This window comes from Labeo rohita, chromosome 10, assembly GCF_022985175.1.
Source record: "Labeo rohita strain BAU-BD-2019 chromosome 10, IGBB_LRoh.1.0, whole genome shotgun sequence".
In the NCBI taxonomy this organism is placed as follows: Eukaryota; Metazoa; Chordata; class Actinopteri; order Cypriniformes; family Cyprinidae; genus Labeo; species Labeo rohita.
The window spans coordinates 29,448,301-29,592,479 of record NC_066878.1 but is presented as its reverse complement, the minus strand read 5'-3'; the positions used below and the strand labels follow the sequence as shown (position 1 = coordinate 29,592,479).

General features: G+C 32.8%; 5 protein-coding genes across 7 annotated transcripts in view; 4 read left to right on the top strand and 1 right to left on the bottom strand.

Moving 5' to 3' along the window:
* Positions 1-3,711, top strand: part of sbno1 (strawberry notch homolog 1 (Drosophila)) — a 21,631-nt gene extending 17,920 nt beyond the window's left edge. Inside the window, 4 exon segments of the mRNA XM_051121445.1 lie at positions 538-614; positions 706-899; positions 2,617-2,627; positions 2,629-3,711. Coding sequence (XP_050977402.1) covers positions 538-614; positions 706-899; positions 2,617-2,627; positions 2,629-2,760 — 414 coding nt within the window. The 3' untranslated portion in view covers positions 2,761-3,711.
* Positions 3,712-4,488: 777 nt separating this feature from the next.
* LOC127172246 (cyclin-dependent kinase 2-associated protein 1) lies at positions 4,489-7,640 on the top strand. Its single transcript, XM_051121479.1, has 4 exons — positions 4,489-4,676; positions 5,282-5,373; positions 6,768-6,894; positions 6,995-7,640. The coding sequence occupies exons 1-4, from the start codon at positions 4,622-4,624 to the stop codon at positions 7,060-7,062; spliced, it is 342 nt and encodes a 113-aa protein (XP_050977436.1). The 5' UTR covers positions 4,489-4,621; the 3' UTR covers positions 7,063-7,640.
* Positions 7,641-9,298: 1,658 nt separating this feature from the next.
* On the top strand, positions 9,299-37,435 carry LOC127172230 (M-phase phosphoprotein 9). 2 transcript variants are annotated; one of them, XM_051121450.1, is made up of 24 exons: positions 9,299-9,412; positions 11,342-11,616; positions 12,838-12,985; positions 14,588-14,677; positions 16,659-17,110; positions 18,868-19,015; positions 20,670-20,742; positions 20,952-21,037; positions 21,156-21,266; positions 21,339-21,754; positions 24,589-24,738; positions 24,997-25,084; positions 28,578-28,793; positions 28,896-28,931; positions 29,016-29,080; positions 30,149-30,250; positions 30,433-30,555; positions 30,666-30,826; positions 32,235-32,405; positions 32,502-32,622; positions 32,711-32,811; positions 34,246-34,463; positions 35,125-35,193; positions 36,550-37,435. In XM_051121450.1, exons 2-24 carry the CDS (start codon positions 11,378-11,380, stop codon positions 36,649-36,651), a joined length of 3,486 nt encoding a protein of 1,161 aa, XP_050977407.1. In that variant the 5' UTR covers positions 9,299-9,412; positions 11,342-11,377; the 3' UTR covers positions 36,652-37,435. The 2 variants fall into 2 exon arrangements, with proteins under 2 accessions (XP_050977407.1, XP_050977406.1); XM_051121449.1 differs by having other exon boundaries at positions 28,884-28,931.
* A 30,534-nt stretch (positions 37,436-67,969) lies between these two features.
* Positions 67,970-134,366, top strand: LOC127172227 (membrane-associated phosphatidylinositol transfer protein 2). The gene is given in 27 exon segments (XM_051121444.1): positions 67,970-67,991; positions 73,913-74,107; positions 93,712-93,926; positions 94,277-94,398; positions 96,442-96,675; positions 98,391-98,723; positions 100,087-100,182; positions 100,264-100,368; positions 102,455-102,516; positions 105,481-105,725; positions 107,291-107,480; positions 111,674-111,793; positions 111,997-112,256; positions 114,081-114,259; positions 114,574-114,744; positions 116,758-116,895; positions 119,301-119,465; positions 121,576-121,827; positions 123,837-123,985; positions 127,983-128,099; positions 128,187-128,303; positions 128,394-128,542; positions 128,618-128,767; positions 129,325-129,364; positions 129,366-129,509; positions 131,061-131,189; positions 131,260-134,366. Coding segments are annotated over 26 exon segments (4,302 nt in total). The 5' UTR covers positions 67,970-67,991; positions 73,913-74,029; the 3' UTR covers positions 131,602-134,366.
* Positions 134,367-140,927: 6,561 nt separating this feature from the next.
* The window catches only part of LOC127172338 (kinesin-like protein KIF2A), a 38,667-nt gene continuing 35,415 nt past the window's right edge, over positions 140,928-144,179 (bottom strand). For both annotated transcript variants that reach the window (XM_051121601.1, XM_051121602.1), the window contains exon 21: positions 140,928-143,797. In XM_051121601.1, the coding sequence (XP_050977558.1) occupies positions 143,712-143,797 (86 nt within the window). In that variant the 3' untranslated portion in view covers positions 140,928-143,711. The remainder of the gene's footprint in view (positions 143,798-144,179) is intronic.

The following is a 144,179-nucleotide window of genomic DNA, read 5'->3' as shown; positions in this document are numbered from 1 at the left end:
ATATATATATATATATATATATATATAATGTGTGAGGACCGTTAAAGGTAGATTAATAGGAAAGCAAAGCTAAAACAAATGTTTTAGACCATTTAGAAAACCTGGCCAGGACGTGACCGGGAAAAAGAGGACATATGGTCACACCCTAGTTAGTGTGTCACTTGAAACAGCTTGTTCTAGCTAGTCTCAAGGTGAAACAGCACCTTAAAAATATTAAAAATATCCCAAAATCAAAGCATGCTTTTATCTCAGTTGCTTTTTCATAATCACAACATCTTAAATTTGTTCTTCAGATATTTAACACTAGCATTGCGTATGCACATCCTGGCTAAATGTCTACGCTCCTGAAAACGCTATAACGAGGGTCATGTTATCATGCAATTTAAATCGCTTATTAGTTAACATCCAAAATCAAAAATTGTCTGTCTCCTTTGATGCTTGGCGAATGTTAATTTTAGATCCTGTTGGCATCCTGCAGACCGTTTCATGTTATTTCTTCGGTTCGTACAGTCTCTAATCCTTCTCATCTCAAAATAGGTCCTCTCTGATGATGCCAAGCAGCACTGGATTGATCAGTACAACTCCTCGGCAAATGTCTGCTCACATGCGTACTGGTGGGTGCTTCTTTTAAGTAATTTCAGAAGTGAAAATAGAAATAAACATGCCGTTTCACTTTTGATTCACGAGGAACACTCTTTCTGACAGGCGAGGGAACTGTAAGAAAGTGTCGGTGGGGCTGCAGTGTGAGATCGGGCTGCGGTGCAGGACATACTACGTTCTCTGTGGCTCTGTCCTCAGCGTGTGGACCAAAGTGGAGGGCGTGCTGGCCGCAGTCAGCGGAACCAACGTGAAGATGCAGATCGTACGTTTGAGAACAGAGGACGGGCAAAGAATTGTGGGTAGGTTGTCAGATAGATACAAATACAGACAAATAGATTATTGTACAGTAGACTGTACTTCTCAAAGTAATAATAAACTTAACTATAAGGAAATCTTTCCTCCATTTTAATTTTAACTGTAAACCACTGAAAAGACTTAATTGTTCATTTTCATTTGATTTTAAAAATGATTTTATGCCTCATTTGATTACCACTGCTACAAATTTGTATTAAATCGTAAATACAGAAACATACACAATTTCTGTAAAAAGAAAACAAAACAAACATAGATATCTATTATTGTAAAACAATTAATAAATTAAGTTGTTAAAGTTTTAAAGTTTCAATTGTTTAGATGTGCTTTTTGATTAGTAAAATTGAATTAAAATGTGATCCAGAACTAAACTAAACTAAAGACCTGGGAAAAATAAAAATGTAAATTCAGGAAAAATAAAACTACTTTTAAAAAGGATTTAAAGGATTTAAATTTAAAATCTGTTGTAGAGGTTTCATAATTTCAATTAATTAGACATTGTTTTTGCTTACTAAAATGTAATTTAATAATTAAAACAGAGTCCAGAAAAATTGAGATGGAGGGGGGAAAGAAAAGTTAAAATTTAAGACAGAATTTGGGAATTTATTTATAAATAAATAAACAAATACATTTTTAGGGGCTAATGAAATACATTTCAATTTATTTAATTCTTTGTTAAACTTGAAAAATTATTTCAAGACACGCTTTTTGATTACTAAATATAGTTGAAACAAAGTCCAGAAAAGTTCAAATGAAGAGGGGAAAAATATAAACTAAAGACACTAAATTTAATGAAGAAAAAAATAAAGAAACAAATTAAATTAATAAATGGAATTTCAGGGGGGAAAAATGCAATTTATGAGCCCCTAAATATTATGTTGTTAAACTTTCAAATATTGTGCATAATTTAATTTAGGAATTTAGGGGGAAAAAAGATAAATTGACAAACAAAAAAACGAAGTAAAATAATTTAATAAATGGAATTTCAGAAGAAAAAAAAAAGGATTTCATTAGCCCCTAAAAAATTGTTAAACTTTCAAAAATTGTCGTGTGTAATTTCAATTAATTTGACATGCTTTTTGATTGCAAAAATTACATTTTAACCATTGAAACAGAGTCAAGAAAATTGTAAATGAGAAAAAAAAACCAATCCTGAAAAATTAAGACCAAAGACACAGAATTTGAGGGAGAAAAAATAAATCGAATTTTTTGTTAAACTTTTAATTAACTTTAAATATTTTTGGTAACCATTAATACAGAGTCCAGCAGAAAAACAATCCAGAAAAAATAAAACTAAAGACAGAATTTGGGGCAGAAAAAAAATGCAAATTCTTTCAGAAAAAGTGTTTCGCTAGTCCCTAAAAATATATACATCTCTTTTCGTTAAACTTTTTAAAATGTTGCTGTAAGTGTCCAGAAAAATTATGTAATGTATTTCATGAGCCCCTAAAAATTATAATTTTTTTAAAAATCAAAAGTTGCTGTGTGTCATTTTAATTAATTAGACATACTTTTTGATTACAAAAATTTTATTTAACCATTGAGACAGAGACCAGAACAATTAAAATGGGGGAAACAAAACAAAAAAAACGGAAACATGAAAAAACTAAAGACAGAATTTGTCTTTAACGAAATTAATTTCATAGTGCCCTAAAAAAACAAAGTACAAACTTTTTTTTTTTTTTTTTCTCTCTCTCTTTTCAGGTCTGATCATTCCCCGCTAACTGCGTGTCACCTCTGGTCAACATCCTGTCATCATCGGATCAGTCTCAGCAGCTGGCCGTGCAGCAGCAGCAAATGTGGCAGCAACTCCATCCGCAGAGCATCAGCCACACCGTCAACACATAGCGTGACACACACACACACCCCTCACTTTAGGGCAGATGTGGCGTCGTAAGCCAGCCAGCCAGCCACCCTTCTTCCTCTTCCGGCACGCCGCCGCGTGGAAGACAGTGCTTTTGTCGTATTTAATATTTCAGGGTTCATGTCCAAAGAGGACTCATTGCCAAAGGAGCTAGAGAATCGGAGCTCTCCGCACTGAGAGGGGCGAAACTGGACGATACTTGGTCAGGCTGTTTCCTTTTCACAAGTCTGCTAAATCATGGCCTGTGCTTTCCATCGACAAGTCACACACTACTATGTACACAGGACAGCGCTCAGGGGTTACTCACAATCTAGTTTTTTTCCATTTCTCTTTTTTTTTCGTCTCGCACGGCCTCCGTCTGTCCCCACCTTCAGCCTTCTGACCCAGCATGTCTTGGGCATGACGCTGCTTGTTTACCACTTAATACAGAACCTGATTTAAACACAGGAACGCGCTGGCTTGGCGACGAGTGTAAGCGGTGCAAACCCAACCCTAAAGACTTGATCAGAGACGTTGCATGGTTTGACAAACCCTTTGGATTTTTAGTTTACGTAAGCTGGTCAGGTTTTCCAGCTCGAGTGCGATTTGTAAACTGGAATGTCTTCTACAGAAGGCCATGTCAATCAACAGCTTTTGCTCAGTTTTTCTATTCCTTGCTTTTAATAATTTCTCATGGGGACAAAAGCCTCATTTTCTGCTGTAAATGGAGTTTGACACGCTCGGTCTCTACTATATCTCGATGTATAGTTGCATATCTGAAATGTCATGTTTTTGCTGAATTGTAGATGTGGCAGCACTCTAAAGACAATGTCATTCATCCTTGCACGAGTTGCACTACTGATGGATCTGTTGTACAAAGAATCTATGGAAAATTTAACTGACTGCAAGATCTCTACCTCTTGCATATGACCAATAAATCTTGTGGATTACCTCGATTTCAAAATCTCTTTACTTCAGGAAACACTTCTTGAATTCATGTGTATTTAACTTTATTTTTTCAGTGTTTAATAAAGATGTGTAAATATATAAAAGTAGTTCTCAAAGTCAGGTGAGTGTTAAATACCACATTTATATGGGTATACATCACGTACAAAGCTTTAAAATAGTAATCCACCTTAAATCTAATTAAACGAGATTCGAAGAGTTAAGATGCAAAACCAGCTAAAAAGCTAAAAAGTGCATCAAATACTTTTACTTTAAACTCGCTAAATTTCAGCCTCAGCCCAATCAGAAGTGCCAGTTCTTACATAGAAACCTACACAAAGTAGCCAGAAAGAAATGCTCATTTTAAAGAAGAACGTCAGACGGATTTAGAGGCTTTTGTCATTTGTTCTGAACGGAGTTCTCTCGGAATCTGATCTTCCCGCGTGATTTAAATATTTAGTTTGAAAATTTCGAATGTTGCATCTTGTGGAATGTTTTGAAAAAATGTAACGTTGTAACTATATTTAATCGCCAAGAATCTTTTTTCCCTCCCTTTTTTGAAGTAAAAGTGTGTTTTTATTAAAACTGGGGAAAAAATATTTTTTTTCTTAAAAAGTAAAAGCTATTAAAAAGATGTGAATCTTCGTGATAACGAGCGCTGTTTTATGTTTATTAATGGTTTTGTAACTTCTCCAGTTGTCACTGTGATGACAGACAACGCTTATTATTTTTTTTTCATTAATTGTGTGTTAATTGTCTGAATTCTTTGTGATGATGATGGACAGCAGTGTGGGTGTCATGAGGAGTGACGCGGCCATATTTGCCGGTGCTGCTCCGCTGTAAACAAAAAGTGTCTGTGAGACGGACGCTCCGCTGATTTTAGGGACAATTTTATTTCTCTCATTTATTATCTCTTCAGGTATGTCTTACAAACCCAATCCCCATCAACACCTTCCGGGAACTTCTGGGAACCAAGGTATGGCGAAAAAGCGTGGAAAACTCTTCATCTTGAGTGTATTTGGTCGAATGTAAAAATTGGCGTGAGAAAGAATACCTGGGGAAAAGCCGTGTGTAGTTTTTGTCCAGTCTGATCGCTACAGGGTCAGATCCTTCACATCCGCCATTATTACTAGTGAAAAAAACGCATTCCTCGCCTTCGCTAGAGCTAAATATCGGCGTGAGGCGCATGTTCGGCTTCTTCCCGAAGGGTCCGCGTCGCGCCGTGGCCGGATGGGTTTGCGTGGAGGCCGCTAGATTGTGATAAAAATGAATCCTTTTAGCGGCTAAGATCAAGCCCGTGCCGTTTCCTCCATGATTGTCTCTCGGGCTGTTGATTGATCGGATTCAGACGTGCCGTTTTTTATTGCTCTTTGGGGGCACCTTGTGGCCGAGGGTGGTAGTGCATGAAGCGAAGGCCGGGGCTAGTTGTCAGAGGGGTTGTGTCACAGCAAATATTAGGCTTTGAGACAAAAAGAGCAGTCACATAAATGTACGTCTGACTTGAAATAATGTCGTATGTGTTTAAGTAAAACGTTAGATGATGTTTCGTACAGTAAATGACGTGTTTTGTTGTTTAAATAGGAAACATTCCCTCCCCATCGTCAATGGCAACAATACAGTCATACAAGCCCATTCTAAATGACTTCGGACCGCCTTCGTTGGGATTCCCACAGGTAGGTTTCATGTCATTATTGTAATTAACTAAAAAAGAAAAAAGTTAAACATTTTATTTTAGCTTGTTGCTAACGTTTCTCTTTTTCATTTAGTTTAACCAGAATTAAAAGTAAAAAAAAAATTCTAAATATTAACAAAACTATATTTAGTGTAAGTTGGTGTACTAAAAAACACTAAAACTGCAAAACTATAGACACAAAAAAATTAAAATGAAGAAAAAAACGCACATCAAAATTAATTGAAAAATGAGAACGAAATGAATTTTTGTAAAAAATTGAAAAAAAGAGTTCAAAATATTAATAACTATATTCGTTTAGTTTAATGTGATATACTAAAGTAACTAAAACTGACAAAAACTTTGTAAAAAAACAAAAAACAAATGCAAAATAAAAAACTACATTACTAAAACTAAATTACAAAAATTGAAGTGAAATTGGAAAACATTAAAAGTAAAAAATAATTTATTTAGTGTATCTTGATTTATTAAAAAACACTAAAACTGAAATAAAAACTATGGACATTCCACGAAACAAAATTACTAAAACTTGAAAAACTGTAACTAAATGAATAAAAAAAATGAGGAAAAAAGTTCAAAATATTAATAAAAACTATACATTCAGTTTAACGTGGTGTACTAAAATAATTAAAACTGACATAAAAACTATGTAGATGCATCTAAATAAAATGTAAAATAAAAAAACATTATTATTAAAAGTAAATTGCAAAAATTAAAGTGAAAATACAAAACATTAAAAAAAAGTAAAAGTAAAAAAAAAAAAAAAAAAAAAAAAAAAAAAATATATATATATATATATATATATATATATGTTAATAAAACTAATTATTTGGTGTTACTTGATGTAGTAAAAAACACTAAAACTGAAATAAAAACTATACAGACATTTAAAAATGAATGAATGAATAAATAAATAAATAAATCCACACAACAAAATTACTAAAACTGAATGAAAAATGAAGACTGAAAATGTAAAGTAAAAACACATTCAAAATATTAATAAAAACTATATTAATTTCATTTAACTTGAAATACTGAAATAACTAAATAAAAAAAGCTATGTAAACATATCGAATAAAACTAATAAAAATGACAAAAAGACTATCAAATTAAATGAAAACATTAAAATTGAAAACTAATTTCAAAACATTAATAAAACTATTAATTTAGTTGATGTTCTAAAATAACAAGTATAAAGATATTAAAAAACAAACTAATAAGAACTAACAAAATTACTAAAAACTTAACTAAAATAAAAACTGGGGGAAAAAAAAACTCTTATTTTTGTTTTACACTTTAAAATACATTCTATCCTTAAAAAAAAAAAAAAGTTGTTATTTTCATTATTTTATTTATTTATTTATTTTTCATGTCTAGGGTCCAAATGGGAACCAAGTACCTCAGAGCAAATATGCTGAACTCCTCGCCATCATTGAAGAGCTTGGGAAAGAAATAAGGCCAACATATGCAGGGAGTAAAAGTGCCATGGAGCGCCTTAAAAGAGGTTTGTAGACATGATCGAAAGACGAAATACATAAATCATTTTTAAATCAAATGCACTTATGTTAAACTCAAATATTGTGTCGGTTTTGTTTGTGTTGTAGGTATCATTCACGCCAGAGGTCTTGTTCGGGAGTGTCTGGCAGAGACAGAGCGAAACGCCAGATCCTAGCGCCTCCTTCCCCTTTCTCTCCATACGGCTGAAAGAACTGTGTCACGCGGGAATCATGCATGCCTTTCCTTTGAGGGGATAAAACAATCAAAAAACGGAGCATTTATGTTACGAGTTGCGCTTTTCATCTGCGGTTTGGAGGGAATAAGGCACCGTTCAGAGAATATATCTTCTGATTTATAAATGCAAGAGATCCAGAACTGTTGCCATTTGAGTTTTTTTTATATATTTCATTTTCTTTGACCACATAGTATCTTTAAGAACAAATAAGCAAAAATGCATGCAACTGGATGAAAGGTCCCACGTTAGAATCTGCATGGCTTTTACAGGTTAGACTAGGTTTGTGCTTTTAGAAATAGGTCTCAGGATAAGGTATTAAGTTTTTTTTTTTTGTTTTTTGTTTTTTTTTTTTACTTTGGACGCACTAATGGGTAGGTGAGTTTTCTTTTAATCGGGGAGAAACTGAAAAGTATTATAGTGATGCCATTACTTTCGTCTTTATTTGTATTTATTACCTTGTGTAATACAATGTATTTTCATGTAAAGACAAAAAAGGTCACTCTTTGGAATTTTGTATATCTGTCAATAAATATGACATTCATTGTGTATGAAACACTTTTGTTTTTCGTTTTGCAGTATTACTATCCTTACATTGAATTTACCACACTAACAATATAAAAAAAGATAAAACAATAAAAAAAACACAAAAAAAATCTTAGATTTTTGAAGGAGAAACCATGTTATTATTATATTATATTATATTATATTATATTATATTATATTATATTATAATGAAGCAATGGTTTTCATGTTAAATATTTAAGGCTTTATTTTGTAAAAGTAGCTTTACATGTTTTAAAATAATTAAAATAATGCTTTGTGAATTCATTTTTTAAGCCAGGTAAAATAAATAAATAAACACATTGAACAAATAATATGTGCAAATTAACTAATTGACTTTTGTAAATTGCTTATTGCCTTTTGAATTCATTTTTTACCCTAAGTAAAAGAAATAAATAAAAATAAATAAATAAGTGAATAAACAAACAAACATCGGAAAAAATAAAGATTCTTATATTTTTAATATTTTATAATATTTATACAAATTAAAAGAAAATGTAAAACAAGTAAATTCAAAATATTAATACAATTCTATTAATTAGTTGATGTACTAAAATAACAAAAACGAAAATATAAATTAAAAACTATGTACATATTAAAAACATACATTGAATAAATAAATAAATAAATACGAACACTAAAAAAAAAAGATTCTTATATTTTTTAAGAAACCATATTTGTTTATTATAAAACAATGGTTACCATGGTTTGTGTAATAAATTATTTTGAAATAATTAAAATAATGTCATAATATAGTTTAGAAGTGCAAATAAACTAATTGACTTTTGTAAATTGCTTACTGCCTTGTGAATTCGTTTTTTACCCCAAGTAAAATAAATAAAATAATAATAATAATAATACATTCTAAAAATTATATTTTATTTATAAAAAATGTAATTTTAAGAAGAGTAAGCATATATATATACATACATACATATATATATATATATATATATATATATATATATATATATATATATATATATATATATGCTTAAATAAATCACAATTAAGGACTTCTATTTATTTATTTATACTAAATTCACAGTATTGTAATGCATGGTGTTTTTAAAAATTCTAATTATTCTCAAAGTAATTTTTCTCAAAAGTAATTTTGTATTAGTGCAGGACAAAATAATAAAAAAAATATTATATTAGTGTGCATATATTTTGCTTATACTGCATATATTTTTTTTACGTAATGGAAAGTAATTTGAGTTTAAAAAAAAAAAAAAAACGTAATAAATTTGTTCCCCAAAACTTATTTATCTTTAAGGAAAATATTTTTTTTTCTTTTTTTTTTAATTTTTATTATTATTATTGACTGATATACAACCTAAGCATTTGCTTTCATTATTATTATTTATGTTTTATTTTTTCTAAACATTTCCTTACAGTTGAAATCACCCATTTACCGCACACAAACCGATTGCGGCGGGATTACTCAAAAAACAACCAATCAGAACGTCTGTTATGCTCTTAAAATGCGCAGAATCCAGCGTAGCAACCAATCACACAACCCGAAGTGACGTTGACTATTTGTGCTGTCCAATCAAATGACGCCTTTCGAACTCTTCCGACCAATGGCGTTTCGCGGCGCAGTGTGTCGTCGTTGGTTAGAACGTTAGAAGGTTGAGCGAAGCAGTGACAGATGAAGAGAAAGAGAGAGCGCGTTCGGCGCATGAGGAAATGTCAAAATGAGAGAACAAGTGATGATAAAAAGTAACAAGTAAGTGACGCGGTACTTGTGAGTTTTTGTCATGGTAAATGTGTCACAGCTTGTGTTTGGAGGCTCGCGGGATGCAGCTGCAGAGGTGATGCGCGTGCTGTGTGTGTGTGGCGGCTGCGCGATGGAACAGGAAGCGCCATAGCGAGTCTGTGTTTTGCTGCATGTCCACATCTTTGAGACTGCTTGACATCTTTTACAATAACTATGTGAGGAAACACACCACCGGCTGGATTTGTAGGTTGCCAGATTGGCTTTGTGTTGTTTCTTGATCGGATGACATAATGTGCGAGCTGTTGGCTTTATCGGCTCTTATAACTTGCTGTTGATCTCCATCAGAGTTGATAGCAATGAATGACATTTGTTGTGAAAATATGTCTGTTGTTGTCAGACTGCATGTAAACACTGAATTTACCAGATGTGGCTATGATTTCCAGACAGTCTGACAGCTGGCTCTTTGTTTATGCCTTATAATTGGACACTTTATGTTCTTTTCTAAGTTTAAGAATTGATAATTAGCCTTTATAACAAAACTGTAATGTAGCACAAACTCCTTTTTTTAAATAAATTATGTCTCCTGCTTGTATTTAAGCATTCTGAGTGAGATTGTATTATAATGAAGTAAACAGTAAACATCCTTTGTGAAAAAGAAGTGTGCTTAATTGTATTGAATGTGCACTTATAGTGTACTGCAAAAAGTATATTTTTATAAACCGTACTTGGAGACAATATAATATGAATGAATTAAAAGGTCGCTTAAGTGCACTTAAAGAGAGATGCTTTCATGACCTTTTCTAAACACATTTGAGTATGCTTTTAAAAGCACACCTTTGTAATAATGTCAAATTAATAATCTTTTTTTATAATTTATTTTAATGTGTTGACTAACATGCAAAGTAGTTGATTGTAATTTTTATTGTAGAGGGTATTACATTTAATTAACTAATTTGCAACTTCGTTATTACAAATTTGTGTTTACAAATATATTTAAATATGATACGTTTTGAAATGACATGACAAATTACAGATTTTTAGCCATAAATGCTTGTCCGTACGTTCAGCAGTACACTTTAACCATATGTCAAATACAGCATGTGATCCTGGACCACAAAACCAGTCATAAGAGTCTTTTTTGTCGTTGTTAAGATTTATACATCATCTGAAAGCTGAATAAATAGGCTTTCAATTAATGTATGTAGGATAGGACATTATTTGAAAATCTGCAAAAAAATCTAAATATTGAGAAAATCACCTTTAAAGTTGTCCAAATGAAATTCTTAGCAATGCATATCACTAATCAAAAATTAAGTATTGATATATTTACGGTAGGACATTTACAAAATATCTTCATGGAACATGATCTTTACTTAACATCCTAATGCTTTTTGGCATAAAGGAAAAACCAATCATTTTTTCCCATTCAATATATTTTTGGCTATTACTACTTAAGATTGGTTTTGTGGTCCAGGGTCACATATTGGCAATTATGAAATTACATATGAATATATATTTAAGTCCTACTTAAGTAGGTCAAAAAGGTTTCTAAAATAAACTAACTGCATTTAATATACATATAAACTATAACACAATGCCATTTAATTGCAAATAACAAATCTCACTTTAGTAATCTTACATTATTTCTTACATTTTTTAAGTACATTATTTCCATAATAAGTTATCTTTTTAAAATTATGCCTAAGTGTACTAATTGCAATTAATCGCATCCAAAATAAAAATGTTTTTTGCTGTACTTTGGATCAAATGAATGCAGGCTTGGTGAGCAGAAGAGCCTTCTTAAAAAAAAAAAAAAAAAAAAAAAAAAAAAATTATAATCTTACTGTTCAAAAACTTTTGACTGGTAGTGTATGCATAGGTAAATATTTCTGAAAGTAAATATTGTGTCTGCTATTCTCCATTTTTTTTTTTAAACAGCGCTCACACACGGTCTCTGTCCACGGCTGTTTAAGCATGTCCACAGATGACAGCATCTCTGAGGACGTGTCCAGCTCTGTGGCATTGAGCCACGACCAGATCAGTGCCAATGGCGGGAAGGAGAGCGAGGCATCCATCGTCTCCTCTGAGGACACCGTATCGGGTCTCCCCGAAGAGGAGCGCTCTGCGTCCCACCCCGAGGGCTTTCTTCAGGCCACAGAAGGGGAAAACAGACCCTCCACCACACCAGCATGCAACATTTCTAACAAAATAAGGTCTGTTTTATCATGTGATGGCTTTAGTGCTTGTTTTTTGTCTTCACAAAGAGGCTCTTGATAAACTGCTTTAAATCCACAACAACTAAAGGGATAGTTCACCAAAAATGAAATTTTCACCTTCAAGTTGTTACAGACATGTATGAATTTCTTTCTTCTTCTTAATGCAAAAGAAGATATTATGAAGAATGTTGGTAACCAAACAGTTGACGGTAGCCATTGATGACCATAGTTCTTTTTGTGGAAGTCAATGGGGACCAGCAATCATTTGGGTTACACGCTTTCTTCAAAATAAGGTCTTTTGCATTCACCAAGAAAAATCATACTGGAACAACTTGAGGATGAGTACATGATGATTTTTAATTTTGGGTGAACTGTGCCTTTAAGGTTGCATGATTTGGGGGAAAAAATATAAATGAGCTTTTGTAAATATAAATATAAATAATTATCATTTTTAATAATGGTTTATTATTATTTTGATTAACATTGTGATTACCGTTTAAAATGCAGTTTTAAAAAAATATATAAAATAAAAATTTGTGCTGCTTAAATGTAATTAAATATGAGTATAAAATAATAATTAGTATTATATGATATATTATTACTTTAGAATATAATTTGAAAGGTAAAATATTAAACAAATTAATAAATATTACTTTTGTAATAATACGGTTTCTCAGTAAAATAAAAAATGCTTTTTTGGAAAAGTAGTATATGTAATAATATATTTCTTAATTTTCAAACATTAAAGCAAGCTTTTATTTTAGTGAGATTTATACAGATTTAAAAACTATTTAAACATATTTGTAAACTATTTTTTAAGTTTATATTTCAATTAATCTCTTAGTCCTACTTGATATCATGGGTAATGCATTCAGAAATTTTTGCTTTTACATTTTTGTCTACATGCTCAGAGGTGTGATGAACATCCCACAATGCAGTTGATTCCTGACATCACATATGAGATCATCTAGAAGCATCTTCAGGCCTGAAGTGGACATAAAATGAAAATTCACCTATATTTTAGATCTTAATAGTGATGCAGTGAAATGAATTTTTCACTGAAACCAAAATGAAAGTTTTTATTAAGCTGAAAACTGAAACAAAAATAAACTTTGTGCTGTTTTTATCCACACAAAGATGCTGTTTAAAAATCCACAGCAAGCCCTTAAGGTCGACGTGACTTAAAAACACTCTTTGTTGTCGTGTCACATGCTTTAGGAATCTGTGTCTTCGTACCGAGGAGGAGTTCAGCTCAGGGAGAAGTTTGCCCTTCATCAACCCCAGCTCCATAGAGACGCTCAGAGCCCTGGTCCAGGAGATCCAGAGCAGCGGCGAGACCGACCCTGAGATCTGGAAGAACTGTGAGGTGCGCAGATGCCCGAGACCACGCTGTCCGTTCCCTCATGCCGTCACGGCCCAGGTTTCTGGGCCAGCGTCTGGGGTCTCCCATAGGAGTGGTTACAACAGCAGCCAACATCCCACAATGCAGCTGATCCCTGACATCACAAATGAGATCATTAAGTATCTTGAGGGCTTTAAAGTTGGCATGAAATTAAAATTCACCCTATCTAGGGCTGGGCAATATGGGCAAAAAATTATCACAATAATATCAGTCGATATCAATAATTACCAAATGTCAAATCTTTATTTATTTCAAGTTTAAAGTCAGATTTTTGCTCCAAAGTGAAAGTTGTAAAAACCAGACCAATTAATTTTCCTTAATAAAATAAATATCTAAATATAAAAATTAATGTTCTAATGAGTTATATTGTTTCAAATCAACAAACAGGTTTGGGTTGTCTGATAATGATAATTATAATAATAATATCACTTTTTTTGTCTCTTAGAAATACACATTTGATAGTAGCTTGAGGATACAGAGGTAAATTTTTGTTCATTGTCAGTCAGTAACATCTGTAAAACATCTGTAGCAACCTCAGTTTTGTATGGTTAAATTATTCTGACCCAGTTTATTATTTTATTTTACTTTTTTATTATTAAGCACTGGTCTCCCATAGTAGCAAGCATACATTTTGAATCATGATAAACCACACATAATGGTACCTCAATACCATACCAGTACTATAAATACACACATGCTATAGCTTAATCACAAATACATACATACTATAATTATATACCATTACTCCTGTAATAAAATTCAGTGTGAATATCCCACATTGCTGCCACAATACTATGGTGCAGTGAGTGTTACTACAGTAAATCCATGGTAAATGATGGCGATGTGTAGATTGAAAAGTCTTCTGACTGTCTCGTTGCACACAGCTGATCTCACAGCGCTGTTTAGTAAATGCATCTTCTCTAGTGAGTTTTTGCGCAGCGCGGCAGATTGAACTTTGGTCCGAGCAGATAAACCATTCGTGTGGCGCGATTCAAATAAGTCGTGCTGTTTTATTCCGCTTTGGCACATACAAATTATATTGAACGTTTATCTCCTCATATCGTTATATCGAGAAAAGTTATATTGCGATAATTATCGCCCAGCCCTAACCCTATCTATTTTTTATAAATACTGTATTAACAGTGATACACCAAAGTGAATATCAACTAATTAATTATAAAATTATGTTTTTCTCCAATTTGTTGCTGAAACATAAACATTGAAATAGCTGCTGTAATAAAATCTTGTTATCATGATAAATTTATTCAAACATGCATTTAATAATGAAGACAACTGGTTAAGTAAAATATGTGCATATTTTTTATTAAAATGCTCCACAACTCTTGTTTTTTTTCTAGCTCTGCGGATAGTCCAGTCCATTTGGATGTATAATAAAATTGTTATATGCTGAGATTGTCCATATGACAATCACATTTGTGAAATTTACAAGCTGTGAAAATGTTAACCCATTCCCTCAAGTCATTGCATGCACAGAATCTGATTTTTCTTTTTTTAATATTATTCTTGCATACTGATATAATGACATTGCTTTTCTCATTCACACAGGGCCGGTGGCTTCATCTCTTTCAGTTGGTGGAAAAGCAATATCAAGAGCAAATCCTTGCTCAGCAGGAGCAGTACCAGTGCCAAATACAGGTATGTTTCTCAAAGGAACCTGTCTGGACGGTTACCAAAATATTGTTCAAGTTGCAGAGACCTCAAGTTTTGTGCTTTTCTATCTAATGCAGTCAAAGTGCTTCATTGTGTTTCATCTGATTGTGCCCGTCTAAAGCTTAAAGCATATGCTGTGCAGTTGTGTGAATTCTCATGCATCTAATTATATATTCAGGCTACATGGTTTGGGGAATGAAATCGAAGTGTATTTATTTGTATGTATTATTAGTTAATAATATATATTATTATGATTATTATAATTACCAAATATTTTTTAAATGAATAAATATTACTTTCGTGATAATATTTCACAAGTAAAATAAAAAATAGATATTAAAAAATAACATACATATTACAATTGAGGTCAAAAGGTTACACACACACTGCAGAATCTGCAAAATGTTAATTATTTTACCAAAATAAGAGGGGTCATGTGTTTATTTGTTTTATTTTTTTATTATTATTTTTTTTTAGTACTGACCTGCATAAGATATTTCACATAAAAGACATTTACATATAGTCCACAAGAGAAAATAAGAGTTGAATTTATAAAAATGACGTTTAAAATATTATATGCGCTTGATTCTTAATACTGTGTTGTTACCTGAATGAACCACAGCTGTTTATTTTTTTTTTTGTTTAGCAATAGTTGTTCATGGGTTGCTTGTTTGTCTTGAACAGTTAAACTGCCTGATGTTCTTCAGAAAAATCCTTCAAGTCTCACAAAATCTTAGTTTTTTCAGCATTTTTGTATATTTGAAAACTCATATGCAACTATTACAGAAGGTTCAAATGCTTACTGATGCTTCAGAAGGAAAAACAATGCATTAAGAGCTGGGGGGTGAAAACTTTTGAACAGAATAATTATACATTTTTCTTATTTTGCCTAAATATCCATTTTTGCCCTTCAAAAGCTACAGAAGATACCTACATATTTTCCAGCAGACAAAATAAGTTAAATTTACCCTGATCTTCAAATTCAAAAAGTTTTCACCCTCTGGCTCTTAATGCATTGTTTTTCCTTCTGAAACATCAGTGAGTGTTGACCCTTCTATAATAGTTGCATATGAGTCCCTCAGGTATCCTCAGTGTGAAAAAATGGATCTCAAAATCATACAGTCATTGTTGAAAAGGGCTCAATTACACAAAAAATGCTGAAAAACCAAAACAATTATGGTTTTCCTTAAGAACAGCAGGTAGTTGAACTGTTCAGGACAAACGAGGGACTCATGAACAACTATCACTAAACAAAAAAAAAAAAAAAAAAAAAACAGCTGTTGAAATTGAGGCCATTCAGGTAACAGCATGTCATTTTTATAAATTCAACTATTATTTTTTCAGGTGGACTATTGTGTGTTTTTTATGTGAAATATCTTATTCAGGTCAGTGCTGAATAAAAAAAAATAACATGCATTTTGTATGATCCCTTTTATTTTGGTAAAATAATTAACATTTTGCAGATTCTGTAAGGTGTGTGTAAACTTTTGGTCTCAACTGTAAATTTACAGTACAACTGTAAAATTATAACCATTAAGCTTTTGTTTTGGCAGAAAATGACAGGGAGCCTGTAAACCTTCTTCTTATTATTTAAAAAATGATTTCATAGGTTTCTGATTTTTGATTTATATTCTAATTAATCTCAACTTTTTTTGACCTCATGTATTACTGCATTCACAAATCTATTTTTTACACTGTGAGAATCTAAATGAACTGTATAAGACATCAGGTTTATATACATATATTTAAAGAAAACTATCAAGTGAGGTTCGTTACTGCTACAGTGATGCAATACAGCATGTTAACTGGGCTCAAGAGTATGTTGACTTAATGCTTGCAAATTGCATTTGTGTATGTTTTTACAGTGTATTTCTAGTCTTAATTTGAGAGAAATTATTAATATCCAAACTAACTTATTAATAAGATGTTTTGTTTTGTCTTGATGTTCTTGCATGTTTTCTTCCAGCTCATACAGGATGAAATTAAGGCGTTAGTGCAATTACAGAACCGCCAAATCAGCACACAGACTCACTCTCTGGAGCCCAGTAAGAACCCCAAGCCTCTTGAGGACCCGGTGGAGAACACCTTCACGTTGTCGGCTCCAGGACCTCTGTCACCCCCCCAGCTCACCGTTTACCCACAGGAGAGCTCGGAGGAGGGGATGGTTACTGTGCTGAGCAGCGGATATGGGACTCTTTCCACCTGGGAGCATGGGTTAGAAACAGGGCGGCCCAGTTCCACAGAGGGGAGGGACGAAGCGCTGTGGTCCCCGAACCAGCAGGACGCGAGTCTTACGCCGTCGCCTATACCTGACACAAGCCCTCTGGGCCAGAACCCACTGAGCAGAACCAATGACAAGCTCCAGACGACTCAGACAATTGCACTGGATGCCCCGATTAATAAACAGAGAGTAATAAGGTAGAGTTATGATTGTTAGGTCATTAACTGAAATAACACAAATGAAAGTATGGGAATTGTGACCCAAAAATGAAATTTACACTACCAGTCAAATGTTTTTGAACAGCAAGATTTTTAATGTTTTTAAAGAAGCCTGCTCACCAAGCCTACATTTATTTGATCCAGAATTCAGTAAAAGCAAATACTGTGAAATATTGTTACTGTTTAAAATACTTGCTTTCTGTTTGAATATGTTTTAAACTGTAATTTATTCCTGTGATCAAAGCTACATTTTCAGCTTCATTACTCCAGTCACACGAACCGTCAGAAATCATATAATGATTTCTTTCCTGATTTGCTGTTCAAGAAACATTTCTGATTATTATTATTATCAATATTTAAAATAGCTGAGTTCTTTTTTCCAGGATTCCTTGATAAATTGAAATATCCTAAGATCAGCATTTATCTAAAATAAAAAGTTTTTTAACCTTATATTCTATACCATTCAAAAAGAAATTATAGAAATTAACACTATTTAGCAAGGATGCTTTAAATTGATAAAGTGATGATAAAGACATTTATAATGTTACAAAAGATTTCTATTTCAGATAAATGCTGTTCTTCTGAACTTTCTATTCATCAAAAAAACCTGAAAAAAATCAACTCAACTGTTTTCAACATCATAATAATAATAATAATTATAACAATATTAATAACAAATGTTTTCTGAGCAGAAAATCAGAATATTAGAATGATTTCTGAAGGATCATGTGACACTGAAGACTGGGGTAATGATGCTAAAATTTCGGCTTTGAAATCACAGGAATAAATTTCATTTTAAAATATATTAAAACAGAAAACAGTTATTTTAAATGGTACAAATATTTCAGAATTTTACTGTTTTTGCTGTACTTTGGATCAAATAAATGCAGGCTTGGTGAGCAGAAGAGACATTAAATATCTAATTGTTTAAAAACCTTTGGTAGTGTATATTTGTCTGATTTCAAGGATTTTAGCATGATTCATTAGATCAAATATCTTAAGAAATCTATTAATTCTGTCAAATGTGTTTCAATCTTTCGCTATGATGTTTAGGTCTATAATATTTGTTGTAAACAATGTTGTTACCATTAGCTAAAACTATTAAAAAAATGTAAGTAATATTAAATATGAAAAACGAAAGATGAAAACTAAACATAAATTACAGATGTTGGCTTTGCAACTAGCTGAAATTAGTTTAGTACAAAAATAATAAATAAAAATAACATATTAGAATAACAATAATTATAAATAAACTAAGTAAAAATAGCAAACTAAGGACATTACAAAATTACTTAAATGTAAACTCAAATTAAAATTAAATTGAAAATATAAAATTAAAAAAGCCAATTTAAAATATTAATACACATTGTTGCCTTAGCAACTAGCTGAAATAAGTTGAAGTACTGAAATTACGAACTAAAATGAAACTAAAACTGAAATAAAAATTATATATATAAAATTATAAATAAAATAATAATAATAATAAATAACCATTAAGTAATATTTGTAAAAACAAAAAATGTATAAATAAATGAGATATATTTATATGTGATGCTAAAATATATTCAAATAGAAAACTGTTATTTTAAATAGTAAAAATATTTAAAAATGTTACTGTTTTTGCTGTACTTTGGATCAAATAAATGCAGGCTTTGTGAGCAGAAAAGACTTCTTTAAAAAACATACTGTTCAAAAACTTAGTGTGCATATCTTGTGTGTTGTTATATGGTGTGTAGTCAACCCCTGACCTCCTGGGCCCAAAGGCAAAAACACAGACAGAGAAAGAGCCGAACGACACCAAACCGGACGTCACATGTGGAGGAGCGGGACAGGAGCACAGCAGGAGCAGGATCTCCTAAGGAGCACACAGAACATTTACCTGATGTAAGCACATACTAACACTGATTTTTTTTTTTTTAATATCATGAACAGCAGGGATCTTAATATATATAATTACCATTTTTTACCACTTCAAGCAGTGAACTTGTTTTCAAATGCTATTTCATGTTTTCTACTGTAAAACATTTTCTATAATATTTATCATATCAGTTCCAGAGGCAGAAAATGTCAGATTTATAATTGTCAGTATTGTCTGTCATGCATCTCAGATAAACTATGAATTGTGCATCCTTTGCCATTTCAGAGATAAGATGAAGCATCATTATTCCCAGGGTTCCCACGGGTCCTTGAAATCTTTGAAAGTTTGTGAATCTGAAAAAAAAAACAATTGAAAATAAGCATAAATAGATACAGGTCCTTGAAAGTGCTTGAAATTATTTTGTGCAAGATGTTTTCTGGAAAAAAAAATCCCTATTATGTCCTTCGTTCCGCTAATGTGTTATTTCGTCAACACTTTGTGTCCTATGCATACTAGCTTGGTTTATTTACGTTAGCTAGGGTGACCATGCGTCCACTTTTCCCAGACATGTCCTTTTTTTTCAGACCTAAAAAATGCGTCCGGGATTTCTAAATCGCCCAAAATGTCCGTGATTCAGTTTTTGCTTTCTACAGTCGCCATTCATTATGTGCGTTTTTGTATTAAAGCTCTGTGCCTGACTGTTTTCTTGATCCCGCTCCCGCTGAATTTTGAGCCATTACCGCCTGCTCACGCAATCATTATAATATTGAGTATAATTTCTGCACATCAGGGAGCTGCTATCGTGCGCCGAGTATTCACTTTCACTTTCAATTTCGTAATAAAGGGAGCACATCTTACAAGATGAGATATGAGTGCATTGTCTGTTGAGCAGCCAAATCCTCCAGCTTACTCTTGTCTTGACCCATGATCAGTTAAATCTAATTCCTGCAGATGCCAAATCAGCATTTTTTGCATGGAATTGGGCTGATTTTAAACTGTTGTGAAGGGTTGATTTTCTCCCGTGTTTGAAATATTGCATACATTTCATTTGACTGAAATGCTTGTATTGAAACATTTTGCAATTCTACAAGTAATAAAACTGTTTTGTGATGGCCACTGGTAGGAAGCCAGACACATCCAGCCCCCACTGTCCTCTTTTTTGCAAACTAAAATATCACCCTACGTTAGTTATGTGCATTTACCTGTTATGTTAAGTGTTTCCTGCTTGAGTTACTTTGTGTTGTATGTTGCCATGACATTCACGTGTGCACGAAGATACTACAGTGGTACCTCAACGTTTTATGGACACACTGTGAAACATTGCAAAAATAGGCTGAATCTGCTAAAACATGATGCCTGGTTTTAAGATATTTGGCTCACCAAAGTAGTAATATTCTTCAGTTTTACACAAAACAAAAATACGACAAGTAGATTCAAAAATGTTTGCATAGTTGTGTTTGACACAAAACTGTAACAATGTATCTTACAAGGTAACGTGATGTAACCTTGCTCTCACTTGAAATGTGTCTCCACATTAAGTTCTAGAAATTTGAGAGTATTGGACCTGGAAAGTCCTTGAAAGGTCCTTGAATTTGAATTTGACGTTCCTAGAGGCGTCTGTATGCATTTAAAATTGCTTTCTGAGTATAATAAGCATCAGTTTTCTGGCTATTTCCTCAGCGTCGATGCAGCCCAGCCTCCATGAACCCATTGCCTCTAAAGAGAAGTGACAGTCTGGTGTCTGAAGCCTCAGGTAACACATTTCACTAAGAATCAAGCTCTGCTGTCTGTTCAACAGTACACAGGAGGACTGCAATTGTGATTGTATGATTTTTTGGGGGGGAGGGATTGTAATGCTTGCATTTACATTTAAAAATGTTTTGAATAAGGGCTTTAGACTGAAGTAATTTCTGATTATTGTGAATTGCAATTCACATATTTTCATTCCTTTTGAATTTCCAGGCCTTTCTTACTGGAAACTGGATGAGAGTGAGTTATACCGCCCTCTACCTGACAACTTTGAAAGTGCTTCCTTCGTCCTAATGCAGGTAAAATCTTATTCACTTCATTTCTAAAGGCCTTAAATTTGTATAGCAAATATGACACAGCAGAATTTATATGGTTAATTAAAAACTGGCGATCAAGTTGTTGTTCTGTCGCACACAGACTCCAGATGAGAACCGTCTGTCTCTGCGGGAGATCTACCAGAGCAAGAGAGCTGATCCCAAAGGCCACGAATGGGACTCCTTAATCAACTCATCCACCTCGTCGCCTCAGGTCAGAGCAGAGCCAATTAACACAAGAATTAATTAAGGAGCAAAACATCTCATCTGTTGCTCCCTCACCCAGGTGTTGACTCTGGACTCCACGGTGCACGTGAGGCACTCGGATCGAACGTCAGGCTTCACGTCACCGTCCCACTTCAGCAGTCCGTCTGCGCAGGTGCGGGCCTGTCCCGGCAGCAGCGGAGCGCCCATCAGTCCCGACTCCATGGCCCTGCGCAGCCACAGCGACACCGACTGCATGTCCAACGCTAGCAGTCTGTCTGCACAGCAGGCGCCCGACAGGACGTCTCCCTCCCCGTCGGCGCTGAGAGCAAACCAGGGCAACAGTGAGGATGAGGGCAGCCACACTGCCACGGTCACCGTACAGCCCAGAGGAGCGTCTGCTCAGGAGATGTACAGGCCCAACAGAAGCAGCACAGACACAGGCAGTGGGAAACTGGAGCGGACGAACTCGCTAGAGGACCCGGTTGTTCTCTCGCTGTAAGAGTCGTGAAAATACCCCTCAAGTTAACTCGAAATGACATTTAAACACAATAAAGTCAAAAATATTTTTGAATAGTTTGGTCACAAAAAATGCAGAACAGTTGAAAAAACTGGTCATTGCTTTTTCCTTTCCCCATTTTTTAAAAATAAGTAAGAATGTATACCATATATATTAATTTAGTATTAATATTAATATATTAAGTAATATAGAAAATATGAATAAATATTATTTTAATTTAATTAATTTGAAATTTATAAATTGAGGTTACACGCATATGCAATATATTATTAGTGTTAATAAAAATAATAGTGTGTATATGTTCTTATTAATAAATTATTTTAATACATTATTTCTTTTTATCAATAGTTCTGTACTTTTATTAATATTAATACAATTATTGTTATTTGACTTTTTTTTGCATCAATGCAGATTAGTTTGAGATAATTAATACTTATACCATAATGCTAATTTAATACTGTCTAATATTAATATATTAAGTAATGTAGAAATATTATTTTAATTTAATAGTTATAAATTGAGTTTACACACACATATGCAATATATTACTAATAATAATAATACAAATAAAAGTGTATATATTCTTATTAATAAATTAATTTAATACATTATTTCTTTTTATCAGTAGTTCTGTACTTTATTAATACAGTTATTTTTATTTAACTTTTTTTTGCATCAATGCAGATTAGTTTAAGATAATAAATACTTATATTTAATACCATAATGCTAATTTAATACTGTCTAATATTAATATATTAAGTAATATAGAAATATTATTACTAAATATCATTTTAATTGAATATTTATAAATTGAGTTTACACACACATAAGCAATATATTACTAATATTAATAAAAAATAAAAGTGTATATATTAATAAATTATTTAATACATTATTTCTTTTTATCAATAGGTCTGTACTTTATTAATATTAATGCAATTATTTTTATTTGACTTTTTTTTGTTATTTTTTTCTTTTGCATCAGTGCAGATTAGAGAATTAATATTTATATTTAAAGCTGTAACGCTAATTTAATACTGCCTAATGTTAATATGTTATGTAATATAGAAAATATTCTTCTTATTATTAAATATAATTTAAATTTAATTAGTAATTTAATATTTACAAATTGAGTTTACACACACACATATGCAATATATTATTAATATTAAAAGTGTGTATATGTTCTCATTAATCAATTTTTTTAATACATTATTTCTTTCTTTTTTTTAAATAGGTCTGTACTTTATTAATATTAATACAATTATTTTTATTTTACTTTTTTTATTATTTTGAGATAATTAATACTTATATTTCATACCATAATGCTAATTTAATGCTTTGTAATATTAATATATTAAGTAACAGAGAAATATTATTAAATTTCATTTTAATTTAATTATTAATATTTTATGAATTGAGTTTACACACACATATATATAATATATTATTAATATTAATACAATTAAAGTGTGTATATATACTTAAAAAAATATTTTAATACATTATTTGTTTTTATCAATCGGTCTGTTCTTTATTAATATTAATATTAATACAATTATTTTTATTTTACATTTTTTGTTTTTTGTGTCAGTGCAGATTATTTTGAGATAATTAATACTTATTTGTTTATATTTAATACCATAATGCTAATTTAATGCTGTTTATATTAATATATTAAGTAATAGAGAAATATTATTATTAAATATTACTTTAATGCAGTTATTAATTTAATATTTTATAAATTAATTTTACACACACATACATTTATAATATATTATTATTAATACAATCAAAAGTGTGTGTATATATACTTATTAATAAATTATTTTAATACATTTTATCAATAGTTCTATACTTTAATAATATTAATGCAATTATTATTATTTGACTTGTTTTTGTTTGTTTTTTCTTTTGCATCAGTGTAGATTAGGATAATAATACTTATATTTAATACCATAATGCTAATTTCTATATTTTTTTTATATATATATATATATATATATATATATATATATAATTTATACGTAATATTAATATTAGGTAATAAAGAAATAGTATTAAATATTATTTTAATTTAATTATTAATTAAATTTTTTAATTACATTTTTAATTTAGAAATTGAGTTTACACACCCATGCAATATAATAATAATAATAATAATAATAATAATACATTTTTATGTATACAATATAATACTTTATTAAAAGTAATACTTATTATGAATTATTAATTAAAGTTAATTATTTTTATTCTTTTGACAGTTTTTCTTTTGTTCTTTTGCATTAGTGCAGATGAGTTTGCTAAAATAAATTAAGTAGTATTTATTGATCAAAAGTGGAAAAAAGACTGATAAAACATTAAAATATTATATTTGATATTTATTTTTTAAGAAATTAATGCAAGAAATTATTCTTCAGGGATGTATTAAACTGATCAAAAGTTGTTACAAAATGTTACAAGTTTAAAAATAATGATTCTTGAGCAGCAAATCAGCATTAGAATGATTTCTGAAGAATCATGTGACACTAAAGACTAGAGTAATGATGATTAAAAATTCAGCTTTGCATCACAGGAATAAATGATATTTTAAAATATATTTAACTAGGAAATTTTTAAATTGTAATAATATTTCACAGTATTTATCTTTTTACTGTATTTTTTTTATCAAGTAAATGCAGCCTTGGTGAGCAGAAGAGACTGCAGTGTAACTGATGGACCATATTTGAGTGCTTTACTGAACCTATCCAGTGTTACTTTGGTGTATCCAAAGTGTTGCCACGCTAACTTCTGATTTGTCTAATCTTGCTAGGTTGAGACAAAATCTGAGAGAGAAACATGCCCGTCACATAGCCGATCTCAGAGCGTACTACGAGGCTGAGATCAGTGCCCTGAAGGAGAAACTGGATCTGGTGAATTTGCCTCTTGACGTGGAGAAAAGCAACCAGATCTTGCTTGAGAGGTGAGAAACAATGCATAGGATGAATATATGATGTTCTATATATATATATATAAGGATGTTACAATATGGTATATTTTGTCACAATAAACCTGGTGGCATATTGATGGCTCTGCCTTCAGCCTGTTTTGTATCTGCTTCACATCAGTTCAGTGAGTCTGGTGACATCTGGTGTCTGGCGTTTAACGCGCGATAAACACTCTGTCATCGGCGGAGTCCGATGAACTCTGACTGATTGTGTCTTTGATCATCGTTTGGCAGATGTCAGCACCTGGAACGAGCGTTAACGGAGGCGAGCACACGCATCCGAGAGCTGGAGATCAAAAACCACCTCTTGGAGAGACAGCTGGTATGAGTCACCGCCTCCATCTAAAACAGGAAACACATAAGTGGCTTGTGTACGAGAGATTCGTATGTGTTGACGTGGCAATTGTGCTTGTAGTCAGCAAAAAGGTATAAATTATATACAAGCACTTGTAAGGGGGCATTTCATGGAAACAGGATTTGATGTATTTTCTAGACATTTCACATTTAATATATAAAGGTTACATAAAACCTCCTAGTAACTGCATAGCAGCTACTCAGAATACACTAGCAACACCCACTTACCCTGCTATTCAGTATTTAGCAACTTGATGTCTTGAACAATAGTGTATGAATATCAGGATATGTTAGTTTTGGAAGTTGTTTTTTTTTAAATCTCATAATTGAAACTTTTATTGTCATAATTATGACTCGTTATTACAACTTTTAATCTTTTCAAATCAACATTTTTACGTTTTATGTTATAGTTGCAATGTTTGATGTCAATTTTGACTTTTTGCTGATAATTTCAGTTTCGACTTTTTGGTCAATTTCAACTTGTTTGTCATAATTATGACTTCTGATGTCATAATTATGTCTTTGTATCTCTTTTTGTATTCTTGTCTCAGTTTTGACTATCATAATTATGGCTTTTCAATGTCATAATTATGACGTAGTATCTCATTTTGATCATTCATAATATCATAATTATGGCTTTTTATCTCTTTTGCGTATGTGTGGGGTTTGATGTCATAATAATGACGTTTTAATGTCATAATTATGACTTTGCATCTCATTATTTTTCTTATTCATAATACCATAATTATGCCTTTATATCTCATAATTTTGATGTTTTTTTATGACTTTATATCTCGTAATTTTACATTTTTTGCCATACAGCCTTTTATTTCAATTTTGACCATCATAAATTTAGTTATATCTCATGAATTTTATTTTATATTATGACTTTTTATCTCAGAATTTTGTTTAGGTTTTTGTGTTTGTGTGTTTTTTGTTTTTTTTTTGTCATAGTTATGCCTTTTTAATGTCATTCCTCTGATATTGTATTTCGTATGTATGATTTACAAAGCATTATGACTTTTTAATGTCATAATTATGACCTAGTATCTCATCATTTTGACTTATAATTATGGTTTATCTCTTTATTTTTACATGTCATTGAGATTTCTCAATGTTGACTTTTGTAATAATTCTAACTTTCTATCTCATTATGGCTTTTAATGTCATAATTATGACTTAGTATCTTATTTTGATAATTCATCATATCAATATCATAGTTATGGCTTTTTATCCCTTTTTTATTTTTTATTTTTTATAGTTATGCCTATAGTCATAGTTATGCATTTTTAATGTAATAACTATGATATTGTATTTCATAATGATTTAACAAAGCATTGTGACTTTTTAATGTCATAATTATGACTTAGTATCTCATTATTTTTGTAATTCATAATATCATAACTATGACTTAATATCATCATTTTGATGTTTTTTGTGACATTGTGACATTATCTCATAATTTCACATTTTTGTCATACAACCTTGTATTTCAATTTTGACCATCCTAATTATAACTTTTTTTTTGTCATAATTATGACTTAGTATCTCAGTATCTCAATGTTTTAGATTATAAATCTCATAATTTTTACTTTTTGTCATTAAGACTCAATTTTGACTTGTCATAATTATAACTTTATATCTCATTATGACTTTATCTCATAATGTCAGATATTAGTTATAATTATGATGTTTTTTATAATTATTTATTATATTTATTTTGTTTTTTATAATTATGACGTTTTTTTTTTTGTTTTGTTTTTTTGACTTAGTGTCTCATTTTGATAATTCATAATATCATAATTATGGCTTTGTATCTCACAATTTAGTTTTGTGTTTGTTGTGTGTTTTGTCATAGTTATGCATTTTTAATGTCATGTAATGATAATATGTATCATTTAACAAAGCATTATGACTTTTTAATGTCAGTATGACATTTTTTGTTATATTGATTTTTTTGTTTTGTTATATTGACCATCCTAATTATAACTTGTCATAATTATGACTTTGTATCTCAGTATCTCGACTTTTTAAATCATAATTCTGGCTTATCTCATAGTTTTTACTTTTTGTCCTTAAGACTTCTCAGTTTTGACTTTTGTCATAATTATAACTTTATATCTCATTATTATGACTTTTATTATGACTTTATCTCATATCAAATATTAGTCATTAGACTTTTTTTGTCATAGTTATGCCTTTTTAATGTCATAACTCTGATATTGTATTTCATAATTTAGTCTTAACAAAGCGTTATGACATTTTAATGTCACAATTATGACTTAGTATCTCAAAGTATCGACTTTTTAGATCACAATTATGGCTTATCTCATAATTTTTACTTCTTGCCGTTAAGTCATTTTTGTTGTAAGTATAACTTTATATCAAATTATTATGACTTTATCTCATAATGTCAAATATTAGTCGTGATTATGACTTTTTATGAGTTTTTTTGAGTTTTGACCATCATAATTATGACATTTTAATGTCATATTTTTTTTCATAGTTATGCCTTTTTAATGTCATAATTCTGATATAGTTTTTCATAATTATGATTTAACAAAGCAAGGCTTTTTAATGTCATAATTATGATTTAGTATCTCATTTTAACTTTTTAGATCATAATTATGGCTTATTATCTAATACTTTTTTACTTTTTGTCATTAAGACTTCTCAATTTGGACTTTTCATTTATAACTTTGTATCTCATAATTATGTCTTTATCTCATAATTTTAAATATTAATCATAATTATGACTTTTCATCTCAGTTTTGACCATCATAATTATGACTTTTTAATGTCATCATCTTACCATCGCATTATTTCAATCATTCATAATATCATAATTATGGCTTTGTGTCTTAGAATTTTGATTTATTTTTCATGACATTATAACATTCTCATAATTTTATAATTACAATTTTTTTTCCGTCACAGTTACATCTTTTTTTTGTCAAATTATGTAAAATTATGACTTCTCAGTTTGGACTTTTGTCATAATTATAACTATGTATCTCATAATTATGAATTTTATTATACATTTATTTCATAATTGTAAATATTAGTCATAGGTATGACTTTTTATTTCAGTTTTGACCACCAAAATTATGACTTTCCAATGATATTCTGATAATTCATAGTATCATAATACAGCTTCTTGTATCATAATGTAGATTTTTTTTTTTTTGTCTTATGCCTTTTTTACGTCATAACTGTGATATTGTATCTCATAATTATAATTTATCAGAGCATATTATCATTTATCAAAGTCTTAAAGGTACAATAGCAAAAACAGGAAATTTAATTGTATTTATTTCAAGGATTGGTACCTGATGTGCCACCTCAGAAAAAAATGTTTAAAATGGTTTTAGATTATAATAATGATCATAAATTACTGGAAACATGGTTGAAATGTGGTTGAAACACCATGTTAACCTAAACCTTGTGTCTTTATGGTCCAGGCTGAATGGCCAGAGCGATACGACGCGGCCAGCGCCACAGTCCAGGCCCTGCAGCAGCGGTTAGAAGAGACCAAACACAGCAGCCGCGAAAAAGACGCCAACGTGACCAAACTGAAGAACCGCCTGCGTCAGCTGGAGGAGGCCGTGCAGAACTCCTGTAAGGAGGTGGATGAGAAAGAGGCCCGCATGAAGAAAGAACACAAGATGCTACAGGATGTAAGCCGAGCTGAATGCTTTAAACTTCCCTTATGCTGTTATATTAGGCTGTAAAGGTCAATGTGATGATGCACTGTTGTTTTTTTGCAGCTCCTCCACGAGTATGATTCACTGAGAAGGGAGCATGAAGGAGCGAAGGTGAAAGCTGTTTTTATCTTATATCATGATACAATAGAGGTACATAGAAGTGCACAAACTATTCAGTTGTTTCTTTCCTAACAGGACAAGTTGGTCTCGACCGAAAATAAGCTCTTTGATGCCAACGAACAAATATCGGAACTGAAAAGGTAGAAATTTTTAAAATCTGAGTTTAGTATCATCATACTGTATCTACTATTTTATTATAGTAGAATGTATAATTGTAGCTAAATGTTATAAATGTAAAAATTAAATTTCTATTTAATTGTATTTATTTAATTGTTAAATGTTATAATTTAATGGTTGATTTCATATTTAACAAATATTATTTGATAAATATATTTTAAAGTCATTAGGTAACACTTTACAATAAGGTCTCATTTATTAACATTAGTTAATGCATTACATGAACTAACAATAAAATATATTTTGAAATGAAATAATGAATGAACAATAAAATATTTAGTATTTTTACCAGTCATATAAAAGTGTTACCAGTCATATAAAATCATTCATATTATAATAATTATAATAATTACTAATACAAATAAAAATACACTACCAGTCAAAAGACCTTTAATGTATAATTGCTAAATATTTTTACTATTTAAAATAACTACTTTCTATTTGAATACATTTTAAAATGTAACTTTTTTTTTTCTTTTTTTTTAAAGCTGAATTTTTAGCATCATTACTCCAGTCACATGATCTTTCAGAAATCATTCTAATATTCTGACTTGCTGCTCAAAAGCATTTATTATTATTATTATTGTTGTTGTTGTTGTTGTTGTTGTTGTTGTTGATAAGAAGAACAGCATTTATCTGAAATGCTATAGAAGATTTATAGAAATCTTTTGTAACATAAATGTCTTTGTCATCAAAATATCCTTGCTAAATAAGAGTATTCATTTCTTTTCTTTTTTTCCCAAAAAAATTATAAAATAATACTGAATCTAAGCATATGTAATAATGTTACAAAAGCTTTTTATTTCAGATAAATGCTGTTTTTTGGATCAAAGAGTCCTGAAAATAAATTACTCAACCGTTTTAAATAATGATAATAATAATAATGCTAAAAAAAATCTTTGATCACAGGAATAAATTACATTTTAAAATATATTTAAATGGAAAACAGTTATTTTAAATAGTAAAAATATTTCAAAATGGTATTCTTTTTGTCTCTTTCTGTTTTTTATGAATTTCTCCATGTTTTGTAGGGTCATCTCTAAGCTAGAATCTCAAGTCCGACAGCTACAGCATGAAAATCAGGCTAAAACACGTCAGTCTCTCCACAGCCATTCACAACCATCTGGAGCAGGGTACGGAATGCACATCACATAATTATCACAAGTCTAAAACACAGATTTTTAGTGTTTTACAACAATGAATTTGAACTATGTACACTTGCACAGCTATTGATTCATGAACAGATTCTAGCATACAGTTTCAAAACAAACATGAATTTAAATCCTTAAAATGCTTTTAAAAAAATCTTTCCCAGTTTATTCCACCACCCTGATCTTCTGCTTTCGCCAAACAAATGGCAGCGAGATGTTGATGTGGGCATTAGAAACGGCACTGGTCTCAGGGCTGAACAGACGTCCGGACCGTCCTCGGCGAGAGAGTACTGTTCTATTGATAGTTCTGCACTATATTCATATCTTTATCATTCTGTGCTGTGGATCGTTCACTTTGAGAAGGTAATTTCTAACTTGAACAATCCTCTGTCATCAGACGGCTGTCTCCGCCAGAGAGAGAACAGACTCAGGGTCACTCTGAAGAGTTGAGGAAGAGGGATGCTCCCCTGACGCCCATGATGAAGGCCTTGATCCAGATGGAGGACACCAAAGCCACCGAGGGACGCGCGCTGTCCAAGAATGGCTGCAGTTCCTCGAGTAGGTCATAAAACACTCATTAAAGGAATAGTTCAATTGAAATTTGCTGAAAGTTTACTCACCCTCAGGTCATCCAAGGTGTAGATGAGTTTGTTTCTTCATCAGATTTGGAGAAATGTAGCATTACATCACTTGCTCACCAATTGATCCTTTGCAGTGAATGGGTGCCGTCTGACTGAGGGTCCAAACAGCTAATCATTTTTATTAATATTTTTTTTTTTATCAGCTGTATGGACTCTCATCAGCTTTGCCATCACAGGAATAAATTACATTTTAAAATACACTACAAGTCAAAAGATTTTAAAACAGTAAGATTTTTAATGTTTTTTGAAGAAGTCTGCTTACCAAGCCTGCATTTATTTGAATCAAAATTACAGCAAAAGCAGTAATATTCTGAAATATTTTTACTATTTTAAATAACTGCTTTCTATTTGAATATATTTTAAAATGTAATTTATTCCTGTGATCAAAGCTACATTTTCAGCATCATTACTCCAGTCTTCAATGTGACATGATCCTTCAGAAATCATTCTAATATGTTGATTTGCTGTTCAAGAAAAAAACTATTATTATTATTATTATTATCAATATTTAAAACAGTTGAGCACATTTTTTTAGGATTATTTGAATAGAAAGACCCAAAGATCAGCATTTATCTGAAATTAAAAAAAAAAAAAAAGCATTTATAGCATCATAGACATTAATACCTTTATTTAGCAAGGATGCTTTAAATTGATCAAAAGTGATGATAAAGACATACATTTATAATGTTACAAAATATTTCTATTTCAGATAAATGCTGTTCTTCTGAACTTTTTATTCATCAAAGAAACCTGAAAAAATTCTACTCAGCTGTTTTCAACGTAATAATAATAATAATAATAAATGTTTTTTGAGCAGCGAATCAGAACATTAGAATGATTTCTGAAGGATCATGTGACTGGAGTAATGATGCTAAAAATTCAGCTTTAAAATCACAAAAAAAGAATTACTGTTTCAAATATATTCAAATAGAAAACCGTTATTTTAAATACTATAAATATTTCAAAATTTTACAGTTTTTGCTGTATTTTGAATTAAGTAAATGCAGGCTTGGTGAGACTTTTTTAAAAAACATTAGAAATCTTACTGTTCAAAAACTTGACTGCTAGTGTGTATTCAAATAGAAAATATGTTATTTTGACTTGTACCAATATGTCACAACATTGCTGTTTTTTTTTTTTTTCTGTATTTTTGATCGGCCTTAGTGAGCATAACAGACTTCATAACGGGAGTGTGTATATGTAGGCTATTTTATGAGTTTACAGTTCATCTATAGTAGTACTTATCTGAAGTTACACTAGCTAATTTAAGTGCTCCCAACATTTTTTCAGTCCTTGTAATATTTATTGTGCGATATATGTTTTAGGGTTGGCTAGGAGGAGGCCTACGGTGGCTTTTGTGGAAAGCTCTGTGAGGAACGCGATGGAGGAGCGTAGCGGAGCTGTGCTGAGGGCCCAGAGGAGTCTCTCTCCGGAGGGTCATAGGTCATCATCACTGCCCCCCAGAGCACAGAGAGCCGTTCCTCTCGCCACACCTAGTGAGTGACTCAAATCTTTAGCATTTGATGCATTTTCAAAATGGCTGGTAAAAATCAAACTTCACTGATTGAATGTTTTTTTTTTTATTATGTTAGCAAAGAGGGACACGTTACTCATGCCTCTCTCAGCCAAGTCCAGTCCTAAGCGCTGCCCGACTGAGAACTTCTCCACTGCGTTGGGTCACCCGCTCCCATCCCAAGAGCACCTGCAGAGCAGGTATTGGTTCTGTCCTTCTAATTGACTCGCCATCCGCACTAGTTGGGTTTCAGTAAATAATGTGACTTATAAATGCCTTGTTTTTTAGGTTTGATGTTGTTTTTGATCGAAACAACATCAGCTCCTCTATGCCGTCCCATCCGAGTCCAAGGAAGAGGTTACAGTTCAGGGCATCTGAGAGACTGGAAGGTAGTATTGCTTTTTCAGGTTTAAAGGAATAGTTTGCTCAAAAATGAAAATTTTGTCATTAATTACTCATGTCATTACCCGTAAGACCTTCGTTCGTCTTCAGAGAACAGATGAAGATGTTTTTGATGAAATCCAAGAGCTTTCTGACACTGCGTAGACTACCTGAAAGGTAGTAAATACATCATTAAAATAGTCCATGTGACATCAGCGTTTCAACTGTAATGTTATGAGGCTACTAGGATACTTTTTGTGTGCACAAAAAAATAACTGCGCCCAACAATTTCTTCTCTCCTTACTATGATATCCTTACTACCTTTCTGGGCCTTGAACGTGGTAGTTGAGTTGCTGTCTATGCAGGGTCAGAAATCTCCCAGATTTCATCAAAAATATCTTCATTTGTGTTCTGAAGATGAACGAATGTCTTACGGGTTTGGGACGACATGAGGGTGAGAAATTAATGACAGAATTTTCATTTTTGGTTGAAGTATCACTTTAACTATCACACGGTGACAATCCTTAAAGAACAAGCAGAGATATTGACTACTGTTTACAGTGCTTGCTCATATATTTTACACCTTTTATACACTTTACTCCAATTAATTCAATTAGTTTTGTTTTTAAAATAATTTTTTCTAAACTTTATGCTGTTTAACTTTGAAATTATTAAATAATTAAATGATTAAACCTTTATATATATTATGTTATATATATGCTTATATATTTACATATTATATGTTTACACATCACATAATTGAAAAGAGTCACAAAAAATTAGAAGTTAACTAAATAAATCTATTTTTTATATTTATTGGCTTAAAGGCACAATATGTAAGTTCTCACTGCTAGAAGGTGTATATTCAAAACAAACAAGAAACAAAGGTGTGGTTTGATGATGCTGTGAGTGAGTATAGAACCATGGGAGATCATCCTCCCAGCCGATGCAATCCAACGAGATATTTATTTCAAATAAATGATGTTGTCACATGGTTTTATTAAACGTGGGTTTCCACAAATATTAAGCAACACAACTGTTTTCAGCATTTACAATAATTAGAAAGTTTTTTTTTTTAACAAATCAGCATATTAGAATGATTTCTGAAGGATCATGTGACACTGAAGACTGGAGTAATGATGCTGAAAATTCAGCTTTGCATCACAGGAATGAATTACATTTTAAAATATATTCACATAGAAAGGGGTTATTTTAAATTCTAAAAATATTTCACAATATTACTATTTTTACTGCATTTATGATCATTTAAATGCAGCTTTGGTGAGCATTTAAGAATCTTACTGACTTCAAGCTTTTTAAATGGTAGTGTGTATATAAATAGGTTATTTACCTAAAACTTTAGCACTACTCGCTGCCCTTTAACCCTGTAAGCACTGGTATTTCCTCAGGAAACGTAACTCTTGTGTGAATTTCCTTCTCAGTGAACCCTCAGTCCAGCGTGGGCTCGTCTGAGCCTGCAGAGAGCAGCGAGTCTGAGGAACCTGCGGTCGGACACAGCTGGGAGGAACAGGAAGCTGCCGTCAGCTCTCTGCAGACGCAAGACGCCAGTGAAGAGACGTCCCTCTCCTGTCAACCTCGCATTCAGTCGCTGGCTGATGCGGAGCGCCTCTTTGATGAGCTCACACAGGAAAAGCAGCAGGTGATTGTGGGATATTTCCTGTTATCACATGGCTCCATAGAACACTTGATTCTGATTGGTCGGCCGTTGCATTCTGAGATTAGATATTTTATATATATATATATATATATATATATATATATATATATGTGTGTGTATATATATATATATATATATATATATATATATGTATATATATGTATATATGTGTGTATATATATATATATATATATATATATATATATATATATATATATATATATATATATGTATATATGTATATGTATATGTGTTGACAAAATCCATGATTGATTTGACCCATGATTCTGGCCATACACATGCTAAGTCATTGTGAAAATTTGAAAGCTCATGTAAGGCACGTCACAACATCACGTGAGCGTTTGGACAGAGTGTGACTCGCCCGCAGCTCGTGCTGCTTTGAGACTGACTGCAGATCGATGGAAGTGCATGTTTCTGCTGTGACCTCAGCACTACACATTACATAACCTGCCTTTATAGCGCTGCTGGTTAATCATGTCTATTTTTAGCAAAGGCTTCCCTTTTCCTATTCATGCTGAAGAGTGCTCATTCAAAACGCTGTTGTTTAATCTCAGCTGTTTCCATCCAGCAATTTGCTGAGTGCTGTGACGCTTTCACCCAATATTTATTTATTTTCCCATAGATTGAGGCAGCACTGAGCCGGATTCCAGGAGCCGGGGCTCGGGTCACGTTGCAGACCAGATTGGACGAGGTGGGAACACAATCACTTTCCATTCAAAATATTAGATCACGATATGAGTGATTGTATTTCATAGTATACATTATAATATGTGACCCTGGACCACAAAACCGGGAATATTTGTAGCAATAGCCAAAAATACATTGTATGGGTCAAAATTATCCATTTTTCTTTTATGGCAAAAATCATTAGGATGTTAAGTAAATATCATGTTCCAGGAAGAGATTTCCTAACGTAAATATATCAAAATTAAATTTTTGTTTAGAACTTCATTTAGAGAACTTTGAAGGTGATTTTCTCAATATTTTGATTTTTTTTTTTTTTTTCTTTTGTTTTTCATTTTTGCAACCTCAGATTCCAGATTTTCAAATAGTTGTATCTCCCAAATATTGTCATATCCTAACAAACCATGCATCAATGAAAAGCTTATTTATTCAGCTTTTACATTTTGTATAAATCTCAATTAAAAAAATAATTGACCATTATAACTGGTTTTGTGGTCCGAGATCATATATAGTCATTCACATGGTAAATATTTTAATATAGTAATATATGGTAGTAGAAGTTAGTGTGCATTTTTATTTATTATAAAAATGTATTTATTTATTTATTTATTACATGCACTATGGGAATATATTAAATAATGTAAATGAATATTAAATAAACATAATACAAATATTAAAATTGTAGTTTACAATATATATTGTGATAGTTGTTCATATATTCACATTTTAGTATTTATACATATGTTCATATGTATTCATGTTTACAATTTATTACCAATTATATTTCTTTATATTGAATATATTACAGCATATGTTATAATTTCAATATTAAAATTGTGTTATTGTTAAATTAAGTATATTAAATTTAAGATATACAATGTATTAATAAAAACAGAACACACACACACACACACTGTAAGAATTAATAGTTAAATGGGTAAAATATATTTTTTAATATATAAATAATTGTATATTATATATAAATACAGTGTGTATATATCATTTTAATCTATAATATACAAAATAACATATAAAAATATATAGTAAAAAAAAAGGTTGAGTATTTATTTAATTATTTAATTAATTATTATTATGTGTGTGTATGTATAAGCTGACATTTCTAGCTGACATTTCTATATGTATTACAATATAGTTTTATTCCTGGAAATTCATCCCAAAAGTGTTGCATAACCATGATAATGCCTATTGTTGTTAGTCTGGTGAATTAAACACTTTACAGATGGTAAGGTTCTACATCTCATTTGAGTATTTTCTTTTTTTTTTTTTTTTTTTTGAAAGATGATTATACTTAGATTATACGTGTTAAAACAGATGTCTAACATTATGAACTTCACGATTTTAGGTGTCACTGGAGAATCGCCTGGAAGAGGTAAATCGCAACCTCGGGTTCATCCGCATGACTCTGAAACGATTCAACATCCTGCGATCTTCTGCCAACATATAGCCAACGGCTATTGTGAACTGTCATGAATTATGATCTTTTACCCTGGACCATATGAATTATTATTACAATTACTACAATGGAATGATCATTCCACTGTACAGACTCTGAAATGTAAATATTTCTACTTTTATTACTGTAGGATCTATTTTGTATGTTTTATTACATGGTGAACATACTATAAAGTATATTTTAATAAAGCCTAGATTTGTAAAAACATTTACTTTTTTAAAGTCACAGAAATATTGAAAAATTGTATGCTTGACTCGATATTTTTTATTTGATTCGTTTGCTGCTGATTTAAATGAATGGCAAAAATCCAGTCCTGCAGGGCAGCTCATTTGCATATGTTTCCATTCCACTATGTGTCTTAGGACTCTTGATTTAAATGACACTTGAAAAGGTTTATAATTCGCTCAAATATCAGGCTTTCACCATTCGTGGCATGTTCATTCATTTACGCATTGCCTGTGCCATACGCGAGCAGAGAATGATAGCACATATCTAATAAGATGAGTAGAGTTGAATTGCCTTGTCGAAATGATCTCGCGCAAAGAACAAACCCAAACCAGCACCGACTGTTTACACATGATTATCAAAGCAAGACCTCTGACATTTTCCAGTGCAGCACAGGATGTACTGCTTACTTTGATGCATGAAATTTGAAATATGCTCTTCTCTGCTTTTCCATTGTTAGCTGTTGACTGTTCGCTTTTTTTCCTGTAGCTCATGGAATCTATTTAACTGTTGCACAAAAAATGTTCCACAATTAAAACTGCTTACTGAATCATGTGTTTGAGTCATTGTGATTCGATGATATCTGGAGTATGTTCCACTCTTGGCCGTTTGCTCAAATCATATATTAAATGAGCTCGAAATGTGTTTGTGTTCATCAGAACTGTTTTAGTGTTAAAGGCATAATTCGACCAAAAAAGGAAGATTCACTTCTGGATGTATGTAAACATAGACCTGTGTGTATTGTAAACCTGCCATAGCTTGAGTGGAAGCCATGATTTTCAGTAAATGTCAACTTTAAAGTATAGTTAAAATAATGGCTTTTCAAGTAGTTCGGATGCAAACTTCACTTTTACATGTTGTTTGAACGTTAATGTGTGTTGGCAGTGTATGTCCAAATCTACCCTATAATGATAAAAATCCATGCTGTGGTTTTTAATTAATCTGTAAAAATAATATCCCTTTTTTCTCAGATGCCTGTCGGTGTGGCGTCGCACCGACAGAGGACGCTCCTGTGATAGTTGATTGACATGAGCGTCTTACCTAAGATCAGCTGTAACAGTCCCAGCTCCATTGTTTCGAATCCGGAGCAGGGATGTAAGTTAGACAAGAATATCTCCGACTGAGTGATTGAGGTGTTGTTGCTAGACGTGATCATGAACATAGTGGTCGTCATTTACTCCCGACATCTGAGCCACTGAAGATGCAGTGGATTACGTTTGCACCTCCCGATCTACATAAATGCATCTATGTTCGTGCACATCATTCGTGATCCAGCTTCACCTACAGCAGAAGTGAGTATAAGGTTTTTTTTTGATGAATCTCTGCAATCACCTTTCCTAATAACGTGCTAGTTAGCAAGTTTCGCAGCTAAAGTAAACAGGCTCGTCACTCCACAGAGAGGAGAGGGGCGGAGCGAGCAGAGCTCATTTGCATTTAAAGGAACAGTCCCTCAGAATGAGATGATTTTTGCAGAGCTCATTTTGACAAGGTAAAAGGGTGTTGTTTTACAAAACCATTGAGAATTTTTAATCAAAGTATATTACAGACTTTTCTTTAAGACCCTAAAGAATCATATCAACTTGTGTAAAACGGTCATATGGTTTGAGAAGACGTCTATAGCTATTGTTTATTTTATTTTTTCACACCAGGAGTGTTTTCACAACGTCATCAATTGGTCATATTGGCGGCGCTGAACGAAACTAGCATATTTTGCTGATTATTGCTGCTGGAAATGGTCAATTATTGTTATGTTTTGGGCTGTACCAATCAGTCGGACTGGGAAAATCATTTACAACAAATCAAGAAGAGGAGTGCAAAAAAACCTGAGGAACAAAAAGCGAAAACCAGGATTTCCAGGGCAAGAATCTTGACAACATTCGTGTTTATTATCATTTTCGGTCAGGTAGGTGAAATATTAGGCTAATATCTTAATTAACACTGCTGGTATGCATCTTTTATTATATTAACTTTAGTTTGTCAAAATATTGTGCTTTTTCCTGCGTACTAAGTCCTTCTCTATATGATTTAGTAGTTTGGACACGTTTTTTTCCATGGTTTAGACAGCATAAATTATCAGAACAACACACTCAGTAGTGCATTAACTGTGCAATCCATGCTGTTGTTTACATCCGAGTATTGCCAATATGGCCGCACTTCCATAGCTATGTTAGCGTCCTTATCAATGTGCAATAACATTCTGTTTACAAGTTTGGTCGTCTATCACTTTATATGTTTGAGCTCTTAAAACCAATGTTCTGACGTGGACTATATTTAGAACATTAAATATAGAACTATATTTATGTTTTTTTTTCAGCGAATGACCGATAAAGACATTGACAGCCAATCAGAATCAATCCTGATATAACAAGCTCGAGAATTTAAAGCGACAGACATATGCGTGCGTTTAGAATAAACGACATCGTCCACTAGTGTGGACACTAATAGTTTTATATAATTATCGTTCTTGATTTGAACATGGCTTTAGATACGCCTTAACTAAAGGGATAGTTCTTCGAAAATAAAAAATCCTGTTATCTGTTAGAAAAATCTGTTTTCCCTCAAGGTTGGTGTTTAACAAACTCATACAGGTTTGGAACAACTTGAGGATAAATAAATGAAAAAAGGTTTTCATTTAAACTACTGTCCCATTAACATCTGTAATAACCATTCACTTTCATTGTATAGAAAAAAACTGCTTGTACATTTTAGAAAAACAAAAAACAAAAACCTGTCTTTCTGTTGCATAAAAGCAGGAAAAACTGCTTTTGGGGTGGGTAAATGAGTAATTTATGTGTGAACTTTGAATTTTTGTTTCCTCCTTTGTAGAGCTTGACAGCTAAACATCCACTTTCATTGCACAGTATTTAGGCCATTTTACAGCACTGGTTGTAAACATTGGTTGGTTGAAAACATCTTGAAAATTTTGTATTTATGCAAATTGTACAATATCCAAGGTACATGTTTCTAGTAATTGTTCAGTTAATTCTCATATTGTATTTTCAGAAAATTTTGGAATATTTGACCTTTCCCAAATTTGTCACTACCGAAACAGTAATACTTAATTAGAAGAGTTATATTGACCTATTAAGATTTTGCTTACATCTACATTTTAAATATATTGTTTTGCTATTTTATTAATTTTTTTCAGAGGTAAATCAATAACAATTACATTTTTTTAACAATGTTTCAAGTGTAACTTATTAGATTTGTTGTATTTTTAATGCAAATTTTCTTTGGAAAAGGCAAAAAGTTGATCATACTGATTTCAAAGTAAAGGATTCGTTAGTTTGACTATACATTGAAGCAAAAACTATAATTCACTTTATTTTTGACAAAGCATCCCATGTTTCGGTAGCGACTGCACATTTTTGGTAGTGACAGTAATTCTTTGGTAGCGACCACATCACGTTACAGAATTTTAACTAAAACATACTAAAATATTGTACATTTGCTTAACTGTACTAAAATTTTGTTTTATTTTGTTTTATTTCCCCCAAATAAAGAATCACCCTTTTTATGGGATAACAACTCAAAAAACAAAGATGTCACTATGCCACCAAATGTTTTGGTCATGACTGTTTCGGCAGTGACAATTGTAGGTACTTTTGAACCTAGCTCAAAGATGCCAATCAGCACATGGTTAGCACAGTTCTGAACAGTTGTACATATATAAAAATTAAATGTAATGGAATAACACTTAAAAAGTGTGCTTAATTGCAGGAAAAACCTGTTCGGTAGTGACGTTCCTTAAAGCATACACACAGATTTTTCAGACTTTTGAACACATTTACCTCAAAAAAATGTGGCCTATCCACTTACCATAGCTTTGAGATGCTTCTGATCATAAATGTAGGGGCGTAGTTAAAATCAGTCTCAGCCAATGGACTAAAACATACACTGTTTCGGCAGTGACATGGGACATTTTTTAACATAATAATTTTTAACATAAATTTTCACAATTTACGAATAAATAATTATTTTTGAACTTCACTTTTTAAAAGAATCAAAAAGATACTTTTAAAAACAAGACAGGAAAAGATACAAAAATAATTTCAGTATCATTCTCATAATTTGAAATTAAGGGGTTAGGGTTCGGGACAGCAACCTCCCAATTGCTAGTACCCAGTAAATGATGATTTCATATATATTGGCTTACTAATTTTTAAAAAATATTATTGTGGGTTTCAAAAGATAATAGAAGGATCTTAATAAACATCTAACATTTGATTGGTTGTGGTACAGCGGCTTGCACCAATTCACCCATGTTCATGTTACCCAGTCTGGAAAAGTATAGGTTTTTAAAATGATAGAAAAACAGCTTTTCATACAATACTTAAGTTAGAAACAAAAAGTTAAAAACAGCAATGACCCATATACGAGCAGCTTGAACAATATGCAAAACATCTCCCTTTGTGTTTCACACAATAACGACAGCCATATGGATTTGGCACGACATGGTGGTTTGTAAATAATGATAAAATTATCAAAAAGACATTTTTGTCTCAACTATCCCTTTAAGAAGCACACGCAACAGCATTTTCGCATTACGTCGGCAGAGGGCGCTGTAGCGATGGAAAAATAACCCCTAGAGGAAGGGGAGAGGCGAATTTACCATCCAATGATATCTGACCAGAAATGATGCTGCTCGCACTTTCGGTAAAGATAGAAAGAAGGAAAGGACGTGCACGCACTGAAAAGCTAGGTCAAGGTTTTGGGAAAGAGCGTACGCTTTAAATAGACCCGCAGAACCCACGGGACCCCGCGCAAATGCACGGATCAGCATACCTGTGCAGTGTTTCCGCATGCTGCTTTTTAAGGGATCAACTATATCAGCAGCAGCGGATATAATGATGCAGGAAGCCCCAATGCTGAAAACAACAATGCGAAGACACTGACAGCCAAGCTCGAGCTCTACTGTGGTTTAACCAGTCCTGTCACTTCCTCTTTGACGTGTGCATGTTGTGGACTGTCAGCCGTACGCGCTTTTTTAAAAGCACAGGACTTTATTTTTGACTGCATGGAGGAAACCGTCGGCCTGCTTTGCTGTTTTATGTCAATCGCCTGAACCGGTAGCCAGCGGCTCGCTTACAGACACCGCGAGGAAATAGCGTTGCAGCGACCGGCAGACACCTCGACCTGTGGCGGGGATGTGTGTGAGCTAAAGCCGCCAGATATCGATGGCCGCGTCGCTCTGATAAGAGCCGCTTCGAGCTAAAACTCCGCGCCGAAGGTAAGAAAAAAACAAAACAAAAAACAAAGCCCGCGAAATATCTTCTCGCATTTTAACGGTCTTATTTTAAATTTCAACGGTCGCTTGTGAGTTGGCTAGTCACGGCCTTCTCTAGCTGTCATTCGTGACCAAAATAAATAATTAAACGCCTTAAACCCTGATTTTTTTTAAACGGATTGCCCCATTTAAACGAACCGTTTGGGAGTTGTAATAAGATTAATGTATGTGCGTATTAAAGGTGTTATTTAATAGTGAAGGAGATTATTGTATTATTTAGATGCTGTAATATCAGTCTTATCTTAGGCTTTTACGGTTGTCTAGATTAGATGGGGTTCATAAATTGGCCAATCTTCGCGGTAGCATGAATAGTTAATGAGGGTTATCACTGGGCAGTCAAATCACTTATCATAGTTTGATTTTGTAGTCAAACCTCTGTACCTGTGATAATGTATGCTGGATAAATTATTCAGCTTCTTGAATTAGCACTTAGTGTATTTATATTTTCATAGATGTTTGTGGATTTTTATGGATGTGACTGTGTAAATTATACATTGGAATGGAAATTGGTTAGGAAAGCTGGTTGATTTTTAGGTTTTGAATTTGTGACCTACCCAAGTTAATTATTCAATTCAATTCAAATTTATTTGTATAGCGCTTTTCACGATACATATAAAGCAGCTTTACACCAAATTGACATTTTTACAATATATGTAGTAGTAATTAGCTGTTGGAGATAACCTACATGGTTGAAGATTAGTTAGCTCTACAAGTGATATTATTCACTGTAAGCAGACTGATGAATACAGAATTTAAGTAGTTCTAACTAGTACTGTCAAATAATTAATCGCAATTAGTCGCATCCAAAATAATTTTTTGTTTACATAATGTGAGTGTGTTCTGTGTATATTTATTATGTATATATAAATACACCCAAATACAGTATATATTTTTGAAAATGTGTTTATATTCATATAATTTGTATTATAAATATATTTAATATCTAAAAATAACATTTTTCCCAAACATAACTTGCATGTGAGTGTATTTATATAAACAAAAATTTTATTTATGTAAACAAAAACTTTTGTTTTGGATGTGATTAATCATGATTAATCGTTTGACAGCTAGTTCTAACATTGAACATTTGATGTCAAGATTTTAGGTTTCCACTGAACACTGTTAGCCAGTTTGGAAAAACTAAGTATGGATTTTTAGATTTAAATGATAGAAAAACAGCTTTGTATTTTATGCAATACTTAAGTTATTAACGGAAAGTTAAAGTTAAACACAGTAATATGTTATAAGAAACTACGTCTGAAACAAAAAAGTGTGAATGTTGATTTCCAGGCCTGGAAAGGTCATTTAAATTTTTATGTTTGTGAGTATGACTTCTGTATTATGTTTTTTCTTAATGTAGGAACACTGTTGATTTTTAGCCAAATCGTTAAGGCAAGTATTTTATCATTTGACGATTTATTATATTTAGAAGATTTATTATATATTGCATATACAGTTGACTCAAATGAGACAGGCGTGACTTTCTGTCATGTGTTTAGTCTGCCTGTCCACATAATAATTAACAGTTTTGGTCAGTTGTCCCTGTTTGGCTGATTTGGTCATAGGATATCTAAAGTTAATCAACCGTTAGAGATAACCTACCTGGTTAAGGATTAGAAAACCCTTAAAGTTACATTACCCAAAGATGAAGAGTGTTTGTGCTGTAAAACATAGTTTTGTTTATGTAGTTTGGCTTTTTTCGTGTAGTTATCTGTCTGTCCCTCTATCTCTCTATCTGTCTATCTGTCTGTCTATCTATCTATCATCCATCCATTCATCCATTCATCCATCTAGCTCGATCATCCACCCATCTATATTCATCCATCTGTCCATTTATTAATCAATCCATATGCATCCATCCATCTCTATCATCTATCCATCCATTCATAAACATCCATCCATCCATCCATCCATCCATCCATTTATTCATCCATCCATATCCATCATCCATCCATCCATCTCTATCATCTATCCATCTATCCATTTATTCATCAATCCATATGCATCCATCCGTCCATCTCTATTATCCATCCATTCATCCATCCATAAACATCCATCCATCTCTCCATCTAGCTCTGTCATCCATCCATATCCATCTGTCTGTCCATAAACATCCATCCATCTGTCCATTTATCCATCAATCCACATCCATCCATCTTCCATCCATAAACATCCATCCATACATCCATCCATCCATCCATCCATCCATTTATTCATCAATCCATATGCATCCATCAATCCATCTCTATTATCTATCCATCCATTCATCCATCCATAAACATCCATCCATCCATCCATCCATCCATCCATCTAGCTCTGTCATCCATCCATATCCATCCATCTGTCTATAAACATCCATCTATCCATCCGTCCGTCCATTTATCCATCAATCCACATCCATCAGTCCGTCCGTCTTTCCATTCATCCATCTATCTGTCTATCTAATACTGGTTTTCCCCAATATTCATGTTAGTGTTGACCAATGGCTGATTATTACATTTTTATGTTTGGTTCCCCCAGTCCTATGTATTTGGTTACATCCTCAAGATCTAGCATTATTTTTATCTGTCTTTGATTAATAAACACATCGCACACAGTCCTGCATCATTCAGTAATAATTTCAGCCTTGTCAAGATAATTGGGACGTTCTTCACGTCTTAATCGCAGGGTCACAATTATCTTGTCATGGAATTGTTAATTTTAGCTGCTATTCCACTTCGGAGGCTCTTTTCGCCCATGCGCTCGCAGGACACTCCCTTTCACTAGCAACCTACATTTTTAGCTACCGAGACCTCATACTTCTTTTCAAGCACATTGAGGGAGAGGGAAAAAATGCTTCCCTGTATCTAATTATCTTGCCAAAATGATTAGGTTTGTTCTTAATGAATCCTGTTATGAAGCAGCCATCGTAGAAAGAATGAGTCACAGTATTGATTGCCTTCCACTCCCCCCCCCTCTCGCTCCCGCCCTGGCCGGAGAACGCCTGCTAATGGCTGCAGAGACGTACGGTGGACGGAGGCGAGGCAGGCCGCTGCCAGGCTCGTGACAGCATGCCGATATGACCCTGACACCGTCAGCAGCGGGCCTGTGCCACAACGGAGAGAGGAAAGCGAAACGGCGGGGCGACACTACGCAGTTGCACCTTGTTATTTATAGCCACATAGTAAACATTGAAATACGTTCCCTCCAAACAAGGCAGGCAAGCATGCTAGGGGCCATGAAGCTGCTACAGAACATATGTATGTGCATTCAGGCCAGAAAGTTTGTCATCCATTGTGTTATTACTGTGAAAGAGATTTTTTTTAGAAAGGCTTTTCCTTGGGTAAAATTTAAGAATATAATATCATGAAAAATGTCAGGTGCCAAATCATAGCAAAAACAGCTTTGCATTTTGTATATTACCTCCACTCTCAGAAAAAAAGGTACAAAAGCTGTCACTGGGGTGGTACTCTTTTAAAACATACTAATATGTACCTTTAAGGTGCCAGTTTGCCTTAGTTACAGCTTTTGTACCTCTTTTGAGAGTGTGAGTTAAAAAACGAAACACTTGAAAAAATTACAATTAGCAGTGTTTGAAGTCATTGTAAAGCTGCTGATATACAAACAAATGTAGTAGAGAGCTGCAGTCATGATGTCAAAACCCAGAAGACTAATTCACCCTGGGTTCCCTCGAGATTTTCATATGGGTTTTTATGATGGGGTTTTTCTAGTAAAATAAGGTCTGTGGTAAACATAAATTGATGATACTTGGTCATTTTGTGGAGCAATGTAAACTGCTCACTTGGTTTGTGAGTTCTTATGTGGTTATTTATTACAATTAAAAACGCCTATTATAAAAATCCATTAGAAAATCTCGAGGGAAGCCATGGTGAATTAGTCTTCTAGGTTTTGACATCAAGTCTCTCTGTTGTACATTTACTGCCGTTCAAAAGTTTGTGACCAGGAAGATTTTAATGTTTTTTTTTTTTTTAAAGAATTCTCTTCTCATCAGGGCTGTATTTACTTGTGATATTGTGAAATATTATTACAGTTTAAATTAATGGTTTTATATTTTAATATATTTTAAAATGTAATTTATTTCTGTGATGCAAAACTGATTTTTCATCAGCCATTACTCCAGTCTTCAATGTCACATGATCCTTCAGATTTCATTCTAATATGCAAATTTTCTTTGATTAATTAAAGTTAAAAAGAGCAGCATTTATTTAAAATAGAAAGCTTTTTTGAAAATATACGCATTTGCTATCACTTATCAGTTTAACACATCCTTGGTGAATAAAAGTATTAATTTCTTCCAAAAAAAGAAAGAATAAAAATTTACTGATCCCAAAGTTTTAAATGGTTCTGTTTCAACAGTTTTCTTCATCAACTGTTTTCAACATTGTTAATAAATCAGCATATTAGAATGATTTCTGAAGGATCATGTGACACTGAAAACTGGAGTAATGATGCTGAAAATTCAGTTTAGCATCACAGCAATAAATTACACTTTAAAACATATTCACATAGAAAACAGTTATTTTACATTAAAATAATATTTCACAATATTATACAATAGATTTTTGATCAAATAGGCAAGGCAAGTTTATTTATATAGCACGTTTCATACACAGAGGTAATTCAAAGTGCTTTACATAAAAGGAAGTAGAATAATCATAAAAACAATAATAAAAACAATCACAAAAAGGAAGTAGAACAGTCATAAAAACAATGAGCACAACAATAAAACAAAAAATGTACAATGTAAAAAACTTCTATATAAATAAATACAACCTTGATGAGCATAAGAAATGTCTTTACTGATCCCAAGCTTTTGAACGGCAGTGTAAGTTGCTATTTTTAATGCTATTTTTTGCAACATTGTTAAACAACCATAAACATCCTCTTAAGCTGTCTGGACAACATAAATTGCTCCCATTTTAATCAGCTATAAATGCATGTCTGCGAGACGAGTTTTAGCGTAAACCGTTTTTTCTTTTGCGCTTTAGTCTATATCAGAATTGCTTCCAGATTGACTTTTGGCATTGCATGGTACATAACCATCATGCATATCATCCTAGTCCTTTATTTAAAATGAATGAATGAATGCAAATGCATAGTCTTGCATCATCCGAGTTGCGTTCGTGTTCTCACGTGTGATATGACTGACAGTCTTTGGCGTACAGTGGAATCTGTTAACCTGTGTAACAGTAGCGCCTTTCCCTCGAGCGGGCCGAGGGTGTAACGGAGACGCTCGACCCTCTCGTCTCCAGACACTGTATATCTTTCAGGTGAGACCATTAATAAATGAAGTGTGTAGGTTTGTGTGCGAGCGTTTGTATCATGTTTAGCATAGCTTGTTCCGGATCTCCTTGAGTGTTTGTCAGGGAGAATCAGCCCATCAGTCATTCCGGCACTGATGCGTCCCGTTCTATTTCTTGCTGGATTTTCTTGGCGATCGTTTCCGCTGGGCACCACTGGTATCTCCGCTTCCAAATATACCCATTGTGCTCGTTAATAAGCGTACTGTAGCAGGAAGTGTGTTGGTGTTGGCAGAAGAGCTGTGTGGGCATATGCTTGGGTGTTTTTATATAACTTACGGAAAGTTACAAATAACCATAGCATCTCCATCGACATCTCTATTCCCTGTTCTGCTCATTAGTCAGCTCAGCTGATCTGGAAGAGTTGATTCCCGCAGTCGACGAGGGGGAACGGCATCTGTGTTGTAGACCTGTTTTTGATGCCTTGGAAGAGGAAATGTAACCTGACAGAATGATCATGGGTCCTAATGGAATAGTTTACTGAAGAGATTAAAACTATTTAATCACCCTCATGTCTTTTCTATGGAAGCTTGTTTCCACCACTGAATAAAAATAAAAAATTTAACTGCGACTTTCTCACAATTCAAATTTTTTTCTCAGAATTGGACTTCATTACTAAGAATTAAAGGAGAAGTCCACTTTCAGAACAACAATTTACAAAAAGTTTACTCACCCCCTTATCATCCAAAATGTTCATGTCTTTCTGTCTTCAGTCGTGAAGAAGTTATGGTTTTTGAGGAAAGCATTTCAGGATTTTTCTCCATATAATGGACTTCATTGGTGCCCCAATTTTGAACTTCCAAAATGTAGTTTAAATGCAGCTTCAAAGGGCTCTAAACGATCCCAGCCGAGGAAGAAGTGTCTTATCTAGCGAAACGATTGGTCAATAAAAAGTTGTTTACTTTTTAAGCACAAAAAGTAGTTTAAAGTCGGGGCACCAATCAAGTCCATTATATGGACAAAAATCCTGAAATGTTTTCCTCAAAAACCATAATTTCTTCACGACTGAAGACATGAACATCTTGGATGACAAGGGGGTGAGTAAATTTTTTTGTAAATTGTTGTTTTGGAAGTGGACTTCTCCTTTAAGTTTCTAATTCTAATTCTAAAGAAGAATTATGAGGGAAATAAAGTCAGAATTGCGTTATATACATTCAGAATTGCAAGAAGTCACAATTACAAGAGAAAAACGTTTTAATTGGGAGTTTAGATTCCACAATTCAGACTTTATTTCTTGCAATTCTGATGCATGCTTTTTTTTCAGGATTGTGAGTTATAGCAAGAAATGTGAGTGATAAGTCAGAAATGTGTGATATAAAGTTGCAGTTGCATGTTAGTCTGAATTAGTCTGAATTGTGAGATATGAACTTGCAATTTATGATTGTTTTTTTTTTTTTTTTTTGAAAAAAGTTAGAATTGTGGGACATAAACTAGCAATATAACTTTATAGCTTTATAACCTCACAATTCTGAGAAATGAAAAATTGTGAGAAAAACATCAGAATTGCAATATATAAGTTCAGAATTAGGAGTTTAGATCTCATTGTTCCAACTTTATTTTTTGCAACTGCAAGCTTACATCTTGCAATTCTGACTTTTTTTTCTCAAAATTGCGAGAGATAAACTTGCAATAATCTTTTTTCCTCAGAATTAGACTTTATATCTTGGAATTGAGTTTCTTTCTCACAATTATGAGAAAAGAAGAATTGTGAGAGGAAAAGAAAAGTCAAAATTGTGATATAATAAATTCACGAAATAAAGTCATAATTGCAAAGGGAAAAAAGTCAGAATTGGAAGTTTAAATCTCATAATTCTGACTTTTTTTCTTGCAATTGCAAGCTTACATCTTTTTTTCCAGAGTTGCGAGTTATAAAGTCAGGATTGTGTTATAATCTTACAATTTATATCTCACAATTCTGACTTTATAACTTGACATTGTGTGTTAGAACAAAAATGTAATTGCAGCTTTTTATCTCACAATTGATATATCTCAGAATTGCAAGATATAAACTCACAATTGTAAGAAAATTGTCTTTTTTCCTCAGAACTTGACTTCATAAATCAGAATTGAGTTTTTATCTCACAATTCTGAGAAAAGAAGAATTCTGTGGGGAAAAAAGTCAGAATTCGCAATTTCCAGAAGTAAAGTCAGAATTGCAAGGTAAAAGTCAAAATTGGGAGATTAGATCCCACAATTCTGACTTCTTACAATTGCAAATTTACACCTCGCAATTCAGAATTTTTTTTCTCAGAAATGAGTATTAAAATCAGAATTATGTGATATAAAGTTATAAAATATGAGAATTTTTATACCTTACAATTCTGACATTGTAATTGCGATGAACAAATTCACAGTTGCAAGAAATAAAGTCAGAATTACAAGGGGAAAAAGTCAGAATTGGAAATTAGGATCCCACAGTTGTGTCTTTATTTCTCACACGTGCAAGTTTACATCTCGCAATTCTTACTACTAATTCTTACTTTTTTTTTTTTTTTACAAAATAGCGAGTTATAAAGTCAAAATTGCAATATATAAATTCGTAGTTGCAAGAAATAAAGTCACAGTTGCGAGTTTAGGCTGTATTATGCAATTCTGACTTCATAACTGTCAGCTGTGAGTTCATAGCTCGCGATTTTGTCATACACGATTTTCACAAATTCTGAATTGGAATTGCAATCAGAACTGCAACATTTTAAACTCACATTTGTGAGAAAAAGTTAGATGTGTGAGATATGTGAGATAAAAAGTCACAATTATATTTTTACCTTTTTTATTCAGTGGCAGAAACAGGCTTTCATACTTTTCTGTAGGACACAAAAGGAGAACTTTAAAGGATGTTCAGTCATGCAGCTCTTTTTTTATTACCCTGACTGATAGTAGTCAATAGTTACCATCTCTGTCAGGCTCCAAAAAAGGGCACTGTGTTTCTTGCGCATTATCTTTCAAGTCTTCAGAAGTCACATGATAGTTTTGTGTAATGAATAAACCGGAAATGTCATTAGTGAGAAATCTGCAGCTCTCAAAGCCAATACTGATCCACTCAAATATTGACTTCAGTTTGGTCTGTTCCCCATACTAAGCTATCATATGTCTTTGAATATGGTGTACATTTTGTATGATCTACTTTAATATCACTTTTTTGTCATATTTGGAGCGTTTTGGAGCTTGATGGACATGTTCACCAACTGTTGGTGTATATAAAAGCCCTACATGAAGGTACTCAAACGGGTTTGGATTGGCATGAGGGCGAGCATGACTAAATTTCATTATCGAGTGAACTCTCCCCTCGAACACGTTGGCTAACACCATCAGAAGCCTCCGTGTGTTGAAATTATCCCATCGGCTGACCTCGTCCCAATTTCACAAATGGAAAAGTTGCATAGGACCATCCCCAAGCGTTATTGCACTTGTGACGGCATAGCCAAACGTCACTGTCTTTTGAAATTTTAATAGCGTTTGTCCGCCCCACTTACAGTAATAGACTCGGAAAGGCAATACACTGAAAGGACCACTCTATTAGTACGGACTTACCTGCTTCAAGCTCTTTTGTGACATCAGTTCTTCAGGTTTTGGTTTGTGTGCAGGCAATAGCCGTTCTCCACAAAGCAGAGCACCATTATTAATGAATGCAATCAGGAAATGGCCAGTTGGTCTTAATAGATGCCTAATCTTGGTAACAAATGAGTCAGGGGTTGGGGGGATTGTGTCATTGTGGGCTCCAAGCTGCGTTTCGTTAATACTGCAAGAAGCAACTGTATATTTTTTTACTTTTTTGTGATTGGAGCCCGTCCAGACGCTAATGGTATTAGTGTCTTAGTGTAGAGGCCACGCCCACTGTGACAATATGACTGTGTGTTATGGTAGATGCATTGTGATGCATTTGTAATGATTGCCAACCGCTTATATAGGGCCCTATGATTTCCGCGATGCGAAAAATGTGGACGGAATCGCATTTCGCACCAGTCATAAAAACGGAATAACGCGGAATGTCACAGAATTTGTCAAAGTTCTAATGATTTAATCAAAAGTAGGTCATTACACTTAAATCAAACCGCAATATGGACTAGTATCTGTAAATATTATGCTGCAAAAATACCATTTGAGTGTGAATCCTGCATGTTCTGTGTGTCTCTGTTTTAATGAATGGAGCGGATGAGTGGTTTTGTTTACTAAACACACTGATTTCAGCGTCTGTCCTCTAACTAAATGCATGACATAAATACATGAACAGTATCTGCTGAGAGTCACTTCATGAGCATTTGACCGTTACATTTTACGTTATATCATATACACACAGAAATGTAAAGGTAGACATGGCAACCCGTCAAAATAAAAGTCTGGTTTAACTTTATGCCAGATATACATTACTACTATTACTACTACTAAAATGAAACAAACATTATTTTTTAGGGTATAATCACACAACATTTCTTCCATGTTTTAATTTTAGTAGTGCATTCTCCTTTGTTTGCCAAAAAAAAGTTTGCTTAATTTTCAATAATTAAAAGATAATTGAAATTAATGTTTTATGCCTTCATTTGATAACCAGAACATTTTAAATACACAACACAGAATTTCTGAGGGTAAAAAAAAACCTTTCATAAGGCTATTTTAAGAATAAATTTCAATAAATGAAGTATGCATTCAAATAATTAGACATGCTAAAACACAGAATTTAATAACAATAAAACATATGGTGAGAAGAAAATAAAACATTTCATAGGGCCCTAAGCATGTAATTTTTGTTAAACCTAAAAATGTATTAAATTGATGTGAAATTGTAGAAGTTTCATGATTTTAATTAATTAGACATGCTCTTTGATTAATAAAATTTAATGTAACCATTAAAAAGGAGTTGAGAAAAATTAAAATGGGAAAAAACGGACACCAGAAAACAGAATTTTGGACTTTGGGAAAAAAATAAAACGGATTTCATAGGGCCCTACTTATAGTAAGGTTTTAATTATTAAAGTTAGTTAAGGGGTAGTTCACACAAATATTACCCCATGATTACTCACCCTCAAGCCATCCTATGTGCACAGTCAAAAAGTCAGAAGTTTACTGCAAAATGTTAATTATTTTATCAAAAAAAGAAAACGATCGTAGGGATGGCTTGATACCATAATTTTGGCTTCGGTACAATACCAGAATGTGATGCTAAATCAATGCCATAGGTGACAAATAACTAGCCTTAAAAGATAAGTGAATTGAAAACAATTTAGTAAGTAATGTACTAAATATGTATTAGTTCATTTATCGTTTATAACTAATTATTGACCTAGATTAATAAGTGTTGTAAAGGTCAGCTTGCATAATGAATTCTGAAGGAGAAGTCCACTTCCAGAACAAAAATTGACAGATAATGTACTCACCCCTTGTCATCCAAGATGTTCATGTCATTTATTTCTTCAGCCATAAAGAAATTGTTTTTTGAGGGAAACATTTAGGATTTTTCTCCATATAATGGACTGCTATGGTGCCCCGATTTTTAACTTCCAAAATGCAGTTTAAATGCAAGGAAAAAGAGTCTTATCTAGTGAAACGATCAGTTATTTTCCTAAAAATAATACAACTTATATACTTTTTAATGTCAAACGCTCGTCTTGTCTTACTCTGCCTGAACTGTTTTTTCAACATACCATGTCCGGTTCATGACAGTTAGGGTATGTTGAAAAATTCCCACCTCATGTTCTCCCTCAACTTCAAAATAGTCTTATATCGCCGTTTTACCTTTTTTGTTAAGGGTGTTTGATCTTCTTTGCATGTTCACTTTGCCAAAACTGTGTCGGTACTTCTGCAGCGATGTAGGATGATTTTGAAATGATTTTTGAAGTTGAGGGAGAAAATACGATTGGAGTTTTTCGACATACCCTAACTGTCTTGAACCAGAATACACAGAGTTCAGGGAGAGCAAGACGAGTGTTTGAGATGAAAAAGTATTTAAATTGTATTTTTAACGAAAATAACAGATCGTTTCGCTAGATAAGACCCTTCTTCCTCGGCTGGGATCATTTACAACCACATTTGGGATCATTTGAAGCCGCATTTAACACAGGTTGCTGTACTGTAAATTGTTATTCTAACAGTCAAAGTATTCAAAATCACGTTATCTCTCTCTCTCCGATTGTTTTTTAGATTTCAGACTCATATTATTGATACTAAAATTAATACAGCAAAACTGTTGCTTCATTCAAATTCACTTAATATTTGACTGTTTGAAATGCAAGTGCAAATATTATGTGACCAAAGCTGGTTCTAGCGTGTCACACATGCACGTTTGAGCTTTCGTGTTTACTCTGTATCACATCTTAGGTAAGTTATGTGCGTTTATAAAATAAAAAATTGTAAATAAAAATTCATCAAACCTGAATTTATTAATGATGAATGATGTACTCACCTGACGATCTCTAAATTTGCGTTAAAGATCAGGATGAGCAAATGACAAATGCTTGGCAAGATTTGATGTTGCCTCATGTGGCAACACATGATTTTTAGCACAGCTTGCATACAGGTGCAGTAAGGTCAGTTTGTTCACCTTTATCATTGTTTTGTATGCAAAATAATGCCAAATTTCACTTCTACTGTTGTCTTTATTTACTAGTTTGGGTTTTTCAGCATTTTTGTGTATTTGAACACTTTTCAACAATGACTGTATGTTTTGAGATCCATCTTTTCACACTGAGGACAACTGAGGGACTCATATGCAACTATTACAGAAGGTTCAAACACTCGCTGATGCTCCAGAAGGAAACACAATGCATTAAGAGCCGGGGGTGAAAACTTTTGAACCAAATAGAGATGTGTACATTTTTCTTATTTTGCCTGAATATATATATTTTTTCATGCATTATTGCCCTTCAGAGGCTACAGAAGATACTTACATGTTTTCCAGAAGACTAAATAAGTTACATTTACCTTGATCTTCAAATTCAAAAAGTTTTCATCCCAGGCTTTTAATGCATCGCTTTTTTCCTTCTGAAGCATCAGTTAGCGTTTGAACCTGCTGTAATAGTTGCACAGTTGTCCTCAGTGTGAAAAGATGGATCTCAGAATCATACAGTCATTGGAAAGTGTTCAAATACACAAAATTACTGACCTGAATGATTTTTCTGAAGAACAGCGGGCAGGTTAACTGTTCAGGACAAACACGGGACTCCTGAACAGCTATCACTAAAAAACCCCAAAACAAAACAAACAAACAAACAAAAAACAGCTGTGTCAAGTAACAACACGGTATTAAGAATCATATAGAAGAGAACTATATGCAAACGTATTTTATGTCAAATATCTTATTCAGGTCAGTACTAAATATCATGCATTTTGTATGATCCCTCTTATTTTGGGAAAAATAATTAACATTTTGCAGATTCTGCTAACTTTTGACTTCAACTGTATATGACTTTCTGATTTTAGATGATACAATCAGAGTTTTGGCTCCTCCAAGCTTTATAATGGCAGTGAATGGCTGTTGAGATTTTGAAGTCCAATAAAGTGCATCCATCCATCATAAAAAAATGTCCTACATGGCTCCGGGGGTTAATAAAGGCCAAAACTCTGATTAAATGTCATGTTTCAAAAATGGTCACAAACATTTTCAATGTATTAAAATGTTTCAGTAGCATTTCTAATTTTAAAGGTTTTAGTAGCAAAAAGTAGTCAAGCTCTTGGTGTAATGATTCAGAACTCTGATTCATTGATTTCTAAATTAAAATATTGAGATGCATATTTAAGAGCCGAAAGATATCTATTATTTTTAGTAGACGCCATGTTTGTTTTTCTCCACAGTCTCGATATTCAATATTCCCAGCTTTGTTATAAACCATTCAATGTGCAGGAGTTTGTAGGTGCTTGTATTTTGTTTTCTTATGAGGTCTGTGTTTAATCTGCTTGCTGTAAAATGATACTCAATATCAAACACCTGATGCAGTATTCAACAGCGTGATCGATTTTTCAAGCCTTGAGTTATGCTAATTTCACATAAAAATCGATGCCAGCCCAAGTCGTTCTGTTCTACAAACTGATGTTTCATACTCATCGTGTCTTTTCAATATTTATACGCAGCTAAACTGGCACATTGCATCAAAACTGCAGTATTTCTGTTTATGGTTTTCATCATTACCAGGAAAGAACTAGCTGGCGCCTTTGGCTTTCATTAACTTCGTTGGTGTCTGCGTTGAGGCTTTTTGGTTTCTGCCATCCAGTTCCTCTCTAAGTTCAGATCTGATAAAGTACGAGGGCTGGTGGAGTTTTCCCACCATTGCCCTTTTTATAATCCTATTGAACCGTGTTGCTCACTTGTGAAGCGATTTGCATTTTATTGTGAGGTCTTTAGATTTGCATTTGATATTTCAGCAGGTATTTGCAACGCAAAGCAACGCAGAAGGGGAACGAGACGGTTGCCATTGATAAATTTTGTGCGCAGCATTATAGCATGTGAGGAAGTAGGTATAAAATGACATGTTCTCAGTTTACATGTCGTATTTGCATGTATTAGTTCCTGAGATTGGGAGACTTTCTTTGCCTCACGTGTGTTTGGTCGCATTTGTATGTCACGGTGCCTTTGCATTTTCCCTCCTAGCCGCGTTATTTGTTCCTCCCCATTACCTGACAGCATATCAGCAGTCGCATCAGGTATCCACCTTATGAAACTCATGCATTATACCCCGAGCCCCTTTAATGTGCTCCGCCAACATGGGCGACGCAGCATCTCAGGAGCTCTTTTCTCAATAGGCTCCATTTTTCCCACAACCGGCCCCTAAAAAGGCTTTTTAATAGCTCGGAGTAGAGGCTCGGCATGAGATGAGTGGCTGACGATTATCTGAGCTCAAATCCCCGTGAGGTGAGTGATTTATTACAATAATTTAAAGAAACGAGTGAGCACGGAGGCGAGCCACTATCAGCTGGCCCGCTCTATAAATAAACTGCCTTTTCTCATCATCCGCCCCTCACGTCAAGGGTTTGTTTGCGCTTCCCTCTTCCTCCATTTATTCATGTGTCTTGTGTAGCGGCGCGTCGTCTCCGACTTATTTGCCTCTAATTTATCTGAAGCAGAAGAGACTTCGGATGTTGTGATAAGCGTTTTATGGTGTTTTCGAAAAAAGCGTCGTAGGAAGCGAAGCGCGCCGCCCGTGTGCGCGATTAGTACCTGGGAAGCACTTTGGAATGGATAATCCGTTATTCAGTTTTGACAGTGATGTGCATTATCTTTTCATGTCAAAGTGTTGTGCTTTACACAGGCAGGTTTTACGAAGTCATAAAATACATTTTTTGCATATCTTAAATATGAAATAGCTACTTAGTTATGCTTCATGATTTTAAGTTGCACAATGCACAAAGTACAGGTGACTTTTTTGGTGTCAAATTAACGTACATCTTTGCAAAGTTATGTTTTTTTTTTTGATGTGAAGAAAATATTTAATATTATAATTTTAAAGTAAAATATTAACCAATTCATACAATCGCATGTGGCTATTATTATTATTTCTCATTTAAATAACATTTAAGGAGAAAAAATTTGATTTTTAATTAGATTTTTTTTTTTGGTTATTTAAAATATGAACTAGGTTTTTTTAATTTTTATTTTTTTTGATGAATAGAAAGTTCAACAGAACAATGTTTATTTTTGATTTGATTTACAGAGGTTTTTACTTTTTACTCACTTTTTATCAATTTAATGCATCTTTGACAAATGGAATTATTTTATTTTTATTTTATTATTCTTACAGTATTTACCAATTAAAGCAGTGGAATTTAGGTATTATTATTTCTCATTTAAGTAAATGGAATATATGTGACCCTGGACCACAAAACCAGTCTTAAGTCGCTGGGGTATATTTGTAGCAATAGCCAAAAATACATAGTATGGGTCAAAATTATTGATTTTTGTTTTATGCCAAAAATCATTAGGAAATTACATAAAGATTATGTTCCATGAAGATATTTAGTAAAATTCCTACTGTAAATATATGAAAACTTAATTTTTGATTAGTAATATGCAATGTTAAGAACTTTATTTGGACAACTTTAATGGTGATTTTCTCAATATTTTAATTTTTTTGCACCCTCAGATTCCAGATTTTCACATAGTTGTATCTCGCCCAAATATTGGTTTATTATAGCAAACCACACATCAATGGAAAGCTTATTTATTAAGCCTTTAGATGATGTGTAAATCTCAATTTGGAAAAATTGACCCTTATGACTGGTTTTGTGGTCCAGGGTCACATGTAATTAAAAAAAAATACCAAAATTTGTGATTTTTTTTTTTTTAAATATGAATGAGTCTTTTTTTAATGTGTCCTTGACAAATCAAAGTATTCATTTCTTTAATTTTTTGTTACTTCTAAAATTTTGAACGGTAGTGTAAATATTAAATATTACAGAAAAAATTTATATTGGAATTTTAGTGTACAATATTTACCAGTTAAAACAATGGTAAGTAAGAAGCCATTAAGTTAAATAAAATTTAAAAATACAATTTTTTGTGTGGGTGTTTATTGATTTATTGATTTATTTACTATTTTTATTTATTATTTATTTTATTATTTATTTTTTTTTACATTTTCTTTCAGATTTTTTCTTTTTTTCTTATAGAAAAGGTTAGTGATGCTTCCTGGTTCCAAACAGCACACTGCCAAAGTATTGTACTTTTACATAGGGAGACTTGCAAAATTAAATAACATTTTTGTGATTTAATTTAGTAAAAAAATGTATTTATTAATTTTTTAATTAATATTTTTTATATGTTGCATTTTATATAGAGAATATTTGTGATGCTTCTTGAGTCCATAGTACAATGCTTCATGTGGCTGATTTTCAGGGCGTTGCTTTGTGGTTGCTAAGGTATCTTGACTGTTTTTAACATGTTACTAAGTGGTTGCTAGGGTGTTCTGAGTGTTTTCCCTCCAGTTTCTGTGATATTTTGGTCTTTAGATGTTGTACGGAGTTTTTTTTTTTTTTCTCTCCTTCTATTTTTTTTATGTATTACTTGCCATTTCGTTGTACTTATTTGTAAGGCAAATTTTGCTAGTGATTTCAGAGCAAAAATTACTACACCAAAATATTTTCAAGTTTTTTTTCAAGTTGCTTCAGGTTAAAGGTTTGTTATACAATCTTCCACGTCTAATTATTTCACTTTAAAGAATTATCTTTAGCCTCTGACTCCCTCAGAAATGGGATAATGGTGTTAGTATTCTCATGGCACCGATGCCCATAGCAAATAACCTCTCTTTAATCTCTTTATCTCAATAGCCAACAGTTGTAATATTCAAAATACTCCCCTGCTCTTTGTTCTGTTACACAACGTGTCCAACACAAAGCAAACAGAAGGAAGTCCTTTGTCACCGTTGTGTGCTCAGAGATTGAGAGTTGCATTAAAAAATCCTGTTTTATTTTGTGGTGTTCAGCAGTTACGCCGGACCAGTGACGTGGGTTGTGTTCGTTCAGAGCCAGCGAGTGTCAGACTCCTGCGTCTGTGTTATGTCGGCTGCTTCGAGACGCCACAGGACTTCAGATCAATTAAATTTAACAAATTGCCGTTGCTAGATAGACGGGTCTATTAACAGAAAGCTGCTGATGGCGGGATAACGGATGAGTGGTGTTTGGTGCTGAACACAACAGGTTCTGTCGTCAGGTCGGTCGGCTAGAAGGATGTGAAATGTCAAGCATACCCGAAGTCCCCATTGTACTTCCTGTTTTTGAATAACATACTGAGAGATGCACACCACAACTTCTTTTAAGTGTGGTTCACACGATAGCCATGCAAGTGAGATTTTTACATGCACGATACTAATTTAAATAGCACACGCTTGTTTCTTGAAAACGTTGTGGTCAGTAAGATTTTTAAGGAAGCGTTTGGTGCGAATCAAGGCTGTGTTTATTTGATCAAAAATACAGTTATAACATCAAATATTTTAACAATTCAAAATAACTGTTTTCTATTTGAATATATTGTAAAATGTAATTTATTCCTGTGATCAAACCTGAATTTTCAGCATGTCTTCAGTGTCACATAATCTCTCAGAAATCATTCTAATATGCTGATTTGCTGCTCATTTTTGTGGAAACAGTGATACATTCTTTCTTTGATGAACAGAATGTTCAAAAGAACAGCATTTATTTGAATTTTAAACTTTAAATTTAAATTTTAAACTATTTGAATTTGTGACATTGAATTTGTGAAACAAATTTTGTATTTATTGTCACTTTTGATTAAATGAAGCCTTGATGAAAAAACAGTATTAATTTCCTCAAAGGCATCTTCAAAATTTCAAAGCAGAGAGAAAATATTTAATGTTATCATTTTAAAGTAAAATACATTACCAATTAGTAATTACCATTACATTCTTTGTTTGTTGAATGCAATGTTCAAAAGAACAGCATTTAATCGAATTAAATTTTTTTTGTGACATTCTAAATCTTTATTGTCATTTTTTTGGATTATTTTAATGCAACTTTGATTAAAAAAAAAAACAGTATTAATTTTCTAAAAGCCATCTTCAAACTTTTAAACCAAAGAGAAAATATTTAATATTATCGTTTTAAAGTAAAATACGTTACCAGTCAGAAGTTTTAAGATTTTGAATGTTTTTAAAGAAGTCTTTTCTGCTCACCAAGCCTTCATTTATTAGATCCAAAGTGCAGCAAAAACAGTAAAAAAAAAAAAAAAAAAAAAAAGAAAATATTTTTACTATTTAAAATAACTGCTTTATATTTAAATATATTTTAAAATGTAATTTATTTCTGTGATTTCAAAGCTGAATTTTTATTCATCATAGAATCCTGAAAACATGTACTCAGCTGTTTTAAATATTGATAATAATAGTAATAAAAATGTTTCTTGAAAAGCAAATTAGCATATTAGAATGATTTCTAAAAACTGGAGTAATGATGCTGATAATGCATCTTTAAAATCACAATAAATTACATTTGAAAACATATTCAAATAGAAAACAGTTATTTTAAATAGTAAAAATACTATAGTAGTAATAGTAAAAAAGTACTTTGGATTAAATAAATGCCGGCTTGTTGAGCAGAAGAGACTTCTTTAAAAAAACATTAAAAACTTTTGACTGGTAGTAATTAGTGATCAAATAAAAAATAGCACGTAATCATTACTTTAGGAGCTTCCGAATCATTATTCAAATAAACAGCCATGTCATCGTCTTGCCATCATAGTTTTTAATTTCCCTCCTGTAGGCATTAAGTATGATATCTGACGTCTGGAAGTGCTGTGCTGAATAACTAACTTGATGCGTTGTCGTAATTGTACCCCGCTTGGAGATGCCCAATTGTGCTGGACGCCAACCTTAAAGAAATCAATAAAGAGCTCTTAGCGTCCCTGCAGAGCTTAAGGCAGCGCCATATGAAATGTCACACATATCTAATCTACGGGCCGACCTCACATTAGCACTGTTTAAGTGAATTAATCTCAGAGGTCGATGTGTTTCTGGGAACCGTGGTGTGGCTTTAGTGAGCTAATATTCATCGCTGATCGTTTTAACTCCAGTGAATTGCGGTACCACATATGATTATGTAAGTTTTTCCAGTGCAAAACACCTTTGCAATAAACCAGAACGTTCTGCCAGATGTCTGAGGGAAATTTTGGTGCATGCAAATAATCATTTGAAAGTCATTTTTGAAAGATTAAAAACAGAATGAGCTGAGAGACTGTATGTTTGCAAACTGAAGCTCTTTTTAAAGTAAATCAAAGTGGTCATTAATGTCTGTAGTTGGATTAAACACTGGAACACGATGTTCTCGAGAGCAAACCAGACAGATGGCGGATGGCCAGATATCTTTTGGAGTTGAAGACCTAGTGGTAAATCATAAAAAAAAAATATGATAAGATCCCTTTTTACATATTTTTGTATTTGGCTGCATCACAGTTCACATTCTTTAACGCCACATTTGAAGAATGTGCTTCACTGGTGATTAGTGCATACTAAGTGTTGTAAGACAGTACAGCTGTGGCAGCTTCACCTCACATTCCTCATCATTTTTCTGTTCTAGACATGTCGCAAGTTAACCAGCACACTTCTGTAGTGCAAGGGATGTGGGTAGTAGTCGACCGGTACGGGTTTTTCAATGGCTAAAGCTGATATTTAGAGTGCAGCATGGCGAATATAATGCTATAGTCCAAATATAGGCAAAAGAATTGAATTACGATGCATTTAGATTTACATAAAAGAACATTTTAAATGATGTTAACTTAAAATTCACTAACACTATCTCTCACATTGATATTTGCAATAAAACATTTTTTGATTGATCACATTATTAGTTGTGGGTAATGTTAGCTTAAAAAGCATTGCATGAATATATACTTGCATCCTGTTAAGGATAAATAGTATGCAAATTGGAATTACACCATAGTCTGTGTTGCATTGCAAGTATAAATAATAATTGATATAAGTGTAAAGTAGCAAGTTAGAATCACCTGCAGAACAATCGTTATTCCTAAAAAAACCCCAACATATTCTCCTTTTTCCTTGTTTATTAATTGTTTTGGCTATTTTAATTATGCTTTTAGCTAGAAGTGTTGTGGTTTAAATGTGTTTTTTAAATGTTTACCTCACCATGTCTACCGCTGCATTCACACAGGGCGTTGGCGTCAGTGTCAGCGCTTCACTGAGGGTGTGTCTGAGCTTGGTACTGATGCATCCGTCATAGTGACAATAGTCAATCACATTACTTTTATGGTGTTGCAAGAATGCGATTTGGCTAGCATCTGCACTCCCTCCAAAATCCATGCAGGAAATGTAATGGATGTTTTTAAATAATTTACCTTACCATATTTAAATTTATTATGCCGTTTCCCCCTTTAAAATCAAAGCAAGAAATGTGATAGATATTTTAAATATTTACCTCAATTTAACCTCAATATTTACGTTATTTAAATATATTCCACAGAATTTCAGATTTTCCTCCAAAATTTTAATATTTAAATATTTTACCACATTAATATCACCACATTTAAATTTGTTATGCAGATTTCCCTCCAAAATCAGCGTAGGAAGTGTGACAGATGTTTTTAAATATTCTACCTCATCATAATTACCCTCCAAAATCAGGGCAGGAAATGTGATAGATGATATTAATTTATTTATTTTTTATTTTACCCTACCACATTTAAAATGTATTATGCAGATTTTCCTCTAAAACCAGTCCAGGAACTGTGATAGATGTACTTAAATATTTTACTTTAACATATTAAAATTTATTATGCAGATTTCTCTCCAAAGTGAGTGCAGGAAATCTAATAGATGTTTTTAAATATTTTACCTCACCATACTTAATTTATTATGCAGATTTCCCTTCAAAATTAATCCAGAAAATATGATAGATGTTTTTTTAATATTTTACCTCACCATATTTAAATTTATTATGCAGATTTCCCTCCAAAATCAGTGCAGGAAATGTGATAAGATGTTTTTAAATATTTTTCCACACCATATTTAATTTTATTTTTATTTTTATTTTTTTTAATGCAGATTTCCCTCCAAAATCAGTCCGGGAAATGTAGTAGATGTTTTAAATATTTGCCTCACCATATTTAAATTTAGTATGCTGATTTCCCTCCAAAATGAATCCAGGAAATGTGATAGATGTTTTTAAAATATTTTACCTCATCATATTTAAATTTATTATGAAGATTTCCCTCCAAAATCAGTCCAGTAAATGTGATAGATGTTTTTAAATATTTTTTAATTTCATATTTAAATTTATTATGCCGATTTCTCTCCAAAATGAATCCAGGAAATGTGATAGATGTTTTTAAATATTTTACCTCATCATATTTGTGGAGTTTTCCCTCCAAAATCAGTGTTTTGATATGTTCCACAGAATTTGAAAGATTTCCCTCCAAAATCAGTGCAGGAAATATGATAGATGTTTTTAAATATTTTATCACACCATATTTATTTTTTTTTTATGCCAATTTCCCTCCAAAATCAGTCCGGGCAATGTAGCAGATGTTTTAAATATTTACCTCACCGTGTTTAAATGTGTTCCACAGAATTTTAAAGATTTCTCTCCAAAATTAGTGCAGGAAATGTGCTTGATGTTTTTCAGTATTTTACCTCACAATATTTAAATTTATTATACAGATTTCCCTCCAAAATCAGTGCAGGAAACATGATAAAAAAAATTCCCACACCATGTTTACATTTATTATGCAGATTTCCCTCCAAAATCAGTCTGGGAAATGTAGCAGATGTTTTAAATATTTACCTCACTGTGTTTAAATGTGTTCCACAGCATTTCAAAGATTTCCCTCCAAAACTAGTGCAGGAAATGTGCTTGATGTTTTTCAGTATTTTACCTCACGATATTTAAATTTATTATACAGATTTCCCTCCAAAATCAGTGCGGGAACGTAATGGAATTTTAAATATTTTACCTTAGCATCAAATGTGTTCCACTGTATTTCATAGATTCTCCTTCAAAATCAGTTCAGGAATCCAATAAATGTTTTAAATATTTACCTCATCATGTTTAAGTGTATTTCACAGACTTTTGCAGATTTTCTTTTCGAAATCAGTGGATGACCTGTGACAGATGTTTTAAATATTGTACCTTAGCATGTTTAAATATATTCCACAGAATTCCGTAGATTTCCCTCAAAATCATTACAGGAATGCGATATTTTACCTCCGCATTTTTTAAAATGCGTTCCACTGAATCCCACAGATTTCCCTCCAAAACCAGTGCAGGATTTGGCGAAAGAGCTCTGCAGGCTCAAGTCCATTTATGAGGTTGATGTCATTATGCCATTTTCAGCGACTCCTCCCTGTTCGTTTTTTTGTTCCTCATTAATGTTCTTTTATTTCATTGATGCTGCGTAATGCTTATTGACAGACCTGCGCTCATATTAAGCTGCAGATGTTCCTCTCCACTCCCCTGACTGAATCGAATAGCCATCAGTCAGTCTGGAAGAGCAAATGCAAGCGGGAGGGGGGCGGGGCCGTTCTCGAGAGCGGCAGCTAGTGGGCCGTCCCTGAGCCGCCTTCATCACAGCAACCCCGGCCAATCCCGTAACAGCCTTTTGCATTTCCATGGCAACAGAGCTTTATAGCCCCACAAGAGGTGGATACAGGCGAAACGGCAGAGGAAAAAGGTTGCAAGTGAGACGGAGATTTAAAAAAATAAAAAAAGAGAGAGAGACATGGTTTTTTTTTCCCTTCATGTTTGCCTGATGATTTAACCGGCAGCGTTTGATGACATCTCCATTCATACCGCTGGAGAAAATAGCACAACAATGGTGGCAGTATGCTAGAATGCTTCTGTTTGGGAATGAGACGTGGACCGGCTGCTTTCTGTCCATTGATCAGATCAGTTGGATATAGACAGCATGATAAGCGGCATCTAACAGGTAAAACGTCTATCTCAGCGCCTGGTTCTCGACGCAACTGATAAACAGGTGTTTTTTGAAGGGACGGAGAGATTCTGTTCAGCCTGCATGCTGTGTTTCCTGCTTTTCATCCGAGTCTCTAATGGAATGCTCATCAATCCCACAGCATTTTCACATGCAGATCCATCTGTGCATGTCTCAGCTGTGATTTGGGCGTTTCAGAACCCAAACAGTCTCCCCTCACCTCGCAATTTAACTAATACACGCCTTGACGTATTAAGATGGAGGTTGAGATGGGAGAAATCTTAATTTCTAGAAGGAAACGGTTAACGGTGATGTCAACGTCATGCTTTGTAGAGCTGTACATTACAGATATAATCAGCTCAGGCAGCGTTTCCTCATATTTTTGTATTTACATACGAAACAGGTTCTTTAGGTGTCAGATGCCTTTTGAAAAGTGACACACATTACCATGGGGACACTTGACTTGACACAAACAACCTTTTGCATATATCTGTGCTAATTAAAAATGTTATCGCAGTATTTAGAAGTCACTCGCATGCTTGTGCATTTTGCTTTCTGTGTCTGAGATGTGCTTAAAAAAGATATGAGATTGTGGTGTATTTGTTTGGACACACAGGTCCTGGGAAAGCACTCTGTCCTATTACAGTCACTGTAGACACTTGCCAACAGGAGGAATTTTTAGAAACCTTCCCAGCATAATTATGGAAAATTGCATCTGATGCGGTTTTTGTTTATTTTTGTCGTTACAGATCGATGGCAGCACATGCTCGAATGTAGTACGGCATCATTTTTACCAGCTGGTGAGAAATAGAAAGATAATGCGCTGAAATCCCTCTCAGTTGGTGCATATGTCACACAAACGAATCCCGTAGCGCTTGTTTTGTTGTAAAACGGCAGCGGTGTGGCATCAGGACGGACTGGTTTCGGTGGGAGTGAAGATGTCATCTGTAATGTCCTTTGAAGAATAGGTAGACGTCTGTTTGAGGAGCAGCTGTAGCGTCTGGCACGCAGGCCTTTGCGATGGTGTCTCAATGCATTTGTCTGATATTTCAGGTCTAGCCACAAGCCCCGAGTATAGCTGCGATGCTCCGGGTCTCTGACCTAGTTCAAGACCAAAATGCACCAGCGCTGACAGCTGTGACTCACCAGCGCTGACCATTACTGCTCTCAGTAATGCTGTCCAGTTGTGATCCGTTATCATCCTTCCTGTGGAAGAATGATGAAACGCTATTCTGATATTTATAAGTGAACAGAGAACAAATGCAGTGATTATTAGCCTTATTTTTAGATTATTTCATTCTGCATTTGCACTACCAGTCAAAAGTTTAATGTTTTTTTGAAAACGAAGCTCGCCTTTATTTGATCCAAAGAACAGCAAAACAGTAAAATTTTGAAATATTTTTACTATTTATAATAATTAGTTTCTATTTGAATATATTTTAAAATGTAATTTATTTCTGTGTTTCAAAGCTGAATTTTTAGCATCATTACTCCAGTCACATGATGCTTCGGAAATCATATGCTGATTTGCTGTTCAAGAAACATTTTTATTCTTATTATGAATATTTAAAACAGTTGAGTACTTTTTTCAGGATTCTTTGATGAATAGAAAGATCCAAAGATCAGCATTTATCTGAAATAAAAAGCTTTTGTAACATTATACACTCTATCATTTAAAAGCTTGTAGTCTGTATAGAAATGAATACTTTTATTTAGCAAGGATGCTTTAAATTGTTCAAAAGTGAGAATAAAGACAGGTTACAAAAGATTTCTGTTTCAGATAAATGCTGTTCTTCTGAACTTTCTATTCATTAAAGAAACCTGAAAAAATTCTACTCTGCTGTTTTCAACATAATAATACTACTAAATGTTATTTGAGCAGCAAATCAGTATATTAGAATGATTTCTGAAGGATCATTTGACTGGAGTAATGATGCTAAAAGTTCAGTTTTGAAATCACAGAAATAAATTACATTTAAAAATATATTCAAATAGAAAGCAGTTATTTTAAATAGCAAAAATATTTCAAAATTGTACTGTTTTTGCTGCATTTCGGATTGAATAAATGCAGGTTTGGAGAGCAGAAGAGACTTCTTTAAAAAACATTAAAATCTTTTAAAAAACTTTTGTCTGGTAGTGTACATCTTCAACATCAACACTCAAAAGTTAATCTTTCATGACACTAATAATCTATTAAAACTGTTAAATGTAACCTGTATCAGATCACATATAGTATATTTCATACTATATATTATAATGTTGGATTTTCTAAATGTTCAGTATCATTCAGAAGTTTTTTTTAAATAGAAAAATAAAACTTATTTGAAATAGAAACATTTTGCAACATTATAAAAGTCTTTACTGCCACTTTATTGCATCAATTTAATGCATCCATGCTGAATAAAAATATAGTTCCTTAAAAGAAAATCGTGCACGCCACAAACGTTTGAACAGTAGTGTAGTTAAGCATTTAAAATATTTTTTCTTTATTTAGTAAGTAATAAAAAATTAAATGCAGGACAACATGAGGATGTAGAAACAATGAACAGTGAACTATAGCTTATAATTTCCTACATTAATATCCAAGCTTTGGAGTGTTTTGGAATGAGGCAGTGGTGCTAAACAATCGTTTGGTCTCTAACCTTTCCTTTTGTGACCCTTTGATTATTGTTACTATATTTAGAGACTCGTCGAGGGTCCAGCCAATCTATTGTAATTGTTTTGAATGCTTCCTTTTCACCAGGGGCAAGGCAGCGCAATCACAGCGCAAACCTTTTTACTGCGAGTGTGGATGACGTAACCCAGCCATTCCAGCTATTTTTAGACCAAATAGCAAGATATTTTTTCGTCACGGATGCCGTTTTTAGCGCCGACAGCTGTTGCACCTAACATGGCCCCTCTTGGGAACCTTGAGATGGTCGCTTGGATGATGTTGGGCGATTGTTTATGAGCCCTACGGTGTCTGTGTTTACACCAGCTCACCTTTCTGCACGCACACGCTCAGCTTTACCTCTCAGGGAAGAGTTGGGTAAGTTGTCTGCGGATAATCCGTCTTACGCTAAGCGGCCTGTGTCATGTGACGCGCCCAGGAGAGTAACCTCTGTGTCATCAGCAGGTGGATTTACGTTTCTTACGGCAGCCTAAGGTCAGAGTTTAGTATTTTTTTTTTTTTTTTTGTGAAAGTCGTTTGCATAGATGTCATTCCTGGACGGTTGGATTGCATTCCAGCATTGCTGGTGTACAGTAACACTGTATTTATTAATCGCGAGTTGCTGCATGTGTTTGAGACCACTATGCCTCAATACATAATGCCTGTGTGATTATACAGAACATCTGCTGGTTTTGGGTTTGCGAGTGATAATGAAGTAATATAGAATATGCTACTTTTGTAAACTGAGAAATACACAGGTTTTAAATATGCGTTTAAGTTTAAAGAAGCTTTGCCAGTGGTTTTCTAATAAGTAATTAGAAGTAATGATTTGTAAATAATTATTTCTGATAAGTAATATAGAATATGCTACTTTGTAAACAGAGGAATACAGATTATTAATGAGCGTTTTAATTTAAAGATGCTTTATCTGTGTTTCTCTATGTATTTATTGTATTTTGTTTCATGTTCATTACTCAACATATAAACCAAAGTGAAAAAGTGAGTTCTGTTTGTACAATTTGTTTGTATATTTATATAATTGTGTATTTAGATCCATTCCATCTGTGTTTTCTGTGCAGTCTTTCAGCGTCTCAAACTGTTGTTTTTTTTATTAATTTTTTTTTTTTTTTAAACCCTTTGTTTGATAAAAGCAGTTCATCTTTTAAAAACACATCTGGTGTAATTTTCTTAATCATTAGTTTTGTCTAGTTTTCTTGTAAAAATCTCAACATCCTTCAAACATGATTAATTTAGTCAAACGTGCATTAGATATTAAGACTTGTTTTCTGAGAAAATATATTTGAATCATATCTTGCTAAATTTATGCGGTTTGTGATGATTTACTATGTATGTAATTTAATTTGACAACCGGATTATGCAACATTTAAAAGCAAAGATCTCTAGATTTAATTATTGTTTTTCTTTCTTTCTTTCTTTTTGGTTCTCTGTATGCATGCCTTAGAAAGGCATCTCTGGGACATTTAATTTATAAAAAGTATCATAAATAAAAAAGTAATAAACTTATAATAATTAAAAAAAAAATTGTTTTTATGAATTCAATTAATTAGTAATGCCTTTTGATTATTAAAGTTTATTTAGACCTTTAGATTTGATAAACAAAACAGAATTTGAGGAAAAAATATATATTTCATAGGGCCCTAAAAATAACCTTTTTTTTAAAAATGTAATAAATTGATGTTAAATTGTATAAGTTTCATGATTTCAGTTACTTAGATTACTCAAATTTAACCATTAGATGGATAGTTCACCTAGAAATTAACAGTGGGCGGTACCCATTGACTTCCATAGCAGTTTTAGATGCTATGGAAGTCAGTGGCTGCCGTCAACTGTTTGGTTAACAAAATTATTCAAAATATCTTTCTATTTATTTATTCATTTATTCTTTTTTTTTTTTTTTTTTTTAAAGCAGTTCTTCTTTTAAAAATGTGTTTGGTGTAATTTTCTTAATCAGTAGTTTTGTCTTGTTTTCCTTTGTCTTGTTTTCCAGTTAAATTTAGAGATAAATTTAACATTTATCTCTAAATGTTAAATTTAGAGATAACATTTAAAAGCGGTTATCTCTAAATTTAATTATCGTTTTATTTTTTATTTATTTTTTTGGTTCCCCATATGCATGCATTAGAAAGGCATCTCTGGGACATTTAATTTACATTTAATTTATCAAAAATATTATCATTGTCATCATCATATTGTAAAAACTATCACAGATCTCAAATCAAATATTGCGACTTTAGATGTCATATAAGGTAGGACCCTATGATTTCAGAAAAATTTAAATACAGAATATAGAATTTCTAAAAAACAAAACTTTCTTAGAGCCCTGTTGTTGTAAAATAAATAAAACAAATAAAAAAATATATTCTAATAATATTTTTACAAATAAATTGTTTTTATGAATTAATTAGAAATGCTTTTTTGATTATTAAAGTTTATTTAAACCTTTAAATTTGATTAAATAAAACAGAATTTGAGGAAACAAATATATTCCATGAGCCCTAAAAAATGAATTTTGTTCAAATGTAACAAATTGTTGTTACATTTGTAGTTTCATGATTTCAGTTAATTAGACATGGCTTTAGATTTTTTAAAGATTTTTTAGATTTTTTTTTTTTTTTTTCCTAGATTTTATTTTTAAGACACTTTACCTGATTAAAGTGATCAGTTTGTTAAAAATGCATCTTTAGTCATTATCTTAATCAGCATTTTTGTCTTTAAAATATCTTAGTATCCTTCAAAGCATGATATTTTTACTCAACAAGCAAACTTACATAAGATATTAGGACTTGTTTTTAGACAAAATATCTTGAAGAGAGTTTCTCTTTTTTGTTAAGCATTTTGCAATTTGTGTGATTTATGATGAAGGTTAATTATGTTCAGATGTTTCTGTGAGAGAACAACATTAGGCAACACTTGATTTTAAAAACTAAATCTCAAGTATCAAGCTCAGTATAACTTTCAAAAATGGCTTCTGGAGTAATTTCCTTAATTAGTATTTTTGTGTTGGTGTTACTGTAAAAATACTTCCACATCCTTCAAATAAGATAGATTTACTCAAGAAGCAAACTTGCAATAGATACGACTTGTCTTCAGAGAAAATATCTTTTAACCACATCTTGCTAAATTTCTGCGGTTTATGATGATTTACTATGTACGCAATGTAATTTGACAGCCACATTATGCAGCATTTAAAAGCAAAGATCTGTAAGTTAAATTGTTTTTATTTATTTATTTTTTGGTTTTCTATATGCATGCATTAGAAAGGCATCTCTGGGAGTATTGCAGTTTTTCTGTGTATGGATGCATTTGAGAGAGCATTTTTGACCATTTTGATATTTTTTGCTATTTTTTTTCAGACTTTTTTTTTTTTTTTTTTTAAGAAACTACTTGATCAAAGTGGTCAGTCTTTAAAAAAATGCATCTTTAGTCATTTTCTTAATCGGTATTTTTGTCTTTAGACAAAATATCTTGAAGTGAGTTGATTCTTTTTTTTTTTCTTTTTTTTTTTTTTTTTTTTAAGCATTTTGACAACTTGCAAAATTCATGTGGTTTATGATAAAGATCATCTTTAGATATTTTCATGGGAGATCCACATGCAACACTTGCACATGCAAAATGTCAAATCTGCTGTTTTTCTTAATTTTCTTAATCCTTATTTTTGTCAGTGTCACCGCAAAAATATTTCAACATGTTTCAAACTAAAAACGTACTCAAGAAGCAAGTTGCACAAGATATTGAGAGAGCTTTTAGACCTTGAATTAAGTTCCTTTTTTAAGCATTTATGCAAATCTTGTGGTTTACCATGAAAGTTTGTTAACTCTTTCCTTGCCAGCATTTTTGATCATTTTTACTAAAATTTCATGGCCCCCATAATATTATTTGTATGACTATCTAAACATGCAGTACATAAAAATAAAGATCAAAGCCTATTTTGAGAAGAAGCTGAGAAAATAATCTGAAGCTGAATTTTTTTTTTTTTTTATCAAATCTACATCCGGATCGTATTCAGTACGATGATCAAAGTATAGATGCAGTAGATCGTTTTAATCAACACCCCCCCAGTTTCACAGTCATTTACCACTTCCTGGATCAGCATTTTACTCTGTAACATTAGGCAGTTTTCATTTATGTGCTGTTTATTGTTGACGATCGCATTATTTTTCTAGACTCCTTCTGGACTCCTTTTTAATAGTTAAATAAAATTTTATTAATCAAAAAGCATGTCTAAATAATTAAAATCATGAAACTTAAACAATCAGTTTATTAAAAATGTAACAAAAATTACACGTTTAGGGCTCTATGAAATGTTTTATTTTTGCCCACTTTATGTTTTATTGTTAGCAAATTCTGTGTTCTAGCATGCCTAAATATTTGAATGCATAAAAACAAGTTTTATTTATTCTTACAACAGCCTTGTGAAATGTTTATTTTTCTCAGAAATTCTGTGTTGTGTACACTGTGTGCAGAATTATTAGGCATGTTGATATTCTGGTCATATTTTTTTTCCAAACACATTTTACCAATTCCAAACCACATCAGTCTTAGTAACTACTGTTAATTTTGTATTTAATCATTTATATGTGATATATAATTGTCCGTGAAGGCTGGAAGTGAAAAACTCCTTATATTCAGGTGTGCAGAATTATTAGGCATGTTTTCGTTTACAGCTAAAATGAGCCAAAAAAGAGATTTAACCCAGACTGAAAAGTCCAAATTATTAAATGCCCATGAGAAGAATGCAATACTAATGCATTACAAGAATTTGCAAAGTTAAGGCTTGACCATTGGACAGAGAAATGCTTGTTGAGTCTGCATGGTCAGAAAAAACAGGTGGAGAAGAAAAGATGCATGTTAACTGCAAAAGAATTAGGAATTAAGGTGAAGAATTAGGTGTGACACCATCAGGAACCGTTTAGTCTCCAGCGCCACCATTTTCCAGAACTGCAACCTACCTGGAGTCTTCAGAAGTGCAATGTGTCAGGTTCTCAGAGACTTTGCTTGGTAAAAAATCCTAAAAAATGCCCCTTACTTAATAAGAATAACAAGCTGATGTGTTGTGAAATACATGAAGACAGTTTTTTTATATGCTTTAGAGACAGATAAGTCTTCAGATAAGTCCTTCAGATAACACTCTTGAAGGACAAGCATCACATCCTCTTGTACCTCTGATTCAAGAATTTATCTTCCAAAATCTGGCAGTAAGTTTTGGGAGTTCATGTTTAGTCTCTTATCCTGAAAAGTCTGACTTGCAGAGATGGACTAAAATGAACTCCCAAAACTTACTAATTAATTTCACAAGACGTCAGCTTGTTATTCTTATTAAGTAAGGGGCATTTTTTAGGATTTTTTACCAAGCAAAGTCTCTGAGAACCTGACACATTGTACTTCTGAAGACTCCAGGTAGGTTGCAGTTCTGGAAAATGGTGGCGCTGGAGAACTGGAAACGGTTCCTGATGGTGTCACACCTAATTCTTCACCTTAATTCCTAATTCTTTTGCAGTTAACATGCATCTTTTCTTCTCCACCTGTTTTTTCTGACCATGCAGACTCAACAAGCATTTCACTGTCCAATGGTCAAGCCTTAACTTTGCAAATTCTTGTAATGCATTAGTATTGCATTCTTCTCATGGGCATTTAATAATTTGGACTTTTCAGTCTGGGTTAAATCTCTTTTTTGGCTCATTTTAGCTGTAAATGAAAACATGCCTAATAATTCTGCACACCTGAATATAAGGAGTTTTTCACTTCCAGCCTTCACGGACAATTATATATCACATATAAATGATTAAACACAAAATTAACAGTAGTTATTAAGACTGATGTGGTTTAAAATGTGGCATAAAGCATTTATCTTTTAATTAATGAAAATTACAAATTAAGGGGAAATAAAGGGGATTTGCTATCACAATTGAAACATTGAAGAAATATATGATTATTCCTTACAAATAAAGTTTTAATAATTTTAGTAGTAGTAGTATGTACATTCTGCTGAACAATACAAATATTAGTCCATATTGTTATGACCTACTTTTGATTAATTAATCCGAACTTTGACAAATTCCGTGATGTTCCGCATTAATTCCGTGCAATTCCGTCTGCGTTTTCCGCATCTGCGGTTTTGATTAGGAGATTCCGTACTCATTCAGGGGGTGCGTAATAGCGCCACCAAGCATATAACAGTTAAAATGTGGAAACCCATGTTTGCCGTGTTTGGCAGGGAAGTTAAGATATTTTCACTGGAGAACCACAATATAAAACACCTGAGTTGAGAACAAAATCTTCAATTATTTTATTATCAGATGGGCATCTCTGGGATGCTTGATCTTGGCACTATCTGCTGGATGTTCGTAGATGATTTTGAAAAGTCTGATTTGTCTGTTTGTCTGTTTTCTCCCCAGGTCTGAGAAATGAGCTCGGCTCCTTCTCTCTGATGCACTCGAGCTAAGGGCCGTCCTGGTGGATTTGCCCCTGACCCAGCGGAGCGTTTCCAGCCCCAGCCCCGCTCCACGGCCAACATGCTGATCAAAGAGTACCGCATCCCCATGCCCATGAGCGTGGAGGAGTACCGCATCGCTCAGCTCTACATGATTCAGGTTTGCTCATGATTTTATCTTGCATTAAAGTCGCCATTTAGTGATTATCACACAGATCTTTGTCATACAACGATGTTCAGAAACACCACGTCTGTCAAGTATTGTACAGCTCTTGTTGAAATCATACAACGTCTTTGTATGACAAGACAGTATATTTTCAATTTAAAATGAGTACTTTATCAAAAATATCAACTATTACAGATCTCAAATCAAATATTGTGACTTTAGTTGTAATATAAGGTAGGACCGTATGATTTCAGGAATTACCAGAAAATTATTGAATTTCTGAAAAACAAAAAATGTCTTATTCCTATTATTGTAAAAAATATAAATAATAATAATAAAACAATAATTAAAAAAAAAAAATGAACTTGTTTTTATGAATTCAGTAAATTATAAATGCTTTTTGGCTGTTAAAGTTTATTTAATCCTCAAAGTTTGGAAATTTGGAAAAAATATATTTCATAGAGCCCTAAAAATTACATTTTTGTTAAACTTTTGTTTAACAATGTATCAGTTTTATGATTTCAGTTAATTAGAAATGGTTAATTTAATCATCAAAAAAAAGTAATTGATGACACAATGTTCATTTTTGGGTGAACTGTTCCTTTAAAATAGAGCCCCAAAAAATGGAATTTGGGAAAAGTAAAACAGAGTTTGAGGAAAAATATATGTATTTCATAGGGCCCTAAAATTTTTTTTTAGATGCTATGGAAGTCAATGGCTGCTGTCAACGGTTTGGTTACCAAAAATCTTCAAAATATCTTTTTTTTTTTTTTTTTTTTGTGCTCAACAGAAGAAATAAACTCAAACAGTTTTGGAACAACATGAGGATGAGGAAACAATGACACAATGTTCATTTTTGGGTGAACTGTCCCTTTAAAATGGAGCCCCCAAAAAAAATAATCTAGAAAAAATGGAGTTTGGGAAAGTTAAAACAGAATTTGAGGATACAAATATATTTCATAAAGCCCTAAAAGTGAACAATGACAACTTTCAATAAATTGTTGGTAAATTGTATAAGTTTCATGATTTCAGTTAATTAGACATGGCTTTAGATTGCTAAAATTTAATTTAACTATTAAAAGGATAGTTTACCCAAAAATGAACATTCTGTCGTCAAACAGTTGATGGTACCCATTGACTTTCATAGTATTACTATTGAAGTCAATGGCTGCCGTCAACTGTTTGGTTACCAAAATTCTTCAAAATATCTTCTTTTGTGCTCAACAGAAGAAATAAACTTGTTTGACGTCAATACGGTTTGACCACGACACACAAAAAACCAACGGTGGCTAATCTGTGTCATATTTTATTTGAGACCTATGACTTACAGTGGTCTGTTCCTCACAGAAAACTAACATGTATCTTCAGAGGACTTACGCTGAGTCATTTGGGTTATTTTAATGGTGTTTGGTTCATATGGTCACTGTGAAGCCTGTGGAAAAGAGCTGTGTGAATCTCCTTTTGTGTTCCACAGAAAAAATAACAGCCTGTGGGTGTATAACGACACGGGTATGAAATAATAATGACTGAATCTTCATATTTGGGTGTTCCTTTTAAGCGCGTCATGCACTTCTTCTGTTGTTTCGGTGCGAAATGAAGCGCGTAGCATACAAAAAGCTGTGACTCACAGCTGGCTGGCTTGGTGTTTCCTTTTTGAAACATGCTGTACTCTCTGGGTCAAATGCAGTGAAAGTAAAATGCATGCTTCAACCATTCAGATATGATGTACGTGTGTAGTTATACAGAGCAAAGACTGGGTTTCACATCTGTTTTTGGTACGACGCGTGCTCTAAATATTTCACTAAATTTGGCCCACGATCCTCTGAGAGAAGTTGTGGCTGCTGGCGAGGCAGGAAGCACCTTACGCGTTGTGCTGATGCCGAAAGCAGCGAGCTGATGGAGAAACGCTGATGCTCATCGGCAGCCGGGAATCAATACAGACAACTGTGATGTGCTAATGTAGATGTTGTGTGGTTCTAGAAGGGCTAATATGGTTGGTTAACTTCATGTTATTGGCTGACAAAATAGCTATAGTGTTCTAAAATCTAGCAAGCTTCCTAGATAGACAGCTTTGCAAAACATCATAGTCACAAAAGACGATAGGCAGCTTTTTTCCCCGTTTTGGCCAAATGTTAAGGCAACGTAACAGCGATACTTAAAGATAGCAATCACATAATCCCATAATGCACTGGGCCAAGCTAAAAAAAAAAAAAACAACAAACAAAATTTGGCAAACAGTTTCAATTCTAAAATAATATTATAATTAATCAAAATTAAATCAGCTGTTCAAAACAAAAGAGAAGCTTTAAGGGCTCCTGTAGTTTTCCAACAAAATAAAAGTTTGATAATTTAATATTAGAAAATGTAGAAATTAAAACCACAATAAATATTTATATTATAATTGTACACTTTTACTATAAAATAATTTGCATTATAATATATTTTTAATATTTTAATATAATATATTCCCTGCATTTCTCCTCTAAAATAAATGCTTAATGGTTTAAGAATTAAAAATGAGAAAAAAAAAAAATTAAAATTAAGATTGCACTGTAAAACGGCATTATTATGTTATTTTTCTTTAACACTCATTGCAGTTTTCAGCCCAAAATGAAAGCTGACTTAATATTAGACAATGAAGACATTAAAACAACAATAAATATTAGTATTATAATTGTACAATTTTAGTGCAAAACAATTTGTACAATATATATATTTTTAAAATATTCCCTGGATTTCTCCTCCAAAATAAATGCTTATTTATGGTTTAAGTATTAAAAAAAACAAAATAAAAAAAAAAAAAAAGATAAGCATAAATATTAGTATTATAATTGTACAGTTGCACTGTTAAATATAAATTGTATTATTATATTATTTCTCTTTAATACTCCTTGCAGTTTTCTGTGAAAATAAAAGGTTGATAGTTTAATATTAGAAAATGCAGAAATTAAATATGTAATATTATTTTTTATAAATACACTCTGCATTTCTCCCAAAATAAAATAAAAATGTAAAATAAAATTTGTATTATTGTTTTATTTTTCTTTAATATTCCCTGCAGTTTTCTTCCAAAATAAAAGCTTGATGTTGTAACATTTAAGAAAATTAAGAAATTTAGATAACTATAATGTTTTACTGTAAAATCATATTTTTTCTTACTATAGAGATTATTTTTCTTAAATACTGAATTTTTATTTTGCAGTTATATACTAGAATAGAAATATTATTTTGTGTTTTAATAGTAATTTAATTTTAATTCAGTATTAATAATTTATTTTTACATATTTTACAGTACTGGTATTATTTTATAGTATATATAATATAATAATCACAAAATGTTTGGCCAAATTGTGCAGCCTTTTAAACAAACACATCAAACCCGAAGCTTTTTTATTCCAATTTTATCAGCAAAGGTGCAAAAATATTTTGTAGTCCTACCAATGCTAAAATAGGGTGTTTTACCCAATATTTGTGAATGCATTTCTAATGCTTTGTAGATTAATGTTACAATAATTTAGCAACAAGCGAACGTCAAACTCGAGTCTCTTGAGTTCATTTGTTTGCCACCAAGTTCCTGCTCTATGTACAGCGTTCGACAGATCAGTATCTAGTGAAATGTCTGTCTGTGGAGGTTTGCATGAAATTTAATGAGTGCTCAGATCGTTGTTGGAGCTCACAGCGAGGTTACGGCCACAGATCTAACTGAGCTTCCTCCCACATGCTCGGCTTTCTCTGAATGGTCTTATAAGGTTAATTAGCGCTCTGTCAACGCAGCTGTCTCTCACTGCTGTTGTCAGTAGGGTATTAAGCGAGCGGCCCTATAGACAACCAGGACGTTACTGTCCAATTGCAACAGGCATGCTAAATTTAAGTCGGTGGACATCAGAATCGAGCCTCGGCGTTGTTGACTCGCATAAGACTTCAAGTCCTGCGGGAACGTTGTCTAATTAGCAGATTTCTGAAAGCGTGAGTCATCGAAAGTGTGAAGTAGCGTCCATATGACTGATGGTCGAATCGTTTCGGTTTGGCGCAGAGAATCGAAGTTCGAAGCCAATTAACACGTCGAATCAGCATTTGTGTCCTCGTCCTTGTTAAAGTTAGTTTCACTTGTTTATTTAGGGTTTTTTTTACATTCTTTCCGAGCTCTGCTGTTTATAAGCACCATCTATTGACATGCCATCGCAGAGTTGGCCTAATGAGCGTGCGGAGGGCAGGCACACGGTTTGGCATGCTCTACACCGTCAGTGTGACCCCGGTGGTGTAGTATTAAACCGGGGTGTGTGTGTGTGTTTGTGTGTGTGAGCGCCGTTCTATTAGCCTCATGTTACACAGCAGAACTCTGGTCAGGACCCGTGAACAGATGTTCGACGCTGGTGGAAATATAAACAAAACTAGTTCTGCTGTGGTTGGCGTGTGGTGCTTTTTTGCTGTGTGTGTGATGCGCCTGAGAAGCTACTAGTGTGTAATCCGTTTGCACTACAGTCCATTATGGATTTAGATTGATTAGTTAAGCTGGGGTGGAGCGATCAAATTAAGCCACATCATGGATATTGCTGCGGTTTTAAGTGCACTTTGTGTCTGGTCATTAAGTTTCCTCATCCGCGTGTTATTTAAGATGTTTTTTTCTGTTAATGTTTTAATGGCCTTTCCAATTCTGAAACGTATAGTTTAATGCATTTCCGTGAATCAGTCTGTTTAAATGAGTTAATTCAAGACTTGATTACACAAACTGATTGCATTATCACTCAGAAGCATTGATGGAGTTTTTAAAATTAAAATATGTAGATTAATGTTGCTGTTTGTATATTTATGTGTTAGATTAAAATGTGTTAGTTAAAAATATATGTAGATTATTGTTAATAGCTGTATATTAAAATATGTTAGTTAAAAATATATGTAGATTATCGTTGATATTTTTAAATTATATTGAAATACAAGTAGACTAATACTGCTGTTTATATATTTATGTATTGTAATAAAATTTGTTAAATTGTTCAAATGGATGTAGGTAACTGTTCATATTTATTTTCTTTATTGAAGTTTTAATATATAGAGTAATGTTACTGTTTATATATATTATATTAAAATGTTTGTTAAAATATATGAAGATTGATGTTGCTGTTTATGTTTATCTGTTATAGTAATACATGTTAGTAAAATATAAGTTCATTATTGTTAATATTTTTATATATATATATATTTTTAAATGTTTTATTAAAACATAGGGGTTGACAGATTATCATCCTGATTATTTGAATTTTTAGGGTTATCTGTATCAGCATTTTCAAAACTGATAGAATAATTTAAAAGCATTTTTAAAGAGAGTTTTTGCCAGAGTGGTCTGCTTTATCTGTAGGTTGATGTTGCTGCTTATATATTTATGTATTATATTAATACATGTTAGTAAAAAATATAAGTTGATTATTGTTAACATTTCTATATTATTTTGAAATGTTTTATTAAAACTAGGGGTTGACCGATTATAGGTGCCGAATATCTTTTCAAAACCGATTTGCCGATTAAAATAATTTAAAGTTATTGAAAGAAAGTATTTGTAAGAGCCCTTGTTATTCTTAATTTTGACATTAATCTTCATATTTACACCAGACATATATATCAGTTCAAAATGTTGGTTATCAGCCTACTTGATGTGTAATAATACATGTAGATTAATGTCATTCTTTATATATTTTGATATTATTTGAAATGTTTTAGTTAAATATATGTCAATAACTTTTCCTATTTATATTCTATATTGAAAAGTTTTATTTATATATATATATATATATATATATATATATATATATATATATATATATAATGTTTTAGTTAAAATATATGAAGATTGATGTTGCTGTTTATATATGTATTATATTAATTAATATGATAAATATAAGTTGATTATTTTTAATATTACTATAATATTTTGACATGTTTTATTGGGGTTATGGGGTTGACCATTGTTGGCTTGACCGATTATCGGCACCGATATAAGCATTTTTATGGTTGTTGGTTTCAGGCATTTTCGAAACCGATTTGCTGGTAAAATAATTTAGGATCATTTAAAGAGTTTTTGTCAGAGCCCTTGTTGTTCTTCAATTTGTCATTAATTTTCGTTTTTACACTAGACATATATATCGGTTCAAAATACCGTTATTGGTCTACTTGATCTGTAATAATTGGTATCAGCATTGGCCCTAAAAACACATATCGTAGAATAATGTTTCTGTTTATATATATTTTAGATTAAAATGTTTTAGTTAAAATATATGAAGATTGATGCTGCCGTTTATATATTTATGTATTATATTAATACATGCTAGTAAAAAGCTGTGAATATTTCTATATTATTTTTAAATGCTTTATTAAAACTGGGGGTTGACCGATTATTGGCATGACCAATAGATAGATAAATGCTTTCTATCTAAGCATTTTTATGGTTATCGGTATCAAGCATTTTTAAAACCGATTTGCCGAAAAAAATAATTTAAAAGCATTTAAAGAAAGTTTTTGTCAGAGCCCTTGTTATTCTTGATTTTGACATTCATTTTAATTTTTAAACCAGACCTATATATTGGGTCAAAATATCGGTTATCTTCTACTTGATCTGCAATAATCGGTATCAGCATTGGCCCTGAAAAACACACATCAGTCGACCTCTAATTAAAATACTACTTAAAAAAATGTTTGATGTATTATATTAGTATTTGTTAGGTAAAAATATAAGCAGATTATTGTTATTATTTCTGTATTTTTATGTTTATATATTTTGTATATATTTATTATATATTTTTTTATTGTATTAAGTGTTTTATTATGTATATTAATGTTGCTGCTTATATATTTATATAAAAAGGTTTTAGTTAAAATATATAAATATAAAAACTAGATAATTTTTTATTTTTATATTGTTTATATCTTAATATATAATATTAAATGTTTTTGTTAAAATATATTTGGATTAATGTTGCTGTTTATATATATATATATATATATATACATACATATATATGTATATAAATGTATATAAAAATCTTTGTATTCCTTTTTACCTAGATTTTTATAATATTTTACTTTTAGCATAAAACCTTTGAAATCTATTTGGGAACTATGACAGTTTGGTTGAAATGCTGGTTTAGCTGCATACGAATTTCAAGGCAAGAACGTAATTATATTGCTATATATATTGAGTATGATCATTTTTAGCGCTGTGCACAAGGAAACGTCAGGTATTTGGCTTTTTGAAGCTTCCGTCACAGCAGCATCACACTTCCCGCGGCTTCTCAGGCGCTCCTGTTTCTCTCCCCTCCGGTCAGACCCCCTCCTCTGCAGCGTCACAGCTGAGCTCCGGTTGCCATGGATACCCGTGACATCAGCCGGAGCGTGGCGCTCGCTGCAGTCATTTGTTTGCGGCGCGAGAGCGGAGACGGAGGGAGAGGTCACGATGATGCAGGCCTGTTGCCAGGGCAACTTCACTCCCGTGATTTCTGCTGTCCGCAGATGGGCAGCGGAGGTGCGTCGCACCGAGGTTAAACCTCTCACACGATCTTGGCCGTCCGTGTCCATATAGGGCAGCGTTTGCTTTCCGTTCATCCACAGAGATACTAAATTAAGGCTAGAGCCCGGCACGGCTTCGACAACACAGGCAAATATTTTGAAGGCAAATCCCAGGTGGTAGAAATCAACTGGAGAGCAGCAGTGGACGCTCCTTATAGGGTCTAGTCATTTTTCGTTTGAATTAAAGTCATCCATGTGAAATATGTAATTAGATAGTGTACAGGAATCCTGCCAGGCGAAACTTAGCTCTGGTTTTCTGCTTTCCATCACTTACAGTAGTCGCAGCACGGCTCTCTGTGCTTTTTCCCGTCTTCATTATGACCTCTCAGCAGTTTCTGGGCCTTTCAGATATATTCATATTTTGTCATAAATGCTGAGCAAAGAGATTTTTCAACACAGCATACCTTTGTACCATCAGCTCTACCTTCATAAAAGACATCTTTCTGCACTAAATTATTATTATTTATTATTATTATCAGGGTTGAACTGGGTCATTAAATGTTAGAGATCATCGGAAACATGCGATTATCAAGTGGTTGACGGTATTCAGAATCATAGTTCATTCAGGCTTGAGTCTCAGGAGTGTGCAATATATATCCTCTACGATAATATTGTAATTGTTCTTTGAACATATTATCGAATATATATCGCATAAACCAAACAAAAACACACCTAGAGAGTGCACGCATTCATCATGGAATGTAGGTTATATTCCTGCTGAATAAAAAATAACGCTGAACGCTGTTTACTTGTTCAGCATTGTGAGATATAATATCGCAATTCTGAGAAATAAATTTGCAATTCTGAGAAATAGTAAAAATTGCGAGACAAACTCACTTCATGTCTAACTTTTTCTCACGATTATGAGTTTATGAGTTATAGGGTTGTGACGAGACACTTATCCAACGAGACAAGACAAGACACGAGACTGGGTTCACGAGAACGAGACGAGATGAGGTTTTTAAACTTTTTTTTTAAGAAATCCTCAGTGATGAAATATATAGGGAAAATAGTCTTTTATTCAACTGAAAAAGACAATGCAAAAAAAATGTGGGTGCATTTTGAACTTTATGAAATTAAACTTCCATTTTAATGAATTATATGCAGTAATAAACAACATTTAAGTAAGAGCTTCATGATAACTTAAGAATCCCAGTTGTTTTTAATCAACTGGAGACCATGATTCTCTCACGATTCTGGAGAAAAAAAGATTAGAAAACTAAACAAAATAACGTAATTTACTAGTGGTTCTGACAAACTGTTCATTGCTTAAGTCTTTTAAAAACATATATTCATTTAAACAACAAAAAAAAAATCATTCAGTGAAGGAGTCAGTGTCTCATTTCATTAGGACTCCTGAAAACTGAATAAATGATTCGGTGACATACTTTTTTTTTTTTTTTTTTTTTTTTAAACAGGCAGTTGTTGCCACCTCCTGTTGGAAGAGGATAAGCGTTACAATACATACAAGTGTTAAGATACTTTCGTTTTGATCGCTTCTGTAGACAATAAGTGTTTATACTGAAACTATAAACTTTTATCCCAGTACTTCTATTATTTAAATGTCTGTAACACAGAAATAATCATTATAATATGGTTGAAAAGACTGTTTGTGTTGCTCTTTCTGCATTCATATGTACCCCGACCCTCTGATTCACTAACATGGAGAGCGACAAAACCTGCTTCTCACGCTCCACTGACGCTTACAATGTGAAACAGTCCTAATAGACATAGCTGAATCATTGTCTTTCAGGAATAAGATCACGTGGGTGTTTGAATCAAGATCTCCATATTTTAAGGATAAATCGTGCAGCTCTAATGTAAACACTGCAAATTGTTTTGCAAGGATATCGTCACGAGATACATTGAATCTCGCGAGATCTCGTGCCATGATTTTGTTTATATCTTACAATTCTGAGAAAAAATGTCAGAACTGTTTTTTTTTTTTTTTTTTTTTTTTTTTTTTTTTTTTTTTTTTTTTTAAAGTTGCAATTACCTTTTTTATTTTAATTTATTCTATTGTACCTAACAACGCCCCTTGGCTGTTATAAATTCACTATAAACCACAGCTTCTTGGGGCTTATTGCTTTATTATAAAACGGATAGATCCAGTCCTTGATTCTGATTGGTTGAGCAGTGTTTAAAGCTGTTTTAAATTACTCTGCAAACTTACACTTTTGTTTACATCTGTGTTGCTCTGCAACCACAACCGTTTGGCGGAATCATAATATTTTTATTATCATTACACTTTATTTTGCTCTGTTTTATTTTGTGAAACCTTACTATGTAAATAGGAATAGTAAATGGAATAACATTTTAAAAAAGCAGTAAGCCCTGTGAAGCCGTGGTTTACAGAGAATTTATAATTTGCGTCGTGCCTAACAACGCCCCTTAGCTGTTATAAATTCACTGTAAACCACGGCTTCACAGGGCTTATTACTTTATTCAGTGGCGGAAACGGGCATCCATAGTTTTGCATCTCTGAGCAACACATAATGGTGTTTTGTTACTAAATCAAGTCGTTTGAACGAATCGGTTGAATGAATGACTCAATGACTCACTCATGCAGTGATTTGCCACCACATACTGGCAATTTTAGGTATATATTTAAAGCATGTTTTCCCTTTTTTTCCCCAAAATCATTTCAAATATCAGTATTCAACTTTTCTTAAACCGTCTGTGTAAATGCATCTAAATGTTACTTCAGATGCAGATTCTGTGCCACCTCTCCATTGCAAACACAAATTTTGTTGATAATGATTTTATTTGATTGGTAACAGCTCTATAGTGTCTTAATATTTGAATTTAGTGATTAAATCTAAGAATTTGACACAAAAGATCATACATACATTTAATTAGGTTAGAAAAATTTGGCCTTTTTTGGAAAAGTTTATTTCTGTTACTCTTGCAAACTAATCACCGTACAGAATATAAATCATATCAAAAGCTTTGAGAGTCAGCTGTCCACGGCAGTCCTAAACTTGTCAAAATACAAGGACAATAACGCACTCAGCAAAATATAGCCTAGTTATTGACAAAATTCCAGAAAAGATAAAGATATGCATTTTTTTTTTTTGTCATTATCACACACCCCTAGGCTTGATGCATTTAAGTTGCACTTTAATTTATTTGACGCAAAATAATTATTAAAGTCAGTCAAAGCTCAATACTCAATAAGATTTTTTAGTTTATTAAAAAATAAAGTAATAAATAAATAAATTTAACATATAAATTAAATATAGATTATTCCTTTTTAGGCTGCTGTCCCTTTAAGATATAATGCACTATAGAATATACTGATACATTCCAATATTTGTTTGCGTATTTGTCCATTTAAGCACAATATTAAGTTGTCTTTTGGGTTGTCTTGCATTTGAATTAGTGTTAAACTTAGGTGCGTTACTCATCCTGCACAGACATCACAGATTTCTTAAATGATGACTAAATACATGCATCACAATGCTGTAATTGAATTGCATGAGCAAGGTCATCATCATCTCTCAGTTTGCTTCACTTTTACGAGGTGATGTTTATTTAAAAACGTTGCACTGAGAAACTGTTTCTCTGCTGGTGAGTTGTGACCCAGAAACAGGTCACTGCTCTGTCCTGATAAGGTTGTGGTTAAAAGAAAAAAAAAACAATGCTAAATGCAACTGTGCTTTTTCAACCTGAGCAGTTCGTGATAACAATATATATGGCTTAGTGCAAGTATCAAACTCATCTTTGCATGTGCTCTGAGTTTGGGTCACTTAACCATGCGATTGTAAGTGCATCATGCGGCAACCATCTTCTCATAATGAGAAACCCTTATCAACAAAAGAGAAGCTTGAAGGACTCTCTGCGGTTTCTGTCAAAACAAAAGTTTGACTGTCTAGCGTAATGAAGAATTTAAAGGGATAGTTCACTCTAAAAAAAAAATAAATAAATAAAATGCTGTCATCATTTACTCACCCTCAAGTTGTTCCAAAACTTTCAAAATGCATTTATTTTTACTTGTTATGCATTTACTTTAATGTAAAAATATGGTTTCTGAAGCAAAACCTGTTGAAAGGTGCAAACATCACAGTCTGATTGTGCTGCACAGTCGTATGGTATCGAGACCACATTTCTTTAAGGTGTGTGTGCGAGGGATTGATTGTAGCGGGTGTGGGGCCTGATGTCATCTGTCAGCGCCATAATGAAGTGCTGGCGACTCCACGCTTGGAGAATGAGCAAAAACAGATACCGCAGACCAGCGCTTCTGCAGCCCGCTCCTCTCTCTCGCCTGCCATTTGTCTGTCTGTCCCTCCTGCCACCTCCAGCTGCTGACAGCTCACCTCTCTAACAAAAGGACGTGATCTGCCCGTTTCTTCCCGCTCAGCACCTGTGAGCTCCAGACCTGCAGATCGCCTGCAACGGGCTCCTGTTTCACGCGCGTTTCTTTGGAACGTGTCGGTCTGATGTCAGTCCTGACAGTGCAGTCTGCGAGTTTGACAGAAGCGTGGCAGAAAGAGAGAGCAGCAGCGGTCTGACATTGAGAGAGGCACGAGCACTATTCCCTCGCTGGCATGGGCCTGTGCTTTTAAAATGGAAATGTATTACTCACCACGAATCTGGTGATTGAGGACACATTAGAAACCCCTGAAACCGAGATGCCAAGAGTGATCGTTTCTGAGGTGTCTCAGGGGCGAGGCTGTTTGACACAGCATTTTTCTGTCCCAGTCACAAATGTGCAAAATTCAGAACTGAAGAATCGTTCTTTCATTTGTTCAGTTACTCTCTACGCATCTGTCCGTCCGTCCGTCTCTCTATCTATCTGTCTGTCTATCTATCATTCGTTTGTTCAGTTATTCGTTACATCCATCTTTCTCAGTCATTTCGTTTTTGTTTTTTTTATCTATCATCTATCTATCATTTGTTTAATTTTTTCATTTGTTTTATCGTTCGTTTGTTCAATTATTTGTTACATCTATCTTTTTGTCAGTCATTTCATTTGGTCATTTTTTCTATCTATCTATCTATCTATCTATCTAATTTTTTTCATTTTTTCATTTGTTTTATCACTTGTTATCTCTCTATCATTTGTTGATATCTATGATATCTATCTATCATTTGTTTCAGTTTTTTGTTTGTTCTATTAATCGTTCGTTTGTTCAATTCATTACATCTATCGTTCTGTCAGTCCTTTCATTTTTTCTATCTATCTGTCTGTCTGTCTATCTATCTATCTCTCTATATCTATAATTTTTTTCATTTTTTCATTTGTTCTATCGTTTGTTTGTTTCAATTATTCGTTACATCTATCATTCTCAGTTGTTTCATTTTAGTTTTTTCCTATCTATCTATCATCTGTCTATAATCTGTCTGTCTGTCTATCTATCTATCTGTCTATCTATCTATCATTTGTTTTATTTTTTTCTTTTGTTTGTTCTATCCTTCGTTTGTTAAATTATTCATTATATCTATCGTTCTGTCAGCCGTTTCATGTGTTCGTTTTTTCTGTCTGTCTGTCTATCTGTCTATCTGTCTATCTATCTATCATTTGTTTCATTTTTTTCATTTGTTTGTTCTATTTATCGTTCTATCGTTATCTATTGTTTGTTCAATTATTTATTATATCTATCATTCTATCTGTCAGTGGTTTTTTTTTCTATCGTTTGTTCGTTCGTTCATTTATTCTATCTGTCATTCTGTCGATCTTTCATTCATTTGTTTGTTCATTCATTCATTCTATCATTATCTATCGTTCATTTGGTCATTCGTTTATTCAGTTATTCTGTCTCTCTGTCTATCTATCCATCCATCACGTTATTATCTCTCTCTCTCTCTGATTCTTTTCAGATTTCAGACTCAGATAGCCAAAAACGGAACGGCAGAAACATTCCCTTCATATTATTGATACTAAAATTAATATAGCAGAACTCTTGACAAATGACAAATGCTTGGCAAGATTTGATGTGTTGCCTCCTGTGGCAACACATGATTTATAGCAACGCTTGCATACAGGTGCAGTAAGGTCAGTTCGTTCACCTTTATCATCTGTTTTGCATGCAAAATAATGCCTTATTTCACTTCTACTGTTGTCTTTACTTAATAGTTTTGGGCGCGTTCATGGATTTCATCTGTTTGACGATTCATTGCGTTGTACTGTTATTACACTTACCGGTTACGCAGCAATTTGGGAAGCACTGCCGCCTATGTCTGTCTATCTGTCTGTCTACAAAAATCCCAGACAGACTAATCAAAGTATATAACTTTAATATAAATTAAAAAATACATAAACAATATTATAAAACATTTTATTGAAAAATTATATATTACATCAGAGAAGATCTGCCCATTAGGTTATAAAGAAATACTATCAGCTTCTGCAGTAATATCATTGCCACGTTTTCCATCTTTAGACTATTGTTGTCATTCAGTGCCCATGCGGTCGTCTCATGAGAGCACTCCGCCGAAATGAAAACGCTATAACTTTCTTCTGCGTCTCTGAAACAAACCTCGCCTTAATGAAGGTCTTAAGCAAGCGTTGTCGGCTTTTAATCACCCCACTATCATCTTGCTAATGCAGAGTCACGGCTGATGGGATCTGTGTTGCCATCTGCCCTGCGAGTGTGCCAGCTTCACTGGCCTGTCATCATCCGTCTTTTACTTAAGCATAGAGGACACATAACAATTACATAATTACACCTACATCAATGTCGATTAGTTCAAATAGAAATGTAAAAATGTTGTACAGAATTCAAACTGATGTTAGACACGGTTCTGAGTCTTATTTTTACGTCCAGGGTGCAGGACAAACATTTTCCTTCTTTGCCATTTAGGCACTGCCTTAATGGGCCAAACTTGTCCTTAATGGATTCATAAGTTGGTAAGGAATTAGTCACCGGGATGCCTCCAACTATCCTCGTATGATGGCATGTGCCACCCTGATTGGCACAGTGGGCCTTCTCCCAGAATTCACAGCTCAGGAGCCGTGCCAAGACTGCACCCTACTTTTACGGATCTTTCTGCTGGCAGTCACACTGAGTCTTGGCTTATCTTACTGACAAAGCTGAAGGTACGACATTCCCTGATTGGCCAGCACCAGTAGCGCTGAGCATGAAGTTGACTTCTGTTGGGCTGGAGTCAATTCTCTTTTGGGATAGACTGTCACCTTCCATTAACATTGAGTTTCCAAAGGAGGTTTTTAGCTTCCAGCGTAATATCATTGATTTGACTGCACTGACACTATTGGATGAGAACAGAGCTTGAACTGGATTGAGCTGGTTAATGAATGTAATTGTAACTTTTAAAATTTAACTTTGCAGTATCGCCTGTTATTCAACTGAATCTGATGAACGTTAAACTGATTTGAATGGAATAATGACACTTTGTCTACTGTAGAGCTGTTTTTAGCAGAATTGAATTTTTCATAATTGATGCATTGTGCAACATCAACAGCTTTTGAAATGAATTGAACAAATTTTAACTGAATTGAGCTGAATAATGACACCATTGTCTTCTGTAGAGCTGTTTATAGCTGACTTGAACATGTTTCAGATTTAATTACCTTTGCAGTATTGACACAATTATTGAACTGAACTGAAAAAAACTAATTTGTATTGAATTAAACTGAATGATGACCCTATTTTTTCAACATTGACACTCATTCAGCTGAATCAAATCAACTGACTTGAGCTGAATGACACATTGCCTTCTGTAGAGCTGTTTATAGCTGAATTGAATTTGTTTCAGAATAGATACATTTTACATTGACGCAACAACACGTTTAAATGGAGTTTGAATGACACTAACTTTGCAACATCGACACTCATTCAACTGAATTGAATTAAAATTGTGCAGAATTGGGCTGAATTACAACACTATTGTCTTCTACAGAATTACTTATCACTGTTAAACTCATTTCGTAATTGATGAACTTTGCCACATTGACACAGTTATTGAACTGAATTTAAACAAATTTGAATTAAAATGAACTGGATGACGACACTGACTTTTCAACATCGACACTCATTCACCTAATTCAAATCAACACTAAACTGAGTTAAACTTGTTTCATAGTTGATGAACTTTGCAACACTGACAATTATTGAACTGAATTGAAACAACAAATTTTAACTGAATTGAGTTGAATAATGACACTGTTGTCTTCTGTAGAGCTGTTTATAGCTGATTTGAACTTATTTCAGAATTGATGAACTTTGCCGCACTTACTGAACTGAATTGAAACAACAAATTTGAATTGAATTGAACAGAATGGTAATACTGACACTCATTCAACTGAATCGAATCAACATTGAACTGATTTGAGCCAAATAATATGTAGAGCTAATTGTAAATGAATTGAATTTGTTTTAGAATTGATAGATTTCGCAGCATTGAAACTGTTATTGAATTGAATTGAAACAACATATTTAAATGTAATTTGAATAATGACACAATTTGCAACATCAACGCTCATTCAACTAAATTGAATTAAAATCGAACAGAATTGAGCTTAATAACAACACTATTTATGGCTGAGTAAACTCATTTTTGTATTTAAAGGAGAAGTCCACTTCCAGAACAACAATTTACAAATAATTTACTCACCCCCTTGTCATCCAAGATGATCATGTCTTTCTGTCTTCAGTCGTAAAGAAATTATGGTTTTTGAGGAAAACATTTCAGGATTTTTCTTCATATAATGGACTTGATTGGTGCCCCCGATTTTGAACTTCCAAAATGTAGTTTAAATGCAGCTTCAAAAGGCTCTAAATGATCCCAACCGAGGAAGAAGGGTCTTATCTAGCGAAACGATCTGACATTTGTTTCTAAAAAAAAAAAAATTGTATACTTTTTAACCACAAAAGCCCGTGTAGCACAGGCTCTGGGATGCGCATTCTTGAATGATTCGTTCATTTTGAACAGATCTTTAATGTGACTCGGAAAGAACGAGTTGTCTCGGGGAGTAATTTGTTTAGTCGCGCATGCACAACATCCTACTAGGTTCTGTACTGGAATTAGTTCACCTGTTTCGAATCTTCTGGTTTTTCGAGTCGTTCGTTCATCTTATGGTGCTGTCACGTAATGACTTAAACGACTTAAACCCGAAAACTTGTCAGATAAGAGGTAAGGTGAGTTAATCATAGACTAAAAACCCAGGTAAACAACGAATTAATCTTTTTTGTTTCTTATAGCATTACAGTTTTGTCTTGTTTGTAGTGTGATCAACGTTTGTGTAAGCAGTAGATGTGTTAGGGAAGTAACACGGAACATTTTAATTATATTTTGCTAAAATGAACAAAATGACTCGAAAAAAGACTTGTTCATTTTGCTGAACGAGACTCAAAGTTCTGAGTCGGTAAAATGATCTGAACTTCCCATCACTACTACAAATCACGTCTAAGCTCATCGTCTGTGTACTCTGGCTCAAAAAGGTAGAGAATGGCAAAAAATCTTATTTTCTATTAAAACTTCAGAATCGTCTGACATCGTTGTAGTTTTTTTTTTTGTAACCAGTGTTTGACTTACTTGCACTTTGTTAGTCTTTGCTTTGTAAACACTGGGTCTGTAGTTCCGTGTGACCTTTCGACGTGATTCAATAGTACATAGTGTCCTGAACGCGCATCGCAGAGCCTGTGCTACACAAGTTTTTGTGCTTAAAGTACACAATTTTTTTTTTTTTTTTTTTTTTTTTTTTGAAAACATGACCAATCGTTTCGCTAGATAAGACCCTTCTTCCTCAGCTGGGATCATTTAGAGCCTTTTGTAGCTGCATTTAAACTACATTTTGCAAGTTCAAAATTGAGGGCACAATTGAAGTTCATTATATGAAAAAAAAATCCTGAATTGTTTCCTCAAAAACCATTTGCCTTCTGTATAGTTGCTTATAGATGAATTGAATTTGTTTCAGAATTGATAGATTTTGCAAAACTGAACAAACAAATTTGAACTGAATGGAGTTGAACAATGACACTATTGTCTTCTGTAGAGCTTTTTATGTTGTCTATATATATATATATATATATATATATATATATATATATATATATATATATATATATATATATATATATATATATATATATATATATATTTGAACTTGTTTAATAATTGATTAATTTTACAGTATTGATGTAATTATTGAAACAAATTTGAATCAGATTGAACTGATTGATTGACATCAACACTCATTCAGCTGAATCAAATCAAACACTGAACTGAATTGAGTGAATGACACTTGCCTTCTGTAGAGCTGTTTATAGCTGAATGAATTTGTTTCATAATTGGTAAATTTTACAACAGTCACAATTATTGAATTGAATTGAAACAGCACTTTTAAATGTATTTTGAATGACACTAACTTTGCAAAATTGACATTCAACTGAATTGAATTAAATTGAACAGAATTGAGCTGAATTACAACACATTACAATCATCTTCTGAAGAGCTACTTATGGCTGAGTTAAACTCGTTGCAGAGTTTATGAATTTTGCAACATTAATACAATTATTGAACTGAATTGAAACAACAAATTTTAACTGTATTGAGTTGAATAATGACACTATTGTCTTTTATAGAGCTGTTTATAGCTTATTTGAACTTGTTTCATAATTGATTAACTTTGCAATGTTGACGCAGTCATTGAACGGAATTGAAACAACAAATTTGAATCTAATTGAACTGAATGATGATGCTGACTTTGAAAATTGACAGTCATTCAACTGAATTAAATCAACATTGAACTGTCTAGAGTTGACTAATGACATGTTTGCCTTCTGTAAAGAGTTTATAGATTAACTGAATTTGTTTCAAAATTGATTAAATGTAATTTGAATAATGACACATTGACACTCGTTCAACTAAATTGAATTAAAAATCAGCGGAATTGAGCTGAATAACAACTATTGTCTTCTGTGGAGTTAAAGTTAAACTCATTTCATAGTTGATGAATTTTGCAACACTGACACAATAATTGAACTAAACGAAACAAATTTTAACCTATTGAGCTGAATAATGACACTGTTCTTATGTAGGGCTGTTTATAGCTCATTTGAACTTTGAAATGAAACAAATTAAAAACAGAATTGAAACAACAAATTTGAATTGAATTAAACTGAATGCTGACCCTATCTTTTTAACGTTGACACTCATTCAGCTGAATCGAATCAACATAGAACTGACTTGAGCTGAATAATGACACTTTTGCCTTTTGTAGAGCTGTTTATAGCTGATTTGAATTTGTTCAAGAATTGACACAGTTAATGAATTGAAGCAACACATTTAATTTGGAATTTGAATAATGACACTAATTGTGCAACATTAACACTTATTTAACAGAACTGAATTAAAATAGAACAGAATTGAGCTGAATAACAACACTGTTGTCTTCTGTGGGGCTACTTATGGCTGAGTTAAACTCGCTTAATACTTGATTAGCTTTGCAACATTGAAAATTATTGAACTGAATTAAAACAATGAATTGAATTTTATGATAACACTAACTTTGCAACATCGACTCGCATTCAGCTGAATCAAATCCACGCTGAACTGGCTTGAATGGAATAATGACACTGTTGTCTTTTGCAGAGCTGTTTATAGCTGAATTGAATTTATTTCATAATTGATGAACTTTGCAACATTGACACAATTATTGACAACAACAAATTTGATAATGACTAACTTTGCAACATCGACACTTATTCAGCTGAATCGAGCTTAAAACTGACTTGAGCTAAATAACAACACTGTTGCCTTCTGTAGAGCTGCTTATAGGTGAATTTAATTTGTTTCATAATTATTGATCTGAATTGAAACAACAAATTTGAGCAACAAATAAACTGAATCGAGCGGATTGAGCGGACACTGGATAACTTTGCGCCATCAACATGTTTAAAATCTGCAGAGCTGCTTATTAGCTGAATTTAACTGGTTTCATAGTTGATAAATTCTACACCATTAACACTTGTATTTTTCTCTGTATTAATGTGAAGCTGCTTTAAAAACAGTCTGTATTGCATAAAGAGATTTCTAAATAAACATGGCATAAATCATTCCTGGCTTTTCCCTCCCTGCAGAAAAAGAGTCGTGAAGAGAGCGAAGGCGAGGGCAGCGGGGTGGAGATCCTAGAGAACCGACCCTACACGGACGGCCCAGGTGGCTCTGGTCAATACACCCATAAGGTGTACCACATCGGCCAACACATCCCAAGCTGGTTTCGCTCCATCTTGCCAAAAGCCGCTCTTCGTGTGGAAGAGGAATCCTGGAACGCCTACCCATACACCCGCACACGGTGAGTGCACTATCTAATAATAATACCCTCTGGCTCTCTTTCAAGAGTACTCTGGTAAATACCCACAACATTTAAGTCAGGCCTTGCTGTTTTGATCTCAAAGTCAACATCAAATCAAAATAGACCCCTGTTTACAGGTTTGGATCAGTGCATGTTGAGTTTAGCTCATCTCACATTGCAATAAACAAATATCTGTTTTTTTTAATGAAGAGGTCATGGCAGGTATATACAACGCCTGTGTGAAGAAGGGATAAACTTGCATGAACCTCTTTTCAGAGCGGCTGCATTAATGCATGACACTGATATGATGAAATTACATCAGAGTTAATCTCTCCTCGCCTGTCCCGCAGCTACACGTGTCCTTTCGTCGAAAAGTTTTCCATCGATATCGAGACGTACTACAAGCCGGACACGGGCTGCCAGAACGACGTCTTCAACATGTCCTCGGCCGAAAAGCGCCAGCGGGATATAGGTACTGTTGCACCTTCTTTATTTTTACTCTGCTTGATATTTGATTGTTTTTAAAATGCAAAACCACAACTGAGCATGCTTTTTAACATGTGAGCCTTGCTTGCTTGTGAAACCAATCTCAAGCAATCCAGCAGGAAGAGCTCTCGAGTCATGCCTCAATGTTTAACATGCAGGCATCGTGCCACCTCATTGACATAGTACCATGCTGCTGTTGGGTAACGTGCCACGGCACGAGCGCCCCGTTGCACTCTGGGACAGGTACCGGAGGCTTTCTGAGCCGAACGCAGACAGACGCAGGCACTGCAGGGGGAAGCGCCCTGTGAATGGTGTTACATAACTCCATTCTTGACTAAAAGCATGTACCTACATTAGTGTGCTGTGGAGACACCTAGAGGCCGCCTGACGACATGGCAGTCTGCAAACAGGAAACAGCATGAGATCAGAAACCGATCTGTAATTCGCAACTGTTATCACAGTAAAGATTACAGCTCTGCATTAAATGTATAGTTCACACAAAAATGAGAAATTGCTGAGAATGTCTTCAGCATTAGGTCATCCAAGCTGTGAATGAGTTTCTCATTCTTCATTCAACATGTTTCTTCAACAGGTTTGGAGAAATGTAGCATTGCATCACTTGCTCACCATTGGATCATCTGCAGTGAAAGGGTGCCGTCAGAATGAGAGCTGATAAAAACATCACTATAATCCACATATAATCATCCCATCAAGGAGTTTTTAACTTGTTTATAATATGTGACCCTTGACCACAAAACCAGTCATAAGTAGCATGAGTATATTTGTAGCAATAGCCAAAAAATACATTGTATGGGTCAAAAAAAAAAAAAATTATTTTATGCCAAAAATCATTAGGATGTTAAGTAAAGATCCATGAAAATATTTTGTAAATTTCCTACCGTAAATATATCAAAACTTTCAAAAAAAAAAACATTTTTTTTGATTAGTAATATGCATTGCTAAGAACTTAATTTGGACAACTTTTAAGGTGGTTTGCTCAATATTTTTATTTTATTTTTTATTAGATTTTTTTTGCACCCTCAGATTCCAGATTTTCAGATAGTTGTATCTCGACCAAATATTGTCATATCCTAACATGCATCAATGGAAAGCTTATTTATTCAGCTTTCAGATTATGTTTAAATCTCAATTTCAAAAAATTGACACTTATGACTGGTTTTGTGGTCCAGGGTGACATATTGCTTTCTCTAGTGAAAAAGTGAATCTGACTCTGAATCTGAATCAGGAGAGAGATTTGCACAGATCAAGCACCGTTTAAAAGCCAAAACAATCCAAAATATATCTAAACAGGATTTTGTTGTGAGAGGGGCAACAGACTTTTTCACTCGAGGAAGCGTTATTATGGATTATGGACTTCTATTTTGGCCAGAAGCGATGGTTTAAAGTTAAAAGACTTTATCCATCACTTTAATGATGGATTTGTTTCATACAAACAAGCAGCCTCTCACTTCACAACATGTTAATTGATGGACTGGAGAGGTGTGGATTACTTGTGGATTATTGTGATGTTTTTATCAGCTGTTTGGACTGACGGCACCCATTCACTACAGAGGATCCATTGGTGAGCAAGTGACGTAATGCTACATTTTCTCCAAATCTGTTCTGATGAAGAAAACTCATCTACATCTTCAATAGCCTGAAAGTGAGTTTTCAGCAGATTTTTTTATTTTTGGGTGTGCTGTTCCTTTAAGAGCTGGAAAACAAATGAAATCTGTACATAAACTAAATACGTGTCATGTCAGTTTTTCTAAACTAATTTTTTGGACATTTTTTTAGTGAAGCAACTCGATTCCTTAAACCAAAGCAGCTTGAATAACAGAAACTTTATGACACATAAGACAAACAAGATAAACCAGGTTTTACAGCCTCATGCCCATGTTATTACCTTTCAGATGGTTCTATAAAACCTCTGCGATGAACTGATTTGGTTTGCAATAAGACTAAATATGAACCCGTTCACCATCCATGCCTTGTTCTCCCAAAAAATGCGACCAATGGTCTTTCACAGATCCCATCGATATTGTGAATGAATTCATTGCCCCTCATGAGTACCTGGCTGAGGAAGACCCGAAGCTCTACAAGTCATATAAAACCCAGCGGGGACCCCTGTCTGACGACTGGATCTCAGAAATCAACAACAACCCAGGCAAATTGCCCGTCATGTGCGCTTACAAGTTGTGCAAAGTGGAGTTTCGATACTGGGGCATGCAGTCCAAGATCGAGCGCTTCATTCACGACGTGGGTAAGTGTTCAGACGAAACATTTTTGTATTATATAACAATGCATATTTATTATTAACTTAGTAGCAGTGCTATTATCAGTGGTGTCCTCTACCATATGTCCGCCAGTGTTATTAGCTCTAAGAGGACATTTGTCTCTCCAATAATTCTATATGAGTCAGCTGATCCATCTGCTGCATATGCGAGTGAAATGATGCCTGGAAACGTCGTGTTATCGTTGTGCGTGGGTGGGCAGCAGGTGTCAAGCGTTCTGTCAGGAAAAAAGCCCTTAATCATTAACCTGCACTTAATGAAAACGAGATTGATGCAGTGCGGCTCCAGTGAAAATCAGCGTTCGGAGAACCGCCTCCTCCTGACTACATCAGGGCAAAATTAATTTCCTTTCCATGTGCCGTTCGCGCACCGCTTAATCTTTTTCATTACTTCGATATCGGCTTGTTTATTGGCTCCTTTCTCTGATAATTTGCGAGCGGACCGTTGCCGTTCGCCATTTACGAAACTCTTGCCCTTCTTTGGCTGATTTTCTTTTTATTTTTATCATTTTTTCTTCTCGCCGTTTCCTGCCCGCTGTGAAAACAATTTTGTTTGCACGTCTCTTCATTACCAAGCTCAATTATCTGAAAGACTGGTTAACTGCGTCTTTGACACATCCTAATCAGTCAAGGAAATCGCACAAGGAAATAAGCCAAACCACACATCGACCCCTAAATGTTGAGCAATCTTGCATACAGACTCATCAGTGAAGCAAGGTTATTGACTAAAACTAAAACTGTAAAAAACATTACTTGAAATAAATGCATTAACTGACACTTTACAATAAGGTGTCATATGTTCACATTGGTCAATGTATTAACTAACATTATTGAGCAATGAACAGTACATTTATTACACTATTTATTAATCTTCGTTAATGTTACTTAGTAAAAATACAGTCGTTTATTGTTCATGTTAGTTCACAGTGCATTAACTAATGTTAACAAACAACTTGTGATTTTAATAATGCATTAATAAATTCTGTAGAAGTATTGTTTATTCTTAGTTTATTCTTTTCGTCATGCTGTATAATGGTTAAACTGATAAATTATTTTCGCTAAAAAAAAAAGATAATCATAATGATTGTTAGTCATAGGGAAAAAAGCTCTGTCAACAAACATGGAATTGCTTTCACCAATAGAATCTGGACTTGCTAGCTCATGGTTGCCAGATTGCAAAGATTAAGCAAAACATTTGGCATAAACTGTATTTGTATCTATAAATAAATTTTATTAACTTTTTTTCTCGTCTTTATCGTCAACAATATTCCATGTTGATATAGGCACAGTTATCATTTATTGACCTTACTGTCATCTTGACAGCTTTTCGTTTTAGTCATGGGGAAAAAAAGCCCTTCAACAAACATTTCAGGAATTGCTTTTACCAACAGAACAGACTTTCTGTGACATGGTTGCCAGATTGCAAAAATTAAGCAAAACTCTTGAAAGAAAATGTATCCTCTTAACAGTGAGGTTGTGAATTGGAGATTCAAACTCATGATATCTGGCAGCCGCACACAAACGCTTGCATAGTACTTTTGCATGGGCAAAAACACTCAAGATGTAAAAATTTGACTGCAAAGTTTGGCTTTCCCCCCCAAGCTAGTTTGAATGCTGTGATTGTTGAAGTATTTACACTTGCCTGTGTTATTGTGAGCATTTATCTCATGATATATTCCCATCAGGGCTGAGGAAGGTGATGGTGCGCGCTCATCGGCAGGCCTGGTGTTGGCAGGACGAGTGGTACGGTCTGACCATGGAGGACATTCGGCAGCTGGAGCTGGAGACGCAGCTGGCTCTGGCTCAGAAGATGGCGCAGTACAGCTGCAACGAGGAGGGCGGCGAGAACAACGGCGCCGTCACCAGCCCAGAGAAAGAGCACGAAGCCAAGGAGGCCATCAGCTCCATCGAAGCCGAAGGGACGACGAGGACCATGGGGGACACGCTGCAGGCGCGAGGAGAGCTGACCAAGCAGTGGTCCACCTCTTCCAGGTCCTCACGTTCCTCGAAGAGAGGGGGTAAGTCCACATCAACATACTTTATATATTTTTACACACAGGGTTAGGGTGCACATAAGTGAGAAAGGGAGCATGCATACTTGCTTGCCGGCAACCCGCCAAAATAAAAGCCTGCTAATTTAGGTTTGAAAATTGAGAATATTCATATAAAAAAGTAAATATTATCTTTTTATTTTTAAGTTTAGTATCAACTAATTGTACACTTTATTATTTTGTTTATTTTATTAAAATAAAAACTAAAGTCCAATGATATTATTATTTATTATTATTATTATTATTACTATTATTAATTTTTTTTTATAATTAATGGGTCACACTATGTGTAGTGTGAGGACCAAACCAAACCTCGAGGTAATCTTATGAGACCCAGGCTAAAAAAAACGTATGTGCACCCTTGGATATATTATTAGAATTGATTAATAGTGATTTAGTAAAATTCTTTAAAATATTTTTTAAAAAATATTTTAAAATAGAAAATAGTCACTTCAAATTGTAATAATATTTCTTTTTGTATTGTGTAATATTTCTATATTGTGTGATATTGTATTGTATGATATTTTGGTATTAACAAATTATTAATGTAACAGCATTATACATAATTTAAATTATTAAATAATATAGATATAGATTAATGTTACATTATTATGCTGAGTTATATATGTATATAGATGTATAATTTTTATAATATATAATATAATAATTTCTATTATGTATACTATATATACATTTATTATGTATATAAATTAATTAATTAAAAGTCTGTATATTATTATACTTACGTATTTACTATATATATGTGTGTGTATTATAATGAATTAATAATTTGATTTAGTAAAATTGTTTAAAATAAAATTTTAAAATATTTTTGAACAGAAAATAGTCATTTCAAATGATAATATTTTTTTAAACTATTGTTTATTTTAGCATTAACAAATTATTATTGTAACAGTATTATTCTATATTATACAGTATTAACAGAGTTATATATTTTAATTGATGTATTATTTAATATATATAATTTATGTATGCTATATATAATATATAATGTGTGTGTGTGTGTGTTTTATATATATATATATATATATATATATATTTAATTAAGTAAAAATAAAATACTAAAATATTTTCAAATAGAAAATAGTTATTTTAAAATGTAGTAATATTCCATATGTTATATTATATCACATTATATTATATTACATTATTATATATTGTTATATTTGGTAAAATATATATATATATATATATATATATATATATATATATTCAAGTTTTTTTTGTGGGAGGGTGAATTTCACATTAAGCATTGGAACACAAAACTAACATGGTCTGTTTATTTGTTATTAATGTGTTGCGTGTGCAGGAAGTCCTTCACGTCACAGCATTTCTGAGTGGCGCATGCAGAGCATCGCCAGAGATTCGGAGGACAGCACAGACGACGAGTTCTTTGACGCTCATGGTAATGCAGGATCGATCCTCGGTTTCAGAAGCTGCTCATGGCAATCTGTTATTTACTAAAGTCTGAATCCTTGTTCCTTAGAGGACCTCTCTGACAACGAGGAGATCTTTCCCAAGGAGATCACCAAATGGAACTCCAACGATCTGATGGATAAAATCGAGACGGCGGAGACAGAGGAAACCCAGGGTACGTGGAGATTATTTCCACCCATCTGACACACTCTCAGATTGTAGGGGGTGCTTTGGGGCCCGAGGCAGGTGATGCAAAGCATTTTTCTAACGCTTTGGTTTTGTAATGCATAAGCCGAGGCCGCTGCAAGGAGTTTTTTTCCATTCATCCTCCAAATACAGAGATTTTCACATCTTTAATAGGATTAGCGGTAAAGGAGCCCCATTGACTCTGAGGAGGTTAGGGTCTGTGTCAAACAGTGTGAGATTATACAACACTAATTACACTGAATTCCATGCTGTTTGCGAGACGGATCTCACTGCTCGCCGGACTCGCAGGTCAAAGGAGGGTTTAACACTTATGAAACCCATGTTCAAATCAAAGTCTAACGCTAGGTTTCTTTAATAATAATAGATTTCTAAAAGATTCATGTTATTTTACCATTGATAGATATATTTACAACCTTGTTGGAAGCGCGCCGACATACAGCGCCGTTGCGCCACTTCATTTCTTGTCAACTCTGATCTGTCCTATTATTGTTAGTAGTAATTTGGTTAATTTAGTAATTTAATGCTTATATTTAATGCTATAATGTTAATTTAATACTATATTTAATATTATTTGGTATTAGTATTAATATATTAAGTAAAATAGAAAAAAGATTAAATATTATTTTAATTTTAATATTTATAAATTGAGTTTAGACACGTATGTAATATAATATTATTATTATTATTATTATTAATATTAATACAATTATTTCTATTTTACTATTTTTCTGTTTTTATTTATTTATTTATTTATTTATTTATTTTATTTTTTTTTTTAATTTGCATCAGTGCAGATTAGTTTAAGAGAATAATTAATACTTCTATTACTTATGTATAATTTAGTTTTACTATTTAATATTAATATACTAAGTAGCATTGAAATATAATTAAATATTATATGTGTTTGTATATATGTGTGTGTGTGTATACAGTAGTCAACATTTGAAGTGGATCAAACCTTTCATCAAAGTTGTCCTAAGACAAGAATGGGTATTTTTTTGGTTTTAGGACAACTTTGATGAAAGGTTTTGATCCACTTCAAATGTTGACTACTGTATGTGTGTGTGTGTGTATATATATATATATATATATATATATATATATATATATATATATATATATATATATATATATATATATAAAATTAAAAGTGTGTATATATTCTTATTAATAATTACATCATTTTAATGCATTTTTATTGTTATTAAAATTTGTATTGCTATCTGTACTTTATTAATACTAATACCATTTTTGGGGGGAATTATTCTTTTGCATTCATGAATAATAATATTAATAATATTAATAATAATAATAATAATTATTATTATTATTATTATTAATATTAATAAAATTACTAGTGTTTATGTAATCTTATTAGTTATTAAATTATTTTAATGTTTACTCAGTACTTTTGTATTTTTCATATTAATACAATTATTTTTATTCATTTGACATTTTTTTATTTTGCATTGATGCAGGTTAGAGAAAATAGTATATAAATCTTAATAATAATTAATAATTAATTAATATTACAAATGCATTTAATATTTTATATATATAATATATATATATATATATATATATATATATATATATATATATACACACACAAATTATATTAGTATAAATTAATAAATTAATAATGAATATATTTATATATTTTATATTTCTTATAATTGTACAAAATATATGAAGAGTTTATTTGCGAAAACAGACTATTTTTTCAAAAATATATATATTTTTTATTATGTTATCATGTTTTTATTGTTTTATCGTGTTAGTTAGGTGTATTTTTTAGTTATTTTTTAGCTAATCGAAATAACCCAACTGCAGTTTCATTGAGATTAATTGGAATGCACAATGAAAAAGCTAATGAACTCTTTATATTTTAATGCATTATTATTTTTAGGAATAGTTTAGTTTTTATTAGTATAAATAAAATGATTTTTAGTCCTTTTATTATGTTCTTTATTCTTTTTCATCAATGCACTACATCAATCAGTTTTCCCCTGCTTTAAGCGCATTCATTTTAGGTTTTAATTTTATGTCTCTAGGTGACTATCAAGAATCGGGTGGAGACTTTTCTGGGACTGCCAACGTGGAGCGACTCAACGAGGTATGTCTGCCGTTGTGCATTTTCATACACACCTTCCCATTAAAATCAATGGAAATATACTACAACATAAACGTTATGTAATGCATATTTATGCAGCAGTGTCGTTGTGTTAATGCAACCGCAGCAGTGAAAAAAGCATTGATCTATCCTCAAGCTAATGGAGCAGAAATAGTACAATAGTCACGCTGTGTTTATTCTGACGTAAAAACAGGAGAAAAAAGCATTAGAGCTTCTCTGAGGGTATGTTATGCAACAGCGCTTTCATTTTGCATCAGCGCCACACTATCGCTGAACAATCCCTCTGACCTTTGACAAAATGAAACGGCGGTCTGTCACTGCAAAGGTCGGCTCAGCATATAGTCATAAGGTCAAGTTCTCATGGTGTGAAGGGTTTAATGGGGATGTGTGGTGGATGAGCACGATCAGGGGTCGAGGGCTTTTGGGATGATCTCAGCGCTCTTTAACTCTGCTCCGCAGAGACGCAGGTCCATGCGGCGCCGCAGCGTCCGTAAGCGTCGGCGTACAGCACGCAAACACCCAGCTGTGAGTCACAGCGACACCCGTCTGTTCACATCCGCTAGACATGTAGAGTTATGTAGAATTGAGTTATGCAGTTATTCATACAGATTGTGTTGTGTTTGCATAGTGTTTAGCTGATCTTTAGCCTGAAACAGCATTTTTATGGTATCAGAAGTGTTGTTTTTGTACAGTAGACACACTCTTCAGATCTACACATTTAGTTCTATTGTGGCTTAGAGGTTTTAGAGGAACAGTTTCTGTTCTGGAAGTGTTTTTCCTATTCATCTTGTCTGTAGGACAAATCAAATCACTCAAAAACACATTACTTTACTTGAAATAAAATGTCCTAAATGTGTTATTTTTCCTAACCACAATCATTTGAAATAACCAAGATCAGCCACATTATACATTAGTAAGAATTTTAAACAAAAAGGTCATTTCCATGAAACTGGTTACTTTGCATTAACTCCGTATATCTATATCCATAAACTAACAGTTATTATTTTTTAAATTTAATTTAACATTTTTAAACATTTTTTATTTAAACACTGTAAAAAAAAAAAAAAAAAAAAAAAAATTCAACATTTAATAATACATAATTAGCATAATAATAATAATAAACCTGAGATAACATGAACAATGAACATTTGTATTTTTTAAAATAAAATTTAACAAAGATTTAAAAAAGTGCTGCAACAAATATATTGCTTGTTGTTAATTAATTTCATTCATTTAACATTAACTAGTGCAACCGTACTGTGAAGTGTTAATTTTAATCATATTAAAATTAATAAATGTTTTCATTTCAGTAATATTAAAATTAATAGTAAATATATTAATAAGTATATAAAATATATAAATAAATTATTAAATATATATTTAATTTATTTTATATTAGCATTTATTAATATTATTAAGAGTATGTAAGAGTATATAAAATATGAATTATTCTTACTGTAATGTAAATTTTAAAAATATTAAAATTAATAAATGTTAATTTCAATAATATTAAAATTAACATATTTTATATATTTATATAATATATAAATATATAAAATAAATGTTTATTTTATATATATATATATATATATATATATATATATATATATATATATATATACATGATTTTGTGTTTGTTATTAAATAATTTTGTAATAAATTATTTATTAATATTATTGAGAGTATATAAAAATATGAATTATGCTTGCTGTAAAGTATTAAATTTAATAATATTAAAATTAACAAATTTTATATATTTAAATGGATTTATTGATTTATTTGATTGTGTGTGTGTATATATATATATATATATATATATATAAATACAAATATAAATACAAATATAAATTATGTTGTGTTTTTATAAAATAATTTTTTAATAGATTATTTAATAAAATTAAGAGTATATAAAAATATGAATTATACTCACTGTAAAGTGTTTATTTTAATAATATTAAAATTAATAAATGTGTTAATTTCAATAATATTAAAATTAATTTATATTAAAATTGTATGTATTTATATAATATATAAATATATGAAATAACTATACATTCATTTATTTGATATGTTATTTATATTGCTTATGCTTATTACATTATTTATTATTATTATTAAGAGTATATAATATATGAATTGTACTTCATGTAAATTGTTAATTTTAATAATAAAATTAATACATTTCAATAATATTAAAACAAACACATTTTATGTCTTTATATAATATGTGTATATATACATATATGTATTAAATTATTAAGTTGTTCATTTAAATAATATTTTTTTAATAAATTGTTTATTAATATTAAGAGTATATAAAAATATTTGTTATAAAAAAAGTTTCATTTCCGTTTGTTCTCATTTTGTTCTTTCATTAGTATATTTCATTTTAGTATTATTATTAAGAATGTTATTTTGAATATTAAACACGAACATGTAACCGACATGAAGAAATAAGATTAAACCTTTGTGCATAATTATTTTTGAAATTGAGCATTAAAAGTAATGAGCAATTATTTGTATGCCAGTGAAGACAGCCAAAATGTTATAATTAACATAATGACAGCTTCTTTTTATAAATCACTAGTGCTATATTTTATTCTTAACACCACAGCACCCCCACTTTTACTAATGCAATATAGGTAGCTAATTTTAGCTCTGGTCATCTGAGTCGACACACTTGTGACATGTTTCTACACAGACATACATCTGTGTTTCTCACGGCAGGTCTGTGTTGAAAGATTATGTATTTTAACTAAAAATCAATTTATCTATGGAGATTTTGAATGGGATTTGTACTTCCGGAAGCCTGCTGTTGCGGTCTGTACCGTGTTGTTTATTAGTAAGTCGTCCTTTTTCACAATAGCGTGTTGTCACGAGTGTGTGTGGATGTTTTAAACAAACCGTATGCAGCTGCAGAAACAGCTGTCCAAATGTGTCCCTCAGGACTGCTCCTCACAGCAGTGCTTACAGCCGTCCAAGATCCACGTCCTCATCCTGGTCCTGCACGGCGGCAACATCCTGGATACGGGCAGCGGGGACCAGAACAGCAAGCAGGGTGACGTCAACACCATCAGCGGCGCGTTCGATGCTGTGATGCGGGTCCATTACCCCGCTGCTTTGGGTCGCATCGCCATCCGCTTGGTCCCTTGTCCGGCCGTGTGTGTTGAGGCCTTCTCTCTGGTGTCAAAGTGAGCATGAACACACACATCTAATTCACCGCCATGAGAATAAACGCAACCTCTGATAGTTATTAAGCAGTGTTAGGGTGGAACTTCAACTGGCAACACTTTCAACTTTTTAACTTTTCAGTAGATTGACAATTATCGCTTAATAATGGTTCCAGAAAATTGTATTATATTTCATTTTATTTTATTTTATTTTATTTTAATTTATTTTATTTATTTTTTATTCATAATAATAAATAATTTGATTTGGTTGGTATAGAAAAAATATTAGAATTATTGCTTAATAATATTTTCGGAATTTAATTTCCGTTTATTTATTTATTTGTTTGTTTGTTTTAATAATTATTTATTATTATAAAGTAATACATTTATTTATAAAAAAAGTTAAGAAATGTTACTTAGTTTCCAGAAAGTGTTTATTTATTTATTTTAATTTGTTTGTTTGTTTATTCATTTATTTATTTATTTATAAATAGTATTAAACTGGTAACTTTCAACTTTCTAATTTTTCAGTAGATTGACTATTATTGTTTTATAGTAATTCCAAAAAAAGTTGCATTTTAATTTATTTTATTTTATTTTATTTTATTTTTGGTTTGTTTTTATGGATCCAGAAAGTTTCTGTGTTTTTTTTATTTGATTTTATTTGATTTAATTTGATTAGTTATTTATTTGTAATTATTATTATGATTTTTATTATTACTAAATAGTAATAATATATTTTTTTAGTTCGTATAGAAAACATAGATTATAATAGATATATAATAGATATTGCTAAATAATGGTTCCAGCACATTCCTGCAATTATTACATTTGTTTGTTTATTTTAAATTAATTAATTAATTAATACTTTTATTTGTTTGGTATAGAAAGAAAAACAGATTAAAATTGTTGCTTAAAAATATTTCAGTGTATTTATTTATTATGTTATGTTTATTTATTTATTTATTATGTTGTGTAATAATTATTAATTATTATGAAGTAATACATATAAATAATTTTATTTATTTATTATAAAAAGTTCAGAATCATTGCTTTTTTTTTTTCCAGAAAGGCATTTATTTATTTATTTGGTATAGTTAAAAAAAAATAGAATTATTGCTTAATAATAATTCAAGAAAGTCCCTGCAATTAATTACTAGTTGAACTATTTATTTATTTATTTTATAATAATAACAGTATTTTAATTGTTATTACTTCATTTTAATAATAATAATAAAATGCTGCTGTTTATTGTTAGATTTAAATTTTGAATTTATTATATTTATTATTTTTATATTTATTATCTGCTTTTATATTTATTATTGCTACATTGTTTTCACATCAGTGACTTCACTGTATAACATGTTTAATTCAGTAAATAACATCCAGTTATCATTCAACCAGTTATCAAAAAACTCCCAAACATCCAGTACCTTTTGGTGAATGTAGTTGATCATGAGTGTTGCATGAACGCTACAGAAAGACTAGTATGCTAGTATGCCGTTCTTCATCCTAACCCAGTGTATAAAACTGTTTGTGGCTGGTATTGACCCAGCATGCTCTCTGTTCTTGTGTCCTTGACACAGTTTGAGTCCCTACAGCTATGACGAAGGCTGCCTCTCCAACAGTCAGGATCACATCCCTCTGGCCGCCCTGCCCCTATTGGCCACCTCTGCACCACAGTACCAGGACGCCGTGGCAACGGTCATAGTGCGAGCCAATCAGGTCTATGGTGACTTCATCAAATCCCTGGAGGGAGCCACTTTCACTGGACAGGTCAGTGCTTTGGGTTTGCTCTCTGTGTTCATTTACAGACTACTTAAAAAAAAAAAAAACTGTGTCCCAGAGAAATATGCATCTAGTTTTAGAGTGTTTCAAGAGTCTAAAAATAACTTTTTGGATTAATGTGCTTTATTTACAGAAGAAAAACATCAAATGATGTGTTCTTAAACACAATGATATCATTATTTTAGTGTCATTGAGGTTGCTGTATTTTTTTCCAAACACATTGGACGTAAAATGGATGATGAAAATTGTTCAAATGTTAAAATGCGCTGAGACTGTTTAAACTCCAACTGTCAAACATTCAGATCTATCTAGACTAGCAACTAGCTGGTCATGCTATCAACATGCTAGCAGCATGTTATAACATGTTAGAATTGTGCCAAATCATGTTAACATGTTAAAACATGCACACAATGTGTTAAATCATGCTAGCAGCATGTTCTAACATGTTAACAGTGTGCTGAATCATGCTAGCAGTGCGTTATAAAATTTTAGCAGTGTGTTAAATCATGCTAGCAGTATGTTAAAATGTTAGCAATGTATTAAATCATGTTATCAACACATTTAAACATGCGAGCAATGTCTTAAAACATGTTAGCAGTGTGCTAAATCATGCTAACAGTATGTTAAAAAGTTAGCAGTGTGTTAAATCATGTTAACAACTCGTTTAAACGTGCAACCAATGTGTTAAAACATGTTAGCAGTGTGTTAAATCATGCTAGCAGCATGTTCTAACATGTTAGTAGTGTGCTAAATTGTGCTAGCAGCACGTTATAAAATTTTAGCAGCGTGTTAAATCATGCTAGCAGTATGTTAAAATGTTAGCAATGAGTTCAGTCATGTTAACAACACATTTAAACATGCGAGCAATGTCTTAAAACATGTTAGCAGTGTGATAACTCATGCTGTAGGCATGTTATAACTTGTTAGCATTGTGCCAAATCATGTTAACATGTTAAACCATGCACACAATGTGTTAAATCATGCTAGCAGCAAGCTATAACATGTTAGCAGTGTGCGAAATCATGCTAGCATTATGTTAAAATGTTAGCAATGTGTTAAATCATGTTTAAACATGCAAGCAATGTTAAAACATGTTAGCAGTGTGCTAAAGCATGTTAGCAGCATGTTATAACTTGTTAGCATTGTGCCAAATCATGTTAGCATGTTAAAACATGCACACAATTTGTTAAATCATGCTAGTAGCAAGCTATACCATGTTAGCAGTGTGCGAAATCATGCTAGCAGTATGTTAAAAAGTTAGCAATGTGTTAAATCATGTTTAAACATGCAAGCAATGTGTTAAAACATGTTAACATTGTGCTAAATCATGTAAACATGTTAAAACATGCACAAAATGTGTTAAATCATGCTAGCAGCAAGCTATAACATGTTAGCAGTGTGTTACAAAGTTAGCAATGTGTTAAATCATGTTTAAACGTAGGCAATGTGTTGAAACATGTTAGCAGTGTGCTAAAGCATGTTAACATGTTAAAACATGCACACAATGTGTTAAATCATGCTAGCAGCATGTTCTAACATGTTAGCAGCAGCGTGTTACATCATGCTAGCAGTATGTTAAAATGTTAACAATGTGTTAAATCATGTTAACAACACATTTAATCATGCAAGCAATGTCTTAAAACATGTTAGCAGTGTGCTAAAGCATGTTAGCAAAGTGTTAAATTATGTCAACAATGTGTTATAACTTGTTAGCAGTGTGCTAAATCATGCTAACAGTATGTTAAAAAGTTAGCAGTGTGTTAAATCACGTTAACAACTCGTTTAAACGTACAACCAATGTGTTAAAACATGTTAGCAGTGTGCTAAATCATGCTAGCAGCATGTTCTAACATGTTAGTAGTGTGCTAAATTGTGCTAGCAGCACGTTATAAAATTTTAGCAGCGTGTTAAATCATGCTAGCAGTATGTTAAAATGTTAGCAATGAGTTCAGTCATGTTAACAACACATTTAAACATGCGAGCAATGTCTTAAAACATGTTAGCAGTGTGATAACCCATGCTGTAGGCATGTTATAACTTGTTAGCATTGTGCCAAATCATGTTAACATGTTAAACCATGCACACAATGTGTTAAATCATGCTAGCAGCAAGCTATAACATGTTAGCAGTGTGCGAAATCATGCTAGCAGTATGTTAAAATGTTAGCAATGTGTTAAATCATGTTTAAACATGCAAGCAATGTTAAAACATGTTAGCAGTGTGCTAAAGCATGTTAGCAGCATGTTATAACTTGTTAGCATTGTGCCAAATCATGTTAGCATGTTAAAACATGCACACAATTTGTTAAATCATGCTAGTAGCAAGCTATAACATGTTAGCAGTGTGCGAAATCATGCTAGCAGTATGTTAAAAAGTTAGCAATGTGTTAAATCATGTTTAAACATGCAAGCAATGTGTTAAAACATGTTAGCATTGTGCTAAATCATGTAAACATGTTAAAACATGCACAAAATGTGTTAAATCATGCTAGCAGCAAGCTATAACATGTTAGCAGTGTGTTAAAAAGTTAGCAATGTGTTAAATCATGTTTAAACGTAGGCAATGTGTTGAAACGTGTTAGCAGTGTGCTAAAGCATGTTAACATGTTAAAACATGCACACAATGTGTTAAATCATGCTAGCAGCATGTTCTAACATGTTAGCAGCAGCGTGTTAAATCATGCTAGCAGTATGTTAAAATGTTAGCAATGTGTTCAATCATGTTAACAACACATTTAAACATGCAAGCAATGTCTTAAAACATGTTAGCAGTGTGCTAAAGCATGTTAACATGTTAAAACATGCACACAGTGTGTTAAATCATGCTAGCAGCATGTTCTAACATGTTAGCAGCAGCATGTTAAGTCATGCTAGCATTATGTCAAAATGTTAACAGTGTCTTGAAACATGTTAGCAGTGTGCTAAAGCATGCTAGCAGCAAGTAATAACATGTTAGCAGTGTGTCAAATCGTGTTAACTTGTTGAAACATGCATATAATGTGTTAAGTCATGCTAGCAGCAAGTTATAACGCGTTACCAGTGTGCTAAATCATGCGAGCAGTATGTTAAAACATGTTAGCAATGTGCTAAACTGTCAACATGCTATAACATGTTAGCAGTGTGTTAAATCATACTAGAAATGTGTTAAAACATGCTAGCTGTGTACTAAATCGTGTCAACATGTTAAAACATGCATGCAGTGTGTTAAATCATGTTAGAAATGTGTTAAAACATGCATGCAGTGTGTTAAATCATGTTAACAAGCTAACACATGCACACGTTAAAACATGCTAGCAGCATGTTGTAACGTTAGCAGTGTGTTAAATCATGCTAGCAGTATGTTAAAACATGTTAGCAATGTGCTAAACTGTCAACATGCTATAACATGTTAGCAGTGTGTTAAATCATACTAGAAATGTGTTAAAACATGCTAGCTGTGTACTAAATCGTGTCAACATGTTAAAACATGCATGCAGTGTGTTAAATCATGTTAACAAGTTAAAACATGCTAGCAGCATGTTATAACGTTAGCAGTGTGTTGAATCATGCTAGAAATATGTTAAAACATGTTAGTACGTGTTAAATCATGTCAGCATGTTATAACATGCTAGCAATGTGTTAAATTATGTAAGAAACTTGTTGACAACATACTAAATCATGCTAACAACATGGTAACAGAGTGTTAAATTACTCTACCAACAGGTTACAATCTGTGAAATAATGATATCAAGATGTTAAAACATGTTAACAATGTGTTAAATCATGTTAGAAACATGCTAGCGATATGTTAAATGATGCAAGAAACATGTTAGCAATGTGCTAATTCAATAGAAACATGTAAACAAGTTGTTAAATCTTGTTAAACTGTTAAAATCGTTTTAGCTGCCTGCTAAAAAACCTACTGAAATCATGCCAAAAACATGTTAAACCATGCTAGTAACAGTGACTCTATTCAGGGATCTGAACTGTACTTGGCTAGATGGGAACTTTGAATTGGAACAGTACTTGGGCGACGACTGATGACGTTTCACCAGTCCACAACACAACACAAGTACAGACAAGAACGCATATTGAGAAATGGCTCATGTGTCACATCGTGGAAGTGTTGTGAATGTTGCTTCATGTTGTTTTAAAAAGTGTAATTGCTCATTCATTGCCCGTCACATGCGTGTCTGTGCACAGGTGTGTCTGATTGGTGACTGTGTGGGAGGCATTCTGGGATTTGATGCTCTCTGCAGCAGCAACATCACCGTGTCAGAGAGTCAAAACAGCAGCCGACGTGGCAGCATTGTCAGTGTGCAGGTGAAACACACACACATCAGACAGTGATTAATTACCCGTGATAAATCGCAACATTGCACATAAGACAAATTGCATCCTTTTGTGTTTGTAAGTGTGTCAATAGCAGTAATACATCAAAGTCTTTTATTTCAGAAGAGCATGAAAATGCTGTTTTCCATCACATGACCCCTGTCATGCTAATCACTGCTTCACTTCCCCTGCAGGACAATGACCTGCTGTCACCAGGGATCATTATAAACAGCTCTCACTGCACAGGCTCGGGCTCGGGCTCGGGCTCGGGCTCGGGTTCGGGTTCGGGCTCGGGTTTGTCTCTGGAGGGCAGTCGGCACCTCAGCCGCAGTAATATAGACATTCCACGCTCCAGCGGTCCGGACGACCCCAAAAAACAGCTGCCCCGCAAACGCAGCGACTCCTCCACCTACGAGCTCGACACCATCAAACAGCATCAGGCCTTCCTGACCAGGTGAGCCACAGCTCTTTATCATTTAAGTGAATGTGTCATTTTATTTGTCATAATTGTGTGCACAATATACTCATGATTGGATTGGATAAAGAGAAATCTTAAAACTAATGCAAATTCATGGACAAATAGGTAGTAAATAATAGACATTTCAATATTATTATATTATATTATAGACTATATCTTGTGAGTCAATCTTTTAAATTATTCAGTCGAATTGGTTCAAAAATCTAAATGATTCTTTAGCAAATGAATCTGAATCAAAGTTTTTAAGGGAAAAAAAACACTAAACACGTTTTTTGTTTATGGTCATGCATTTTTTTTTTACATAAAAAGTGTGAACTCTGCAGGAGTTTATTTTTTTTTTAATTATATATTTATGAAGATTGTAAAACTTTTTAAATAATTCTTTCAGTCAAATCTTTTAAATGAATCAGTCAAGTGGTTCAAAAATATAAATGATTGATTAGGAAATTAATCAGTCAAAATTAGTTAAGGAATAAAAACCTCCACTAAACGTGAAACTTTTTGTTAATAGTCATGTTTAAATAAACTATTGCAGAGTTCACTTTTCATGTAAAAAAAAAAATGACCAGAAATAAAAAGTTTGTTCAGTAAATAGTAGAGTTTTTTCCTATTCTTATTATAAAAGAAACACATTTTTTGTCATGGATTTTTTTTTTTTTTACAAGAAAAATGTGAACCTTGCAATAGTTTATTTTAACAATTTATATATTTATTAGGATTGTAAAGCATTTTAAATAATTATTTTCAGTCAGATATTTAAAATGAATCAGTCAAAGTGGTTCAAAAATGTAAATGATTCTTCAAAATTATTTAAGGAAAAAAAAAACTCCACTAAACAAATTTTGTTTGTAGTCATGTATTTTTTACATGAAAAGTGAACTCTGCAGTAGTTTATTTTAAACATATATACATTTATTAAGACTGTAAAATAATTTAAATAATTCTTTTCAGTTAAATCTTTTTAAATGAATCAGTGTTTCAGTGTTTCAGTCAATAATATATAATATTTATTCAGATTCAAAAACATTTTAAATCATTCTTTTAAATCAAATCTTTTAAATTAATCAGTCTAAGTGTGAAATCTTCGATTGTTTATTTTAAAAATGTCGAAGTTCAGAAACCTAAATGATTCCTTAGCAAATTAATCTGAATCAAAATTGTTAAAGGAAAATAAACTACTTCTCTAGTAAACAAACACTTTGTTTATGGTAACAAATTTGTATTTGTTTTTTTTTTTTTTTTTGTTTTGTTTTTTTTTACAAAAAGTGTGAAATCTGCAATTGTTTATTTAAAAAAATGAATATTTATTCAGATTGTAACAATTTTTAAATAATTATTTTCAGTCAAATCTTGTAAATGAATTAGACGTAGTGGTTCCGAAACCTAAATGATTTCTTTGCAAAGTAATCTGAATCAAATTATTTAAGAAAAACAAATACTTTTCTAGTTATCATAAATGTTTTGTCTATGGTGGTTTCTGCAGAAAAAGTGTGAACTTTTCAATACTTTAGTTTAAAAATGAATACTGTTTACTAATAAATAATTCAATCTGTTACAAATTATTAAAAGTTAATCGTTGCATTTTTTAATTTTTATATTTGCATAATGTTTTATTTTAATATTTTTAATAAATAATTAAAACTGTTACAAATTATTAAAAATTAACAATTAAAATGTGCGTGATTTTCTTTATTTTAATATTTTTATATGATACATTTTCTGACATTTTTATATCAGTGTGGTTGTGATAATGTAGATAATACAGTTGTAAATATAATAATGTAAATTGTGTGTATGTAGTCTACACTCCAGCGTTTTAAGGAACGATCCGGGTTCGCGTCGGTCCAGCAGCAGTACCATGCTGGAGGGAGGAGGCGCTTTGGGAAAGTTTGACTTCGAAGTATCCGATTTCTTCCTCTTCGGATCTCCGCTCGGCCTGGTCCTCGCTCTGAGGAAGACCGTCGTCCCTTCTTTGGATGGTGTGTTAACCTTGAATACTCTTAATATAGTTTCTATTTGAGTCCACGAGTTATGAAGTCCAGTGTTTAAAATCTTTTAAAGGCTTTAAACATATTAATCCTATTAAGCCAATCATTAAGTTAAATCATTTGCTGGCAGATAATGAGCGATTGTTTTAGAGGACCAGAAAATGAACGATATGCTAATGGGAGTTTCCCAAACCAACATCTGTTATGTAGAGCTCATCAGACAAAACAAACACAAGGATGAATATGTTGAATGACATATTTAAGGCATAACATTTATTCTTTCCTTTCATTCTTCCTTCTTTCAGTGGCTCATCTTCGTCCGGCGTGCCAGCAGGTTTACAACCTGTTCCACCCGGCGGATCCCTCCGCTTCGCGTCTGGAGCCCCTGCTGGAAAAGCGCTTCCACCTGATGCCTCCATTTAGCGTGCCGCGATACCAGCGTTTCCCGCTGGGTGATGGCCAGTCGGCGCTGCTGGGTAAGAGTGGAGAGATTTCTCAGACAACACGCACACCTGCTATGACCTGGATTACACCTGCTACTAATATATGTGTCCCGGGTGATCTGATCACCAGTGGTCAGGCAAGACAGATTGTTGTTTTTCACCTGGTATTAACATGTGTATCAAATGTGTCTGCTTTGACCACTCGTGATTGGATTTTGGGTGGACGGTTCTTGAACTGCATAACAATGTTGTTTTACTATCTAACTTTTTTTTCAGTTATTTTCGTTATTATTTTTATATATATATTTTTAATAGTCTTTTTTGTAAACTTTTTTAAAATTATTATTAAATTATGAATTTTGTTGTTTTTGTATAATTTTTTATTTTATTTTGTTAAGCGTCAATTTATTTATTCATTTTTTTTATAATATGAACCCTTTTTACAGTTTTATTTTTAGTACATCAAGGCAAACTAAATGACAATAAGAAATGTTGCCTTGGCAACTAGCTAAAATTAATATTTGTATAGAATTTTTTTAATTGTTTCCATTTTTATCTTAAATGTAGATGGTTACTCATTTTTCTGGGGTTTTGTCATTTATTTATTAATTGATTTATTTATATATGTATTTATTTGTTTATGTATTATTTTTTTAATATGTCTATATAGTTGCGTTATGTGTTTTTGACATTTATTTATTTATTATTTCTATATATTTTTTTGTAGTTAAAATTTTTGTACATCAAGGTAAACTAAATGAAAATAAGAAATGTTTCTTAATATTTGTATAGAATTTTATTTTTTCAATTTTTATCTTAAATTAAAGTGATACTAATATTGTTGTGTTTTTGCCATTTATTTATTTATTTATTTATTTTTACAGATTTAGTGTAAGTACATCAAGGTTAAACTAAATGAAAACAAGAAATGATGTATAGAATTTTAATTTTTGTTTTCAGCTTTTATCTAAAATTTAAAGTATTTATGTAAGTTTGTTGTGTTTTTGTTATTTATTTATTTATTTATTTATTTATTTAAATAGGTATATAGTTTGAAATTAAATAAAAATGATCTGAAATAAAAAAACAGTTCTTATTGTCATTAGGTTTACCTTGATGTTTTAAAACTGTAAAAACAAACAAACAAACAAACAAAAAGAACGAAAGAAAGAATAATAAAATAAATTACAAAAACACAAAACAAAACTATAGACATATTAAAAATGCATAAACCCCAACAAAACTAGTTAAATAAATAAATTAATAAAAATAAAATATTTTCTAATCTATACAAATATTACTTAAATATTTAATTTCAAAATATATATACCTATTAAAAATAAATAAATAAATAATAAACCCCAACAAAATTAGTAACCATTTAAATTTAAGGTAAAAAAGGAAAATATAAAAATAAAAATTCTATACAAATGAAAAAAAAAATATATCTCAAGTAACAAAAATGTTTATGGTTTTCATCTTAAGGTGTTTTCTATAATATCCCTGCTGCATACATCATTCACTGTGTGACGTCTCACTGCATGTGATTAAAAATGCAAAATATGCCAAAAAAGCTGCACACAAATGGCTAGTTTACATATTTATTTAAGTGCAATGGATGATTGACAGGTAAGTAGCCGGTCTTTTGTCCAGGATGCATTTGTACAAATTACAGTAGCATTTACACTACAAATGCAATGTGGTCACGGATCACAGAGCATTTCAGACTTCGTTTGCACTTGAATTTGCCATTGCACCACCCAAAACGGGTGTTAACACCAGTGTAAACAGGGCCCATGTGTGATCACCTGTGTATTACAGCCGACATCGTAATGGTTTAGTGTAGAAAAGCAGCACTTTGTAAAAGAGCATCGTCCATCACTGCAGTTCTGCCGTGAGTTTGCTTCACGACTGCTGTTCTCGTGTCACGGTTCGTGTCATTTCTGTCTGTTATTTGTCTTTATTTTCTGTTTCTTTGTCTCTCTCCCCTTCCCGTCGCTCTCATGTCTCCTCGTCCCTCATGCCGCTGGGTTTGACATGTGGCAGTGGAAACCATCCAGAGTAACCCTCACCTCCTGTTGGAGAGTGTGAGCTGTGCCGCCCAGCGCTGTCAGGATGGCATCAGCGAGACTTCCATTCCCGTCCCTGTGCTCAACTGGCAAGCCATGCCGGCCCCCGCCGAGTGTGTGTAGCCATTCCTGGTTTCTTGCATCCCTTTAGCGTAAAACGCCCCTGTTTTGTGTGTGTGCGTTTGTGTGTCACCCCTGTGTGGCGTGTGCCCTCATTTCACATGAGCTGTGTTTGTGCGTCTGCTCTCACATTGATTGTCTGGTTTGGGCTTGACGTTTTTGAGTTCTGACTGACTTCCTTCTGCTGGTTGCTGCAATGTGGAACTGATGGTATTGAATTTAGAGGTGAAGTGTGTATTTTTTTTCAATATTAAAAAAAGCTTCAGTTGACACATTTATAAGCCGTTCATATGTTGACTTGCAAAGAGTGTTACGTTTCACCACAAAATCATATTTTTGCCCCAATACATAGTACTTTAATGCATCAGGATGTTTTGCTTTTTTTTTTTTTTTTTTTTAAATTCTCAGTTCTCTACAATTACAATATTTACAGTAATGATTACAATTCACTTATTAGATTATTTTATAGTAAAAATTATTTGGGAAAAAAACAATTCAATTCAATATAATTTTGATAAATTATATATAATATATATATATATATATATATATATATATATATATATATAGCTTTTATTTTATATGTAATATATTTTTTCAGTAATTCGTTATTTATTTAAATATTCAGTTATTTAAATATTAGAATATAATACGATAGAAAAATATATTAGAATGTAATTATTTGATATAATTTTTTGCTTAAAATGTATTATTTAATTCAGTTATTTAAATATTAGAATATAATAGAATGTAAAAAATTATATTAGAATTTAATCATTTTATGTAATATTTAGATACTTAAAAATAATTATTTCATTCAATTATTTAAATATTAGAATATGATAGAATATTTAAAAAAAAAAATGTTAGAAATTATTGTAATTGTTTTATATAATAATTTGTATATGGTTAAAATAATTTCTTTTAAATATTAGAATTAGGGCTGTCAAAAGATTAATTGCATGCAAAATAAAAGTTTGAGTTTGCCTAATATATGTGTGTGTGCTGTGCGTAATTATGTATATGTAAATACACATAAATTAATGTATATATTTAAGAGAATTATGTATGTACAAAATATTTGTATTTATATATAATATAAATGATATAAAAATATAAATAAATACATATACTTGTAAATATTTCTTAAATATATACATGAATGTGTTTGTATTTACATAAACTCAAACTTGTATTTTGTATGCGATTTATTTATATGGGATTATTTATAAATTTAATTATTTCATTCAATTATTTAAATATTAGAATATAATAGAAAAAATATTGTATATAATAATATTTATATGGTAAAAATGTAATAATGTCAATCAATTACTTAAATATTAGAATATTTAATTATTGTAATTGTTTTATATAATAATATTTATGTGGTTAAAATTTATTATTTAATTCAGTTATTTAAATATCCGAAATTTAATAAAATAATTATTGTATATAGTAATATTTATGTGGTTAGAATTAATTAATTATTGTTAGAAATTATTGTAATACAGTGTAATAGAATATTAAAAAAACTGTGAAACGTTATTGTAATTATTTTATATAACAATATTTATGTGGTTAAAATTAATTATTTAATTAAGTTATTTAAATATTGCAACATAATAGATAAATTAGAAAAATTATATTAGAATATGATTATTTTGTATAATAGTACCTAATTTTTTTTTTTTCTATTTATAATCAACTTGTGGTGGGGTGTGCTTTTGGAAAGAAATGTGCTTAATTTTGTGAAAATAACAGTCCTTAAATTTTTAAATATTTCTTTCTTTTGATTTTGGTGTGAAATATAGCGGTCCAACATATGGGCGGTGTTTAGGAAACCTGTTTGGAAACCAACAGAATTCCATTTAATTCCACACACTTCACCTTTAAAATAACAATACATCAAGAATAATCAGACAAATCTTAATTCAAGCATCTTGGCTACTGACAAATCCTGATTCTGATGATGGGTTGCATGTGTATTTGGTAGATAATGCCCCATGAGGCCCTCGAATAACTCTATCCACTGTAAATGCTCTGCTAAATTCCTCCAGAACGGATTAAAATGGACTCGGGGGCAGTATTTACTACTTTTATCTCTTTTTGATTTTGTGTTTGCATCTTCTTTTCACTTCCTTTCATCATATGAATCAAATGGCCCTTTTACAAATTAATAGTGATGCATCATTTTAGCTCCGTCCAAAATCTAGTGAGATCTCAACGCTGCCCAGCGCACCTGTCATGCCTTCTAGATAGACTGCTGTCTAGATAGGCAGCTCACTAGGTTTTGGAACAGAGATGTAGTTGGTACTGAAAATTGTCAAGATTTCTGGGCCCTAATTTCCTTGTCAGTCTCCAGTCTCTGTGAGTAATTGCTGGGTTTGGTCCTCACAGCGGACGCGATGCAGTCTCACAGCATCATGTTTGCGGATCACTCCAATCCTTCGTCTCCGGCATCCATTCCTGCCTTCCGTGGGGCGCGCAGAGCCAGCGAGACCAGCATCGCCAGCCAGGTGTCGGGGTTAGCGGACAGTTACACCGCCTCCAACATCGCCAACAGTAAGTCAACACACGCACACACTCGCTTAGAACAATACAATAATCTAGATATCCACTATAGCATATTGCAGCTGTGAAGTAATTAAGTAATTTGGTTTGTAGCCAAAAACACTTTTTGCATTTACATTAAATATGGAATAATTGATATGTGAATATACACACTACAGTTTAAAAGTTTGGAATCTTTCATATTTGTGATGTTTTTTTTTTTTTAAGTCTTTTATGCTCTCCAGGGCTTAATTGTTTGATTACGGTTACAGTAAAAACTGTTTAAAAATTCGGACCTTTTTTTACAGTTTAAAGTAACCATTTCTATCTGATATGATATTTTTAATGTGTCGTTTATTCCTGTCATGGCAAAGACACATTGTCAGCAGCCATTGAGCATACATTTTAATTCATAATGTTAATTTTGCAGTAGTGCATAAATAGGTTTTATTGTGTTTTTTTTTAATTAGTGTTACCAAATTGTTGTTGTTATTATCATCTTTAATTTAATTTAATTTAATCTATTTAATTTATTATCTTTAATAATAAAAAAAAAATATTGCAGTGTTACTATTCTCAGTGTTGAAAACAAAAATATTAAGCATCTAAAAACCCTTTACTATTCTACAAATAACAATATTATTTCAGCAAATTTAATACATATAATCTGTAATTTTATATATACCTAAAATTGCAGATTATTATTTTTTATTGCATATTTTTCTATTTTGAACTAATTAAACATTTTTCTCTTTACTCTTTTTTTTGCAGTTTAACCTTTTTTGCAGTTTAAAGTAACCGTTTTCGATCTGATTATATATTCAGTGTGTCAAGACGATTTTCAGCATTTATTGGACATGAATTTTAATGTTAATAATGTTAATTTCGCTGTAGTGCATAAATTGTTTTTATTGCATTTTGATTTAAAATTAGTGATATTAAATGATTGTTATTGATATTATTATTATTATTATTATTATTATTATTATTATTATTATTACTATTATTATTATTATCTTTAATAAAATGTAATCTAATAATCTAATTCAATCTATGTATTATCTTTAATAAAATCATGTTATTGTCAGTGTTGAAAACAAAAATATATAGAATAGTATAGTACAGTATAGTATAGTATAGTATAGTTTTAGTGATATCAAATTATTATTATTGTCTTTAATAAAATTTAATTAATCAAATTAATTTATATCAATAATAAAAATATTACAGTGTTATTATTATTGGTGTAAAGCATCAAAAAACATTTAGTATTATGCAAAGAACAATATTAATTCTGCTAAATTTATTTATATATATATATATATATATATATATATATATATATATATATATATTTTTATATTTTATATTTTTTACATACTATTATAATTATTTTAAAGTGCCATTTATTCCTGTTATAGCAAAGACAAATTTTTAGCAGTCATTGGGCATGAATTTAATAAATAGTAAATAGTGGTGCATAAATAGTTTATTATTATGTTTTTTTAATTAATGATACCAAATTATTATTACTGTTATAATTATAATAATTATAATTATTATTATCTTTAATACATTTTAATAAATTGTATTTATTTAATCTATTTATCTTTAATATTTTCATGTTTGATTTAATAATTATTTTAATAACTTTACAAATAACTATTTTTTCTATTATATATATATATCTGTAATTTTATATATATATATATATATATATATATGTGTGTGTGTGTACTTACAGATTATGAAATTGTTTTTGTTGCATATTTTTTTAATTGAAATTAATTAATAAATAATTAGAAATAATTAATAAATATTATTAAAGTGTTATTATTATCAGTGTTTTGAAAGTTCAAGAACAGCATGTATTTGAAATGGGAATCTTTGGTAACAAAGTCTTTGTCTCATTTGATCAGTTTAATGAGTTAAATAAAAGTGTTATTATTTTTAATCTTACTCCAAACTTTTGAACAGTAGTGCATCACGGTTTCCACAGAATTATTAAATGGCAAAAAAACATTTTCAACATTTTAATGCTGCAGATGTAGCCAGGAACTATCACACATCATGTCCTGTTCACCTTTTGACTGCTGTTGTTTTGATGTTGTTTTTTCTCTAGTAGCGCAAGCATGCCAACTTAGCCTCTCCAAAAAGCTCAGTCTTTTGTCCCAATTGGCCCTTCCCTATAATAAAAGCGGTTCCCGAAGCCCTTCCCCCAAATCCAGCAAAGCGCAAAATAAGCCGCAGATAGAAAGGCAGGATTCCAGCTGTTTGGATGATTCAGAGCAGAGCGTCTCTCTAGGCTTTGAGCCCTCACCCTCGCTCGCCTCAGACCCGCCATCACCATGTGTCCCGCTGGACATCGAGCAAGGTACTTGGAGCGTGGGTAGACGTCCGGTCAAAGGGTCTCCCGGACCCTCCAGATGCACCCGCTCTCCTGTTTGCCTGCGTTTAGTTTCTACCATTACTGCATTCCCTGCAATCCCTCCTACTTCCTGTTTTAGCTTTTAAATTTTCAGCCTGTTTTCCTGCTGACCTCCCCGGCGCTGACGCCCTTGTTTTTTCAAATTCATGCCCCCCTTCCCTTTGAAGCTCAGCGCTGACGCTCTGGTTCTTCATCTCCTGAACCCTGAGCCGCTCTGGGTTTGCTCTGAGTGATGAAAACCTTCTGAAGATGCTTTGAAGGATGTTGACTTGTCTTGCTCCCATTATCTGGCTGTGCATCATGCTTATGGCGTGAATGTCTTCTGTTAGCGGCCGCTTTTACGTAAGGATGGGAATCATATGGAATTCCACTTAATGATTTTTTTTTTCTTTCTTTTTTTTTTTTTAGTTCTTTTTAAGAAGCAGCCACACCCAATAAGTGGTCCTAACTATATATTAAGCAAAATTATTTTTTTATTATTATTATTATTATTAAAATAAGATTATTACAAAATTACATTAAAATATACTGTTTTGGTAACATATGTTAATGTAATAATTAAAGAAAAAAATTATTAACATTAACAATTTACAAATAATAATATTATTTATATATTCTATATTTTATATATATATATATATATATATATATATATATATATATATATATATATATATATGTTTGTGTGTGTGTGTGTGTGTGTTATTTATTATATAATTTATATTTATATTTAGATAATATTTTATTATTAATATATTAGTTTTACTAATACAAAAATAACATCAGGTCATATTATTGTGCAAATAATAATAAATATAATATATATATAATAAGTAAATATTAACCCAAATAATGTAATTTAAAATTACATTATTTAGGTGATAATTCACACTAGTAAAATGACTAATTCTGAATTTTTTTATGTAGAAATTGTTTTAACCATATTGTTATTAATGTTGTCATTGTTATTATTATTATTATTTCGAAAATCAAATACTTTCATATATTATTATGCAAATAATTATGAATTTTGCATATAACTCAGAAGCATGAATTGTAAATTTGTGATAATTTTTACGTTTTTGTAACCTTATTTATTATTATTTATTATTATTTACTTAAAATTAGTCTAACCAGATAATAGTAATAAAGATATTGTTATTAATTATTATGATTAAAAATGAGTTACAAAAAATATTATTTTGCAAATATATTTGTATATATTTATACATTAAATATTTCATATATTTATTTATATTTCTGTATAGATCAGGGACATGAATTGTTAATTTTGCTGTTTCCGCTATGTTTAACTTTTATTATTAATTACTCACCAATTGTTTAAATAACGCACATTTCAAGTCTGAATTTGTTTTTAACGAAACTTGTTTTTTTTTTTTTAATGATTTATTCAAAATAGCCACTTCATAAGAGTCATTTGTTTGTGAATCATGTAGTAAATTTGCTGCCTTTTGCTGATTTTTATTTTTTATTTATTTTTTTATTTTTTAATTCACAACCCCCAAAGTTCCCAGTCGAAATAGAACCAGTTTTAAAAAACAACTGGTTTTCGATTCCCAATCCTACTTGTAGCGAACCAGAGGCCATTCAAGAACATTCAACCCTAATTGAAAGAGTTACAAACCAAAATCAGGGTTGTGTCTTGAGTGTTTTTGCAATGGGTCATGGGAGGAAGCAGACAAGAGATGCGCACTACAGCCTCGCACGGCCCAGTGCACATTACCAAACGACAACTTTCCATTTCTTTACTTCCTTTTGAGCCCCTGAAGCAATCCTGCATCACATGTCCTCGTCCTGTCCTAGAACCAGCAGCTGAAACGTTCATAAATTATGTACAGATGAAAAAGAAATCTGTAATGGCATTTGAATCTGTCATTGTAGCGCTAATGGTTTGGACAGGCATGACTGAACGTCCCGTGTCGTCTCTCTTGCAGTCGCTGCACGCTGGTGGGGCACGAAGCGCATTGATTTCGCCCTCTATTGTCCTGATGCTTTGACTGCGTTCCCCACCGTGGCTCTACCTCACCTCTTTCACGCCTCCTACTGGGAATCCACGGACGTTGTGTCTTTCCTGCTCCGACAGGTGACTATTACCGTATGGTTTAAGATTATAATATATTAATTCTGCTTAAAGAAATATTCAGAGTTATTTGCACCCAGAAACATCCACTATGCAAACATTTTTTTAATGCATTACCCATAAATCTGAATATTTATTTAAAAAGAGCAGCTCTTCTAAGATAATTGTCCATTTATTTTTAGGCAAATATAATATAATATTATTTTTTTCCCCTGGCTTTTATTAAAATAATTTTAATTTAAAATAATTTTATTGTATTTTTGTAAAAAATTAATATTTAGTTATTTAAATATGTTAAGAAATGCTATTATAAAATTCATTTTTTTAATCTTTATTATATTTTATTATGTTATGTTATATTATATTATATTATTTAAAAAAGGCAGTTATACTAAGAAAAGCCTTTCTTTTTAATAAAATTGGACAAATATAATATTGTTTCTAATAATTTCTAATTAAATATTTTTTAATAATTTTATTATATTTATTTTTTATTATATTATATTTTATTATATTATTATGCTTTATAATATAATTATTAATAATAATATTTTTTGGGGATTTATAGATTTTTGTTTAGTTATTTAAATATTTTATGATTATATTTATTACATTAAATTTTAATGTTTTGGTAACATTTTAATGTGATAAAATAAGGGCAATAATCATAGAAAAGCGATTCCTTTTAATGTTTTTTCTGGCTTGCATTAATATATCTGGATTTTTATTCATCATTTTTATTTTATTAGTATGGGTTTTTTTCATACATTCATGTACATTTTATAAATACATTTAAATTACTCAATAAAAATCAAATGCATTAAATGTAATATTGTATTTTTTATTTATGCATTTTTTGCCTAAGTGAAAATTACATAATTTTTGTCTTATTGAACTTTAATGCTTTTGGTAACATTTTCATGTAATAAAATAAGGGCAATTATAGATAACCCATTCCTTTTAATTAAATTGGACGTGTAATAATATTTGGTTTTTTTTTTCTAGCTTTATTTTACAAGTGTGTGTGTGTGTGTGTTTTTTTTATACAATAACTTTTTGATTTATTTTATAATTACTGTATTTTTTATTTATAGTTTAGTTTAGTTATTTAAATGACTATTTAGGGCCCGAGCACTGCAGTGCGAGGACCCTATTGGAATTGCTCCGTTTATTATTATATATAATTGTTGTCTTCATTATATTAAACATTAATGTTTTTAAAATTTTTAGCATTTTAATGTAATAAAATATAGAAAAGCCATTCCTTCTAATTAAATTGGACACATATAATATCATTTATAATGTTTTTTTTCTGACTAGTGTAAAAATGTTTTTTATTCATTATTTTATTTTATCAGTAAGATATTTTTTGTTTATACATACATATTTTATAAGTACATTTAAAGTACTAAATAAAAAAAATAATAAATTAATATATATATTTTTAAATAACTATTTTTATTTATACTTTTTTTGGTTATATAATATCATAGAAAAGCCATTCCTTCTAATTAAATTGCATATATATATATATATATATTAGGGATGAGCGAGTACAGCATTATCTGTATCTGTATCTGTATCTGTTAACCATATGAATTATCTGTATCTGTATCTGTACTCGGAGTGGGCGGGGCCTAACCCGGAAGTGGGTGGGATTTAACCTGGAAGTGGGTCATGTTGTATTGAAATGGGCGGGGCTTTAACCGGTATGTTATTTTAAGCATGCAATTGATATGGGTTGATCAGAAATTGTTATATTTATTGCTGATTAGAAAACTATTTACATGACAGCATCAGCATTGAGCTTCAGATCAGTGGGTTTGATCATGATAACAAACGAACTATATACAGAATAAGTTTTGCAACAATGAATACAACACATGCGGTTGCAATTATGAAGTAAAATGTAATGAACAAGAGTTTTCATTTCAACATAACTTTCTTTTTTTAACCTTGAGCAGTGTGGTTTATTTATTTATTTATTTATTTATGAAATACAGAAAGAAAGTGTCAGACACTCAGTGCGTGAAGTAAAAAAACTGGTCAGAGCCAGCTGACGGTTTAAAAAAGAAAAATAAATTCTCCGACAGGCAGAGACGCGAGTCGCTTTTACCAAGCACCACGTCTGAACAAACCCCACGTTTACCAAAACTCTACTGGTTAAAAAGTAAGTACTACAAACAAACCAAAGTAAAAAACAAAAGTGATGCTGAAGAAACCCTAAACGTTAACGGAAAAAAACCCGCAAACCTGAGTGACTGAGGGAGAGAACAGAGAGAGAGCGCGCTGTTCTCTTCTCTTCTCAGTGTTCTGTGTGTGTGTGTGTGAGCAGAGCGGGACACAGCAACACAATAAATCTGTATGTGTTAGTGATGCGCGGATGGCGGTTATATCCGCGGGCGCTGCGGACAATCCGCGGGTCGGGTGGGTCGGGTAATAAAAAATTGCATTCTGATTATTTGCGGGTGGTTCGCGGGTGGATGAGAAAAATCAATAATGACGCAAATATTAACTGTATTTTCTAACATATGTTTTAAATACTCGAGTAGGTTAATATGCAGTGGTGTGTATAACCCGCGTATACCCATTTCTTTATCAGTCGGCTCTGCGCACCCACTTCTAAATCCCCTCTGATGCGCATCATTCAGTAGTGTCCTGCATTAGCCAAAATCATGACAGGCCACCATTTGTAACTAAATCGTATGTGAATACATGCAAATATTCGCTCAAAACACCCAGCAAAGACGGTAAGGACCCTAGCGCCGGCTTCCTTTGAAATATGTTTTATCATTGCACCTGATGCGCCTGATGCGCCCGCGCCCGCGCCCGCGCCGTCCGCGCCAGCACCACATTTGCTGCCTGTTCATACGCGAGAGCATGTCAAGAGAGGCACGCCGAGTATTAAAATAAAAATTATTATTGATTACTAATTTGAATCAGTACATTATACCGAAAACAATACGTCACGTCCAGATATCAGTTAACGTTATTCTTTTTAGCGTGGATTTGGCTTAAAAGCACGAGTGATTAAGCTTATAAGTGTTCATCACATTCATCATATCATCATGCAAAACTAAGAATTAGAATAATTGTAAATGACGATCGGGTGCGGGTCGGGTGCGGTTATCTAAATCAGAGAAAAATACAGGTGCGGGTGGGTGGCGGGCGGATCATTTATTTGGAGCTGCGGATTCCGGTGACGTTTAAGCTCATCCGCGCATCTCTAGTATGTGTGTAGGGGAGAGGCCCTGTGACTAGCCTATCACAGAACGCAGACACAGTAAACTACCCAATGAGAATTTTTATTCAATCCGAGCACAGATATTGACTCGTATTACTCGTATGATACTCGTACTCGGCAAAAGTGCTTTATCCGTGCCGGATACTCGTTTCAGCCGAGTATCCGGCTCAACTCTAATATATATATATATATATATATATATATATATATATAATATCATTTGTTTTTTTTCTCTGGCTTGTATTAGAATGTTTTTTTTTAATTCATTATTTTATTTTATCAGTAAGATATTTTTTGTTTTTACATACATATTTTATAAGTACATTTAAATTACTAAGAAAAAAAATAAATACATTTTTAAAATAACTATTTTTATTTTAGTTATTAAATGTTTAAATGACTATTATTTAATTGTTATCTTTGTTATTTTAAACTTTACTGTTTTTACTAATATTTTAATGTAATAAAATATGGGCTTTCCAATCAATTTTAAGTCTAATTGCAAGAAAAAAAAAAAAAAAAAAAACATTTTTGGTGATACTTCGGCTAGGACCGAAAATGACTAATTATAAAATTGACATAAAGATAGGGGATGTGACTTTTTTTTTAATTTTTATTTTTATTTTATTTTATTTTATTTTAATATACAAATGATACTGCAATATTAATAAATGTACAACTTGTTAATTATTAGTGGACAAGTTAAGACTGAAATTGGTCAAATGTAATTGTATTTGTTATTTTTCCGGCTCTCAGGTAATGAGGCATGAGAACTCCAGCATTTTGGAGCTCGATGGGAAGGAGGTGTCAGAATTCACTCCGTCCAAACCGCGGGAGAAGTGGATAAGGAAGAGGACCCACGTGAAGATCAGGGTGAGACAGGCACCTCAGCATCTCTAAAATCCCAAATTGCTGTTAAATCGGAATTGTTATTGACATAAAGATGTGTTTGTGTTAAAGAACGTTACGGCAAACCACCGTGTGAACGATGCCGTATTTACGGAGGACGGCAATCAGGTGGTCACGGGACGCTTCATGTACGGCCCGCTGGACATGGTCACGCTGACAGGAGAGAAGGTTAGCGTCCAATCCGGGCCACCCTAACTTTTAATCAGAAAGCTAATATATTCCTTTGGCACTTTATCTAATTTTTGTGCCGTTTTCTAGGTGGACATCCACATCATGACCCAGCCTCCGTCCGGTGAGTGGGTGTACTTCAGCACAGAACTGACCAATAGCAGCGGCCGGGTTTTCTACACCATTCCCGAGAGCAAGCGGCTGAGCATCGGCGTGTATCCGGTCAAAATGGTGGTCAGGTAAAGCTCAAATCTACATTTATTAGGCACGAAAAAGTATTTTTATCTGTTTTACAATATTTGCTGTGTCCAAAGGGGCGACCACACATCTGCTGACAGTTACCTGACTGTGCTGCCGCGCGGGACCGAGTTTGTCGTGTTTAGCATCGACGGCTCTTTTGCTGCTAGCGTGTCCATCATGGGCAGCGACCCTAAAGTGCGAGCAGGAGCGGTTGATGTGGTCAGGTGAGGTCTCTATGAAGCCTAGTACATCATATTTACTATGCAGACGTCTCTAAATGATCAACATGATTGAAACTTTACTGAAAAAACTGTTGTACACAATCACAAATATTTTAAAGTGAACACTTACTGGATTTAAGCAATTTATCCATGCTTCATTTTTCGAAAAATCATGACAATCAAATATGATCTGTTTTTTTATGAAAGTTTATTTATTCATCTCTTAATCATCATTGTATTGCATTGCTTTATATGTGTTGAAATGATATGTGATATCAGCATCTGCTCCAGATTGCATATTTTTGGCCAGTTTGAGCCTTTTAATAAAATGTAGGTGTAGGTGTGAGCTCCATATTGTCACTGTATCACACTTTATGAGCCATAAAAACCTGTAATAATAAATAATTTGTATTAAGGTTTAATAAACTGTTCCATTAAAAAAAAAAAAAAAAAAAAAGCTGACTAATATTTTACATGTCAGGTTTTATAGGGTTAATAATACTCACAGGCCACTCATTTGTAATGTTTGCTGTTCTTGACGGTGGTTGGTCCTGTTTCAGGCACTGGCAGGATCTGGGTTACCTGATCGTGTACGTGACGGGGGCGTCCAGACATGCAGAAGCAGCGTGTGGTGGCTTGGCTTTCACAGCACAACTTCCCTCACGGGATCGTGTCCTTCTGTGACGGGCTCGTACACGACCCCCTCCGACACAAAGCCAACTTCCTCAAGTCTCTCATCACAGAGGTGAAAATATACACAGACACATCTGTTTTTTGTAAGGGGATGTGGGTAATAATCACTATCATTTGGAATACATCGACCTTAAATCAATTTCCACCTTATTCTTCAATGCGGAAGTAAGCCTGTGTGTAAGACTTCCGGTTCATTAGCTACTATAGGGAAATAACAAGAAGAATAACAATGTGTGGTAAACTGTAAAACTGTTTGCACTACAAACGTGTGTTCATACTTAAGATAATACATTCAAATATAGTAACAGGGTTCCTGCAGGCCCTTAAAAAGTCTTAAAGTGCTCCTATTATGCCATTTTAAAGGTTGCTAATGTTTTAATAACTCCCAAAACAGGTTTACATGTATGCAAGGTCAAAAAACACTTTAGTTTTCTCCAAAAATAGATTTAATTTTACCCCATTTCTAAATGATTCGTAAACGACTCGTACGAAGCCATTTGAAGAATCAGTCTCTCTAAACTCCTCCTTTCCGTGAGCCCTCACTGCTGTGATTGGTCAGATGGTGCAGTCCTTTATGATTGGTCTACCGCGTTCAGCGTGTCAAAGAATGAAACACCCATTGCCATAACTGATTGACAGCCCTGGATACTTGTCAATACATAGAAAAGATGGCATCGATTTTACCATACCAATTCCAGCCAGAGTCTGACGATGAAACGGCTGAAGTGGCTGATCGACAAGTTAGCACGGACTACCGTGGAAAGTGCTCGCAATTTGCTTATGTAAGTGAACCGGGCACACCACTATGTTGTAAACTTCCAACATAGTATAATGCATTAAGGCGGCTTTCACACCGAACGCGGAAAGCGCTGCGCTTGTTGCTGGGTTCAGTGTAGCCGGGAAAAGTTCATTTGAACAACTCATTTGAACTTGGCCCGTGCGCGCTTCCCGCGGAAGCAATTGAAACAAATAGGTTTCCTAGCACAGTGCTTTCCGTGTTCGGTGTGAAAGCTGCTTCGTGCGCCTTCCTTTATCATTACTCCAACTAATGAGACAGACAGACAGTCAAGCTGCATCAATCACAAATTGTCAGACTACAGTGGGTCCACAGCTGAACTACAGAACTACAGAAGCGTGATTTAGCCGGTTAGCAAGACATGTGCAGGGTTGTTACACAACATAACATACACAACTACTTATTTTGAATGATCGCTAGAAAATACAATCTTTGTAGATTCATCATCGTCTTCTGTATAATGTACATGTAAATTTCCATGTGACGTAAACCACATGGAAATTTGACTGTTTGTGGGCGGGCAAGTTGTTTGTGACGTAGAACGTGGGCGGACATTATGCAGATGTGTTACTTCTTGACGTATAGCCGTAACAGAAAAAGATTCGATTCCTGACGACTCGTTCAGGCGAATGTGAGCCGACTCTTTTTTTTTTTTTTTGATAGACAATAACTTATTTATCGTGCACTGTCGGCTTCACAACTTTGCAGAATTGTGATGAAAGGCTATGAATAGACATATAATGTGTCAATCTTTGCTTGCATTTAAACTGTTTGATCATGTTTAAAGATCATCCTGCTCTGTTGTAGGCACACATGAAGATCTTTGCTGCCTACGGCTCCACTAAGGACATCTCTGTGTACACGTCACTGGGTCTGCCGCCATCGCAGATCTACATCGTAGGGAGACCAACGAAGAAAATGCAACACCAGTGTCAGGTATCTTGCACTGTTCTTCCTCTAAACTTTAAGTTTCCATGCACTTTCATTGACCTCATTCTCTCTGCAGTTCATTGCCGACGGCTACGCGTCCCACCTGTCCCAGCTGGAGTACAATCAGCGATCGAGACCCGCCAAAACCGGCAGCACTCGCATGGTCCTGCGTAAAGGCAGCTTCGGGCTTGGCGGCAGCGGGGATTTCCTGCGGAAGCGCAATCACCTGCTGCGCACCATTTCCTCGCAACCCACGTCCTCCACACCGCCCGTGCAAATAGGACGTCCCGAACGCGCGCAGAGCCAATCAGAATGCGACCGCGAGCGGGCCGAACGTGCCCAGAGGAGCATGAGCATTGCCGCCGGCTGCTGGGGCCGACCCAGCAAACTCGAGGGCGGAGCCCTGAGCCCGAAATAGGCTCCACCCACCGGGTCCAAAATTCCGGAGGCACGTCAATCTGGAGGCTGCAGTATCGGACACGACGAAATCTCACAGTATTACAACAAACTCTGTGAGGAAACCTCACGGCATTGCATGGGAATTGTTTTTCGTCATGTTTTCTTTTCGTTTTGAATCCGGCAGCCAAACACTTTCCAGAAATCTAGCGCCTTAAGCATCGCTCTGGGTCGCGGCCCTCGCCTCTGACTTGATTGAATGTACTGTCGGGACTGAAAAACGGATCGCTCGGGTGGGTACGGACTTCTCCCGCTTCTCCTATCATTCCCCTTCCGGTGTCCCCACACATGTAAATACGTGCCTCCTCTTACCTGCTCAGGGCAGCCATGAACTCGAGGAGCTGCTAAGACCCAGAGGCCATTTCACATCGGTTTCCGTCGGGCCGGCCCGTCCCGTCCCGGCAGCCTCTCCAAATCTGATCCCAGCAGCATTTGGCAATAAGGATCAAATCCCGTCACACTCCGTCTGCAGGCCTTAACTTCGCATTCAAAGCACGAACGAACTCTCAAAGGAACAACTATCCCTTTACAAGGCCATCTGCTCGCAATACCTCCGGCATGGGCTGCCGGGTCACGTTTCTTTCGTTCTCGCCGTTTCGTTCACTTCTGAGCCACCGAACGCGATCGTAAGCACACGTAAGCCACATCCGCTGAAGTGAAACTTTTTTTCTGCTGCTGCTGTATTTGCATGTCGGACAGTTTTTCCAAGGTTTCGGCTTAATCATTTCCTCTCGAAATCCTTTGCACTCGTTTCCGCCGACGGCCAAAACGATTCATTTCGAAAGCTGTAGTTCTGCAACTGCATAACCTCATTGTTTTTTTGCACTAGTGGAATAGTGGAGGTCCTTGTTACCATCTCATGTCGCTACATAACGTTGGCGTGTAGTACATGACCCTTTTATTTATGGCAGGGTATTTATATATAGGAAACGGCGACAAAACGCAAGCAAAGTGCCAAACCAGGCAGATCATAGGAACTCGAATACTTTTCCGATGCATTGTAGCAACATCCCCCAAGCGTTTCGATGGCACATGTATAATGTTTTTAAAATTTTAGATCATTTTAGATCAACTTCAGTCCTTTAAAACGTTCAGTTATCTATGATATTGTCCATATGTTCATATGTAAGTGATTGAGGTATATAGAAATTGTGCTTTTAATTTTCGCGATTTTAGATGGGACGGCATGAAACCGCGGTTTGTTTCTGTATCACAAACACACTGGAATAGCCATGCTGCATGTGCGGTCTCGAACCGGGAGGCTTCGAACGCAAGCCGGGATGTTCTGAATGGGACTTCAAACAGTGTAGATACTGTAAAGATGTAAATTTCACTATATAGGATATGTTACAGTCAGAATTTATTTATTTCTGTAGCTTCATAAGATGGATATTTCAGGTTTCCATGTGTTGCTTTATTCTTTCGTCCAACAGTTCTGAATGCTTCTTTTAACGGACCAATGACGTGTCTCCTTGTGCATAATCGTTGACAGTGTTTCCGTAGCAAAACTCTAGACGACGACGACGCCACCGCCACCGCACGGACAATCAGTTCAGCAAGGAGCACGTGTACAACAACAACAACGCTCTCTTATTCTGGAGACCTCACGCTCTGGAAACCGATTTGTCGCTTTGAAATTTCCACGTAATGTGAATCGGAATTGTGAATGTGGTTCTGTGAGAAATTCGAGAAACTCGGTGCTGCACAATGGCATTCGGACTGGTGTTACTAGTCTTCACAGGTAAAGTTTTAACGCGTCTAGTTTGGTACTAGACATCAGGGTTCTCAATTGAATATGCTGAAAGGTTTGTGAACTTGATATATCTACTGTAGGTCATCTTGGCTGTTGGTTTATGATTTGAATGTTAACCACTGAACAAATTCTCAGTCTGGAAATGGCATATTTCCGTTACGTTATTCCAAACACACACTCTCCTACTTCTTCTACCTGTTTTCAAGCTACTTTCCACCAATGTTGGGCAAGCTGATGCGCTCCGTTGAGTTTTATTTCCAAACTGTAGATGCATCGCAGGGAATCGTACCACGACATCAACATTCGTGCCACAGTTTTTACACAGCAAGCATCTGGCGTGCGAGTATTATATCCTCAGATAAAGCAGATTATAGCCACTTTTGTACTTTGCATGTCACAGAAGAGCTTTCGTACACTTTCCTGTACTCTTCAATAATGGGCCACACTACAACCCTCCGATTTATAGTTATTCCGAATATGCCGTTGTCTATATAAGATCATCATATCAATTGTTACTACCAAATATTTAAAAGATCCTAGCGTTAATCCCAAATCCAGTCGTATTTTTTTAAAAACTGACATATATTAAAAGACGTATAAATACTGGCAAAATGTTGACATCTGCAGTATTTTTGGAGGTATGTGAATGGATTAGCGTGCACAGATGTGTTTCATAACACAAGCTCGTTGGATGAAATTATGGCGAAGTATCTTGAAAATATCCTGTTTTGTGCCCATCTTGTTTGTTGCCAAAACTTTCAGATTGCTGTACAAATCATTTCAAACGAATCACTTTCCCAGCTACTTTTCGATGATGAATGGAGACGTACTGCAGGCTCATTTTACACTCCTGTTGACGTACTGATCTGGGCTGACTCGCTCCTTTACAGTTTTCTTACCAGGTCGGTGGTTCAGTGCTCTCATATGTATAACTGTATGTACTGTGGATTAAATACAGTTGGACAACTGTGCAAGTCTTGTGTGATTTATCATGCTTTATGTGTGAAAACTCAAAAGTCAGTTTATATTCATGTTCACTGTCATTTATTTATTTGATCATTTTGGTAAAATGTGTATTTTTTGACAAAAATGTGTTTTTATTGGAATTTTAATATTTCACTCATTTCCTTTTATAAATCTAATTTACATTACATATAAAAGAACACTTAGGAGAAAAATGTCCCTATTGATATCCATGAAAACTGCAATATTTAAGCATAAAATGATAAGCTTTTATTCTGTTGGCAAGGCTTCAACAATTAGTAACATTTTTATTTTTAATTTTTACTATTTTCTACCTGATAGCACCATTTTCTCGGGTTTGCCAAGCAAATAATTGATCTGTTCCTGTTTTCTGCTTCTAAAAAAAGGCCAAATTAATTGAAATTAAGTAATTATAATTGCGTTGGTATGTGAAGATGTTTTTTTTAATCTGTTTTTTTATTATTATTATTATTATAGAAAGCAACAGTGGCATTATGTTAACAAACTGGCATTTTAAGAGTTACAAAATGTATGTGCATTATGCTTTTAGGGAGCTACGCTGTGTCTACATAAAATTTAGTTGTAAACTTAAATTATTATTATTTTCTTGATAAATTAAGGGGAGACAAGATTAGTGGAAAGAAAACATCCAAAAGACACTGTTAAGTGTTTCTTTTAAAGCACTTTATCTATTTGTTTTGTTTTATTTTCAATAAATTTAAATTGCGATACATATTTTTAAAGGCTGTTTTTTCAAAATGAGTTTTTTCTCCTACACTGAGCCATAAATCTCCACTTCAGTAGTATTTGCACACACCAAACTTTACATTTTTTATTTCTATCTATATCCTGAAGGTTTTTGCAGAGGGATTTGATTATATGCATTTTATTCCCCCAAAAATTCTGAAAATATATTGTTTTCTGAATTATGGAGTGATGAAAATGAGATACCCCAAATTCCCTCTGTAAAAACATTTGACGCTAATATGTAAGTAAAAAAAATTTTTGAAACTGACCTTCATCCAGTGTTTAGATTTTTGTACTAGAAATGTATGCAAATTAGCACATATTTCATTAAATGTGACTATGGACCACAAAACCAGTCATAAGTGTCAATTTTGTGAAATTAAGATTTATACATCACATGAAAGCTGAAAATCTGGAATCCAAGGGTGCAAAAATATTGAGAAAATTGCCTTTAAAGTTGCCCATATTAAGTTCTTAGCAAGGCATATTACTAATAAAAAAAAAGATCTTTACTTCATATCCTAATGATTTTTGGCATAAAAGAAAAAATTTGAAATTTAGAAAAGTAATCAAAAAGTAATTAAAAGTAATAAGTTACATTACTTCAATAAAGTAATTGAAAAGTTACACTACTTATTATTTTATTATTTTAAATCAAGTAACTTGTAATCTGTAACCTACTACATTTCCAAAGTAACCTTCCCAACACTCTGTATATATATATATATATATATATATATATATACCCTATTCACATGTAGTGTCTCGCCTTAAATTATTGACTGGTTTTAAGGTGCAGTAAGATGCACTTTTCTGAGAAACACTTGAAAATTGAAATTCAAACATCCAAACAATTTTCTGAATATGGCTCCGTAAGCAAGGAAAAACAACATGGACCGGACCAATCAACCAATTTGGAGTAGACATCACATTTACGTCACTTACAGCTGCGCGCCCATAGTGGTTGCAGAAAAACATCTGATAAAATCCATGGAATAAGAGGGGAAAAAAATATTTTTGTGCCTTTTGATGTTAAAATCGGAATGCAAATAATTATTATAGAATACTGTCATTAAAGACGCCATTTGAAGCTAAACGCAGACGTTTAAACGGACATATGGATGAAAACTGCTATGATTACTGTACTTTCAAAGCATAAATTTGATTTAAACAATAGGTCTACATAATATTCACATATTCTCGCCTTAGAATTATAGGATTCTATCAGACATTTTTGTTAGTGAAAACATATTTACATTATGTGACGTAAGCTGTGTACATTTTGGGCCTTATTTTAGAAAACAAAAATCTACAGAAGTCTATGGAACACAAAAACTTTGAAGCTCAATATCTCAAATGTGCTCAGAATGCAGATAGAAACTTATAATTCTGATGCAACATTGCTGTTCATAGGGGACGTATTGTAGCCCTACAGCATGAAATATTATTTAAACCTATTACTATTAACATTTTACATAACATTTATTTATGTTATCTCACAATTCTGGCTTTTTTCTCGCAAATCAAAGTTTATATCTCCTAATTCGGACTTTATAACTCGATTTAACTCAAAACTAGTGAGTTTGTTAAACTCACCGAGGGGAAAAGAGAGAATGTTTTTTTTTTCTTATTAGAATTGTGAGATATAATGTCGGAATTGCCAGAATAAAGTCTAAAGTTTTGAAATATCAAATCAAATTTACCTTTTTTTTAAATTATTTTATTCCATGTGACTGCTATTTTAACCGCCCACAAAAACGTCATCCCTATCTCGTATCTGTAAGACTATCCCGCTATCTAACGTCAATTTCGTTGAATAACAGTGCTTACATTTTGCACACATTTTGAAGATTACATCTAATCAATATAATCTATAATCTTTTTAAACTATTTTGTACCGTATCCGTGTAATTACTCTAGCCCAGAGCTATCTCTCCCGGGTTTTCTGCAACCATGATGCGCGCGCATCCCGAAGACTGCGCGCCACGACAGTGTTGTGGCCAATCAACAATAGCGGGCGTTTACATTCATAATGAGGGAGGAGCTAGAGAGTGCGCGCGCGGGAAATTTGTAGAAAGAGAAATGGCCGTTACACACTACTGAAGAGGAACATGTCAGATGGATATACCTGGAAAAAGAAGGGTTTAGATCAGACTACAGCTGGGACTCGCGTTAATAATGAGATTTCCAGCGCTGGAGAGACATTTCTAGACAGCAGAAAGTCGAACGAAACGACGGATGGACGCCAGTTTCTGCTCGACGCGTGAGTAACATTGGTTTTGCCATTTTACCCACAGCCGAGATAAATTGTTGTTTCAACTGCAGTGACTGGTTAGTTTTGGTTGTCATTGTTAGTCTGAAGCTTTTCAGGCAACTAGCATAAAACTCTTGTCTTTTTCTGCTTGCTTCGTTTGCATTATTACTTTACTTGATGACTATGATGTTATATCCGTCTGAGAACCGTTAAAAAGTCTTGTGAATTCCCCCCCCCCCAAATATGTATCATTCACATTTAATGCTGTGTTATCTGTAGAGGACACTGGGGGGAAAAGGCATGGAAAAAAATGTATAGGCAATTTTTTTTCTTTGTCTTTTTTTTTCATTCACCAATCAATTCTTAGATTTCAAGCTATTTTTTTAACCAAACTTTGTACAAAGATTTTGAATGTCAACTATGTTAAAGCTATAACACTGATTTGATATATTGTCTTAATTTATGTGAAATGTCCTTAACACTTGTGTGACCATATTGCTTATTATCTTGTCTTTTTCAGTTTATTTCTTTATTTTATTTTATTTTATTTATTTTTTATTTTTTTAGCATTTTGCCAGCGTTGTGCACAGGTGTGTATTTTTATTGGAATCTACTTCACTCTCATTTCCTTTAATAAATCTATTTTACACTAGGTACCAAAAGAAAAGTTCCTCTCAGGACCTTAAGGACAAAAATGTCCTCATTGAAACTCATTAAAAACAATGCAATATTTAAACCCAGAGCAATGTATCTATAAAATAATGTAATATTTGTTAATAGGCTTTCATTTTGTTGGCAAAGCTTCAAAATTAAATTTGCCTTTTTTTTTTTTAATTTGGCATGTAAAGTAAATACTTGCTTTATTCCTGTTTTCTGCCAGTTGGGCCAATTTGAGTCAATTGGATAAATAATGCAGCTATAATTGTGTGGGTTTGTTGTGTCCTAAATACTTCACCTGTAATGTTTGAGAGACCGAAACTGTATACTGTGAATCACAAATTCCACTGCTGTGTATGCCAGCAGAGCTTTGCTGGAATTTAATGGGAAAAGATTAATACTGCACCCAAACAAAATCTTACTAAAACCTCATTTTTTGAAATATCAACCGCAGATCTGAAACACAACTTGTTTAGATTTATGGCTTTGACTTTTGTCTTTTTTTTTTTTTTTTTTTTTTTCAAATTGTTTTATAAAATATATATTTTACATAAATTGCTCATAAATCATTTTCATAAACTTAAACCTCTATAACTTGTTTTTGGTTTCAATCTTTTACAACTTTTTTTGTAACAATACTGCCAAGGGTCTTCTTTAAAATAAAATTTGATTTTGATCAATCAGTCGTTTTTAGAGAGGGAGTGTATATGGTGTCTCTGAAAAGCTCTGAATGTGCTCTTTATAGTACATCAAGAATTAAAACGTCTTGTATTTACACATGAATTTTTTTTTTATCTTGACCATAGATGGCACAAAATCTCATCTCAGCATGTTGAATGAATGGCAGTGCTATTTTTATTTCTTTTATTTCATCTAAATATCAACATTTGTGAAGTTTAGTCAGTTTAAATAGTTTTGATGTTAATTGGTCTGATTCTGTGTCTCTGGGGAAAAAGTAATCCGTGGAATTCTGTTGAATATTTTTGGTATTCTATGTCTGTTTTTTATTTCAGTGAGGATTAGGGCTGTAATACAGAGCCATAAATTACTGACAAGCTACACAAAATTGCGCTCATAATTGCAGATGTTTCGCATTCAATTATGAGTGCGATTTTTGCATAGCTTGTCAGTGATTTATGGCTCTGTGTATTAATTGCCGCTCCAGCTGAATACACGTGATGGAGATTTACTACTAATCACAGTACCGGCTTTACTGACTAAATGCGCCTGACAATCGCATGCGATTTATCGTGCAGCCCTAAAGTTTTTTTTCCAAGTAAAAAGTTAGAATTAGGTCCATGGAGTTAGATGGGCCCCCAGAATTGGCACAGCTAAATTTGTCCATAACAATAATTAGACAATATTTTAGGAGGTTTTTTGGGACTGCTGAGGACAGCTGATGGCCAAAGCTTTTGATATGATTTATATTCTCTGTGGTGATTAGGGTACGCATACCCATTAAGCCCACCAAAATCTAAGTTTGTTCTTTTTCATGGATATTGACATGGTTTATAAGAAAATTCTTTTACATTTTGTTTGTTGGTAAGGTGCAAACTTTGAGCAATTTTCTGAGTGAAAGTGTTTGATAAGTTCTTTGTGTGCTTTTTACCTTACTAACCTTTATTCCTCATTGAAACACATAAGGTGGGCTTATGGTTCCACAGTGAGTAATGGTGAAAAAAAGACAATGTTTTCCTTTAAAAATGTAAAGTATCTTTACAAAGACATGCATGAAGCTTACATATATTGTGGACGAAGCATCATAGTAATTTTCATTGTACCCACATTAAGAATTTTTTTTTTTTTCATTCAAGGTTAACTTGTGTTGACTGTAGTTTGCATGTGTTTTGTGGTGCTGTATCATTTAAGCCCATTTTAAAAAGTTAATGATTTTTTTTTTTTTTTTTTTACAAAATCTCATTTGCTCATGTTTCAGGTCTTGTTCATTTGAAATTTCAAGCGATCACAGAGAGAGGTGTCAATGGTGGACAAATAGCCTAAAAAAGTATGTCAAAATATCCGTCTTGATGAGTAACTTTGTAGCTTTAACAATGATTAATCTACATTTAATTTATACAGTGGAGTACAGATGCACCGATCGACCGGACATATTTCAACCGATTTCTGTTCCGGGTTTGCGCACAAACTGCATGAAATATTTTTTCGAAAATGTCATGTGTGTCAATATATTACGAACTCTTTAAACATCAGTTAACAGATGCCAGAGATGCTGAAGACGAATGCAAAAAGGAAAAAATACTGTAACCTTAGCAGGCAGAGCAAGTTCACAATGTTCACAATGCACAAAATATCCAAAATATCGAAACGGGGTTTATATTAATGTATCTCTGGAGGGTATATATATATATATATATATATAACATGTGTTTTTAAAATGAAGATACTTTAAATGTGAAATCAAAATCACTGTTAAGTGAGTCGTTGCGATTGAACTGAATCATTTAACTGGTGATTCATTCAAGAACGAAACATGGTCATGTTGCTCAAAGACACAAAACAGTGCTGTGGCTGTGTTTGTAATGGTTATTTGTTTGCGAAATAGAGCAAAAACAGGCAATATGCTGTCTAAAATGTAGGTCTCTTAATATTAACGTCTTGTTTATTGATGAACTGTTGCATAAAATCAGTATCGCATTTGTAATCAAGGTGAGGCACTCTTCGTTTGATATTCACTAACTTTCTGTCACAGAGAAAGAATGAGACAATCAACATAAAGCCCTAATCGTAAGTGAACAGATGATTTAAACTGACAACTTGGTTTCACAAGAAAGCAATATAACTAAAGACATTTATTTTTGGAAATTAAGATGGTTTACAGATTTTTCCCCATAACATTGTCATTTTAGTTTTCTAAATAATAATACCAGAAGAATGATGTCTTCAGATGGCTTTTTATTTTAGCAACGCAATACATTGAAACACTGAGTCCCACACAGATCCAGATTCCCCTCATCACACAAACTCTTAAAATGAGACTGGAACAAATCATTCAGAGCATTGATGGGGAACATTAAAAAAAACACTGCTGCTTTAATAAATAGCATTTTTTAAAAATGAGACAGTAGCCTGAATGTTATGACCACTTCCACACATTCCTCAAAATGTAAACAAAACACTGTATGGTAACAAAATCACACTTCTTAATATATCTAAACTTCTCTGGCCTGTTCATCTGAGCTTAATTAGCATGTACAGTTTGTTCACAGGCACGTTTCTTTTACTGAAATCTAGTAGTGTGTTGTGACGTTGGTGCAATAAGGCCTGCGTTTGTTTTTATTTTTATTTAATTTTTTTTTGTTACAGTAAAGGCTCTTACTGGCAATCAAGTAAAAAAAAAAAAAAAAAGTCATGTATCATCTCACTGCTACATGATTTATTAAATTCATCACTTCCTGTAGGTCTCAATAGAGATCATCTGCACTGCAGTCATGCAACTTCTACTGTAATTAGGGATGCACAATATATCGCTGACTGTATCAATATGAGCCAAAACTATTTTCAGTGCAATCAATATGGGCTCCCCTAATTTTATTATACTATATTTCCCACTTGTATTTTTTTATGTATAAATGAATGAATGAATGAATGAAAGAACAATTTATTTAAATTGTCTTGTTTGAGCTTGACAGCCATTGTGTTTTCATTTAACCCTCTGAGAATGTTTTCACTGTCATGGGACAGTGTTGTATGTTGTATGTATATGATGGTGGTGGTGGTGGTTGTTGTTGTTGTTGTTTTACTTGTATTTTTAGGGGATTTTTATGGTTCTAAAATATTTTATGAATAGTTATGATCCATTTATGTTTTTTTACTGTCATAAATCTTGAGTGTTTGAGAGCACAGTGTTTAAAACCAAAAAAGCCAAAAAGTTTATATTAGATATTCATTACCAGTCAAAAGTTTTTAAACGGTAAGATTTTTAATGTTTAAGAAGTCTCTTCTGTTCACCAACCTGCATTTATTTGATCCAAAGTAAAAACGGAAAAATTTAGTAAAAATTATTACTAAATAAAAATGATTTCTGTGATCAAAGCTGAATTTTTAGTGTCGTTGCTTCAGTCACATGATCAATAAAATTATTTTGTGACATTATAAATTTCTTTATCATCACTTTTGACACTGAAGACTGGAGTAATGATGCTGAAAATTCAGCTTTAAAATCACAAGAATAAATGTGACCCTGGACCACAAGTCACTGGGTTATATTTGTAGCAATAGCCAAAAATACATTGTATGGGTCAAAATGGTTGATTTTTCTTTTATGCCAAAAATCATTAGGAAATTGAGTAAAGATATTTTGTAAAATTCCTACTGTAAATATCAACTTAATTTTTGATTAGTAATATGCCTTGTTAAAAACTTCATTTGGATAACTTTAAAGGTGTTTTTCTCAATATTTAGAAATTATTATTATTATTATTTTTTTTTTTTGCACCCTCAGATTCCATATATTCAAATACCTGTATCTCGGCCAAATATTATCCTAACAAACCATACATCAATGGAAAGCTTCTTCAGGTTTGTGATTCTTTCAACTTCCAAAAAATGGACCTTTATACAGGGTCACAAATTACATTTTAAAATATATTCAAATAGAAAGCAGTTATTTTAAATAGTAAAAATATTTCACAATATTACTGCTTTACTTTGTATCAAATAAATGCAGGCTTGGTGAGCAGAAGAGAGAGGAAAAAAAAACCATTAAAAATCGTAATGTTCAAAAACGTTTGACTGGAAGTGTATATTTCCCAAAACATGTTTTATTCTAAAATTATTATATTCTAGCAATTGTTAAAATTGTTGAAAAAAGTCATAAATCTAAAGTTGTACTCCAAATTTGAGGTTGATATCACAAAAATATGTACGATTTCAGTAAAATTTTATTTTAGCATAGTACCAAACTTTTACACTAAATGAAATCGGTTTACCTAAAAATGAAAAAAACAATTTGTTTTGTACCATCCAGATGAAGTAAAAACTTCAAAATTAAAAATTTGAATTGTGAGGTAAAAAGTTGCAGTTACCTTTTTATTTTTTTATTCTGCAATGGAATTTTAAAAAATGTTAAATATTTAAAAGAACTGTGAAAGTGAAAATTCTAAGGTTATATTTAATGTTTCTGATTTTTTTTTAATTTTTTTTTTTTTATTGAGATATAAACTCTATATAAAGCAGAATTGTGATTTTATTTTTTTCTTCTCCCAAAAAAATTAAGTACCTTTGTCATTCTGTGTTGAAAACATGCCTTAATTAGTAGCCATAAAGATAACTGGTTGACAAGTCTATATCAGTGCATCCCTAATTATGACTATTCCTAGACTGCATTCGCTCTTTTTCCATTGGGACGGCATAATCACATTTCATTACCTGGTAAACTGTTATGCAAGTAGATGAGCAGTATATATACATCTGAAAAGCATGAATGACATATTTACATGTTTCACACGCGCAGAGCTGGTTGTTCATGCATTAGCTCACCGTATACCCTCTCAAGGCCTTAAACTCTCTCATCATTCAGTTTAGTAAGAAATCATCTATACAATGAAAATGTGCTTTTGTTGGATGAAAGAAACCGCCACATCACGTACAGGTTACACATGTAGATACGTTGATAGGATGAGGGCTGATGGGATTGTTATGCTGGTGCTGTGTGGCGCTACAGGGCTCGCGGGCGTTTGGGGTTGATCTGCTTACTGGCCTGTTCCTCTTCCTGAAGAGCTGAGCGGAAGGACTTCACTTTATCTGAAACCAAAGGAAATGCAATATACTGTGTGTCAATCTTAGTTCACAAAGCATCAGATTTGACATGAAGAAAAACAATTTTATAGGAGACAAGAATGATGTGTGTGTGTGGCCATCCTGCTCAAAGCTGGAAAAGAATTGCATTTATTTGGACACAGAACATCTTTACGAGCACATCAATCGGGAGACAATTCAGACACGCGCTCCAACTTCACTTCATAGCGGCGACTTTTAAAGTGACAGCAGCCAAAATATCCTAATAACCAGCTGCTGTGATGTCTGTTAATCAAAGAACAAAATTAAAAAGAGAAAATCAATGACATCTGTAGTTTTTAAGCTTTGTTTATTTAGAATTTAGTGTTTAACCTTATTAAAGTAGACT

What these genes read in the sequence shown, in the direction of transcription:
- LOC127172246 (XM_051121479.1), top strand. Translation starts at nt 4,622, where the DNA reads ATGTCTTACAAACCCAATCCCCATCAACACCTTCCGGGAACTTCTGGG. An exon ending in GGGAACTTCTGGGAACCAAG is followed by an intron (nt 4,677 to 5,281) that starts GTATGGCGAAAA and finishes TTGTTTAAATAG; the next exon opens with GAAACATTCCCTCCCCATCG. An exon ending in CATGGAGCGCCTTAAAAGAG is followed by an intron (nt 6,895 to 6,994) that starts GTTTGTAGACAT and finishes TTTGTGTTGTAG; the next exon opens with GTATCATTCACGCCAGAGGT.
- LOC127172230 (XM_051121449.1), top strand. Translation starts at nt 11,378, where the DNA reads ATGTCCACAGATGACAGCATCTCTGAGGACGTGTCCAGCTCTGTGGCA. An exon ending in CTTCCTTCGTCCTAATGCAG is followed by an intron (nt 21,038 to 21,155) that starts GTAAAATCTTAT and finishes TGTCGCACACAG; the next exon opens with ACTCCAGATGAGAACCGTCT. An exon ending in TCACACAGGAAAAGCAGCAG is followed by an intron (nt 34,464 to 35,124) that starts GTGATTGTGGGA and finishes ATTTTCCCATAG; the next exon opens with ATTGAGGCAGCACTGAGCCG.